General features: G+C 37.6%; 1 protein-coding gene across 2 annotated transcripts; it reads left to right on the forward strand.

Moving 5' to 3' along the window:
• Positions 1-31,084: 31,084 nt before the first annotated feature.
• On the forward strand, positions 31,085-110,003 carry GOLIM4 (golgi integral membrane protein 4). Of its 2 annotated transcripts, XM_025377689.1 has the most exons (16): positions 31,085-31,376; positions 77,053-77,127; positions 78,419-78,468; positions 80,275-80,328; positions 81,629-81,779; positions 83,653-83,735; positions 84,257-84,340; positions 88,150-88,308; positions 91,798-92,130; positions 94,601-94,884; positions 95,360-95,439; positions 96,842-96,951; positions 99,594-99,761; positions 100,095-100,163; positions 107,852-107,932; positions 108,261-110,003. In XM_025377689.1, exons 1-16 carry the CDS (start codon positions 31,190-31,192, stop codon positions 108,405-108,407), a joined length of 2,115 nt encoding a protein of 704 aa, XP_025233474.1. In that variant the 5' UTR covers positions 31,085-31,189; the 3' UTR covers positions 108,408-110,003. The 2 variants fall into 2 exon arrangements, with proteins under 2 accessions (XP_025233474.1, XP_025233475.1); XM_025377690.1 differs by lacking the exon at positions 84,257-84,340.
• Positions 110,004-144,179: the final 34,176 nt, after the last annotated feature.

Below are 144,179 nucleotides of genomic sequence, written 5' to 3' on the forward strand. Positions count from 1 at the left end.
ATGTGTTTATGCAGTAAGACAGTTTGAATTCTTAGTGAGGTTTCCAGGAAAATTATTATTTTCCTGAACGTTTAAAAAAAAAGAAAAGAAAAGAAATAGAGAGAGGGATAAAGAGAGAGAGAGAGAAAGAAAAGACTTTATCTTTTTTTCCTGCCTGGTACTGAGAAGTAGGGGCTGGCTGTGAAACAGCCATTCTACGACATTGAGGTGGAGCAACAAATAGAATGATCTGCATCCTTAATGACGATTCTTTTGAGCAGCTGTGCCTGGGTTCTGGACGTCCTCCTTGCAGATATCTTATTATTTAAGAAGAAGAACCCCATTTACGTTCAAGGAAGAGTGGTCAGAATTTGTGACATGTGACTGAAAGAAATACAAGTGATATATAGTTGACCCTTGAACAACACAAGTTTGAACGGCACAAGTTGAATTATATACAGATTTTCTTCTGCCTCTGCTACTCCTGAGACAGCAAGACCAACCCCTCCTTTTCATCCTCCTCCTCAGCCTACTCAACATGATGATGGTGAGGCCAAAGACCTTGATGATGATCCACTTCTTAATAAATAGTAAAAATATTTTTTCTTTATGACTTCCTTAACAACATTTTCTTTCTCTAGCTTACTTTATTGTAAGAATATGGTATATAATACATATAATATAAAAAACATGTTAATCAACTTTTATGTTATCAGTAAGGCTTCTGGTCAACAGTAGGCTCTGAGTAGTTAAGTTTCTTGGGAGTCAAAATTATATGCAAATTTTCAGTGCATGGAACGTCAGTGACCCTAACCCTCATGTTGTTCAACAGTCAACAGTAATACCTGCTCTATGTTTCCAGTGCATTTGTGTTGCACCAGCTCAGGGAAAATCATTTACTTGTGTCTGGTACAACCCTGTGGGCCTGTAGCTCCCACACACGACATGTGTCCTGGGGATTTAAAGATTAATGAAGTATGGATTCTCCCTCTCAGGAACTTGGAAGCGAATGAGACAAATTTGTAAATACTTACAACATAATGCTACCTGGGAAGTTAGGGTTTCATAAAGGGTGCTCCCTGGGATAGCACTTAAGTTAAATTTGCCTATGATCACACAAGTTTGGGAAATTTACTATATCTTAAAGGTTCTGATGTGTCCTGTAGGAAGAAGGCTTTTTAACTTTTTTTGACCTACTGTTTCTTCAAACTATATAATAATAAAATCATTTTCCCCCTAAGGCAGGGCCTCTTACTGTTCAAAGAAACATATTTGAGGAAATGTTTTATTTAGGGATTTAACACAGTTATAATTTCAGTGTTATGGCAAATGTTATAATTCAGTCATCTTTTAATTATTCACAAATTAGTCCCACTGCTGTGGGTTGAATTGTGTAACCCCAAAATACATGTTGAAGTTTTAACCCCCGATATCTTGAACGTAACCTTATTTGGAAATAGTGTCTTTACAGATGTAATTAAGACATAAACTAAGATGAGGTCATACTGGACTAGAGTGGGTTCTAAATTCAATCATGGGTGCTTTTATAAGAAAATCACTAGTGTCCTTAGAACAGAGGACACAGAGGCACACATAGCAAAATGCCCTGTGATGACAGAGGTGGAGATTGGAGCGATGTGGCTGCAAGCCAAAGAACACTAGGATTGCTGGCAACAACCAGAAACCAGGAGAGAGCCAGAGAACAGATTCTCTACCTGAGCCCCCTGAAAGCAACCAGCCTGGATGACATCTTGATTTGGACTTACAGTCTGTAAAGCTATGTGGGAATAAATTTCTGTTGTTTTAGGCCACTTAGTTTGTGGTACATTGTTATCTCAGCCCTAAGAAACTGACACAATATCCTACTTCCTATTTGGCTTCTCTCAATTCTATTTGTTCTTGAAACTTTTCGTGGTACTTTCTCTCCAAGTCTAGCAGCTGTAGGATGGGAAAGGAATGGCTTGAAGTTCAGAAGAATTTGAGCCCTGACTCAGCCTGTTTTTAACTCTTTGAATTCAGGCCAGTTACTCAGATGGTCTATTTTCTCAACTATAAAATAGAGATTAAAAACTTTCATTCATTCTTTAATTCATCCATTCATCTGACAAGTATTGATTGAGTAGTAACTGTGTATCAAGCACAGTGTGAGGCTTGGGGATTTTTTTTTTTGAGGATTAAATGAATGAATTAACTGAGCTGAATATGAATATACTTTATCATTTGTACCTCAAAATACAAACCAAGGTAGGATTAGATGTATTGATGAGAATCAATGTCCTTGTTCTCTCTGGTCAAACTGGTAAATATTTGGTTAAAAAAAAATGGTTGCTGGTATTTCAAAGGACTGGAAGGAGAAACCCTTGGATGATCATAAGAGGGGATAGGATATGAGAAATTCATGAATTTATTCAACAAAGCAGACCTGGTTATATTCCTCAGAGTTTAGCCAAAGCCCACCTATCATATATTGTAATTGAGATGGTTGATAATTGTGTTTATTTCCTCCAAAAAGAGACAATATGAACAGTCACGTTTACTCGTTAAGTAGTAGATATAAAAAATAATTGTGGTGAGAAAGGGTACCCCTGTCTTGTGCCATTGTTCGAAGGGAATGCTTCCAGTTTTTGCCCATTCAGTATGATATTGGCTGTGGGTTTGTCATAAATAGCCCAATCCTATTCAACATAGTGTTGGAAGTTCTCTCCAGGGCAATCAGGCAGGAGAAAGAAATAAAAATTATTCAATTAGGAAAAGAGGAAGTCAAATTGTTCCTGTTTGCAGATGACATGATTGTATATTTAGAAAACCCCAATATCTCAGCCCAAAATCTCCTTAAGCTGATAAGCAACTTCAGCAAAGTCTCAGGATACAAAAACAACATGCAAAAATCACAAGCATTCTTATACACCAATAACAAACAAACAGAGAGCCAAATCATGAGTGAACTCCCATTCACAATTGCTTCAAAGAGAATAAAATACCTAGGAATACAACTTACAAGGGATGTGAAGGACCTCTTCAAGGAGAACTACAAACCACTGCTCAACGAAATAAAAGAGGACACAAACAAATGGAAGAACTGTTGCGGGAAGTCAGGGACCCCGAACAGACGGACCAGCTGAAGCCATAGCAGAAGAACATAAATTGTGAAGATTCCATGGACATTTATTAGTTAGCAAAATTAATGCTTTTATAATTTCTTATGCCTGTCTTTACTGCAATCTCTGAACATAAACTGTGAAGATTTCATGAACATTTATCCCTTCCCAATCAATACTCTTGTGATTTCCTATGCCTGTCTTTACTTTAATCTCTTAATCCCATCATCTTCGTAAGCTGAGGATGAATGTCACCTCAAGACCCTGTGATGATTGCATTAACTGCACAGATTGTTTGTAGAGCATATGTATTTGAACAATATGAAATCTGGCACCTTAAGAACAGGATAACAGTGATTTTCAGGGAACAATGGAGATAACCTTAAAGCCTGGCTGTCTGTGGGCAGGCAGGACAGAGCCATATTTCTCTTATTACTGAGAACAGGTAAGATAAATATCACTGAACTATTTCCCCAGTAAGGAATTTTAATAATTAACAGACCTGGCAAAAGAATGCATTTCCATGGCAGGGCCTCTAAAATGGCCGCCCTAGGAGTGTCTGCCTTATGCAGATAAAGATAAGGATGCAACGCACCCTAGTCTCCTGCAGCACCCCCAGGCTTGCTAAGATTAGGAAATTCCAGCCTGGCAAATTCTAGTCAGACTGGTTCTCTGTTCTTGAACCTTGTTTATCAATGACAATGTGTGCACAGCTGGACATGGAAGTTCATTAGTGATTCTAGTTTTGCCCTGACCTTCTGATCTTGCCCTGACCTCCTGTCTTGTGATCTTTTGTCGCCCTTGAAGCATGTGATCTCTGTGACCCACACCCTATTTGTACACTCCGTCACTTTTGAAAATTGCAAATAAAAACTTGCTGGTTTTATGGCTCAGCGGGCATCATGGAACCTGCCGATGTGCGATGTCTCCCCTGGACACCCAGCTTTAAAATTTCTCTTTTGTACTCTTTCACTTTATTTCTCAGACCAGCCAACACTTAAGAAAATAGAAAAGAACCTACGTGAAATATTGGGGGCGAATTTCCCCTGGTAAAGAATATTCCATGCTCATGGAGAGGAAGAATCAATATCGTGAAAATGGCCATACTGCCCAAGGTAATTTATAGATTCAATGCCCTCCTCACCAAGCTACCAATGACTTTCTTCACAGAATTGGAAAAAACTACTTTAAAGTTCATATGGATCCAAAAAAGAGCCCGCATTGCCAAGACAATCCTAAGCCAAAAGAACAAAGCTGGAGACATCATGCTACCTGACTTCAAACTATACTACAAGGCTATAGTAACCAAAACAGCATGGTACTGGTACCAAAACAGACATATAGACCAATGGAACAGAACAGAGCCCTCAGAAGTACTACCACACATCTATAACCATCTGATCTTTGACAAACCTGACAAAAACAAGCAATGGGGAAAGGATTTTCTATTTAATAAATGGTGCTGGGAAAAGTGACTAGCCATACATAGAAAGCTGAAAGTGGATCCCTTCCTTACACCTTAAGCAAAAATTAATTCAAGACAGATTAAAGACTTAAATGCTAGACCTAAAAACCATAAAAACCCTGGAAGAAAACCTAGGCAATACCATTCAGGACATAGGCATGGGCAAGGACTTCATGTCTAAAACACCAAAAGCAATGACAACAAAAGCCAAAATTGACAAATGGGATCAAAGTAAACTAAAGAGCTTCTGCACAGCAAAAGAAACTACCATCAGAGTGAACAGACAACCTACAGAATGGGAGAAAATTTTTGCAATCTACCCATCTGACAAAGGGCTAATATCCACAATCTACAAAGAACTCAAAGAAATTTACAAGAAAAAAACAACCCCATCAAAAAGTGGGCAAAAGATATGAACAGACACTTCTCAAAAGAAGATATTTATGCAGCCAACAGACACTTGAAAAAATGCTCATCATCACTGGCCATCAGAGAAATGCAAATCAAAACCACAATGAGATACCATCTCACACCAGTTAGGATGGCAATCATTAAAAAGTCAGGAAAAAACAGGTGCTGGAGAGGATGTGGATCAATAGGAACACTTTTACACTGTTAGTGGGACTGTAAACTAGTTCAACCATTGTGGAAGACAGTTTGGCAATTCGTCAAGGATCTAGAACTAGAAATACCACTGGACCCAGCCATCCCATTACTGGATATATACCCAAAGGATTATAAATCATGCTGCTATAAAGACACATGCATGCGTATGTTTATTGAGGCATTATTCACAATAGCAACAGAGACTTGGAACCAACCCAAATGTCCATCAGTGACAGACTGGATTAAGAAAATGTGGCACATATACACCATGGAATACTATGCAGCCATAAAAAAGGATGAGTTCATGTCCTTTGTAGGGAAATGGATGAAGCTGGAAACCATCATTCTCAGCGAACTATTGCAAGGACAAAAAACCAAACACTGCATGTTCTCACTCATAGGTGGGAATTGAACAATGAGAACACCTGGACACAGGAAGGGGAACATGACACACCGGGGCCTGTTGTGGGATGGGGGGATGGGGGGATGGGGGAGATATAGCATTAGGAGATATACCTAATGTAAATGGTGAGTTAATGGGTGCAGCACACCAACATGGCACATGTATACATATGTAACAAACCTGCATGTTGTGCACATGTACCCCAGAACTTAAAGTTTAATAAAAAAATAATAATAATCTTGGAATATCAAGGAGAAGGTAAAGTAGCTGCTGGTGTTACATTGGCAAAACATGTAATAGAACAGAAGAGAAAAAGTTATATGAAATATCTTGTAAGTCATTCAGCTGAATATTTGAAAGTTCAAGTCACCAGTACCTGCGTGTGCACAAATAAAAGTGTAAAAAACCCTCCTTAGGAAATCTGTCAGGAGTTATCTTCTGATTTCTCTTGAGACCACCCGGCCATTTGAAAGACTACTCCCTCCGCAGTCAGAAGGCTTGACTTTCCAACTCTCATAAAGTGAGTAGCCAAGAATAAGTGCTGTCCCATTAAAACTTTATGAAGTGGCATACAGCCTGTTTTTTCAGAAATCAGCTATGCAGCTACTCAGTAGTAAACTTCCCAAACAAAGGTACATTACTACTGGTCTTCTAAAAAAGACTGTTCTATAGCATGGAAAGCGTCACAGAGGAAGAGCTCTGGACACACACCTTGAGCAGCTGGATCCACTGGCTTAACTCTTGGACTTCCAGCCTCATGAGTCAATAAATTCCCCTCTCACTTTTTCTCCCAAAGTTAAAAAAAAAAAAAAGACACAAGAATAAATACTAAAATCATGATAGTATGTGTTCGTGTAAATAATACACAGAGCTTTAAGGTTGCTTTTTAAATATTATTTATAATAAAAAGACATCCAGCTATTACAGAACTTAGTGCATTAAGATTTTAATATCACAACCTACATTTTTTCATGATATAAACTTTATTTTTTTAAAAAAAAATCAACTTGGCAATAATTTGTTCAAGATGCAAAGAAGAGTAATCATACCTCCAAACCTTGCCAGCAATAATTCAAAGTAAACTACCTAATCAGCAAGAGGAGATTTGTTTCATGGACTCTGAGAGAATTCTGGCAAACAAGGCTTATATGTTTAATCAGCATCAAAAAATTGTGAGGGAAATGTAGTGGCATGAATAATATTTAACTCTTATCTATTCTGAACCATCTCACAATTATATTCATAAATTGTCCTAAAACCATCCATAGCTGTTAAGCTTTTCTGCTATCATATCTTAAACACCAGACCCTTCTCTTTAACACCTCCATGATAGTTCTTATAGGGTTGACTGGTTGAGCTAAAACTAAAGTGGGTTAATATGGTTTGACCGTAGGAAAGATATTATAGAACCGAGCAGTAAGACACAATTTAAGGGCTAGTATGTTTTACTTAGAGATGACAAAGGTACATAAGGGAATATAATCAGTTAGAGAAAACCTGAGCCTCTGTGGCTCATAATCCCAGCACTTTGGAGGGCCGAGGTGAGTGAATCCCTTCAGCTCAGGAGTTTGATACCAGCATGGGCAACATGGTGAAACTTTATTCCTGCAAAAAAATATAAAAATTAGCCAAGTGTGGGGGTGCACACTTATAGTCCCAGCTACCTGGGGGCTAAGTCATGAGGATCTCTTGTACCCAAGAGGTGGAGGCTATAGTGAGCTGAGATCATGCCACTGCACTCCAGCCTGGGTGATAAAATGAGAACCTATCACAAAAACAAAAACAAACACATGAGGAATTCCTAGATCTGGAAGGAACAAGAAAATTTTGTATATTCACATGCACACATAGATATTCAGCTAAAAAGAGATACATAAAAAAGAATAAGATGGTGTCTTTTTTAGAAACATGGATGGAGCTGGAGGCTATTATCCTCAGCAAACTAATGCAGGAACAGAAAACCAAATGCCGCATGTTCTCACTTACAAGAGGGAGTTAAATGATAAGGACTTATCAACACAAAGAAGGAAATAACAGACACTGGGGTCTACTTAGTGGGGAGGGTGGGAAGAGGGAGAGGAGCAGAAAAGATAACTATTGAGTGCTGGGCTTAATACCAGAGTGATGAAATAACATGTACAACAAACCCCCATGAAACATGTTTACCTATGTAACAAACCTTCACAGGTACGCCCAAACCTAAAATAAAAGTTAAAAAATGGTTAAAAGAAAGTTACAGAAAGTTTAAAAAGTTAAAAAAATCTAAAACATAAACAAAAGATATAAATATCACAAACAAATTTTTCATTTCAAACCCCTAACTTCAATTATAAAATGTTAGTGTTGAAAAACACACAAGAGATGATCTAATTCATTTTTCTCATTTCACAGGTGAGTAAACAAGGACAGGAAAGGCGAGATTACTCATTCAAGGCCACCAAGTGTACAGAGTTGGTTGGAGTTAGGCAGGCCAGATCCTGATGAGTCCGTGAATAGGACGAGAGCCTTGACATGGGTAAGCTTACGTTTCTGGAGAAAGTCCTTCCCTATTTCCTGACTTCTTCCTGTGGGCTAGGTACTTGTCAGCTTGCATATCACCAGCCCTTAGGTTCTCTCCATATGCTCTTACTGACAGTCCAAAGGGTCCACATTTGTTTGACTTCTAGAAACCAGAAGGCCAACTAACAGGAAACCCTAGAAAACCTTTACTTATCTATGTGCATCCAACAATTGCAAAGATACGCTTCCTTTGTTTACAGTATTTGATTGCTTGATGAGAATCCAGAGGTTTTTAATTCCCTTTCGTTAGTATTTTCTTCTTGTCCAGTTAAAATTCTGCATTGTCCAAAAAGAAATGTACTTTAAAATGTATATGAAACAAACTGAGGTTTAATTTAATGAACTAGGTTCGTTTGATTTAACTGTCACCATTACGGTGGGTTTGTTTTCTAAGTGTTTATTTATTTATTTTTTTTCTATCTATTGCCCATAGCTATTTAAAAAAAAAAAAAAAAAAGTAAAGGATTTTTAAATTCAGCATCATCAATATGATAAAATAAGGGCACAGGCACAGGGCTGGTGTGTTTTGAGGACCCTGGCTTGATAGGTGTCTTGTTGTCTCACTTCTCCCGAGGCTTGGGCTTTGAAGAGAACAAAGTAGTTCTGGAGTTTCTCTCCCTTCCCCAGAGTCATTATTATGTGAAGAGCAAAGAAAATAAAGGAGAATGTTGCTTCACCGCAGCACTTCTCAATCTTTCGTGCTTGTTTCATCTTGTGGTAGTGGTGGCAATGTTCCAGGCTATGGGGAAAATAGGCTCTTACATGGTGTGCTTAAGCAAAGAGTAATTCATTAACACTAACACAGATGAGTACATAGGAACTAAAAGAAATAAACAAAAGGAAGAAGCCTTTTAGGCCTGCTAGCAACAATAAAGCTACTATTCCCTGAAGAACCACTCCTAAGAAACAGCATTCTCTCTCAGGTACCTTGTCCCTAAAATTTCACACCCTCTCTTGCTTTTTTCCCCAGCCTCAGTGTAATCGTAAGTGAACTAAAATCTTAAGTCACAACAGAAGATTAGAATAAGATGTATATAATATATGTTATTTACTGAACTCACATCAGATATAATTGCTTTATGGAGATTCTCAAATTTGAAACATGTTCAGCTTTTCAGGCTTGCATTACAAATTCAATATAAAAATTCCTATTTGGTGATTTTTATTCAGTCAGTCTTTAAGGAGAGAAGATTAGCAGCAGCTGTTTTTTTTTGTTTGTTTGTTTTGCTTTTTTTTTTTTTTCTTTCTCAGATACCTGACAGTTACCCTTTCCACACAAAACTTTTCTTTAATTTTAACATTCTTTAAGTGGAAGTCTTTCTAAAGTGCATATAATAAGTTTCCATGACTCTACCAGTAGGGAAAACAAAATGTAATTTAATTCTTCACTCTTCTCATGATTATTAAAGCAGGTCCTGGTTCTCTATATGAAGACATTTCTTTGTCACAGAGCAGCATGGCTGTTGATAAGTGAATTGGGGCCAGACAAGCAGCTGCTAGGTAGAAGAGATCTTTCTGAGTCTCTGAGTCACTGGTCATCAACTACTTGGCATCAGGATGGACAAGTGGAGCCCTGATATGGCTGTTCTCAGAAGTTTTGGGAAGGAGCCCTATTTAACTCCTCCAGAGCAAAGGCTTGGCATGTGACCACGGCTACACCCAGAATTACAGATGGGGCTGTCTCATGATTTTGTGGTAAGTTTGCTTCTTTACTTGGCTGCTGCTTCACAGTATGTCATTTACTAATCACAATGCAGTGAAAGAGGACTTCTCCTGGCTCCTTTCTAAGTGTGTGCATATAATGCAAAACCAAGTCTTCTGAGTGCCAAGTATGACTGGATAAAGGACAATGAAATAAGATAATCTATTTTCTAAAAATACCTGAATAATACAACCCAAAGAATGTGCTCTACCTTCAAGCCTATGGAAATTCCAAGTAAATGTAATAAACCCCACCCTTGAGTTAAATGGGTAAAGTTACAAACATATTTTAAAGTACTAAAAAATGATCCAAACTTAGTCATAGCACTGATTGCTTTATGGTTTGGGGCAAAGGATTAATCTTTGAAGAATACAGATACTATAAATAATTAAAATCTTTACAAGGCAGATACTAATTTAAATTTCTTCATATTTGTGGATATAATTCTCTAGAAATATATTTTGTTACAGATGTTGATACTGATATCAATATCAGTAAGAAAATATTTATAAGAAAACATAAACAAAGGAGATTTGTTCATAACATTTACAAATGTTACAATTCACACTATCAAATCTTCCTTTCCCAAGTTCTGGAATTACATACTAGTTTCAATTTTATTTTTTCAATATTATGTGCATTTTACAATATTTTTTACCATTTTCCTATCTTGGCTCCTTTTTCCCTAATGAATGAACCTCATATGCCTTATCTTAGTGTTGTTAACCTTATCCATTCTTTGGCCCTAACTTATGTTTCTAACTTAATTTCTAATCCTCACTTTACAAAACCAAAATTCCCATATTATTAGACCTTTCATCATTTGTTGAGAAAGCTTTGCACTGTCCTTGCACCATTTCTAACGTCACCTTCTATATGGAGCCTCCGTGACCCCTCCAGGCAAAAGGGATTAGTCCTTTAACCAAATTTCCGTAACCTTTTGTACTTCCCATGTGGCATCCATCATGTGTTGTGCTATGTTATTATTTGCACACATCCTATCGCATTAGATTGTAAGTAACTTGAGGGCAGAATATGGGCTATTTGCCCACATGGATGAGTATCATTCATGTTACCTAGCATAGTGCCTTCTACATACAAAATGCAAGATAATAGGATGATGCTATATATGTATGAGTCAGATCCCTTTTAGTTGCAAAATAACAGAAATGCAGTCCAAGCTGGCTTAGTCTCTAAACGAGGAATTTACTGGATCATATAAATGCATAGTTTAGGGATGCAGTTGATCTCAGGTATAAAAAGATTGAGGAGCTCGAAGAATGTCCTTACAGTTCCCTCTCTCTTCATCTCTCTACTCTTTCTATATCCATTTCACTTCATTTTTCAAGGAGATATTTTTCACATGGTGGTCAAGAAAGGCAAAAGCAGCCTCGTCTCTCATATTCCAAGAAAGACAATCATTGGCTCTGCTTGGATTTCATATAGTCATACCAGATAAAGAATGAGAGCCTAGTTTCCCATGAAATACAAATACAAATGATAATAGTTTATAGTTTTTGTAGTAAAAAACTAAAATTACACTATAAATTACAGATTAAATTAACTTTTTAAGGACCTTCACAGATTAACGTAAGAGTTACCTTTACAATTTTTTAAATCTCAGTGAAAATATCAAATCAACCAACATGTATTATATGGCTTTGTATTATGTTCAAGGGATACAACTGATAGAAAAGTCGATATTTCAACCACTGAGGACTCATGGTCTAGTTGGTGGTTGACAAAATGTAAGGCATAACGAATGAATGAATATAAGAAATGATATTGTCCAAGTGTTAAATATTTCAGCACAGATTATAACCTTAATAATAACTCAAGAAAGAAAGAATGATTGTGGAATAATAATCATTGAAGATTTTGTGGAGACAGTGAAAGCTGTTTTGATTAAAGAACGATGAATTGTTTTTGAATTGTTGGAAAATGTTGGGAAGAAAACATTGAAGGAAGGAAAGAGAATGAAGTCGTCTAGAGGTAAGCATTCTACCTGCAAAGACTTGATTGTAAGCTCACTTATAATGGATAATTTATGTTGAGAATAGGGTTAGATGGTTGCAGTAGGTAAGCTTAAAGAAGCCTTTGAATCCTGGGTTGATAAGTTTAAATTTGATATCATTATTACAACTTTATTATATGCAGGTTTAAAAAAAAAATGAAAATGGCAATTCAGCTGCACGTCATGATGTCAAAGGAGGACAGAAGCTATAATATTTCTGCTGTGAAATAGGGGACACTACTTACATTTCTACAGGTTGTGCAGTGCACAACCCTACTGGGCAGCAATCACATTGCAGTCTAATGGTTTCTCCTAATATTGTGCAGTGCCTGACTTTTTAAACAATATATGGCCCATCCATATGACTTTCAAGAAAAAAAGAACACACCAATTTGACCAATGTGGAAGATAGGTAGATGTTATGTAGAAGTTGGAGAGAAGGCTGAAGAGAAAAGTGAAGACTAGATTATAGAATACCTTGAATGTTAGGCTGAGAAATATGAACTTTATCTTCTGTTTAATGCAGGGCAGAGTTTGGGAAAGTCATTGGGAAATTGTAAATAGAATAGTGAAGTTACAATTAGTGTTTCAAGAAAATTAAATTTAGGCTACAGTATTCAGGATAGATTCTAGGGACAGAAATTGGCAAAGTAGAGAACTGTTAAAAGATTGTTAGAGTAGTGCAGAAAAAAGTGGGCCATAGGACAGAAAGCACAAGAGTGATTTGAAGGGTATTTTGAAGAAATAGAAGGAGAAAGAAAGGCAAAAAGAGTGAATGTCTTACAAAAGAAACACATAACCTGGGACCTATTATCACTATTTAGGTAGAGAGTAAAGGACAAAATTTCATATTTTTTCAAATCATTCTCAGTGACTATACTGCTGGAAGTTATATAACTCTTTACATTTTACAGCATTTTCAAATATATTATCCCATTTGGATATAGATAATTTTTGAAATCATGGAGAAAAGCAATTTCCTAAGCTTATATAAAAGGGTCACGTATCTAAAAAATAGAAATTGTTATCACCTACAATAGAATATTGTAATGACAAACTTACCTATGTTTATCTAGACAAAAAAAAAAAAAATGAATGGGTAGTGATCCCAGCATGTCTAAAACCCATCTTTTTATAAGCCCCGGATTTGATTCCTTATAACACTCCAGGGAGCTGTTCCTTGTCATTCCTCTTCCCATCACTGATCTTGCCCTCAGCACTTTCGAAAAGCTTTCTTTGACTCTATTTCCATCCTGTGTCATCTCTTTACTTCCCATCAATCTAAGCTGCTGACAGGGTAGTGTATGTTTCATGTCTCTATCTCCTCTGCACTAAGTCACTTCTCAGCCCTTTTTACCTCTGCAATTGCTCTCCCTGAATATAACATGAATCTTCTCTTTGCTATGTCTGTTGAACACTTTTGAGTATTTACCATGTATAACCTGTCTGCAGTGAATGATACAATTTTCCTTTGTCTCATTTTTGAAACTCCTACCTTGGCTTCCTGGTCTCATTCTGTCTTATTCGCCTCTGTGCCATTAACATTCTTTTCTTTTCATGTTAACAATTTTCCATAGCTCCATTATTCACCATCTATTCTTCTTATTGTGCATACTTTTTCTGATAAATTTTATCCACTCCCTCTAAAGCTTATATATTAAGAGCTCTCAATTCTGTATCTTTAATCCAGATCTAAAGCCATAGATGTATAATTGGATACCCTGTACAGGCTTCATAAAACATGCCTAGCACCTAACTTCTTAGATGTGCCTCAAATCTGTTCTTCCTTCCATATTCTTTTTAGAATGTATGGAGCCACCATTCATACAAGTATCTAAAGTAGAAAACAGAAAGCTGTCTTTGATGCTTTCTTTCATTTTTATCCTCCATGTGATGGTCAATTTTATGCGTCAATTTGACTGAGCCACAGGGTGTCCAGATATTTGATTAAACGTTTCTCTGGGTGTGTTTCTGCCTGACTCTCTTCAAACCAGAATATCAGTGTTCACATAAGACATCACTCTTCTGCCTTCAGACTTAGACTTAGACAGGAACTTGTACCATTAGCCCTCCTGATTCTGAAGCCTTTGAGCTCAGACTGGAACTATACCATCAGCTCTCTTGGGTATCCAACTTGCAGACTGCAGATCTTGGGCATTTCTGCCTCCACAGTCCCATGAGTCAATTCTTTCTAGTAAATGTATTTCTATAAGGAATAACGTATATCCTATTTCTTCTGTTTCTTCGGAAAACCCAGACTAACACAGATTTTGGTATCAAGAGTGATTGTAGAGGCACTGAATTTTAAGAATGAGTTTTCTGAATTGGCTCTGGGTTTTCTGGAGTTGGCTCTTGCTATGGCCTGAATGTATCACCCCAAATGTTGAAACTTAATCCTCAGTGTAATAGTATCAAGAGGTAGGGACTTGAAAAAAGTGATTAAGTCATGAGGGCTCCACCCCTATCAATAGGATTAGTGCCCTCATGATACGAACTGAAAGGCACATGTTTTCTCCTACGTTATGTGAAGATGCAGCAAGAAGATGCCATCTTTAAAGGAGAGAGAAAGCCCTCACAAGAAACTGAATCTGTTGGTGCTTTGGTTTAGAACTTCCCAGTCTACAGAACTGTGAGCAATAAATTTCTGTTGTTTATAAATTACTCAGTCTAAGGTATTTTGTTATAGCAGCCTGAATGAACTAAAACAACTCTCTAATATTATTAGATTTAAATATTTTAATGACCATGTCCAGTAGTAAAGTAATCGATGATAGTTCACATGATCTGGCAACAGATACATGCAACATACCTCCATTGGATACTCCTAGTCAACTACTCATAAGAAGCAAGGAGCTAGGTGACTGTGTCTATGATGCTTACAAACATTTTGGAAATCTAACAGATATAATAAGGCTAACTGATTTTTTCCTAATGCAGCTGGACAAAGTGGTGAAAGAAAATGATGAGCTCAGGGATTCCAATGCTCAGCTCAGGTGCATTTATATGATCTGAAAAGCTTCTATGTGTGCCCTAAGGAGACTCTTATCTCAGTTCCAGGGCTGAGATTGCTGAAAATCAAATGCAGAATTTCATGCTGTGATTGGCTAAATGACAACACAAGTTGAACTCCCAGTCTTGAAGGGTGTCAACTGTTAAAGTGAGGGCATTGATTAGGAAAAACAGGGGTTCTATCAGTTGGAATGTGCATATGTGGAAAGAAGATCCTAATGAAGCTGGGGACATTGAGTCCCTAAATTCTGATAAATCTTCTCTTCAGAAGACTGTGGAAACAGCTTCTCTAGTAGAAGCGGCTTCCCCACCCTCAGGGGGTAGTGACTCCCACCCCTCATGTTTTTGGTCTTTCCACCTGAATCTGAAGGGATCAATCCTGCATTGCCTGAAGAAACTGAAACTCCGCTGCAGCAGCTACCATGAAAGATAATACTGACTCTCCTCAGGACCCCATCAACACCTCACTTTGTTTCTAGACTAGATTCAAGTCCTAGTAAGTCCCTAATAGGAAAATACCAGTTGTATCTCATGAGGAAGTATGCTACACTCCAAAAGAACTATTTTATATTTACACAACAAAAATCTGGGGAACATGTGTAGGAATGAATATTGAGGAAGTGGGATAATGATAATAGAAACATAAAGTTGGATCAGTATGAACTTATTTTGGTCTCACTAAGCAGAGATTCTCCATTTAATATTGCAGCCCATGGAGTGAGGAAAGGCTCTACCACCAGTGTGGCCCATTGGTTGTTTAAAACATGGACCAAAATGGGGCCCATCATGAGTGAAATAGAAATGCCAGACCTGCCTTAGTTTAATGTATTAGAAGGAATTCAAATGCTTAGGGAGATTGAAACGGTAGAGTGAATTTGTCATTTAATACCTACTCTCCCCCCTGGAAGGGTCCAGAAGACAAACCTTTCACCACTACTCTGAGAAATGATTTCATAAAAGGAGCCCTGACATCCTGGAAGAGCTCTGTAATCATTCTTCTCTGTAGGCTGAACACTGTAGTGGGGACTGTGGTCACTAAATTGAAAAATCTAAATGCAACGGGAATAATTGAATCCCAGGGTGGCAGGAGCAAAGTGACAGCTCTCAACCACCAAAGGCAAAGTGGATATGGTTACTGTAATGAACAGCAGAGTCAAAGCAGCAATCAGAATACTCTGACTTGCACAGACTATGACATTGGATAGTTAATCATGACGTTCCTAAAAATAAAATAGGAAACATACTAAATTATTATTTGATCTGTATAAGCCAAAAAGTTTTAGGACAGGTGGACAAGAATCTAACCTAACTAATAAAAGGAAAACTGCCAAAAATTTATACTGTTAATCTTCTCCCAGCCTTCACCAAAGGGATCTATGTCTTTTATTAGAGTAACTATTCATTGAGGAGAAGGAAATAATCAGACCTTTGGGGACTACTGGACACTGGCTCTGAATTGACACTAATTCTAGAAGACTCAAACATCGCTGTGGTCCACTAGTCACATTACAGACCAATAGATGTCAGGTATTCAATAAACTTTTAGCTCAGGTTCATCTGAGTCTTCTCCTCTGTCAACTGATCATAGGGAACTCTCTAGGATGCCACAGATACAGAGTAGGAGAGAGCAGGTAATGTGTCAGTTTGATTACACCGGCCTGCTTTCATTATGGAATGGGCAGCATTTTGTTCTTAGTGGAACAAAAACTTATTCTGGGTACATGTTTTTTCTTGCTTGCATGCAATGCTTCTGCCAAAACAGCAATTCATTAACTTAAAGAATGCCTTATCCATCATAATGGTCTTCCACACAGCATTTCTTATAATCAAGAAACTCAGTTCACAGGAAATGAACTGTGGCAATGACCCATGTTCATGAAATTCACTGGTCTTATCATGTTTCCCACTATTCTGAAGCAGTTTGTTTGATAGAACAGTGGAATGGCCTTTTGAATAATTAGTAATAGTGCTAGTTAGGTGGCAATAACTTGCAGGGATGCAGCGAGATTTTCCAGAAAGTTGTATATGATCTGAATCAGCTTCTCCCATAGCCAGGATTCCAAAGTCCGGGAATCAAGTCATGGAAAGGAAGTGGCACCACTCACCATTATCACTATTGGACTATTGGCAAAATTTTTGCTTCCTGTTCCCACACTTATGCTCTGCTGGCCTACAGGTCTTGGTTCCAAAGGGAGAAAATTTTCCACCAGAACACAAAACAATGATTGCATTGAACTGGAAGTTAGGATTGCTATCCGGCCAGTTTAAACTCATGCATCTGAACCAACAGTATAAGAAGGGAGTTTTTAGGCTGGCTGGGGTGATTGATCTTGACTACCAAAGAGAATTAGACTACTTCACAATGGAATTAAAAGTAAGAGAATGTCTGGAATACTGGAGATCCCTTGGGGCGTCCCTTAGAATTACTATGACTTGTGATTAAGGTTGATGGAAAACTACAATAACCCAGTCCAGGAAAGACTTCTAATGAATCAGACGTTTCAGAAATGAAGGTTTGGACCACTCTACCAGGTAAAGGACCATGATCAGCCTTGATGTTTGCTGAAAGCAAATAAAAAATACAGAATGGATAATGGAAATAGTCATAAATATAAGCAATGACCACATGACCAGTTACAGAAATGAGGACTGAAATTGTCCTTATGAGTGTTTCTACTTCTTTTGTTATGAATATGTTTGTGTGCATGAATATGCATATATACATAAACATGACATATATACACACAAAAAAATATATACTAAACATTTTTATTTTCTTCTATCTCTTATTCTTTTATCATGTAACATAAGTTGAATTGACTTTATGTCATAGTATTTAAGTATTTTTAATTTTATATTAATGTATTTAAGTTATGCAATACCAGGAGAAAAATAAACATCACTCAAGGACTTTACCCCCTCTTCTGGGGAAGAGGTTAGTGCGCTTTTGGTTGTTTACATGATAGTTGTATCATGTAAATGGAATTATAACCTTGTTATTATCTATACTTGGAGACTATGTTTAAAGAGATCCCTATGGGTGCCACATTGACAAGGTGTGAACTTGTGATGATTTATTTTTTGTGTCAACTTGGCTAGGTCACAGGCTTCCCAGATATTTGGTTAAACATATTTCTGGGTGTGTCAGGGAAGGTGCTTCCAGATGAGATTAACATTAGAATTGGCAAATTGGCAAACATAGAATTGGCAAAAGCAGACTGCCCTCCCTAACGTTTGTGGGCCTCATCCAAGTTGTAGAAGAACTGAATAGAAATAAAGACCCAGGGAGAAAGAATTCTTTCTCACTGCCTGACCTCTTCAAACAGACATCAATCTTCAGATAGACATGGGTCTTCTCTAGAATTTGGACTTGGACTCAGACTGGATTTTACACCTTCATCTATCCTAGTTTTCAGTCCTGTAGGTTTGAACTGGAAGTAAAACCTATCATCTCTATTGTGTCTCCGAACTTCCAACTGCAGATCTTGGATTTCTCATCTTCCATAACTGCATGAGCCAATTCCTTAGATTTTTTTCTGTTTCTCTGGAAAACACAGACTAATACATTCCACATAATGAACCATCAATTCAATTCTACCTGGAGTTTTTCTGGAATCTATACACATGTTTCATCTCAATTCTCACTGCCACCATCCTTATTAGTCATTGACAGTATAAGTTTAATGACGTTCTAATACCCACCCCGCCCCCGGTTTTGCCACTCTCAGATCTGGTGTTCACACCACTCTCAAGGGAAAGATTCTAAATTAAAGACATTATGTCCCTCCCTGTTTAATATTTGTCAATAACTTCCCAATGCTTTAAAGAAAAAATATAAACTTTTTAGGATGACTTCCATAAACTATATGTTCTTTATTATCTGGTTTACTTTACTTGACATAATTGTTTTGAGATACATTCATGTTATTTTGTGTATGAATATGTTCATCCCTTTTTATTGCTAAGCAATATTCCATTGTGTAGCTATACCAAACTTTGTTTATTGATTCACCTGATGAAGGACTTTTGGGTTATTTTAAGTTTTTGGCTATTACAAATAAAGTTGCTATAAATATTTGCATACAGTCTTTTCACGGGCATAAATCTTTGCTTTTTGTGTAAATACCCAGAAGAGAAATGGCTACGGCACATGGTAGGTATACTTCTTAAGAAACTAGGCTGAGTGCAGTGGCTTATGCCTGTAATCCTAGCACTTTGGGAGGCCGAGGCGGGTGGATCATTTGAGGATGGGAGTTCAAGGCCAGCCTGGCCAACATGGCAAAACCCTGCCTCTACTAAAAATACAAAAATTAGTCAGGCATGGTGGCACACGCCTGTAATCCCAGCTACTTGGGAGGCTGAAGCAGGAGAATTGCTTGAGACTGAGAGACGGAAGTTGCAGTGAGCCAAGATTGTGTCACTGCACTCTAGCCTGGGCAACAGAGCGAGACTGTCTCAAATAAAGGAAAGAACAGAAACTGCTATTTTCCAAATTTGTTGCCATCATGTTACATACCCACCAAGAGTGTATGAGAATTCCAGTTGCTCCACATCTTCACTAGCACTTGGTATGGTTTGAATATATTGGGACTCATTTAATGGCCTATAATATGGTCCATCTTGGTAAAGGATCCATGTGCATTTTAAAAGAATGTGCATTCTGCTGTTGAGAAGAATGTTCTACAAATCTGAATTAGGTCATGTTAAGTGATAGTGTTGTCCAGTCTTTTATATCCTTACTGATTTTCTGGCTTATGTGTTTTACTACATAGAGAGAAAAATGTTATAAACTTCAACTGTAACTGTGGATTCAAGTATAAGCTTCAACTCTTAGTTCTATTGGTTTTTCCATCATTTATTCAGGAGTCCTGCTATTAGATTTATATACTTTTAGTATTATTATGTCCTTTTGATAAATAGATCCATTTATTGTTATGAAATGACCTTCTTTATTCCTGATAATATTATTTTCTCTACAATCTACCTTGATATTAATATAGCCACTCCATGTTTCTTTGAATTTGTGTTATCATGTGCCATTTTTTTCCTTTTCTTTGGGAAACTTTAAAAAACTTTAAAATTTTTAAAGTAATGTTAAACTTCCAGAAAAATTGCAGCAATAGTAGAGTTTCTGTATACCCTTCCTCCAGCTTCCCCTAATGCAAAATGCCTCCTTGTTCTCCCAGGTTATATCCTCTATTAGAGAGATTGCCATGCTCCACCTGGATTCCCCATCTAAATGCTGCATCCTCCTCTCCAGGAAGTAGGTAGAAAACAAACATAAGCTCTGCTGCTTTTGTTTCCTGTCTCTCTAGGATTACTTTTGCTTTTTGTCTAATGTTTGAAATCATTGTTTCATATGTTTGGTACAGTTTTTTAGTTGTTCCAAGCTGTAGTGTAAATCTGGTCCCCCTATATAGTATTTTGAACCTACTTTTTTTCTCAGCATTCAACATATTATTTAGTATTCATTGAAAGCATTGCTTTAGTGGATAATGTAAGCACTCCATACATATTCACTTGAACACCTTTACCATTTTCCTGCACACAGGTTTTCAGTGTGCTTTCACTCTCAACAGCCAGTAACAGGCTTTTTTGGAGGACTACCCTCAGTCTGTTTCCACATAAATGGCAGGGAAGTTTCTGGGAATTTACTCCGTTTGCCCTATCCCTTAATCAGTGACTTCAAGGAACAAGAACATAAATACTGAGCTTCCTTGCTCCTAATGGGACAAACTCTGAGGTATGATCTATACTTTCTCTATAGCTTTTCTGAGAGATTGAGCAAAAGTTACTTTCTAAGGGATTTTGTTTGTTTGCCATCCCTCCCACCACCTTATTGTTTTTTAAAATAGGAATTCCTCTTAATAATCCTCTTTCACATTAATCATTTCTTTTGTCCATTTCTGAGGATCCCACACTAGAATAACCAGTTGAAATTGCCAGTTTTCTACTCTTTATAACTTTTCTTCAACAGTTCAACCTTTAGGTTGTTTCTATTTATTTTTCCCACAATAACTAGATTTGTAATGATAATCTTTGCATGAAAAATGTTTCTCTGAGATCCAGATTACTTTCTATGTATAGATTCCTAGAAGGGAAATTACTAAATAAGAGACTGAATGAATATTTTATGGTTCTTGATCCTATTGCCAATTTGCTTTCCAGAAAATGTGTATCAATCTATAGTTCTCTTTTCTGCATATCTTTTAAAATTTTTTACCATATTGAGTTATTTTTAATATAAACTTTTTAAACATTTTGCTAATTTTATTAGTGATAAAAGATTATTAGTAGTGTTTCCATTTCTTTAATTGCTAATGAGACTGAAAACTTTCTTACATAGTTTTCAGTTGTTTCTACTTTATGAATTATCTGTTTATGAACTTTGTAATTCTTTAATTATCTTAGTGTTTTCAACAATGTACACAAATGTATTTAAAGTTGTAATTTATGCAATCTATTTAATGTGTATAAATATTTCCCTATGTGTTCGCTTTTAAATTTTTCAGTATTGTTTGAAATTCAACAGTTTAATTTTCAAGTAGTCTAATCTGTTTGTTTTCTGTTGCCATTTTTTCTAATGCTTCTCTACTTAGAAAGTTGCACTACATTTTAAATCAAATAAATGTTATCCTACATTTTCCTCTAGATCTTTTTTTCTTATCTCTCTTTCTAACGTTTATCTTATGAATTCCTCTGCTTTTTATTTTGACATATGGCAGGAGTGGAAAATAGATTCCATCTTGTGTGCCAAGTTGATTCACTTACTCAGTAAAAATTTATTCAGTGTTTACTATGTACCAGGCACAGTGCTAGACATGATTAGTAAAATAAATGTTGAGATGCCTATTTTTTAAAGTGTTTTAAAGAGATTTATTAGATGTTGTTTGTGAAGCTTTTTAAATTTCTCAAACAAAAATAAATACAAATACAGCACATCATGCTAGTCACATCTGAGATCAACTAGAAAGTGCACTTAATTGATTACTGAAGATGGAGGAGAAAGAGGATGGGAGAAATGTGTGCAATGGCAGTTCCAGAGCTGGGAATCTTGCCCTCCTTTGATATGGTGTGATATCAACTCACTCCTCTTAGAAAACAGAGCTTATGATCATAGATATGCTCAACAATGTTAAAGACTGCAAATAAGTAAAAAGCATCATTATCCTGAAGAGAATAAATTGATTATCATGGGTTATTAAAAATACCTTTTTTCCTCTCTTCATCTAATTACCTAAAAGTAGTAAGATATAATAAAAGCTTTTCTATAAATATTTTAACATTCTTGTAGTTATATTGTTTATACCACTTTACATTCTATATCCATTTAACACTATGAAATATTTGCATATGTCATAAACTACTTAGTAAGCATCATATCTAACAATTAGCATAAAAAGAATTTTAATGGACCAATTACTCTTTTCAAAGAAGAAATAGTTTCTCTTCTTAAATATTATGCATAGGTATTGTCTTGCAGATTCTTTATTGGGGATATTATCATAAACTCATGTCCATTTTTTGAATGTACCCCATTTTAATCAAAGTAAATTAATACAAGCACACAAGACCTTAGGCCCTCAAACAAATTTCTTGTTCACTTATCTAGGCAATCTGTTCAAATTCCTTCTTTTTAGTAACTCTTCAGATCATTTGTTTAATAATTTATTGAGCCTTTAATATGGAAAATGAATTACTGTATGATAGGATATTGCCATAAGAAATAATGGTCCATACATTCTAATGACTGAGGCAGACCCTTCTTTGCTCCTAGAATCTACCCTTAAATGTAGCACTTCACATCTTTAACCTATCCCTCTCCACCAGTTCCTTTCCAAACACTGCTAAGTATATGCTATCCAAACAAGCCAAAAACCAAAAATCAAATGAAGCCAAGACTCAAAACCAAAAAGCAAACTTTATTTTAACCTGGTTTCCTCTACTGAAGCTACACCCAATTTTATCTCCCTTCTCAGCCAAACATATTACCACCAAAGTTCACCCTTACCACACCTCTTTTCATATTTACTTTTACCCATTATCTGCCATACTCTTGCAATTTTCTACCTCATCCCTACTCTGTTATGGCCTATTTGGCTTTATTTTACTCACCTTCTCAGTAGTCCTATCAGTAACATTCTCCTCTCTTGAAGAAATCTCTTCTGGATTCCGTTGGTTTCCTGGTCACTTTTCTCACATAACTGTTCTTCACCAACAATTCCTCCTTTTACCTTTCTAGTCATTTGAATGTATAGTAGAAGCAATTAATGTTACTTATGCAACTCACTGGATTAGAGGAGGCTCTCCTCTTCTCTGTCAATCAGATCATCAGAAGCCTCCCTGTCCTTCCCCTCCAGATTTCAGGGCTGAAGGCTCCTGGCACGTAAGCTAATCTCGAATAGGTATGTACATGTCAATTGAGCTGTGTGCTTAGCAGAGCCAAGTGGTTTATTCTAAGACTGTTCATGCAATTGTTCTTGCTGTTTTAATTATGCAGTTTAATCAAATATTATGCAAACTAAGAAATGTCAGGCTAAAATATGAGTTATTTCCATGAAAATTAAGCTGAATGATTTGGAAAAGTTCCATGATGGCTAATAGCTTAAAGAAAAATTGCAGTCAAATTAGGTGAACACCAAGACCAAGAAAAAAACAATTCTTTACATTTCGATGTATTTTACATTGAGATTACCTTACCATCCACCACTCAATGAAGCCGAAGCTGGAAACTGTGAGTGGTGTTCTATGGCTACAAGACAAACCTAAGCTCTAACTAACAACAGGTCCACACATAAAGCGGAAGCTTTGGTCCCACATTAAAAAAGAATTCAGTGAAAGTACATTAATATGTTTCTTATTTTATTCTTTATTATTTTTATTCGGATTTATTTATTTTGAGACAGGGTCTCGCTCTGTCACCCAGGCTGAAGGGCAGTGGCACCATCATGGCTCACTGCAGCCTGGACCTCCCTGGTTCAAGTGATCCTCCTGTCTCATTGTTCTAAGTAGCTGGGATTACAGCCATGAACCACAATGCCTGGCTAAGTTTTGTAGTTTTTTGTAGATACAGGGTTTTGCAATGTTGCTCAGGCTGGTCTCCAACTCCTGAGCTCAAGCAATCTGCCCGCTTTGGCCTCACGAAGTGCTGGGATTATAGGCATGAGCCACTGCATATGGTCCATTTATATGTTTTAAGGTGTCTTCGCATCACTTTTATACTTTTTGACTTTAACTGACTTCACTGATTAACCAACCACTTGTCTTAATTGCCTCAAGAGGCCGTCTTCTCTAGGAATATCTTGACTGCATCCTTAGGCCTATTCTTTTCCTGTTCTGCTCTTTCCCTGAGCAATTAAATTTCCAACCAGAGCTTCAATATAGTCTTTAAACAAATAAATACAAAGTCTGCAAGCTCTTTGAAATGAGGATCCCTCATTTATTCATCACTACATCACCCATCTTGCACTCTGTCCTAGCACTGTGCCTTGCACACAGTAACTATTTTAAAATATGTTGAGATTTAAAGTGTATTTAAAAATTAGTTATCAATTATAACCCAAGAATTAGAAGCCAGTCTTGAATGAATGTGTCACAAGAAAATTTCTTATCCCTTCTCAGCAACTAAAGAAGCTCACTTGACAAGTATAATTGGAAAATTATCATTTTAAACTGGGTAGCTGAAGTTTAATTTTAAAAAGTAAATGGTAGTTTTTCTGAAAGGTTTGAAACTTTCTGAAGGTAAGCAAATGGTCCAATTCATTTTAGGTGGACAATGACAAACACCACTACGGCACTGAGTTTTACGTAAAGTGTGAAGTTTTGCTTCTCAAGTGTTGTGGGTTAATTTCTTAAGCAATTTTCTCTGAATTTTGCAGGAGAACTATGGTTATCCTTTCCATTTTACATATGCAAGAATTAATGGTCCTAACAGTTACTTACTCTTGACCTTCCAGATCGTTTGTAACTTCAGTGGGATTTGTGCCTTGACGTTACACATCTTGAGTCATCTAAATTCTTCTAAGGTTGGTTAGAATTGGGCAGGAGAATCAGGGACAAACTAGCAAAAAGTCAAGCCACAATTGTCACTCATCTGCTCTGGAGGCAGTCTAGAATTATGCCATTGGAGTTCAGTCTTTTCATTTAACAGTTTCTCTCAAAATTGTTGGGTAGAATACTAAGTTAGTAATTCAGTTTTAATATCTTCCTGTTAGTTAACATATCGGGTTTTCTTTCCTCTGATTAAGCAGCTAGTCAAAGGAAAGGAAGAGTCATTTTAGATTAGGCTACTTTGTCTTGAAGAAGGCAAGTCCAAGTGTGTGTATGTGAGTGGGTGAGGAACGGGAGGTTGGGAGAGAAGGGCATAGTCATAGTCTAAGATTCTGGAAAACCAAGGGGGATAACTAAAATATTGAATGCCGGGAGTTCAAGAGTTGAACTAGAGAGCAGAATGAAAAAGAGCAAGAGTGATCCAAGACTAATGTTTCTATTTCACAATTTTAATTTGGGCAGAATTCAATGCTGTGATAACTCAATTCTTCTTACATTTTGTTTGAAAATTTGTTCCACTTTATTTCTACCTAAAACTATTGGTAGTCATTTTGTTTTGACTCAAAATATTCCTGAAAAGTATAGTTTAAATAACGTTATGAAGTAGATTATTATTTCCCTTAGGAATAATTCTAAAATTAAATGCTGAATTTCTGACCCAGGACTTGGCATTGGATACTTTATAAATATGACCAGCCACCCTCATCGCAATTAAAAAATCACTATATGGTATATCATATTAAAATTGTAATGCCAATTTTATAAAATGGTCATGAGTAAACCAAGTATAGCTTTCATAAAAATAAATCCAATAAACTATAATATTTTGGGAGAGAGGACATTAAAAATGTCACATTTTCCTGGCCACTGATCTTTTCTGTGGTCTCTCTGCTTATCTAAAGTCTTTGACTATTAAAGGCAGTGAGTTGGTGAGAAGTTGGATGAGCCATTGGAAGATTTAGGAAGTTCACTTCTGAGGCTCATATATGCTCCTTTTCCATTCTTTCTAACATCCTGTGAAATTAAACTGAAAAAAACCAATGTGGTAGTTAGCTTATTATATGCTAGCTGTAACAAACATTAAGCAACACATTCATAATGATTTCGTGTACTGCCTTAGAATTTGGAAAAATTTAAGGTTGGCTAGATATCCTGCTTTAGAATGTTGTTAGAGGTTTGAAATGATAGTTCCTCTTCCTTTAGACTAGCTACACATCCTGTGGCAAATAGGGACTTCTAAATCACGTACATTATTAGTAGTCTGTGTTCAAAAGGTATTTATTTATTTTTATTTTATTTTATTTATTTATTTTTTTGAGACGGAGTCTCGCTCTGTGGTGAGGCTGGAGTGCAGAGGCACAATCTCGACTCACTGCAACCTCCGCCTCCCGGGTTCAAGCGATTCTCCTGCCTCAGCCTCCTGAGCAGCTTGGGACTACAGGCACACGCCACCACGCCCAGCTAATTTTTGTATTTTTAGTAGAGATGGGGTTTCACCATGTTGGCCAGGATGGTCTCAATCTCTTGACCTTGTGATCTGCCCACCTCAGCCTCCCAAAGTGCTGGGATTACAGGCGTGAGCCACCGCACCTGGCCTCCAAAGGTATTTCTTAGTGATATTGATGGTAAGGTTTCTTTCACTGAAAAGCATTTTTACAAATAAGAGCTAATCATCTACTTTCTCATAGTTTTCAACATAGTTGAAAATTACAAAGGTGGCAACTTAGTGACAGACGAAAGCGAGGCACGAAGATACATTGAGTGGGGTTCAGTTACTCAGTTATGCATTTAGCCACAGATCTACTTTTTTTTTTTTTTTTTGAGACAGAGTCTCGTTCTGTTGCCCAGGCTGGAGTGCAGTGGTGAGGTCTCAGCTCACTGCAAGCTCCACCTCCTGGGTTCACGCCATTCTCCTGCCTCAGCCTCCAGAGTAGCTGGGACTACGGGTGCCCGACACTGAGCCCGGCTAGTTTTTTGTATTTTTAGTAGAGAACGGGTTTCACCGTGTTAGCCAGGATGGTCTTGATCTCCTAACCTCGTGATCCGCCCACCTCTGCCTCCCAAAGTGCTGGGATTACAGGCGTGACCTACCACGCCTGGCCAGACCTATTTTTTAGTTTGTTAATCTTCTAACAATTACAACTAGGGCATTATCAAAATCCTATGAAAAAGGTGTCTCAAAACATCTCTCACAAAATGTTCAAAAAGACATAATACTTTGAATGTAACTTTCTTTACCTCTCAAAACAGCTCAGGTAAAGGTGGCAAGCAGCAAGGCAAGTGTATTCATTAGGGGACAGCAAACTGATGAACTGGTAAAAAGGTGAAGACATAATAGAGTGAAGATTGTTTTACAGGATAAATAACTTCTGCAATTGTCAGATGAAAAGGTTAAAATTAGTTTATTAATACTGAAAAGCTATTTTAAATTTTGTTTAATATTCATCACCTTTTCTTAGGTGGTGATTTCTCCTACAAATTACAAAATATTGAGTTCCATTTATAGTAAAGAAATTTAAATAAAAGATTTAGGCAATAGAAATTATTTACTCTAGGATCCTAAATCCTATTAATTTAAAATCTTACTTTTAGAAATTATACGTCAGCTGTCTCTCTCAACTTTATATTTTTTCCTTTCCTTATTTTGAAAATGAACAAATTTGATTAAAATGACAAATTCTCTTAAGTTAGAGAGAATTAATATTCTCAAATGTTATCTTTGCCCTTCTCAAATGTAAGACTTGGAGTATCTTTCAGTTAATTTCTTCCTGCCTTAGAAATAAAATACTAAATCAGCAAAATTCTTCAGGGTTTACAATTTAAAATTTAATATATTGTTAAATATATGGAATATAGAAATATAATTATATATATTATTTTTAAAATAACAAAGAAGCAAAAATAGAATAAACAACACACCTTCCAAGACCAGTATAAACAGCTCATATGTTACAATTGCTACCCAAAGGCAATGTTATGTAAATTCAATTTATAGGCCTTGGATAGCTTCCTCATGCTGGCTGTTCAAAAGTTCTATACTGATATTTTCAGGAAACTAGCAGTATACTTTACCTTGGAAATGTAATATTATAAAAATACCACCATTAGTGATTTTATGTACTTCTACATACCCTTCTCGAATTTGAAATAATCAATAAGTTCAGGTAATAATTTTTGCTCTTTCAAATTTTATGACTAAAGTATTGAGTAGTGTTTTATGGCCTGCATTTATTATGTTCTGTACAGTCAGCCAGCAGCTGACTCTACAGGCAAAGAATAGGCAAAGAATATCATTCGCAAAGAATATCGTTAGAGTCTGGAATCACATGCAAAGGAATCAGAAGTTTAAGATGAATCATACATTCAGGAAACATAAGAATTTTCCAAAGATTCTAAAATACATATTGTGTAATATATGAGCAATGATTTTCCAACAACTTCTTTTTCTTTTGTGGCTAGGATAATTTTCTTTTCAAATATGGGGCAAGATTGTTGTCATAAACTCTATTTATTTATATATTTATTTATTTTGAGACAGAGTCTCACCTCTGTCACCCCGGCTGGAGTGCAGTGATGTGATCTTGGCTCACTGCAACCTGTACCTCTCAGGCTCAAGGGATACTCCCAATTCAGTTTCTGGAGTAGCTGGGACTATAGGTGAACTTCACCATGCCCAGCTACATTTTTATGTATATATATATTTTTTGTAGAGGCGGGGTTTTGCTGTGTTGCTCCGGCTGGTCTCGAACTCTCAAACTTAAGCCATCTGTTCTCCTTAACCTCCCAAAAGTGCTGGAATTATGAGTGAGCCACCATGCCCGGTCTAAATTTGGATAGTGTTTTTGGAGGAAGAGTTTGTTTAACAAAGTACTCTGACAACAGTAAGGAATGTTTAGTTATGAGGAATTTTAAAGGGATTCCAGTAATTATCCAATCTTAATTTCTGAGAGTCAAACTAGAAAAGAGGAATTTAAAGTGGTAGATTTAATAATAAGCAAGATTATGTAGTATTTACACAACAAAACTCCCAAACTCCTTTAGATTGTTTTCTTTTACAATCAGATTCTCATGTTAATGGAGATACAGTTTCTTACTGTAACGTGTATACTAGAATGAGAACATTGTTTCTATTGAAGAAAAAGACAGAGAGCAGGATTTAGATCTAGATTCTAATCTTACTGAGTAACTAACTTTATGCAAGACCTAAAAGGTCCTAGAGCTATCATAGTCACTTTGATAAACTTTGGCTTCTTTACCAACATGAAAGTCTGACACCCTGGTGGTGATCAGTGAGTCAGTGTATCTGTACACGAAAGTATTTTGAATAATATAATGCAAGTTATTATTTATTAAGGAAAAGCACATGCAAGACACACTTTATTTTTACAGTGGTATAAATGCCACAGACTAGCATCGTTATAAATTCAGTTTATTTTATGGCTTTAGCAACCTATAATTTCAGAGTCCACCTAAAAAAACTTTTGCACCAGGAACTGTCTTTCTGTTGAATTTAGCTAAAGAGATTTACCCCCATTTTGAGCACTCACGCCCATTAGCAATGGTAACGACCAAAGTCCAGTTAGAATATAAAAATTATGCAGTGTATCATAAATTACACCACACTATTGAGACAGATAAAATTTACTTTTCTTAGAATTCAGATCAACAGCAGAAACAAACATTATCATTTCTGCATAACCTTAATTTTTCCCCTCAGGTACACAGAAAAAATAAATGCAGTATACATTTCTTCGAAGAGGTTTGTGGTTATTACCTTTCCTGTGCTGTACTAGTTTTTACATAGGGAACCTTTGTTGCCCTTTAAAATGTAATTTAGAAATGTAACTGATGTGTTTTGCCACCAATAAAACAAATATATATGACAAAATGAATGGATACTCATTTCAGTCTGTACGATTTGTTTTTAAATTATTCTATTTGCAGCTAGAGGAGAAATGTGAGATCATTTCTTTCCTTTCTGCCAATGGCAAGCTGATTTCCCCAGACCACGTGGACAACTGAACATTAAGTCTAGCGTGCTTCAAGTCTCCCGACTCCTGCCGGGCCATCTGTGGGCACACACACATCTAGGCTAATACACTGGATGGGGTAAGGCAGTCGACACAGCATCTCTGGTTTGACTACCGGGATTGTGCTATGTAGCTATCCCATGTGTCTGCCGCATCTGTTTATTGGACAGGGAAAGAAACTGTATTCAGCAGAGTGCACACAGTTACTGCCATCCATTCTTTCGTTCATACATACATTTTACTACGCTCTCCACGTGCGTTCCGAGAACTGGATCACAAACACACATACTCAAATATACACACACACACACACACACGTGTTCACCGAACCTCACCCAGACTCAGGCCCGGACAAGTCCCCCGCCCACCCAAAGCTCCCCGCCCTTCCGCCTGCGTCTTCCCACCCTCTCCGACTCCACGTGGGCGCACCCCGGCGCCAGGCGGCAGCGCTGCCCAAAGAGCCCCTCTCCTGCCCCGGCACTGGGAGGGAAGGCGCGGCCCTGGGGTCGGACGGACAAAGCGGGCGTCCAATCGAGCCCGGCACTGCCTTCCCGAAGGGAGGGAGCGGCAGCTCGGACGGGCCCAATGAGCAAGGAGCCCGAGTGGGACTTCCTCCCGGAATCCCGTTGGCCAGAATAGCGGGGCCGTGGGTGACACGTAAGTTGGGCGGGAGGTGGCGGCGCGGCAGAGGCTCCAGCCGACCCGTCAGTGACACCGCTCTGCCGTCCCCAAAACCAGCCGAGGCAGCTGGCCCCCACCCTTCCACCCATTGGGCAGGCCGCGCCGGGGCGCGGCCCGGAGTCATGGTCCCTTTGTTGGGCGCGCACCCCCTCCCTTAGGTGGCAACAAAGTCGTGCAGTGGAAGCCGCCGCGAGGGGGCGGGGAGCTGCCAGGGCGGGACTCCAAGAGCTGCCCGGGGGCAGCGGGGCCAAAAAGTGGGAAGGAGGAAAAACGGCAGGAGGCATCTGGGGACAGGCGCGAAGGCAGCCGGCTCTGAAGTATGCGGAGGGCCCCCTCCCGGCCCCGGGCATTCGCGGAGAACGAGCGTCGCAGAAGTTTGGCTGCAGCTGCCCGGGCGGCGTCGATGGCTGCGCGCCCCGCGACGCGCGGGGGCTGAGCGGGCGCCACTTCCCCTCCGGGCCGGCTTTTGTGTCTGGCATCTCCTCCTCATGCTGCGTCTGGCCACCTCCTGCGGCGGCCGCTGCTGAGACGCTCGCTCGGACCAAGGGGAGGAGACGGCGGGGGCGGCCGCGGCGTTGGGTCCAGGCGGGACTATGGGAAACGGGATGTGCTCCCGAAAGCAGAAGCGGATTTTCCAGACGCTGCTGCTGCTGACCGTGGTGTTCGGCTTTCTCTACGGCGCGATGCTGTACTACGAGCTGCAGACGCAGCTGCGGAAAGCCGAGGCGGTGGCGCTAAAGTACCAGCAGCACCAGGAGTCCCTCTCCGCCCAGTTACAAGGTACGGCTAACGGGACGCGCGCAGTCGGTGGCCAACTTTGCCCCGCGCCTCCACCCGGGCAGGAAAAGTGGCTTTGGGGAGCTCTTGGCACTGTGGTTGCCACCTCTGACCTTCACGGACGTCAGAGAAGAGCTTTTCAGGACTGCCGGCCCCAGAGTGTCAGGGGAGATGACATTCTCACCCTCCCGCTTCTTCCTCCCAGCGATTAGGTTTGAACTTGGTAGCACCAGCCCATCGTCCCGCTGGGCGTTTGGTGGGCGGGTGCAGAGAGTCCTTTACCCGAGGGCTTGTCAAAGGCCCAGCGAAACTAGGAGCCCTCTGCCGCTTCTGCCAGCCCTGCTCTAAGGAGCATTGTTCCGTCGATTCTAAGTATTTGCTTTCTTGTTGACTTTGTCAGTTGCTTAAAACATGGAGAGTTTGGCAGAGATTTCTCACACTGTTTTGTTTTTCAAGGGAAAATTAAGTCATAATCCAGCAGCTTAAAGTCATGGCCCAGTCGAATGGAACCTAGATCTGGACCTGCTAGTTTCTTATTTCTTATTCTTTTAATTTAATAGGATGTTTTCAGAGATGCTGGATGTGTGGGAAAAGTCCACACTATATACCATTCACCATCCTGCAGTAGTTTCTTTCAAAAAAGATTTGCTTGTCTTCCTCAGTAGCTTTTACTTTATCACAGAGCTGCATGTATGTATTTTACAGTTAGCTCGGGAAGTCAGAGGAGAAACACAGATTTTCACTTTACCATGCACAGCAAACCCAACTTGAGCAAGACCTGTAGAAGAACTTAAAGTTTGTGTCCTTCTATTTTAGAATCTGATTTAGTGTAATTTTCACAAACATAATTTACTTTTAATGTAAATTCAGAAACATTACCTCAAAGTCGGCACCATGTCGTCTTGTTAAGGATGTATCCTATACATATTTTTTTTTTGCAAGCTTTTACTTGTGGTTAGTTTTCAATACTTATGCAACTTTCTCCCCAACCAAAAAATAATGAATGGCTGTAAGCAGTGAAATGTTGGCAGCCTTTGCTGATGATGCAAATATAGCTTATTTGATATTGCTAGGTAGATAGATGCAAGCTAGAGGGATGTTTCTGTGTATGTGTGTGCAGATATAAAACAGATGCTTCTTCCTTGCTTCAGTTATTCTAAGTGTTTTCTAGTAAAAAATTTAAGATGAGAGAAAATGATACGCATCTGATTGCTTGAACTTACTTGCTCTTCCCAGCTTAGAAGAAAGAAAAGTATTTTTAGCTTACTGAGGCTGCATAGCCACAGGCAATGAAAATACATGACTGGTCTTGGTTCAAAAGTAAAACCCGTTTTGATACACTCTTAGGTTCAAAAAAATTTCTTTAAACTCATTGAAATTTACCCATGAGTTATTGTTGGTATGAGAATATGGATATTTGTTTACTTATTTATTTAGAAGATATCAGTAGCTTCCCTGTGAAGTTCCATGATGTTAGACCAAGGGAAAAATTTGCTGTCTAATAGTACAACAGTACTGGATTTTCGTAAACATGGCTGGAAGGGCCATGTACGGTGGATTATATGAGGTTGTGTGTGCCTTGGTCTCTTAGGAGTCCCAAGAGGGCAAAGGCTGTCATTTTCACCATTACCTCCCCAGCACCACACTGTGCCTGACACTCATTAGGGGAATCAATGCGTGTTTATTCAAACAACAAGCAAAAATTATTCGAAACTGTGGTGAGTAAGTTCATCCCAGGCACTTTTGTCTTTCTGAGACTTTGCTTCTGTGTCTTTGCTTTTTGAAAGCCAAATAAAACAACAAGAAAATATTTTGTTCAAGTAGCTCCTTTGCCTCAACGGCCTATGATGGACATTGTTGACTAAGGCCCTGATTTCTGAATAATGGCCTTTATTTGCAGTATTTCATTTTGAAATTTTAGAAATTTCTGTTCTAATTTGCCCTTTCTTTTTTTGGTGGTGGTGGTGGTAGTGGGGAAAAGAGGTGGTAAATGGTAATACAGGATCATTAAAATGTACAACTTTTGTTTTGCAGCAGATGGAAATGTTCTACCTAATTTGAATAAATGGCTTCAAAGTTCATTTCTTAATTTATTCTTTTGTCATTTCCTCTTTAATTATGGTGCTGCAAAACTTGCAGTATGATTATGCATTAAGAATTTTTTCGCAAGCAGGCTACAGTTTTTTTGTTTGTTTTTGTGTTTTGTGGATTCACTTTTGACTTCTGTAGCATTTATTTTGGATTTCGCATGTGTAGGCCATTCAATGAACATTTTCTGATGGTATGCAACAACTTTTGCTTCCCTTTTCCAAGACAAATGACATTTTACTCAACAGCACCATGTGCCACCTGCATAGATGGGCTTTTAGGACATCAGGCTCTCCAGTCTTAATACTTGTTTAGTTAGGTGGGATTGCATGACCTGCCTTGGATTCAGATCAGAATTAATTACTTTACAAAGAGTGATCTTTTTAGAAATGACTCAAAATTTCAGTAGTTTGGTCCTATAACCTGGTGATGTGCATTTGTTAAGTGAGCATATTTAGGTCACCTTCAATTTAAGAATACATTATACTTCATAGATTCCTTTGAAAGTGTGTTACTTGTAACCCCAAGTTACAAGTTTTATTATAGAAGAGCCCCATAAATAGAAGATGGCGGGGATGGCATGCAGAAAGTCAAAGACTAGGCAAACCCCTTCCACTTTAAAAATATCTATATCTGCCTGTTTATCTCTCCCTCTTAGCAATCAGTCATCTATTTATCTCCCATACGGGTACCTTAATTATACTGAGGAGTAGGGCAGAGGTCACATACTGGTGGCAAAGGTAATAACAATCTTTGGACAGCACAGTGTTTATATAACCTTTAATTTTTTTAAACTGCTTTCAAGTGAGCCATGCTCCATTGTCTGTATCTACAAGCAGTGTTTCTCAGTCTAGACTGCCCATTAGTATCAACCTGGTGGCTCCCAGACCAATTAAATAACAGTCTATGGGGGGTGGAACCCAGGCTTCAATAGTCTTTAAAGCTCCCCTGGTGATTCCTGTGTGCAGCCAAGGTTGAGAGCCACACCTCTATAATCTTAAAACTGAGCCACTCCGTGCATTTACTTTACTTGTTTGACCCCAGAGACACTTGAATTTTTTTATCTGAGCATGTGATTTAAAGCAGATTGGTTTCTAGACTGTAATTCAAATTCTACTTCTAAAACCTTTTGTGTGAACCTCCACGTTTTTCTTATTTATAAAATGGAGATTAGAATAACCTATTTTATAGAGGTATTGTGAGGATTAATGAAGGTGATAGACTGTAGAGCTCTTAGAACGTACTTGGCATATAGTAGGTACTGCTCATTAAAAGTTAACTGTTATCAGAATCCCTTTTGAGGTAAGCTGTTTTATCCCTTCTTCTCTTGCCAGGTTTGTCATGAGTAAAAATTTTGAAATTGGCCGAATTTGTTTATGTAGCTAACCACCTTCTTTTATTGTACCTTAAATGAACATCCAGGAATATGCAGACATCCAGTGTACCTTACTCAGAAGAAAGGACCTTCCTTGGCAATTTAAACTTGGACTAGGGTTACTGATTAACTGTGTTCTGGATCTTATCAGATTAGGAGAGGGTGTGACTGCTAAGGTAATAATTATGTGCTGTAAGATCTGGGAGAGAGATATAACTATTTAAATTTTTACAAAAGGCTTTTAGCATAGAGGCAAAGAGCCCGACATTCCTAAAACACAGTATTGCAATGCTTTTGGACTTACAGGGATAAGCCTCCCACCTTTTGTAGTCTCCAGTTCCACTCTCTATGTCCATGTATGCCCATTGTATAGCTCCTACTTGTAAATGAAAACATGCTGTCTTCGACTTTTCTTTTTCTGAGTTATTTCCCTTAGGATAATGGCCTCCAGGTTCATCCATGTTGCTACAAAAGATATGACTTATTCCTTGTTACGGCTGAGTAGTATTCCATGGTGTATTTATACCACATTTTCTTTACCAGTTCTCTGTTGATGGACGTTTAGGTTGATGCCATATCTTTGCTATTGTGAATAGTGCTGCAATAAACATACAAGTGCAGGTATCTTTTTTGTATAATTATTTATATCCCTTTGGGTATATACCTAGTATTGGGATTGCTGGACTGAATGGTGGCTCTATTTTTAGTTCTTTGAGAAATCCTGATACTGTTTTCCAGAAAGGTTGTACTAATTTACATTCCCACCAACAGTGTATAAGCATTCCCGTTTCTTTGCATCTTTGCCAACATTTGTTGTTTTTTGACTTTTTAATAAAAGCCATTCTGACTAGTGTAAGATGGTATCTCATTGTGATTTTAATTTGCGTTTCTCTCATACTTAGTGATGTTGAGCATTTTTTTCTGTTTGTTGTCTTTTTGTCTAGCTTCCTATTAAAAATGTCTTTTCATGTCCTCTGCCCGGTTTTTAATTTTATTTTTCTTGTCAAGCTGCTTGTGTTCCTTGTAGATTCTCGATATTAGCCCTTTGTCAGATGGATACTTTGCAGATATTTTTTCCTATTTTGTAGGCTGTCAGTTTACCCTGTCGTTTCTTTTGGTGTGCAAACATTTGTTATTTAAGTTAGTGTTTTTTTGCGTTGGGCTCCTCTAACACTTAGGATGGCCCACTGGCCTAAGCATGAATACATCTTGTCATTGGTTATTTCTTTGCTTTCAACCTTCCCTAAATCTACTTTTAAAAAAGAAATGTTGGCCAGGCACCCTGGCTCTTGCCTGTAATCCCAGCACTTTGGGAGGCTGAGGCGGGTGGATCACTTGAGGTCAGGAGTTTGAGACCAGCCTGGCCAACATGGCTAAACCTCATCTCTACTAAAAATACAAAAATTAGCCAGGTGTGGTGGCACATGCTTATAATCCCAGCTGCTCAGAAAGCTGAGGCATGAAAATTGCTTGAACCTGGGAGACAGAGGTTGCAGTGAGCCCAGTCACACCACTGCACTCCAGCCTGAGCAGCAGAGCAAGACTCTTTCAAAAAAAAAAAAAAAAGAGAGAGAGAGAGAGAGAGAGAAACATCTCCTTCAGTACAGAACCAAGCTTTTTTTTTTTTTTATTCCTTCATCTCCAGCATCTGGTGCCTGGCGTATAGTAGGTGCTCAATAAATAGTTTATACCTAGGTAGTACTTATTCTTGGCCTGTTAATGTGCATATATATGGTGATATTGTGGGCAGTGAGATGTAGTGGATACAGGCTGAGGCGTCAGAGCACTTGAATTTGATTTCCTGCTGTCTTATTTTACTAGTTGTGTGGTCATGGGCAAGTTATTTAACCTTTCGGTGACTCAGTCTCTTCATACGTAATAATCAGGATAATAGTACTTACAAAAGGTTATCATGAGGATCAATAGTGTTAGCTGATGTGCAATGCTTAGAAGGGTGTAGCTTGCATTTTGGATGATTGAGGAAACATATATACAACAGAGTGGTTCATAGACCTCAGCAATTTAGACCACAAGTGTGGGCAGTGTGTGGTAGGTGTACTAATTTTCAAGTGCAACATTAGAACTTATGAAGTAGACATTGTCTGTTAAATGGACATCTTCACTGAAGTGCAACTTAGAGTTAAATGAAGAGACTATCATTTTTGCTTGATTCTGTAGAATATGGAACAAAAATACTCTAAAGTTCAGTAGTTTTTATGTGTATGTAAATTCATTCCCTGAATAAAAAAGATGAAAGCTTCCAAATACCTTTTGAAACTTTGATTCAGTGAAGCATTCTTTTGAATATATATGATTTGCACAGAATCTATAATCGATTTCACACATTGTGCCCACCTTAGTCATCCCTGTAATATGTAACATGCCAACTCTAATGAGAGTACTGGTGTCCAGGTAAATAATTGGTTGCTGTGTAAGAGAATTGCTTGTTATCTCGGAGGCTTTAGTTTAAGTTCCAAGTAGATTGGAAGCCTTGCCTTGATTTATTTTTATTCTTTCTTATCTTAGGAAGGACAGTTTCCAGAAGGACTGGGGTACAAGACCACATTACGGTGGCTGAAAGAATAAGTGAATTGGAGTTGGGGAAATGAATACTGACTAAATATGGTGTGAATCAAAGAGCAAAGGATTGGAGAGAAACCAGAAGAGGGCAGGGAGAGAAAAGGGGACACATATCACCTGGTGACTTTTCAAAGTACTGAGGAAGAGTTTTGTTCACACCTTTATGCCCTAAAAGAAAAGCAGCAGGAAATCGTGATGGGAGAGCTGGTTGGGGCATTAGATGTGGTTTCAGTGCAAGTCAGGCGTTTACCAGCAGGGTGACCTTGAGCGGGCAAGTAACCTCTCTGAACTTCACCCTCTTCGTATTTGAATTTGGGATAACAATGTCTAACTTGCAAACTTGTATGGTTTAGAAATAGTGCGCCTAAAGTGACTAGTGTGAGTCCTAGACAATATTACTACTACCATTTATTAGGTGACCAGAACTACTGTTGCTGAATTAACATTGGGCTTTTTTTTTTTTTTTTTGCCCAGCCTTTACTACATCCAGTAGGTAAGAGTGTTATTAGTGCTGGCCTAAAAGTGGCTCCTTTCACTGTGTACCCTACTTGGCTGAAACTTTTTGATTTAAGATATTCTTAGTCTGTCTTTTGCACCCTTTTGAGCCGTTTTTGGGGCCAAAAAACCCTGAAAATGCTTTACATGATAGCAACTAAGAGTTGTTTTTCATTTTGACAGCCAGGGGTTCTTCTTTTATCATTAAGGACAAAGTGGTTTTGCTACTTTTGCCAGTAGATGGTTTATGGGTTTTATAGCTTTGTTTTGAAGTGAAAGTTATGTATCATATAGATTTATTATAAAAGAAAAATGATAAACTATATTTTCTTTTTAGCGACTGTCCTTTGGAGTGAATTTATTTTGGTAGAATTTTGAAAATTTACTTGAAGAAATTAAGTTATTTTTAATCCATAACATTTATTGAGTACCTAGGGTTCTCAGTATTCAATGCTAAGCTTATTACATGCATTATGTCATTTAACTGTGACACTAGCACTTTAATCTGAATGAGCAATCTGAGGCTTAGAGAGGCTAATTAACTTCCCAGTGTCAAGATCTAGCCTAATGAAACTAAGCTTAGAACTCTAATGTAACTTTTTCCATAGTGCATCATTGCCCTCAAAATTATTTTAGTGTCTCTCATGACAGTATTAATGGTTTTAAGAAAGTAGGTTAGGTGGGTCATATGGGGATTCCTGATAAAATTTAGAATAAAAAATAACAGGTGTACTATTTGATGCAGCATTTCCAGGGTACAAGAAATTTGCTGCTGGTATGAAAGATTATTTTTGTTGATACTGGAGTTGATTTTATGTGGCATGTAAATGTTACCTGAAATAACAGTGAATCACATAATGAAAAACTTATTTCCTTTCAATGCTTTCTTAACAAGTAATAGAGAAATTCTCAGTTTGATGCCAGAATCTCTCTCCAAGAGAGTTGCTTCTCTGTTTTTCCAAAGAGAATAGACGTTAGGCAGCCAAAGACTTAGCTAGAATTTAATAATTGTTTTGTTGTATTATTGTATTTAATTTTAAATTAAATCTATTACCAATCATTAATGCTATGTAAATCAGATTTTTCATTTATAAAGTAGTGGTGTAAAAGTTTCCTGTTTAAAGTTTATTTTAAGGAAAAATAAACTTATTTAAATGAATATTTGGTAAAATCAAAAAAACTGTACAGGTTTTGCATGAGTGTGGTAAGAACTTGCCTGCATGTCTGAAGTTTAGGAATGCATTGACTGATCAAATTGGATACAGACACTGAATTTTATAGTTAGTTAACTGAATTCTAAGGTGGATAAGTCACTTACCAGGTGGCTTAAGCTAAACTGAGAGCCCACATATTCTGACTCCCAGTACAAGATAATATCCCTTCACTACCCTGTGCTATCTCTGTAGACTAGGACCCTCTTCTCTGTGAGGAGAAATGGGCATTGCTATTTTGAAACAATGCTGTGTATTTCTGAATGGTATATTTGTGTTCTTTGTTTTTATTGGCCCGTGAGTGCATATGCAGAAGACATGTCAGTCATTGTCCTTCACCGATAAGCTTTACTATGTAGGCTCATAGCCTGGAGGGATATGGGCATGAAATAAATTGCTCTCTATAGCCATATGACATTTTAAAAAATACTGCTTTAACTATTTTTCATATATAAAATGTCACAATATGATAGTGAATAGAAAATTAAGATGTGCTGTCATTCTGAAGGATAGGCATTATAGAACATTGAAATGATATTTTTACTTTTCTTTGAGAGTGCATGAATTTAAAAAAATTATCATTTTAGGAGAGTCAAACATTTCATTTTCCAGTTCACATCTCATTTAAAATGGCTCCTTTAATTGGAATCTTTGTTATAAACAGAAAACAAAATCTGCAAATCAAGATATTTAGGACAGCTTTGACGTTGCTTATGTGTTCTCTTGATAATAGCTATGATGCTCTAAAATAAATATTATAAACATAGATTAAAATTTGGCAGTTGATAATTGATTAATTTGGTTTAGAGAAGTTTATCAAGTTTTATGTTAGTGAGATTTATTATTAATAAATAATATTAATATTATAAATCTATGATCCTTGCCCTTCTGCATCAATAGCTCAATCTTTTAACAGAAAATGTTTTAAAGTATTTTATATTTTATTTAGAGGTTTGGATGCTATAAAACAAGTTAAATTGTATTGATATCAAACATCACTTTTATTAAAATATGAAAAATAATTTTTTTTACTGTATAGACGGTCATCAGCTCAAAATCTAGATGCCATCCAAATTTGATCCAGGTGTGGGTGAGGCCCCTTAGGTATCCATACAATCTTTAACTATAATTCTTCACGTATGCTTCCTCTTTATCTGTAGATCTGTGAAACCAGAGTCAAATTACCTGCCCTCAACACAGCCAACATATAGTGGTAGGACAGGCATAAAATACCTAGATATTCCTGTTAAAAAAAGGCAGAAATGTGAGAAAAATAGGAGTCACCTGTCCATAGGAATTTTGAAATCTGTTGAGGCAACTGCTCCTGTAGTAGGTCTCAAAGCCTGGGAATAGTTCTCCATGGTTCTTGACTGTACCGTTTGGTTCTTGGTTCCACTCTGAGTCATCTTTCCTTTTTCGTGAAAGGTAGCATATGTTTGCAGCTGAGTGGTTTTTCCAGCCTGCTTCCTACCAGTAGAATTTTAAGGACCCGTGGCCTTTTTAAATTTAGTAGTGCTTCTAACCCTTTTGGCCCAAATAGGCAGTGATCCTGCTGATATAATCTTCTCAAAAAGTTTGTGGGTCTCCTGTGAAACTTCTTTGAATTTTCTCCATTAGACAAAAGCCACATTCATGTATCTCCTGGAGATAAGTCTTCTCTACTTTGGGCTTGTGTAAAGATCAGGGAGAGACAATGCATGCCCTTAAATTTCCCAAAGGCTCATTATGAGGATCTGAGGAACCCTTAGGAGGTCCTGTGATCTGATTAAATAGTACTCTGAGATACCACTTTTGATCTTTCCAAGATTTTAACAAACCGATTTTATAAGACATCCTCAGCTTTTGTCTTTAGACCATTGTTTTCTGGTTGTGTCTTGGAATTGATCTTTTCTTAAAAGCTGTTTCTTAATTTCAGCATTATTTGCTGTCTAGAGAAGCTAAGAATTTTTGTAACTAATCAAGTCCTGCCTCCTTTTTGTTTAGCGGTCCTTCCCTCAATGTATCTCTTTCTTGTCATAGTTTCCTATGAAGACAGTAAGAAGAAACCAGGTGACGTCTTCAGCACTTTGCTGGTAAATGGCCTTAACTGGATAACTCAGTTCATCTGGCACATTTTATTTTTTTAATTCCCATATAACTGTAAGTGACTGCTGGTCATGTAGCTACATCTAAGTGTGGGTATTGCTAAACCTTAGCCACTACGTAATTTTTAGTTTCCACAAACATTTTCTCACTTTCATTTAAGCCCTTCCATCAACGTTCTTGAATTCCAGAATTCTGTGTATGGTGTGTTCGAGGCACATTCTCACTAATACTTTTCTTAAGGTTCACTACACAGTTCCAAAGCCACTTGCGCCTTTAGATTTTTATGACAGAACCCCACTTCAAAATCTGTATTAGTTATCATGTTGCATAGCAAATTATCTCAAAACTTAACTGTCTTAGAACAATGAACATTATCTTACAACTTCTGTGGGAAAGGAATCGGCTCAACTGGGCGACTCTGCCATGGTCACTCACAAGGTTGCTGTCAAGCTGCTGATCAGTGTTTAGTCATTTTAAAACTTGATTGGGATTGAAGGATCTGCTTCAAAATTCACTCAGGTGGTTGTTGATAGGCCTTAGAAAATCCATTTCCAATCACACTCATCTGGGGCCTACCGCAGGAATATGTCACAATATCATAACTGGTTACCCCCAGGGCAAGTGTATTAGTGTGTTCTCACATTGCTAGAAAGAACTACCTGAGACTGGGTAGTTTATAAAGAAAAGAAGCTTAATTGGCTCACAATTCCACAGGCTGTATAGGAAGCATGGCTGGGAGGCTTCAGGAAACCTACAATAATGGCGGAGGGCAAAGGGGAAGCAAGCCCTTACTCTGTCTTACTCTGAGTAATGTCTTACTCTGATGGAGCAGGAGAGAGAGGGTGAAGGGGGAAGTGCCATACACCTTTAAACCATCAGTTCTTGTGAGAACTCACTCACTATCACGAGAACAGCAAGGGGGAAATCCACCCCGATGATCCAGTCACCTCCCACCAGGCCCCTCCCCCAACACTGGAAATTACAACTCAGAGCCAAACCATATCAGCAAGAAATCCAAGAGATTGAGAAACAGTGTAAGCGCTGAAGATAAAAGTGAAAGTATTTTAATAACCTAATCTTGGAAGTGGTATCCCATCACTTCTACCATATTATCTTCATTAGATTTGAATCTCTACATTCAGCACATGCCGAATTCAGCACAAGGGAAGGCCTTAGTGAGGTTGTGAATTACAGATAGTGGAGATCCTTGGGATGCCTTAGTAGCGGCCTACCATAAGGTAAGTATAGTTATCTGAATATTATTATTGTCATTGTTGGGAACATCATTATTCCCAAAGTTGTTATAAGCTAACATTCATTGAGCACTTGCTGGGTACCAACCACTGTTCTAAATCATTTTCTTGGATTATCTGACTCAATACTTTTGTAAAAGTGTTTTACTGCTTTCTAAAATGTGACTTACCATTAAATTGGAAATATATTAGCAAGAAGTGGCATTTAAAATTATAGCTTCACAGGGAAATTACCTGGTGTTTAAACCGTCTGACCTGGGAACATTAAAAATCCACGTGACTCTCTGAAGTATAAACCCAGTTGGTAGCTCATTAAGGAAAATACCCACGTGGGAGACATCATGTCTTTGGGGAGTTTCAAAACCCATTGATAATATGCAGACCGTGTCTTTGGCAAGTAGATAGGAATACACTGCAGCGTGTTCCTTTTGACTTTCTAGACTGCAGTCCTTGGTGAAGTTTTCTTTTATTTGACAGGAGATTTTTTTTTGATACTTTTACTGGTCTTAGCAAGATATTTTTGATTTAAAGAAAGCATTAATTGTAACTGGTAATTTCAGTTTGTTCATTCACTCCTACTTTGAAAGTCATTTAAAAAATTACAATATATGAGTATTCTTTTGTGCTATTAATAAAGTCAAAAGTAGAATATAAGAACATGTTGTGAAAGATCATTAAATGTGTTCTGAAGTTATAATTCCACGTTATAGTATGTCTTCATTCACCTAAACATAGTTTAGTTATTACGAATACATGAGAAAAATATTCTTTTTATTTGACTTCCATTGTACTTTCCAAAACATATTTCTATGAGAGATTGGATTGGGAAGTGGGTAGATTATATTTTGTCAAAATGTGTTTGAGGCTGTATTTCATTCAAGAATTAAAGATTGTTCTGCTCTTGTCAGTGAGAAGTTGTTGTTGAATTTCTGTAGAACCAGTGTTTCTCTTCCTACCCCATTGCTATGTGTATGGGTGCCAGGTTTCTGCCATGATATTCACTGGCATTCTAAGTTGCTGCGAACTCCTGCTCTTGGTGGTATTCATATTGACACCGTCACCCTCTCCCTAACATGTATTCTCTTCTCTATTCTCTTTGCCAAAACCAAAATGAGGAAAACTCCCTGTGTGTACTGTAATGTATTGATAATGTGCCATGTCGTTCTTAGAGAGACATATTGTTCTTTCTCTCATATCTTTTGCTCTGAGTTCGAGTAGGGTCCATGTGGACTGAGCCTAGAGTATACTCCCTTGTGTTGAAACTGTCCAGGGAAGCAGAAGCTACTAGTTACCTATAATGGTAGTATTTGAGAGTACATATGTGGCCCTTTGTAAAGACACTCTAAGACGTTTTCATCTGAGAGTCTCACAGTAACAATATTTTGAGTAGGGGCTGAACTTGAAAGAAAGTCAGCTTTGTCTTTACTGTTGGCTTCTAGTTCTTCTCAGAACTGCCTCCTATCCAGCACCAGCTCATTGCCTAAGACCGCACTGAATATTTTTCCTGTGATCCTGTCTTCCCTAAGGGTGGCATTTTCAATGTGGGATCCTTGGGGGGGGTGGTTCATGAACATCCTGAAACTATATGTCAATTTTGTATATGTGTCTTTTTCCAAGACAGAAGCCATAGTGTTAATCAGTTCCTCAAAGCGTCAGTGACCTGAAAAAGGTTAAGAACCACTGCTTTAGGGCAAATTCCTCCTGAGGTCTTTTCAAGTCCATCTTGGAATTTGACCTCCCTTAGTCCCACTCCATGAACCCCCTCTAGACGTGACTGTAAGTGGCAGAGTTTGTAATGGAGTAGTCAGTGTATTTGCTGCTGTTCCGCCTAAGCCCTGACCGTTAACCCCCTCACCCTCCCATCCCCAAATTAAAGAATAATTCTGATTGGAGACTTAAATGGCTTTTAATAAATTGCGTTCCTAGAATCCATTAGTAATTTCTTAGTAAATAATGAAAAGGTCTAGCAATTACATGAGAAATGTGTACTTTCTAATTGCCTTGTATTCATGATATTATTTGATCCTGAAAACAACCCTGTGTTACAGAGTAAAGCAATATACTATATTATTGCCATTTTAAATTTAAGGAAACAGAAGTCATACAGCAAGACAGTGACATATGTGGGATTAATGCTTAATTTACTTGGATCCTAATTCCGGGCTCTTACTCACACAATCCTCAGTTTCCAAGGCTTCCTCACCCTGGAGCTAAACATAGGTTTAACAGGAGTTACAAAACTGAGTTTCTGACTTTGCCACCTCTGAGGGCACTCTACCTTTTTTTAGATTCTACCAGATAGCTAAGAATATTCCAGTCCATCTGCTACCCGTTACACCCTTCCCAACCCTGCCTACTATGTCCATAGAAGATGCTGATGGCTGCTCAAGCTACTAATTTCTGCTTCACCTCTGCAGCTTTCCACTGTCAGTCTCACATGCCCTGGAGGATCCAGGCAGGCTCCATAAGGATTGGGTCCCAGGGTAACAAGGGTGATAGTCACTGGGGAGAGTTCAGCTTCACTACCCTTTCTTTCTGTTAATATCTCTGGCACATTGTCCTTGATCTAGAATTAGGGGATTGGACTGTCCCTTCCCTTAGTATGATTTCTTTTCAGTCTTCTGCATTCAGGAATGTAAATAGGACTTCATCTCATACTGGAATCCTGCTAACATTCACTACCAACTGCTACCTGGTAGCATCTTTAGCTTATCATGACTTCACAGTGGGGTGGTTTGATGCTCACCACTCAACCGAGTCTCCAGCTGTGTGTTTTAGATTCCAGGTGTCAAAGTCAAATCACTCCTATAAATAAATCAGAGATTGGTTAAAGCAGGAAAGAAAGTTCTTAGAGCCCAGGTTGCAAATACCAGCATATGGGTATGTTTTGGTTTGGCCCACACAGTGCTTTGAAAAATTTCACAGTAGTTTATATGGAAAAAGAAAAATATTTTATATAAACATCTAGATTTCCAACACTGTGGGAAAAGTCCTATTGCAGCACTGGAGCTGCATTTCTGTGTCAGGTGAATGACTTGCTAACTATTTGGAATGGGGCATGTGGGCTTCAGTTGGCCAAAATTCCCACTGCCATTGCTTTGGTCATTTATATTACTGCTCTGGCCTGTATAAGCACCTAAGTTTGAAATTCTTTATCTTGACTAACATTTTTAGTTTATCAGTGAAGAAAGTAAGCCTCAAAGAGGTGGAATGACTTGACAACTGTGCTATCTAATACGGTGGCCACTAGGGTCATGGGTAGAAATGTGACTCCTAGCGTGACTGAGGAGATGAATCTTAAATTTTAGTTAATTTTCATTAATTTAAATATCAATTTTAAAACTATGGAATATGAAATGTTTTTCTGTTAAACACAACTTTCATTTTAATTGTGTTGTGTCTTACAAGATATGACTGATATATTACAGAACACATTTACTTTCTACTTCTCAAAATGGGGCTACCGGGTATTTAAGAGTTACAGACATTTCAGAGTGTATTTCTGTTGGACAGCAGTGACCTGACAGAAAGTCCCCTAGCTTGTTAATGGCAGGTCTGGAATTTGTCAGCAGATCTCCACAGGTCTAATCATATTTTTTTCTCCATTATTAAAATGTTACCCAACTGTTCTAATTCTTGAAACTTTTTGTTATTATATGCTTCTATAGAAATTTGTTTTTCCTCATTTTTACATAGTACATGATAGAAAAGAGATTTTATGTAAAGGAAAATTTAGCATCATGTATTAGCAACAATGATACAAAGATAATTTTAGAGATTAATTTTAAATTTAATATTCATGACAAAGACTTTTTTTTACTTTAAGTGACTGACAATTTTCTCTGAACTACTTATTTAAGAAAACAATTTCAGCATGTTCAAAATGGCATTATGTTTGATTTTGGAACAGGTATATATTAAAATATAGTGTAAAATCAATGATACATTTTATTGTAGCTTTAAAATGAGACAGAAATTGCTGTTACATTTAATATATTGAGTTATTATATTTTATACCTAAGAAAGCTTTCCCTTTTTAAAATTTTATGTTTTTAATTATCTAAATAAGATAAAAAGATTAAAACCCTTAACAAAGTATTGGGCATGTGTATAGCCCAACCAAATATAACAATTTAGATAAAATTATTTTGACAATTTACTTATTCAACTTTGAATTGTAACTTATCTACATAAAAGTGCACATATTGTAAGCAAACAACTTGATGAGACTTCACAAACGCAACTGTATAACCAGCAATCAGATCAAAACACATGGCAAGACCAGCACTCCAGAAGCTCTCTTGCACTCATCTCATTCAAAAATTGTCTTCCAACCTCAAAGAATAAGCACCATGGATGAGTTTCACCTGTTTTTGTACTTCGTGTAAATAAAATCGAACAATATATACTCTTTTGTCTGGCTTCTTTTGCTTAACATTGTGAGATCCATCCAAACTGTTACGTGTAGTTGTAGGTTGCTCATTTCTATTATTATATTGTTACCATTGTGTAAGCCTATCAAAACTTACCCAATTTACTGCTGATGGACATTTGGGTATTGGTTGCTGCCACTATGAATGGTCTAGTTCTTTTAACTTTTTTTTTTTTTTTTAAGGTACTAGCAGCTTTTTGATATGCTTGATGACTATTTTAAGATAATGCAACATAACGACTATTTTGAGTGCATTTACAAAATTTAATATTGCTCCTTTCCTAGTGTTATTTAATATCCTCATACAACCCAACTATAAGTCCTGATCCGTTAGTGCAAATTTTTAAATATGACCGAAAGTAAAAACAACTAAAACTTAAATGTTCAAAACACAAGCATTTGTAACATTGTTAAGCCAGGGGATAAGCTGCCCAGAGGACTGCTTAGACATATAAGCTGGCTTGTCTGTTCTTTGTTAACCATTATTTACGCTTACTGGGCACGTGCTTTTTCTCTTTCTATATTCTAAAGGGGTCATTTTAAAAATGATTATTTATTTATAAAAATACAATAACAGCAGACCCACCAATTGCCTTTTGTTAGATCCGTTTCCTGAAACAAGTTCACAAAACCCTGGTTAGAAATACTACCTCTCACTGGAAAAATTCAGAATATAACTGAGCAATTGAGAGGAATATTATAGAGTTAACACAGATATCTAGTGAGTCGTTAGACTAGCTGTAAAAGTGCTTCTAAGTTAAAATTTTATGATTTTTAAATTCTGATATGCTAGCTGAAGTGAATAGTGATGAAATAAGAATTACTTGTAGTGACTCATATTCAGCAATTTATTACATACATTGTTTTCTCAGTAGTTTTGCTTTATTACATATAAATGGCAAAAAGGCAATGGTGATCTTTGATGTATAAAAATCTAATTTTACTTTTATTACTTGCGATAATTTAACTTGCATTAGGCTAAAGTTTGCTACCATACAAATTGATAGAAAAAACTAACAAAATATTTGTATAAACAAAAATATGTCCTATTTAATTTTTTATTAAAATAATAGTGTTCTAAATTACTTAATAATATAAAAAGGAAAAATCTATTCATTATATGCAAATAATTAACAGGGGATTCCTATCTAGTAATTGAGACAGCCCCTAAAAATATTGGTGTTCAAAAGTGATAAGTTATACCTTGTGACATTTTTAAAATTCAAGATTCATACTGGTTTCACCTCCCAATACTAGTTATACTTGCGAAGTTTGGAGGTAAACTGCTAATAAATAAATATATCTAGAGTATATCAAACATTTTAGGGAGGTGTGTTACTTTCAATTCATTTGAAAGACTGTACATTGTAGAAACATTTAAGGACACCAAGTTATAAGTTGGGTTTAAGTATAGCTTGTTCTGTATATTATAGTTTATTTTTGGAAATTAGGCCTTAGCAATAGAATGAATTTCTTTCTGTGACAACTTAAATCTTTATTTAAAAAATTCTCATTCTGTTTTCTGAAATACAGTATAACCAAAGAAAATTATTATTAGTTGAGGAGAGATAAATTTAAAAGGTTTAGTTTGATGCAACTCATGTTACATGAGTAGCCATATAAAGATACGGAGTCAATATATTCATTTTTGTTGTATGACAATTTCAGAATCTTAGTGGCCTGTAAAAAACTTGCAATAATGAGTATAATCATGTTCACAGGCCTACAGTTTGGCTGTGGTTTGGTGATGGTGGGCAGGGCTTGGCTGGGTCTGATTTGTCTGGGCCTGGATACCAGGTCTTTGGTCAGTTTCAGGTCAGCTCCACATGCTTCCATTTTACAACCTGGGCTGAAAGGATTGCATTACCTGAAGATGCTCTTCAGATGGCGGGTCATAGGAACACAAAAGGGCAACTATTAACACTTGGGAATAGGCACACCATTATTTCTGTCCACATTCCATTGGCCAAACATTAATGGGATGGTGAAGAATTCTATGCCCCTATAAGTGGTAAGCACTGCAGAATGCTTGGCAGAATGTGGATGTATCATTACAGTAGTGAGGGATGAAGAATTTGGCATCATCTACCACAGCCAACTTCAAGATAGGTACAGTGTGAAATAAAAGAAGAAAACTTCCTTATTTGAAGAATCATTTTATAAGGATTATAGACTTTTAAAATACTAATATCAACCTAATTTTAGTCACATTTGTGTACTTTTAGGCAGAGGCTATGAGTTAATGAATAAGCACTTAGCATAAATTCTAAACAAAAGGCAATAAGTAAATATGTCCTTTAATTCAGCAAACTTCCTGAAGCACCTAGTGTCCATAGCTTTCTGGGATAATATAAATTTGGTTATTCAAGTGCTGCCATCAAGTAATAGAATGTAAATAATCTGTTAAAAGCTTTCATACTGAATTTTTATGACTGTTCTTTTAGTGACATAGAATAAGTAGAACATTTTTACTTAAGTATTTTGACATTTAATGTGTTGATTTTTGCAGCAGATGATATGATTAACCATAGGATTTATTGATTGACTGATTAATTGAGATGGAGTCTCACTCTGTCACCCAGGCTGGAGTTCAGTGGCGCAATCTCAGCTCACTGCAACCTCTGCCTCCTGGGTTCAAGCGATTCTTCTGCCTCAGCCTCCTGAGTGGCTGGGACTACAGGTGTGCGCCACCACATCCGGCTAATTTTTGTATTTTTAGTAGAGACAGGGTTTCACCATGTTGGCCAGGATGGTCTCAATTTCTTGACCTCGTGATCCTCCCACCTCTGCCTCCCAAAGTGCTGGGATTACAGGCATGAGCCACCACACCCGGCCAGGATTTTTTAGATACTAATTTATGTGATTTAAAACAAAACATAAAAACTAGAACAAGTTAGAGCTTGACCCGACAGATAGGCTTGAGCATTTTAAATTTTATGTAAACTTCTGGTGAGCATATGTAATGCTTTGCTTTTAAAAAATTAGCATATTCACCTAGATTCTTTTATTTAAAAATTAAGTGAAAAATATGTCAGTAATATTTAAAGATTTAGCACCTATTATGGCAACTATAAATGTTCATACCCAAGGCTTTGGGAAAAGGTTGTGGAAAATTTATAAAGGCAGATGTCCTCTCTCTCTTTTTAAGAAGGTATCTGATTGTAAGCATTTCTTTCAAACACTCCTTTCAAGTTGCACATTCATTAATTTCTTCCATTTAATGTGAGGTGTGTGTGTGTATATATATGTATGTGTATATGATCATATATGTATGTTTGTGTATATGTGAGAGTAAGTGACTAGTCGCTTATTATATTGACCACCTTTAGAAGATCACTGAATAGCAATTTGTTTATATTTTATCTTTTAAAACTTGATTCTCCATGTCCCCTTAAGAATGTCAGAAACTGAAAACTGGTCTTTAGGTTCATAAACATAGACTTGATTTCTCAGTGGCTATTTACCGTGAGTCATCTTGACATGCTTTTTGTGCATATGATAGAAGAAGCAATCAGAAAAGCAGGTGTGTTTTGACATGATCTTTTTGTGAACAGTGCTTGCTCAGAAAATTTCCAGAGTAGGAACATGTAGATTCTTGTTAAGGCCTAATAAATGAAGCTCTAAAGGCTCTATAAAACTAGTGAATTGTCCACCAATTACCAGTGTATTTGTTTTCTAACTTAAAGAAATACTTCTTGTCATTAACTTTGTCCCTTTAGAAATATGTTTATGTGGAAAGAAAATTAGCTTTATTTTTGTTTTTTCTCATCTCTGTTTTATTACTTTTTTTAAAAAAAACTTCACTAGTTGATTGTTTAAGCACTTACTTTAACAGTCTGGTTGGCACCAATCAGAACAAAAGGAACATTTCTACTGACTACTTAATTCTTTCATAAAAGGAAAAGTCCTCCTTTCTAGGCTCCACAGCATTTTAATGACAAGAGGTTATAATTTTTAATTGTAACACTTACAAATTATTTATTGAATTTTGATTTATGTCTCGATAGATCACATCTAATTTCCCCTCTGTGTTGGACTATTCCAGTGGTAACTGGGTCACTAAAAACCAGAACCTATTGGCATGATGTGGGCCACATGGATAAGTTTTTTATATAATCGTGTTCACTCTTTTCCAAATACATATCTAGGATCATCTCAAGTTGTAATATTTCTAACATCTTTGTCTGCATTACTAGAGATGACAGCTGTCATCTCTTGGCTGGACTAATGTAGTAGGCTGTCCCTTGGTTTTCCTGCTTTCACCCCAGCCTTCCACATAGTAGCCCAGTAGGTTGCAAAGATGATTTTTTGTAACATATAAATTAAGTAATGTTACTTCCCATCTCTCTTTGAAGGAAATTTTAACTCTTCTCTTACTACTTTGTTATACTTCAGTAACAAGATTGTAGTGATGTGGGCTTTTTAGCTGTTCCCAAGCTCATGCCTTTCTCATGATCTTTATAACCGCCCTTCTTTTTGTCTGGAATGTTCTTCCCTGATGTCCGTTCATCACTGGTTCCTCTTTATTCAGGCCTCTGCTCAGATTTCAGCTATTTAGAAAGGCTCTTTCCTGAAAAGTTGACTAGTTATTTGTTGTATAACAAATAACTCCAAAAATCTAGCGCCTTTAATCAACAGACATAAACACTTCATATTCCATACAGTTTCCTGAGAGTCATGAATCCAGAAGCAGCTTATCTGGATGGTTCTAGTCCTGGGTTTTTCAGGAAGTTATAATCATGCTGCAGTCTCCAGGGAGGATCCACTTCCAAGCTCATTCACGTGGCTGTTCCTCACTATTGGCCAGATACCTGTTTCTTCCCTTGTGCGTCCCTCCTTGGGTTGCGTACATGTCCTCATAACATGGCAGCTGGTTTCCCACAGAATGAGGAATCCTGACAGGAGGAGCCCAACATGGAAGCCACAGACTTTTTTTTTAACCTCATCTTGGTAGTGATGTAACAGCACTTGGGACATATGCTGTTGGTCAACCAGCACCACTATGGTAGAGTGTAGGAGGGGAGTACACAGGGTGTGAGTACCGGGTGCTAGACGTCATTTGGTTGGGACAATCTGGAAGGTTAGCTTCTATGGCAGCCCTGCCATCCCTGGAGATCTCACAGCTGCTTTTAAGAAGCCTATGCCTTCTCTATTTTCACCTTTGAACAATCTATACAAGTTATACTTCTTCCTTTGTGTATAAGAAAATTATTAAGCATAAAAATGGTAATAGTCCATCGACCCAAGTACTGTCTATCCCATTATCCTACATCATTTTCTTATTTGCACTTATTAGCTGAAATCTCATTTTGTATTTCCTTGTTTATTATATATCTTATTTATCTTCCACCATGAGATTGTAAGGACCTTTAATACAAAAACCGGTACTTCATGTCCATGCCCACTATTCTAATCTTTGAACTGAAAACAATGCCTGAAATGCAGTAGGTAATCAATTATTTGATAAATGGATAAAATAATTGGCCTTTTCAAGCCCCAGAAGTTTTATTTTAGACATTTTATATGGATGTGTTTCCACATGCATTCCTATATTCTGAGTTTACTAAACATAAATGTTATTAGTTTAACTCGTATTTACTGGTTTACCTTATATAGAAGGCACTATGCTAGGTACTCTGAAGTTACAAACACAAAGAAGACATGGTCCCTACCCTCAAGAAGTCCTGTTGGTAAGGAATGGCAGACTATGATATGCATCATATGAGAACAAGTAAAATTGCAAGGCTGGGGAAGTGTGAAACTTTGTAACAGTCACCTCACTGAAATGACTAAAAATCCATGAAACTGTGTTTCATTATATGTGATCATATATAGAGCAGTTTGCTCATACACTAAGTAGCTCTAGATCAGTGTGTCTTTAGAATAAGTTCTCAGAGTAGTGATTGTTTTTTATAGTATTATTTGCTGTTGTTAGCTTCTATTGTATTAACTCTGCCTTCCTCTTCTTAAAGTTGCTTCATCTAATTTTTCTGTGAACTTGAAAGCCAAATAAGCAACCTATAAAATTATATATAATAAGAATATATAAGACACCCCCTCCAAAAAGTTTTCTTTTCAATTAAGGTTTAGGGAGGTTTTATTTCTAGTTTAGCTATTTATGGCCCATTTTTACATCTGTCTGATATTCCCCTATGCTTTTAACAACTTTTCTTAACAGAGTGTTATTTTACTTAAGTTTTCTATTGAACTTTTTGCCTCTGTTCAATATATTGTAGTTGGCTTTGGAGTCAGAATGCCTCATAGCTCTGCCAAGTTTTAATTTTATGTCCTCAAGCAAGTTGTTGAATCTTTCAGAAACTTTTTGTTTGTTTGTTTGTTTTTTGTTTTTTTTAATCACATCTTCCTTACAAAGTTGGTATACAAAGGCAATGAATATGTTAAAGGCTAGAATGTTACTTGGCAGTCTGTTTCTTTCCCCATTCTCCACCACGTTGAATTTGCTTCCCACCCCATCACTGAGTGACCAGTGACAAATGCCTTGGTGAGCAGCATCCGTAATGGATACCAGTTTCACAGAAATGTCAACGGTGTATCTCCTGCAATGTAGGGCTGGCCCAAGACCACTCCTGCAGGCACTTTTGTTTCCTAAGATCATCAGTGCAATTTGGGGCATGATCCAAGTTGAGTTTCACCACAGAGTGGTGCCAGAATTTGGCCGTATGGGAAATCCAGAGTCCAAGACTGGCCATAAAATTAAACGTTTTCTCTAGGTATCCTTCAGAGATTTGATGCCCAGAAGCAGGTTTAAGTGCTATGTTGTATTTCACTCCCTGCCTGGAGTTAATAACAGGAGAACTCCGTCACAGGCATTTCAGCCTTTGAAAAGAGTAAGGTGATGGGAATTTCATAGGGGGATGTATCAGTTACGGTAGACACTTAAAGTTAACAAAACATTCAGAGTAAGGAATTTTTTAATTAAAGTAAGTTCTACAGCATCCATTAATTACCTACATTTTTCCACTCCCTCACATATTTTCTCAAGTTACCCACCCTTGTGACTCATTCAGTAGCAAAATCAGTGAAGTCGGCATTCTCTTTTAGTCATCAAGCAAAAATGGGGTCATCTCCCTGGCCTACTATGATTGTCTGGTCTGTCCCAGACAATCTCTTTTCAGTTTGGCCCTCTTTCTGTTACCATGTTGCCTTGCTTTTCCTGGAGGTAGCGGGGTGCTGGCGAAAGTGGGGGACAGTTTCCACCTACCATCAAGAACTTGCCGTGACAGCCAGCTTCTTCACTCCAGGTGGCTCTCTTCTTAATGTTGTATTTATTGTATTCATTTATCATCCCTGCCTTGAGAGCAGTGCTAAGATTCTGCCCTTGTCTTCTTTTAAATTCAGCTGAAATTCGTTGAGTATCTATTATGTGCCATGCCCCGAATTAGGCCCTTATATTTAACATTATGGATTTAAAAAAATGAGGCTAAGAAAGATTATGTGTCCAAAATGACAAAGGTAGTAAAAGATAGAAGGAATTTGAATGCAAATCTGTTGGCTCAAAATTCAGTTTTCTCTCTGCTTTAGCATGACTCCCGTTTCCTCCACGCATGCCAAGAGGTTAAAAATCACTGATGATGGGATGTGAGCTGGAAGCCTTTATTAAGTCATGCTTGAGCCTGTGCCACTGATATCCTCCCTCCTAGGCTCAGGTGACTGCTGTAATCAGTGTGCCCCAGGTACTATTCTCTGGGTCCATTTTGACTCTGAATTTCCAGCCCCTGGCTTGTAGAATGGAAAAAAAAAAAGCTATCACCTTTGAATTAAAAAGGACTAGTCTTAGAATAGATTTAGCAATTTAGAATAGAAAACCCCCACTAACAAATAAGAGTGAACTTACTATTAAATGTATAGAAGTTGAGGAACTCACCTCTGATTTGTTTTTTAAGATATGGATTTGATTTTTAATCAGAAACGCATTACATTGAATAAATAGCCTTTCCCTGTCAGGCTAAAAAGCAACAACCATCTTCTAGGAAGTGCATGGAATTTAATATTTCTTACTTTTTAGTTTGAGTTTCTTTAATAACTTTAATGAAAATTAAGGCAGTTTGCATGGGTTGAAACCATTGGCAATTATTGATTAATTGTATTATTGGAAGAGAATAGTAAAAACAATTCATTTGGGTTTTATAATGTATAATTTTACTTTATCTTTGAGTCTCTGTTTCACCAGATAGAAGATTACTTTAGAGACTTTAAAGATGCCGCAATGTGAACACCCAGCTCAGGAAGCTGAAGAAGCTATGTATTTTCCCAATTTGGAATGGTGTAGACCTGAGTTCAGGTCTACAAAATTTTTTTTTTTTTTTCTTTTTCTTTTTTTTGAGATGGAGTCTCGCTACATTGCCCAGGCTGGAGTGCAGTGGTGCAACAATCTCGGCTCACTGCAAGCTCCACCTCCCGGGTTCAAGCGATTCTCCTGCCCCGGCCTGCTGAGTACCTGGGACTACAGGTGCATGCCACCATGCCAGTCTGATTGTTTGTATTTTTAGTAGAGACAGGGCACCATGTTAGCTAATGTGGTCTTGATCTCCTGACCTTGTGATCCACCCACCTAGGCCTCCCAAAGTGCTGGGATTACAGGCGGGAGCCACCGCGCCTGGCCTGGATTTTATGGTTAAATACCTGGATGACCTTTGGTAAGTTACTACCTAGCTACTTGGCCTTTGTCATTGCCTGGTAAAATAAGGATTATGTTTTCTGGAGTTATGTATGTAATGATATGTTACAACTTCTAAAGTATTTACCTTACTAATGATGAATTAGTAACACCATCTTTCTATACACAGACTTCATAGTTGAAAATTAACTATATTAATGATTTTTATGTAACATTAAGGAAATAAAAATAGAAGTGACATAAATCACTAATGATCCCCTTTTAAGATTTCCTTTAAGGAAAGTTTAGCATATTACAAGACATTTTTTAACAGGCACTTTTATTTCTCTTATGCAGTGTATTTTGAATGCTCTTTGAAAGGCTGCTGTTTCCATAGTTAATTCATTTTATTCAAAGACAACATCAAAGCAGCAAAACTCAATTAAGTGTGAATTTAGGTGGCAATGTTAAATAGAAAACATTACCTTCTCTACCCATATGGCTTCTGGTCTCTGTATTTAAATCATTCCACTGAATTTGAGTTTTTATTGAAAGCTCTGCTAATTTTTGTCCTAGAAAAATGAAGGAAAATCAATTAAAGAAAATTCTTGTTTCGAATTATGTTACTGAAAAGCATTTCAAACTATATCAATTGGTTGACATCATTAGTAAAAATGTTCATCATTGGAAACATCAATTCTCTTCCAGTACTGGTAATATAGATCAGATAGGAAGATTCAGCTAAATGTGTTGTCCCTTGGACCTAGCAATGTTCTATACATTTTTATCTTTCGCTTTCTTCCAAAAATTGAGTATGAAATAAAACTCCACTTATTTGAAATGAGCATCATTTAGTGAAAAGAGAATCAGCATATTAATTGATATGATATAAACTTAAACAAATGGTTTGTGTAGCAATTTTAAAAAGTGCAGGCCGCGCATCATGGCTCAGGCCTGTAATCCCAGCAGTTTGAGAGGCCGAGCTGGGTGGATCACCTGATATCAGGATTTCAAGACCAGCCTGGCCAACATGGTGAAACCCCATCTCTACTAATAATACAAAAGTTATTCGGACGTAGTGGCATTCTCGTGTAATCCCAGCTACTCAGGAGGCTGAGGCAGGAGAATCACTTGAACCTGGGAGGTGGAGGTTTTGGTGAGCCGAGATCGCGCCATTGAGCTTCAGCCTGGGCAACAAGAGTGAAACTCCGTCTCAAAAAAAAAAAAAAAAAAGTTTAAAATGCAGAAAATTTTTAGGAGGTAAAATAAGGCATTCATAATTTTGGTAAACAAAGAAATCTCTATAAAATTTTAGTGTTCTTTATTTATAGAATCAATGGCAAATGGATATGCAACTCTTTTTTAAAATCTAAGTTGTTTTGTTTTGCTTTTTATGTACTTATTTCCACTTTAAATTTTAGAGAAATAAGAAAAAAAAGATGAACAGATATGAAACTTCCCTTTTTAGTATTAAAAAAAAAACTATCCTTAAGTTAACATTGCGGTATCTTAGTGGATATGCAGAAAAAAAGAACAGGTTGTTTTTAAACATATTTTTATCCTGCATTAAGTTGACATATAAATAGTAAGTTGCATACCTGTTTTTTTAAATTCAGAAAAAAATTGCTTTAAAAAAAGTGACTATTCAGAAGCCACATTTTAAGAGATTTTTAAAAAATTTTATTTTCTTACACAAAGTGTTGAATGAGCAGTGTTAGTCACAATGATTTTTGTGTTGGTTTGCTTTCAGTTATTTTTATCACAGTAAGGAATGCAAGCCTAACAGAAAAATGCATCCATGAATTTTCAATATTTGTTTTATCTTACATAGATTACTTACTAATCTATGTTTTGTTTAAATATTGTGAAAGTTATTTTAATTCTGTAGTGCAGTAGTGTCACATATATATTTTTACCAAATATATAGTGATAGTGTATCCATTAATTTAAATTTAGAATGAGAAGTTAAGCTCCTAGCATTTTTTTAATTTTTCAGTTCTGAAGTTAAAAATGTGTAAAATTATTTTGTGTATTCCTAGTGAAACACCAGCCCGGAAAATATTAATATACTCTGGTTATATTTTGTTTCTGTTCAGATTCATTAAAAAAAAAAAAAAAACTGTGAAAGAAAAGATGATGGAAATACTTTCTGCTCCACACAATAAATATCTTGTATATTTTGCATATCAGTAATATAGGGTTGTTGTTCTTTCTGCCTTATGGGAATTTTTAATGAATCCTGGCCTTGTTTTTGTTTTTTAAATGGCTATGTTGTATTCTCTGATGCGTTTAATATGGGTATGATTTGCTGAGTTCTGTCAGAACTTTGGCAACTACATTCGTTCATTCATTCATTTGTATTCTCTATAATTACTTTTATTAACTCTAACATTTAGTATGTTTCAGTTTGGAGGAATGTTGATTTTTAAATAAACAATGAAAAACAAAATACATAGAATAAAATACTCCATTCTATCTCATGAAATTTTTTTTTTTAGAAAAATACAGTTTTTGTGTGTGTGTGTGTGTTTTTTTTAATTAAAGGCAACTACTTTTAGATCAGAAGAGATTTTGTTGTTTTTTGCTCTTTTTGTATTGTGGGGTGTGTGTGTGTGTGTTTGGTGGCCTTTGAGGAAAAGCTAATAACCTCTCTATTTTTTGTTTCCCTGCATATACTGCTAATTATGTATCCATTTAGATAACTGCTTAATGTGTATTCCTAAGTGTATTGCTTTGAGTCAAGGGCTAGAATTCTTCATTCATAAATTTGTGGTATTGAAGAGATGGACTAATTGTAAGTATGGTAGTTTTTATTCCATCATTGAATAATAAAGTAGTCACAAAATTATGCTCATTAAGAGTGGCATTTAATAGTGGGCACTTTAAATTTTTAAACAAAAATATTTATCCAGTATGTTTTCAAGATTCTAAAGCAGAAGTGAAAGAACTAAGCATGAATACTGACTAAAAATTGTCTTAATTATCTTAGTTACTTAGTTTATGCAGCTTTATGGACGTGGGATGTTATGTTGTATAAAGGATTTGAAAGTAAATTTCAAGATAATAGTGTGTTTCTCATAGTGTCTTAAGTGACACTCACAAAAACTACTATGTTAAGTGATTTATTTTTCTTATGAAGTGACTCTTCAGAAATTCAGAACATTGAAAGAAGACCATACTAAATCACCAAAAAAGTTTAATGTTTTGTAAGTTAATGCATTTTAAGCACTGTACATGTAAGGTAAACTACGACTACAAAAAGGTCACTAGATCTTCTAATGAATAGATACTAGTAATTTTTAATCAGCACCTCACTTGTTCACCCACAAAGTACATGTGAATTGGATGTATAAGTTATTTGTGTATAAACTGTAAAGGACTATAAAAGCATAGTTTGTTATGATTGATACTAAAGTAGGTATTAAAGAACACTTTTTTCCTGAATATATGAACATTCATCTACAGGTATATTTTACCTCATAGTGATAGGTTTTTCTGCAAGGTGACAAAAGATAGAACCAAGATCTTTAGTGGGATAACTATTCTCCCTGAGAAATTCTGATTTACGTTTTGTCAATGAAAAAATAACAGCAAATAAAGGTAAAATGTCTTCTATACTAATGGGTCTTACTTGAAAAGGATAGTTATAGTTTTATTCTCTATTGCTTGAAAATGAATACATAATATAATAATAAACAGCTACTCGTGTTCAAAGTACTATGAATACTGAAATATTGGTGGAATCTGGAAGTAGTGAGGTTATTCTGTGCCTGAACTTCCTGTTTTCACCTACTTCCCAATTACTTGCAGCTGTCAAAATAATTTAAATCATTTTCAGATACTTTGCAGGGAAAAAAAAAAAGATCTTAAGCCCTTCGGCCCTAATCAAGGGCCATAAGTCTTCAGCTAAAAAGATGTTACCCCTTCTCTTCTTGTCTTCTTTTGTATCCCTGCTGAGTCCTTCTGTCTAGTCAGGTCAGTGCTCTTTCTGAACATCACTATTATGTTCTAAGATCTTAAACATTTATTCAGGTCATTCACAATTCCGATTCTGTATCCTTGTCTTCTAAACCAGATCAGAGAATCAGAGGATGTTAGAGCAGAAAGAGGCTTTAGAAAGCAGTTGATAAGCTCTTTTATTTTACTAATGATGAAATATTAGGTATGAAATACTTTTCAGATTAAAAATTAAACCAAATCTCAGAATCTCTAGCCTCTGAGCGGTTTTTCTATGGCATGTTGTTTACAGAAACATGCAAGCAGACATGCAGAGCTCTGCTTAGTCCACGGAGGGACCTAAAGGTTGGATTCTCCCACCTCTGTGCCTAGGTTGTCCACCAAATATGCTTGTTTATTTCCCAGTATGTGGAAGAGTTACTATGGGAAAAATGAATATAAAGTCATATACAAGACAAGGAAAACCAAGCAAGCATCTCATTAGGCCCATTTGCAATTAGAGTGGCAGTTGTATGCATTTACTGTCTTATTATTTATTCAGTGTCAGAAAAGGATAATGTGTTCGCATTTTACACAGTCATACATACAGAAAAAGAGAGCCTCACTGTAGGACACCTTAAGCATGGGGCAGGGTCTTAGTTTATGTATAGTATTTTTCAAGTTGTTGAAAATCATAGGTGACAGATAAATAAAAAATAGTCTTCTTCTGCCAAAAGGCTTTTCCTGAAAAATCGGAGCCTTTCTTAGCATTGTGCTAAACTGAATCTTTCCTCTTTTACTTAAACTTAAGTCGCTGAGAGTATTCAAAACCAATTTAAAATGAATTATGTATAGCTGATGCCACTACTCTTCTCCTTTACTATAAACATGAATATTTAAAATCATAGAATTTTAACATCAGGAAGACATTGGTGACTTAACTCTACAACAGCTTCATTTTATTACTGAGGAAAAAGATGGTGAAGTTTCTTAGTTGTGAACACTGAATTGGTTAGTGTCAGGCAGCCGGGAGGTCAGGATTCTTGGGCCTGTGTTATTTTCCCCAAACTACTTGAAAATCCTCATTAAATTATCTCTTGGCACCATCTGTTTCTCTTTGTCTTTTTTTTCTCTCCTTTTTTTTTTTCCTTCTGGGCTAAACCATGTCAGTCCTATTTAAGTTGTATTCAATAGCTTTAATCTAAATTCTATGAAATGGGGTTGAAAAGAAAAATCTGGAAGTCTAATTAGAATACTTACATGTCTCATCAAAGATTTCTTTTTCTTTCTTCTCTTTAGCATCCAGTCATGCACCTTTCCACAGATCTGGACTGTTTATTGATTTTACTGTGCTTTAAAAATTTCCCATGAAGCCAGGCATGGCTTTTGCCTGTAGTCCCAGCGATTCAGGAGGGCGAGCTGGGACATCCAGGGACATCCACAGTGCCTGGGGAAGCCTCCCAGGACCGTGGTGAAGGCAGATGCCAATCTCACCTTTACCATCTAGGGTGATATTATTTACATGATGCAGGGCAGTATAATGGAAGTATCTCAAGGTCTGCTCGCCAGAATAAACTTTCACAAAATCCTCCAAATCCTCTTTATGTCACATCATCCTCAGAAGTCTCCTGCTCGCCCCCTAAAACCCACACTTCCATAAATACTGTGCCCCTTTTTTTTTCCTTCAACTTTTAGGTTCGGGGGTACATGTGCAGGATGTGTAGGTTTGTTACCTAGGTAAACGTGTGCCATGGTGGTTTGCTGTACAGATCAACTCATCACCTGGGTATTAAGTCCATCATCCATTAGCTGTGCTTCCTGATGCTCTCTTACCCCCTCCCCCACTCCCCTGCACTTTCTTAAAGGATAAAGAAAGGATAAGTCTTATATTTGACCTTTGAGGGTCTTACCCAGTGATCTCAGCCTTCTACTCTTGAAGGCTTTTACATGCTATGCAGTGATAGTGATTAAAATGTTCCCTCTTCTCCCAAATCAGGCAGTGCCCAATATCTTAGTGGGGAAGATACCCTATTCAGAGTCACATGTATTCTTCATAGCAAATCACCAGGAAAATATTCATTTTCTGTAGCCAGTATGAAGAAAGGAAGTATATGGGCAAATCTCTGTACCTTTCTTTCAATTTTACTGTAAACCTAAAAGTGCTATTAAAAAAAAAAAAAAATCTTAAAAAAGTATACTTTCACTTTCATCCCAAAGGAGAGCTTGAAGTATCTGAAAGTGAAAAGAAAATGTAGGCTATCACTAAGAATTCTAATCAAACTGGGGAAGCAGAGTTTAGATATCTAGTGTTGACCTTATCCCCAGTGTTGACTTTGTCTTCATGGTCTTTTAGGAGTAAATCTTTTTAAGTTTCCTCAGTGGCAAATGTAAGAAGTTAAGTAGGTTGGTGGTGGTGGGAAATAAAATTCTAGGAAGAGTTAGAGGTGGCAGTGGTAGGTGGGCAGGGGTTTATTTCGGAGGAGAACTTGTGTTAGGCCTTAGACATGCAGGTGGTGGTGAAAGCAGGCCTTCCAGCTGTGACGTGTAGGTACCAGCAACCTGTTTCTTAAGATTAAATGGTTCTGTTTCGATCTTGATAACTCTGTCAAACATTAGATATGTCTAAAATGGAAGGCACAGTGGATTCACTCCCTCCGCCTTGGATCTGGATCCACATTTCACACAGTAGCTAAGCCAGAAATATCGGCACCATCCTTAGAGCTACTTCCATAGTACACTTTGAATCAGTCACTCAGGCATTTTTATTCTGTTTCCTAAATATAGTTTGCTTCAGTGCATTTCTCACCCTCTGTCAATGATTACCACGTGTGCTTGAGTATGAGGTGAGGTCACCCTTTTCCTGCAAAATTACTCCTCAGAGAAGAGGGAGTCTTGAGGTGGAGTCAGTGCAAAGCCTCTGCTATTACTGAGTGCTTTCTGCAAGGCTTTATTTTAAATAGAGCATTTGTGAGGAGGACACGTTAGCCCCACATGACCCTGTTTAATGCGGTTAGGTATTATGGAGGACATCTGACAAAATCTTTTTTAAAAAGGGTATGGCAGCTTTGAAAATAGTGTGGGAATTTATTCTTAGGAATGTGTCCTCACAGTTGTAAATACAGAGTATCTTTATAAACAAACCTTTCCACTAAGAAAAAAAAAAAAAAGCCCCAATACATTCAAATTAGGGATATAGAAAACATGAACGTGTTCCTACATTACAAATGGAAATGGCAACCATCCTGATTTTTACCAAATCCTATCTCAGGCTTAGGACAAAATTTCCAGTGATGGCACCAGAGAGAGATTCCACTAATGCTTTACCTCTGGTGAAGATGGATATGCTTCAGAAAACTGTCAGAGGCTAAAAACCTAACTTGAGTTGACACAGACACAGATGTCAGCCATGCATGTGCAGAGTTTGGACCAAAGTGTTTTTGGGAGATGTGGATATAGAAAAAAGTGACATATCTAAATTTCTTGTATATTTCACTATTTATTTTATTTATATCACTAAAAATAACAAATGCATGACATGATATAAACAGGTGGCTCTTTCATACAGTCTGTAAGTTTTGGTAAATGTTATTGAATTATACATTCAAAGAAGTACACGAATCATAAGTAAACAGCTCAATGAATTTTCACAAAGCAAACAGTGTAGCGAGCTCTTAGACCAAGAATCAGAACACCACCAGCATGAGAATCAGAGCATCACTGACATTCAAAAATGCTCCCTCTTACTCTCTTCCAGTTATTGCCTGACCGCTGCCCCCACATGTACAGTGTAAATAGTATCTTGTCTTCTATCATCAGAGATTAGTTTCGCTTGTGCTTGTTTTTGAACTTTCTATAAATGTAATCATTCAGTAAGTACCACTTTGCTGTCTGGCTCCTTTCCTCAATATTATGCTTGTGAAATTCATCTATGAATTATTTAGTTTGTTCACATTGATGAATGATATTTTACATTTTGAACAACCACAACTTATCCATTCTACTATGATAAATATTTGTGGTGATTTCAGTTTGGGGCTGTTATGAGTAATGCTGCAATTAAAACTCTCCTGTATGACTTTTGGTGAATAAATGTCAAGTACTGGGTTGGGTACATACCTAGGAGTGGGATTTATAGGTCTTAAGATATGCCTTCGTCAGCTTTAGTTAACACTATCAAACACTTTTCTAAAATGGCTGTACCTTTTTCACATCCATTAGCAAAGTAGAAGAGTTCCTTCCTCCACATTCTTGCCAACTATTGGTATTTTGTGTCTTTTTCTCTATTAGCTGTTTTGATGGGAGAATAGTATATTGCACTATGATTATAATTTGCATTTCCCTGATAACTAATTTAGTTGAGCACTTTTTCATATATTTCATGGCCAGTAGGATATATATAAGTGGCTGTTCCTATTCTTTGCCCCCTTTTTTTGTTTGTTTGTTTTGCTTCTCTAAAATCTTGTATATTTGGCGAAAAAAAAAATCAACTCTTTAATATGCTTGCTTTATTGGCAAAACTGAAGATCATCTTATATTCAAACAATATGTAAGTTTAACCTCCATCATGCTGTTTTTTAGGTTGCTGTGATGACCTGCTAATGAGTCCATTAACCTCTACTCTCTCTGAGATGCTATCTTCTACACATACAAAGTTAATTTTACAATCATGCAGATGTGATTAAGTTCTTTTTAGCCCTGTCTCATTCATTCTTCCCTGCTGTGATTATCCACCTTTCCATCAATCCTATGCTAAACATAGTATTGACAAAACTCCCCTATAAAAGCCCATGGGGAGTGCGTGAGGCACTCTTACTAAACTTTCAGATTGCCAGTAAATTCGGATTCAGTAGATTTGAGTTGGGTCCTGGGAATCTGTGCTAGTAACAAGCACTCCACATTCTTATTTTAGGAAAGTTTGAAGAATACCATGGATTATTTTTGATTTTGTTTCAGTGTTCCTGCACATTCCCTCTCCACTGTCTGGATTTTTTTCTATCCTTCCTCCATTGTCATCTGTCAATAGCCATGCACATGTAACCTCTGGGAGTCTAACTTGACTCTTCCAGGCTGAGCACATCACACTATAATCAGATCTTACTTCTGATCTTCCTCACAAAACTATTATGTCATTGGCCTTCCCCATCGCAGCTGATAACATGCAGTAGTTTGATCTTCAGTATAAATGTGGAATCTGAATATTATATGACCTCCACAGCATGTACACTGGTCCTCTTCTTCCATTACCCTCATGCCTCAATTATTGCAGAACTAGTTTCCCTGCTTGCATCTTGTACCCATGCAGTCTGACTAGAGGGATCAATATTTCAAAACCTAAGTCAACATCATTTCTACTCAGATCTCTGCACTGGAGCTGGCATGGTGGTATGCACCTGTAGTCCCAGCTACTTGGGAGGCCGAGGCAGGAGGATTGCTGAAGCCTCAGAATTCAAGTCCAGCCTAGGCAACATAGTGAGACCCCATCTCTAAAAGAAAAAAAAAAAAAAAAAAAAAAAAACCTCTCTCATGGTTCCCAATTTCTCTGAGAGTAAAACCCCAAGTTCTCAGTGGGTCCTATGAGACCCACTGCACTCTGCCCCCTCCCCTTACCTTATGCTTTGACCTTCCAGGCTCACCCTACCTCAGTCACTCTAGCCTGCCTGCTTCTCTTAGGACATCCCAGTGTGCTTGCACTGTACAGCTTTCCTATGGGCTACTCCCTCTATCTTGGAGCAGTCTCCCCCTAGATATCTGTAGTACTGACTGACCCCTTCAGTCTTTCAAGTCTTGGCTCACATGTCCCCACTGAAATATCCTTCTCAGGGAGGCCTACCCTCATCACTCTATTTTAAAATGAAGCCTGGCCCGTTCTCCCCACACCTCCAGTCTCTTTCGATCTCTTTTACTCTACTTTTTTGTTTTGTGGCAATAATTAACTGCTAGTATATTATTTATTCTATTTATTATTTATCATCTTGATCTCTCTGTCAGAATAAAATCCTCCAAAGGCAAGTTATTTTTTTGCTGTTTTACTTACAGAATGTCCCCAAATATCTGAGCAGTGTTTGGCATATAGTAGGGGCCCAATTAATATTTGTTTGATTTGTTGAATGAAATATTTGGGATGCAGTAGTAACCTTAAATAAGACTAAGAGATATTAAATAGCATCTTTTTACAAGCCTTACTTTTATGAAATCTTTTCCAAGATATGTCACATATTTTAATTTTGAAGTAGAAATTGGAAATTTGAATGAAGGTGAATTAACTTGTGTATGCTGCTACATTGATTTGAAGGAGAGGCTCATTCCAACCTAGTTGAGGGTATTCTCTGCAATATGACGTAAAACGTTTAGGGGTTGATACTTGAGTACTGGATTTTAGGTTGTTTCCTTTTTGCTAGCATTACTTGCAGTGTCCATTAAGGCAAGTTCCTATTAAAAAATCAGACAACTTATGGAAATTAGATGTCTTTTAGGTTTGTTTCAAGCACATCGATTTTGAAAACTATTCATAGTTCCATTTTAAAAGCAGTGTGCTTTTGCATATTTTATCCATCTTAAGGGCATTCTTACACGTTTGCATCAAATTTGGGAGCAAGAAACAACCTCCTCTTCTCTCGCTTCCCCTCCATGTCTTTTTCTCTTATGCATAATTTTCTGAAATACTATGATGCTGTCCAGCTGCAATCTGACTGCTGGATAAGAGGAATAGTACTGTTCAGGTTCTATTTATAGACATCTAATTTTAAAATAACTTATTTCTATTACTGTGAGTCCTTACGTTTCCAGTATATATGTATATACACTTATACATGTCTCTGAGAGTATAATATTTGCTTTGTAGAGTGCAGTCTTTTTATGGAAGAGAAGGATATTATTCCTCTCAGCTTTCAAAGAGATTCTGTTTGAAAATCTGCTGGCTCAGCAGTTCATTATGTCATCCTAGCCTGACTAACCTTTGGTGATCTCTAATTGTCTTATGTTTTACCTGTCTTAGCCTCTTTTCACAACCTGTATTTTTTTTTTTTTTTTTTTAAAAGGAGTCTTCCGGCGTTTTACCCCTGGTTTTCTGGTGTTGGGGCGCGCTCTCTGCTCACTGAAAGCTCCGCCTCCCAGGTTCAGGCCATTCTCCTGCCTCAGCCTCCGAGTAGCTGGGACTACAGGTGCCCGCCACCACGCCCGGCTAGTTTTTTGTATTTTTAGTAGAGATGGGGTTTCACCATGTTAGCCAGGATGGTCTCGATCTCCTGACCTCGTGATCCGCCCGCCTCGGCCTCCCAAAGTGCTGGGATTACAGGCTTGAGCCACCGCGCCCGGCCTATCACAACCTGTATTTATTCATTATAAGCTTTTGTATAAGAGTAACTCCTATACTTTGGTGTTTCCCAAGGTGCCTAGACCACTGCTGGGTTATATAACATAATAGCTCAGCGCAGCTAAGAGAAGAATCCTTTCATGAGAAGTGAATAGACTTCATCTGATAATGAGAATGATTATTAGTAGCTTAGCACTTGAAAGAATGCCAAAAAGAACAGCATGAAGAAATGTATCTTAAGTCAGCTCATACAACACTTATTTGAAAAAGCCAAATCTCAATTTGGCATGAGGAAAAGCCTGGATATAGTTTTATCCACAAAAGAAAAGGCAGTTAAGCACCAATTCAAGTCATGGTTAAAATTTCCATATAAACTACTTTACTAACTGTATGCATTAGCAAACTCAAAAGTAGACACTTTTGTGAACTGTTACAGGAACTTTATTGTACAGTTAAAAAATACAGCAATAGCCAGGCAGTAGAAAAATCTGACTGTTCTTTTTTCTCTCAGCATTCTGAAAGTGTCTGTATTTCAGTACTATTATTTAACTAATGATAATAGTGTGAGCCTGCACATCAACAGATAAATTTAATCTCTATTCTGTTATCTGTCTGTTTTCTGGGACATGTGGTGCTAATGTTTAAAAAGTGCTAGGGCATAAAAGGTGGCAGGCAAAGGAGGAAAAGAATGAAATATCTTCCAAATGCATTCAATCATTGAACAAGTGCTGTCGAAAATCACTAGATATTAGGAACTGAGGAATTGAGACTGAAGTGGTAGTGAGGGGCTGGGATATAGATGAAAAGGAAAAAGGTGGCTAGTCCCAGTCTTCAAGGTACTTAGTTGTTCATCACTCACTCACTCACTCATTAATTTATTCATACAGTATCTATTGAATACCTTGATATGGTTTGGCTCTGTGTCCCCACCCAAATCTCATCTGGAATTGTAACCCCCATGTGTCGAGGGAGGGCCCTGGTGGGAGGTGATTGGATCATGGGGGTGGTTTCCCCGTGCTGTTCTCATAATAGTGAGGGAGTTCTTACAAGATCTGATGGTTTAAAAGTGGCACTTGCCCCTTGTAAGAGGTGCCTTGCTTCCTCTTCATGGAAGCACCATGATTGTAAATTTCCTGAGGCCTCCCTAGCCATGTGGAACTGTGAGTCAATTAAACCTCTTTTGTTCATAAGTTACCCAGTCTCAGGTAGAATCTGTATAGCAGTATGAGAATGGACTAATACATGCCTACAATTCAGTGTACCCGGGTGTATTATTTCATTTTCATGCTGCTGATAAAGACATACCCAAGACTGGGCAATTTACAAAAGAAAGAGGTTTATTGGACTTATAGTTCCTCATGGCTGGGGAGGCCTCACAATCATGGTAGAAGGTGAAAGGCACATCTCACATGGCAGCAGACAGAAGAACTTGTGCAGGGAAACTCCCCTTTTTAAAACCATCAGCTCTTATTAGACTTATTCACTGTCATGAGAACAGCACAGGAAAGACCTGCCACATGGTTCAGTTACCTCCCACTGGGTCCCTCCCACAACATACGGGAATTAAAGATGAGATTTGAGTGGGGGACACAACCAAACCATATCATTCCACCCCTGACCCCTTCTACATCTCATGCCCTCATTTCAAAACGTATTATGTCTTCCCAACAGTCCCCAAAGTCTTATCTCATTTCAGCATTGACTCAGAAGTCCACAGTCCAAAGTCTTATCTGAGACAAGGCAAGTCCTTTCTGTTTATGAAGTTGTAAAATCAAAAGCAAGTTAATTACTTCCTAGATACAATGAGAGTACAAGCATTGAGTAAATACAGTCATTCCAAATAGGAGAAATTGGCCAAAACAAAAGGGTTGTGGGTCCCACCCAAGTCCAAAATCCAACAGGACAGTCAAACCTTAAAGCTCCAAAACTATCTCCTTTGATTCCATGTCTCACATCTAGGTCATGCTGAGGCAAGAGGTGGGTTCACATGGTCTTGGGCAGCTCCGCCCCTTTGGCTTTGCAGGGTACAGCCTCCCTTCTGGCTGCTTTCATGGGCTCGTGTTAAGTGCCTGTGGCTTTTCCAGGTGCATGGTACAAGCTGTTGGTGGATCTACCGTTCTAGGGTCTGGAGGACAGTGGTCCTCTTCTCATAGCTCCACTAGGCAGTGCCCCAGTAGGGACTCTGTGTGGGAGCGCCAACTCCACATTTCCCTTCCGCACTGCCCTAGCAGAAGTTCTCCATGAGAACCCTGCCCCTGCAGCAAACTTCTGCCTGGGCATCCAGGCATTTCCATACATCTTCTGAAATCTAGGTGGAGGTTCTCAAACCTCAATTCTTGACTTCTGTGCACCCGCAGGCTCAGCACCCTGTGGAAGCTGCCAAGGCTTGGGAATTGCACTCTCTGAAGCCACAGCCCAAGCTCTGTGTTGGTGCCTTTCAGCCATGGCTGGAGCAGCTGGGACACCGGGCACCAAGTCCCTAGGATGCACACTGCACGGGGACCCTGGGCCTGGCCCATGAAACCACTTTTTCCTCCTAGGCCTCTGGGCCTGTGATAGGAGGGGCTGCTGTGAAGACCTCTGACATGCCCTGGAGATATTTTCCCAATTGTTTTGGGGACTAACATTCAGCTCCTAGTTATTTTTGCCAATTTCTGCAGCCAGCTTGGATTTCTCCTCAGAAAATGGAATTTTCTTTTCTGTCACATCGTCAGGCTGCAAATTTTGTGAACTTTTATGCTCTGCTTCCTTGTTAATACTGAATGCCTTTAACAGCAGCCAAGTCACCTCTTGAATGCTTTGCTACTTAGAAATTTCTTCCACCAGATACCCTAAATCATCTTTCTCACGTTCAAAGTTCCACAAACCTCTAGGTTAGAAGCAAAATGCTGTCAATCTCTTTTTTGCTAAAACATAACAAAAGCCACCTTTGCTCCAGTTCCCAACAAGTTTCTCATCTCCATTTGAGACCAGCTCAGACTGGATTTCACTGTCCATATCATTATGAGCATTTTGCTCAAAGCCATTAACAAGTCTCTAGGGAGTTCCAAACTGTCCCCCATCTTTCTGTCTTCTTCTGAACCTCCAAACTCTTCCAACCTCTGCTTGTTACCCAGTTCCAAAGTCATTTCTACATTTTTGGGTATCTTTTCAGCAGCACCCCACTCTACTGGTACCAGTTTACTGTGTTAGTTTGTTTTCACGCTGCTGAAAAAAACATACTCCAGACTGGGCAATTTACAAAAGAAAGCAGTTTATTGGACTTACAGTTTCACATGGCTGCTCGGGAGGCCTTACGATCATGGCAGAAGGTGAAAGGTACGTCTCACCTGGCAGCAGACAAAGGAAGAGCACTTGAGCAGGGAAACTCCCCTTTTTAAAACCATCAGATCCCTTGAAACTTATTCACTCTCACAAGAACAGTACAGGAAAGACCTGCCCCATGATTCAATTATCTCCCACCGGGTCCCTCCCACAACATGTGAGAAATCAAGATGAGATTTGGGTGGGGACACAGCCAAAGCATATCACAGCGATACAATAATGAAATAAAGTAATTCAGAAATTCTCACCCCCAATCGAGGTTCTGTTCTTTTGTGATAGACAGGGAATTAATAAGTAAAAATCAAGTAGTCCATGATGATCCGCACTAAAGAGAAGAATAACGTAGGAAAGGAGACTGGAACTATTGAGGGCAGGAAGCTAGTTGCAATTTTAGACAGGATGTTCTCGGCGTGAACACATCTTTCTAGTGAGGATCTGAAGGAAGTAAGGAAGCTAGTTCAGATACCTGGAGAAAGAGCAGTGAGGCTCAAGGAAAGGCAGTAGGAGGGGCTGAGGGGAAAATGTGCCTGACATGTTCAGGCCTAACAGGGAGGCTGCTGGGGATGGGCAGGTTGAACAATGGGGTAAGGCAGTGTAAGGGCCTTGTGGGGTTTCACTCCCAATGTGGTGAGAAGCCACTGGGAGGTTTTGCCCCCCAGGCCTGGATCTTAAATGTGTAGGAAAGGGTTAATTAAAAATTAAATTCAGCCATAAATGATGAAGCTGACTCAAAAGATTCAATTTTATTGAAGGAATGAAACTGGAATTGAGTGAGAAGTAAAATCTGGGCTTCATGGTTTGGGAGTCATCTGTGAGAAGTTGTAGTTAAATTTTGAAGATGGATGCAGAATTCTGAGGAGACGTTTTTGAAGGAAACGAGAGGAGGAACCAAAGTCTGTGCCCTAGCAATGCTCTTCCCTGCTCCTGGGCACTGGAGGGAGAGTCCTGTGTGAGCCTTAAAATGGTAATAGTGGTCCACTTCCTTTTTCTTTTTATTGTTTTCTTTTATGGGGTTGTTTTCTAGGAGATCTCCAGTATTCTTTCGTAGACTTCTTGTAAGGTAAAATTATGGAAGAAGGAAGGAAAAGTAACTGAAAGAATGTATGATGTTGACTTTGTGTTGACCCACCAACTCATTCTTTTATGGAGGAAAGGGGTGGGCAGGTGGCTGGCTTCTACCCCACCTCTATGATTTAGAATTACAAGCAAAAACTGTTATATAAAGACTCTAATTTCTATGACGTTAGCCCTAAAGAAACCCTCAAGAGTATTAAAGTCTGAGACCTATATTAATTTCAATTTATTCTCCTTTTCGTATCATCTTTCTTACTATTATGCTTAAACATTCTTCAGTCACAGTTATCAAAAGCATACTTTATTCATTTTAATTTTTGTTTTATGTATAAGAAGTAGAGGTACTTGCAAATCTAAATGTTTTCACAAGTTGAATTGTGTGACTTTCATACCAAGCCTCTGTTGTTTGTTGTTTGTTTTTCAAAAATAAAACATTATGTTATAGCCAGGACCAAAACCAAAATTTCACAGGCTATTTCTTCTGCCAAAGAAACATTGCCCTCTCTTAGTTTAAGATGTCAAAACACTTAGCAATGTTTTCTGCCTAATTTTGGAATGTTGCTTTCTGATTCTGAATTGGAACAGTTTGCCCTGAAATTGCATAGATATGCATTTTGCCCATAAGTGAATGTATACAGCTGATTTCTCGTGTGACTTTCAGATGGAAGTCAGAGTTAAAATGGAAAATTGCTGTAGGAAGCTGGCACGTTTTTAAATTCCTGAGTGGTTTTGGGGGGGAATAAAACCTCTTTCCATTCCGGGCTGCATGGAAAATATTAAACTCCTTTTAAGTAAGCGGGAGATGAGATGAGTATTATGGATTTTCATCTTTTTCTCCTGAGTTCTTGTGATTCAAATCCTATTCCTGTTGCAGTGTTATTCTGCATTAAAGATCTTGACTGCTGAGATTGAACCATTATTTTCTTACTTATTTTACCTTAAACTTGTTTGGTGCTATGAGAATATTCAATATATAGCTTTTTGTTGCAGAGATTTTAGCAGCATTAGTTCGTCTTGACTGATGCCCTTGACTTCAGAGTATAAATAGAAAAATAGAGATAGGTGACAAGGATTGATTAGCTATCCTCATTCTAAGTGAAACAGTAAACCTAGCTAGATAAATCACAGCTCAAAAGCCTGGAGAATGCATGGTAAAAGAAATAAAGGTAGTGCGTATATGTGTGTATGTGCTTAATAGTGAAGTTTTCTAAAAGAGGTACAAGCACAAAAATTCTGTCTGGTCTGTTCTACTGTCTTTCAGTTTTTATTTTTAAACACTTAAGGGTTTAAATAACCTATGCAATTATTATTTGCTTTTTCTTTTATTTAAAGAAATTTTTTTTTTTTTTTTGAGACGGAGTCTCGCTCTGTCGCCCAGGCTGGAGTGCAGTGGCCGGATCTCAGCTCACTGCAAGCTCCGCCTCCCGGGTTCACGCCATTCTCCTGCCTCAGCCTCCAGAGTAGCTGGGACTACAGGCGCCCGCCACCTCGCCCGGCTAGTTTTTTGTATTTTTTAGTAGAGACGGGGTTTCACCGTGTTAGCCAGGATGGTCTCGATCTCCTGACCTTGTGATCCGCCCGTCTCGGCCTCCCAAAGTGCTGGGATTACAGGCTTGAGCCACCGCGCCCGGCCTTAAAGAAATTTTTTAAGTAAAAGAAAACTGAGACCAATGTCATTGCCTTTTTAAGTCAGATATATGTGTGTGTATATACATCTGTGTGTGAGAGTGTGTGTGTGTATGTATGTATATATGCACGTATATGCATATACACACATATTACTTTATTAGACTTTAATTGTAGGATTGGAAGGGCTCAGGGGAGATCACCTGATTTTTTTTCTCTGGCACTTTTAAGCTATTTAAGCATTTTAATAGTGTTTACTCTGTGCCAGGCAGTGTTCTAAGCACTTGATATATATGAACTCATTTAACTCTGACATTCAGCCAAAGAGATACATCTATTATTATCCCCACACACCGTACAAGGAAATTGAAGTTCACAGAAGTTCAGCAGCTCACTCCATGAGAAATGAAGCTGGGATTTTAACCCAGGCATCAAGGCTGTGCCTTCAGCCCTTATATTAGCAACTGCCCCTCTCCCTCTCCTCCTCTTCTTTCTAGACTTTTCAGTTCAAAGGGTCAGTTTTCACTCTGACTTCCCTTTACCTGATGTGGTTTCTTCAGCCTATAGTTTAAGGCTTTTTCAGTTTGTTTTCCTTTATTCTTTTCTTGAACCTGGTGAAGAACAACCCTTCTCCACATCTCCATCCGTCACTGCTGCTCCATTCTTTCACCCTCCTCCTCCTTGGTTATATTCTCCAGCCTTCAAACCATTTCTGAATTCTTAAGTTATATTACATCAGGATTAGAAGCTGCTGTTATAATGATGGCTTGTCCAGTTCTGAGTAAGATAGTATTAATAGCACAATTAACCTCATAGTTTATATATATATATATGAACTTGATTCCTGTTTGCCACATCTTTTTTCTCCTGTATTTGCAAAGATACATTCTTCTTGCATTAAGAGTTGCTATTAGTGATGCCATGCTGTGCAGTCATGAATATTTCTCAGCTTTTCCAAGACTTTTGAATTTTAACAATAATTCATAAACACACTTGCCTTTCTGTGGACATTTTATAGGATTTATTGAGGTTATTTATGAAAGTTTATAACTGTGTCCTAGGATCTCCTGGCTCTTGAGACACACTGCTGTTAATATGTTGAATGTGTAAATTTCCATTTAGTGTGGAACTGTCAAAGACAGTTGTATGATTCAATTTGATAAATGGGTACTTTGGGCCAGCTGTCGGGGCATTATCTTTCCAACTGAATCCCAGGTAAGAGAATAAAGAATGGAATACCATCCTGCACCCAGCACTCTTCACCCATATCCCCCACACTCCCTCTCTACTTGGTTTCATCTAGCAGAGCCTCCATTCTCTTACTGAAGATGAAATCATGCTGATGAGTTCTATCCTTCCTAAGCCAAAGATAATTATTACCTGATTATCTGGTACCACACAATATTAAGTTTGTAAAAGTGAGTTTACCTTGATTGCTGCTGCATTTTATTGAGTAAACAACAATTCCACCAGATTGTAATTTGCAAATTCAGCTTTTTTCCCCTCTATCTTTAACCTTCTACAATAATGTTTAACATTTAGTCTGAGGTGACTGGGGTGGGTAATGAACAGTCTGCCTTGTCTGTTTTTCTTGACTGTGCTGCTGGGTTTTATTATTATTACAGGTGTTGCTAGGTTAGAATTATTTCCGCCTATACTGGGGACTTGCTGCTTTAGGATCTTGGATAGTTCACCTGTTCCTTTCTTTGAAAACTTTGCATGATTGCTGAAATTCAGTCTATAATATGTCCATTAGTGCAATATTTTAACTGGCATATTTATGCCTTTATAACTTTCTACCCAGACTGTGAGAACTTTGGCCAGTGGATTGGCGGTAAAGGGAGTGTTTTTCCTTCCAGCTGGGGAACTTACGTGTTCCTAAGCATCCTATTCTTTTTTTTTTTTTTTTTTTTTGAGACGGAGTCTCGCTCTGTCACCCAGGCTGGAGTGCAGTGGCCGGATCTCAGCTCACTGCAAGCTCCGCCTCCCGGGTTCACGCCATTCTCCGGCCTCAGCCTCCCGAGTAGCTGGGACTACAGGCGCCCGCCACCTCGCCCGGCTAGTTTTTTGTATTTCTTAATAGAGACGGGGTTTCACCGTGTTAGCCAGGATTCTTGCCTCTGTTTTATCATGATAGTATTGTAATTTAGCTCTTTCTCTATATGTCTCCCCCACCTCAAGGAAATTCTCAAAGACTGTGAGTGCGCAGTCCAGGGCTTGGCTTTGTGATGTTCTATAGGGCTAATCTTACGCTCTCCCTTTTTTATTCCAAACTTAATTTAAGATAGGGCTATTAGTTGTAATCCAAGGAACCTCTTAGTTTTGAAAGGATTTTAATGATTGTCCAAGGGGCTTATATTCCATACATGTATATGTTTGAAAAAATACTACTACTTAGCAGTGGACTCGCAACCAAACATTTTGGAACACAACTACTTTTAGCCCAGTTTTACACTTCTGTCCAGATACATAGTAGAGATGCCATAAATACAGAGTTATATTGAATTCCTTTATAATAATAATGCAGGGGAGAAGGATTATCTGGTAGAGGAAGGGGATGAGGCAAGGATTATTGCAATGACAGCCTATGGATGAGGGGAAAGTTGAGATTGAGGTAGGCATGTCATCAGAGGACCACACCATACCAATTTGAGTGGTCACAGGCATTCTAGGAGTTAGAGCCGGAGATGTTAGCAGAGGTGTGAATAGAGGTAGGGCCTATGATGATAATAGATGGAGTCCTGAGAATGGAAGTTTTATATGGGATGACAAGGAAAGACACAGTATGGGGAGAAGGTGTAGAACTCAGGAGATAATGGCCAGCCTGGAAGGAGAACAGTGGTAGTTGGTTGTTGGCCACCATAGCAATGGAGAAAGGGCAAGAAGAGAGGCAATCCCTTAAGCAGCAAGGGGTTGTTGCAGGGATGGCGAAAGGGAGTGTTCTGGGACCCTGATGACTTTGGCAGCAGCCGGTAGTGTTGGGGCTGTTCTGTGAATTGTTATATGGTCAACCAGTGATTGATGCTTAAATTGTATGTAGTCATGGGGAACTTGTAACTGGCCAAAGAATGGAGTAACACGTTTGGCTTAGCTTGCCAAGAATGAGATCATATTTGATCATAATGCTGAACAAACAGGATTCAAAGGGTAGATCAGAATTTTAATTTACTCCGTTCTCCTCTCCTTCAGTGCCTATTCAAACCATTCTGTGGAGCTGAGTTTTCTGTTCCTGGATGAAATCTTAGACAAACTTGTTTGCTTCACTAACTTCTCTCAGATTAAAAGCAAAAAATAGTTCGAAACTTGTATTCGTAAACACACAGTCTTGGTTCATTAATTGTTCTGCCTGGTCTAGTCCAGGACAGTTCATTCAAAGGTAAGGCTTCTCCCTCCCGTCCAGCTTGCTGTAGGTGTGGAGCCTGCAGTGGGAAGGAGAGTTGTGGTAGGCCTCTTCTCCCCAGTTCTCTCCTGAACACATCTACTCTTCATCCCTTCTCACCAGGCAACTCTGGATTCTTCAGAGTAGACTGGGTGGGGAGGAAGGATAAAGGGCAGAAAGGTCTTACAGAACTGAACGTCGGTTTGCGTGGGTTCTTCTGGCTGTGGCTGATGGTGAACCTGACTGGTTCTTTTGTGGACCCTTTTATAAATTCTTTGGAGGGTCCCTCCCTTCTCTGTTTCTGTGCTTCTCTAGTCTGTTTTCCTTGACGTGGGAGGAGGAAGAAGATACAGCTCCTGTTTCATCCCAGTGGTATGCTGCTGAGGTCTCCTTATGGATCCAGACAGCCTTAATTCAGATGCAGATCATGTTGACTTTGTAGTCCTTAGGGAATATTTAGGAGAAAATACGCTTCTAGGGTCTGAGAGAGAAGCCAGAGGTGGAAGTATAGATGGAGGGGTAACTGCTGTGCAGATGATGATTGAAAGTCATGAGATTGAACAGGGTTGCCCAGGAAGACAGGAAAAAAAAAATCTCAAACAGACACTTGCATTTAGGAGGCCTAGAAGGAAAGGGAGCAGGCAAAGAAGGAGGAAGCATCATTCAGAGTACTGGCTTTAGAAAAGGGCAGGCTGGATGGGAGTCAGCCCAGAATTATGCCTATTAGTATGTCTGTTCTTTACCTGGAAAGGGGAACTTAAAATACAGATGTTTTTATTTAAATTGTGTAAGGACTCTACACCATTTTCTTCCTGTTGTAGAAATTGATGTTAATTTTACTTTTAAATTTCTAATTCTTTGAAGACAAAAACTTTAACTCTTTTTTTTCCAGTTGTTTATGAACACAGATCAAGATTAGAGAAATCCTTGCAAAAGGAAAGACTTGAACATAAAAAAGCAAAAGAAGGTAAGTAAATAAATACTTCGTGCTCTGTTTTTCCAGTACTCTTCTTTGACGTATCATATACTTGGTTTACTATTTTTTTTTTTTTTTTGGCTAAGATATTTCTCAAATCAACCCAAAGTCAGATAGGTGGACAGAGAAAAACATGTCAAGTAATATGTTATGCATTGTGCAATAATCCTTATACAGGATTGGATTTAGAATATTCTATTCAGTTTATGCCACCATGTGATAGCTCATATATTGGTTATACTTATTATTTCAGGAATAACATAATTTTTCATCTGAGTATTAAACAGGTCTATTACTTACACCTGGAACTTCTGTCCACAGATATCCAGGGGGCGGGGGGCGGGGGAAATTAACAGCATGCATTGTCCAGAATATGACAAATTTTATACACACACGCATGTATGTATACCATAATGAATTGATGCCATTGTCCATTATATTTTAAGTTATGCACCTGTTTTTTACCTTGTGAAAGTTTTTATTGACACATCACTTGATTCAGTTTGAAAGTTAACATTTAGGTCAGCCACTAGGCAATGCTGTCAGTTTTTAATCAGAATTTTTCCATAAAACACAGGCCTTATACAGCTGATGATTTGAAGTTATCTGCATTCTGATATTTATTTATTCATGTTTTATGATACGTCTTGAAATTTAAGTGAAGTATTCTGTCTGCCTACCTTGGTGGGAAGGAAGAGGATAGCAGAGGAGGGGCAGTATTGGTTAGGACCTTTTACTTGGATTGAGCCTGTGTGAAGAATAGAAATTCAACATCATTAAAATGTTTTGATAAGGTTTGGATTCTCCTTGTCTTCAAATGCAGAGTGATTTTATAGAGCCATCTAGTGGATAATAAAGTTTTCAAAGCATTAAAGATGGCTTGGCTGGCTTGATGTCTGTTTTCAGGAACTGAATGATTTTAGTGTGCCATCTAGTGGATAGCGATAAATCACCTCTGTCTTCAGATGTGCTCCATTTTTTCCCTCCTAAATTTCAAGGAGAGTTATCACAGAGATATTTTAAAAGCACTTTTAATCTATTGGCTATAATTTGGATTTTGTGGATGCAAGATTTACAGCTGTAAGGTAAAGAGGAAGATGTATGTTTTTTGCAATTCTTTCTAAACCAGTGAGAGCCAAAATAAAGTATGTAAATCACCAAGTAGATTGTTTTAAACCTAAAACACTTTTGCAAGCCTGAGTAAAATTTGCCTTTATTTCTTTAGATGTTTAGAATCTGTATAGTGAATTATCACTGTTTTTTTCCATCTTGTATTTTCTAGATTTTCTTGTTTATAAGTTAGAAGCACAAGAAACGTTAAATAAAGGAAGGGTAAGTTTTGGGGGTTTTTTGTTGTTTTCCTTAATTTGTTTTCATAAAACTTGAAAGAGAGAGAAATATAGTTGCAAACTCTTTTACTTTGTTGATCCTTGGGGTTATCGGACTGACATACTTTTTATTTATTTGTATTTTTTGGCTGACTTTAAAAATTGTTTTAAAACTTACCTTTACTTATCACATTATTGATAATAGGGATAAACTGGGATTAACCTTAATGTTCAACTATAAAAAGAAGATTATTTCATTTATTTGCAGTCTCTCTTTTTTATAGAATATAAGATTTATTTCAGTTTGCCTTCACATGTGTAGCATCCAACACAGGACCTGGCCTAGAGTTTGCGTTTAAGAACGTTTGTGGAATGGGTGAAGGGATGAATGATATTGGCATTTAAAAATATTTTAAAGTCCAAATTAACTGGGTAAAAGATAGTCTTTTTCTTACTCTGAGAAAAGTATATAAGCATTAATTGAAAAACATTGATATTTTGGGGTATTAAAACTAAGAAGAAGCCAAGCGAGTTGGCTCACTTCTGTAATCCCGAAACTTTGGGAGGCTGAGGAAGGGGATTGCCTGAGATCAGGAGTTTGAGACCAGCCTGTGCAAAATAGCAAGACTTCAAAGTACAAAATATTAGTTGGACGTGATGGTACACATGCCTCTATTCCCAGCTACTTGAGAGCTGAGGCAGAAGATCACTTGAGCTTAGGAGTTTAAAACTTCAATGAGCTACGATCCCACCACTGTACTCCAGCCTGGGCAACAGGCCAGACCCTATCTCAAAATAAAAAAACTGAGAAGAGTCACTTCCTTTGGTAGCCCAGGAGGCCATCAGCTTTCAACTCTTACTTGCTTTTAAAAGCACTAACCAAAACTGTGTGCACTTGTAATTTCCTTACAAATTAAAGCAGTAAAGTGAGGTAGCAAAAATGCAGTTCATTTTAGAAGTTATAAAAATATGAAAAAATGGCATGAGTGTATACTTGTGCTGGCAGGGTAAAGTGAGGGATATGGTACCTAAACATAAACAACATAGCATAGGGAGGGAAAACAATCAGGTGTCTTTTGCATACTGACTGGTTATGGCTACCCAGGACTATCGGGTCCATATGTGAAGATGCCCTTCAGGAACACAAAGATATACTCCTAGAACCTGGAGCTCAGGACATGTAGTTAAGCCAGAGACTTAGGCTCAAGTTTCAATCCTAGGTCTGCTACTTGATGAAATGTTTGCTCTTGGCGGGTTCCTAATCTTTACTCAGTTTCTCACTCTGTAAAATAGAGCCTCACTGGGGTAAAATCATGTATGTAGAATTTCTTACCCGCTGAAGTTCAGGGTAAGACAGTGCCTTTTCTCTTCCCCCTTAAAGGCATGCTCAGCTTGTGAGGCCCACTCCTCATTGGTTTATTTCTTCTTCCCTCTTACCTCAAGCACCCAGCACATATAGTAGCCCTGCGCGGTGACTCGGTGACTCTGTGTCTCAGGACAAGTTTGTGTGTCTGGGCTCCAGTTCTTCTGAATATGAAAGTGGAAGGAAATCATCTCTAAGGGCTCTGTCAAGCTACCGTTTTATGATTTCATATCCTGCTTTTTTATTCTAAAATCTAGCAAACTAAGGGGAATGTTAAAACTTCATTTCTCTGTTAAATCGATGGCTCCAGCGACATCTTGGTTCAAGTGTAGAATTCATTTTACTGTAGGCAAGTGAAATAAATGAAGTTATATTTTAAAGTACTTTAAGCTGTGTTTAACAAGAGAGCCATATTTATCTTTGTGCTTTCTTTTTTTTTATTTACAGCAAGATTCCAATAGCAGGTACAGTGCACTGAATGTCCAACATCAGATGTTGAAAGTGAGTAATCTAAAGTTGTTATTTATGAATAAAAGAAAGGATTAACTAATACTTGAACTGACTATTGGCCTTTAAAGTGATTAAAGATAAAGTTTACAGAAGTTGATTTGTATTGTAATGTGGCATATTAAAATCATATTTGGCTAAAAATTGTATATAGTTGTAATGGCTCATCATATTTATCACTCGATTACGTAGAACATTTTAAAATTATTACATATTTTCTTATAAATCAGGCTCTCGGTTACCTCATTTTCAATTTTCTTCTTCTCTCTATCCATTAGGGTTTTATGTTCATTTACTTTCTCACAGTGGTTTTCCTTAGACATTTTCTTTTATCTTACACAGACTGGAGGCTGTAGAACTATTAAAATGCTTCCTTTTTGTTACTAATATTTAATAAATGTCCTTTTACTTACCACGGGAACATAATTTATTATTTAAAGATTCTCCTTCCTTGGTCCTTGAGTAAAACTCATTATTGTGTGTCAGGAAGAGAATCATTGTTTCTGTCAAGCTGGAAGAGACAGGCAGCGTGCAGTTATGCCCTTCGCAGCATGCAGATCATGCCAGCATCTCCACCCCACCATGCCTCCGCCTCGCTCTCTGTTTGCTCTTATCTTTCCCTCTAATATCGGTAGGGCATGCACTTTTTATTGAAACCGGAATCTTTTCTTATTATCAAGAGAGCAGTAAATGAATTAAAGCAAAGCATGCTTTCACATTAAGCACTTGGAGACTGTAGCGTTTATCTGGATCATGATTACATTGTAGGATTATAATCAGAAATAAGGTAAATAAAAGTCAATTCTCTAAACAGTTGATTACTATTTCCAAAGGGAAAAGTCTCATTTACTCTCTCTCTTTTAAACTGAGTTACCAGAAAGGCTGAAATACCAAAGAAGAAAAATTAAAGGCATTGCTGGGAAAACATCAGATCAAAAGAGGAAATCCATAATACCCAGGGAGGGATAATTTTGCCATTAGCCTTACCTTGTTTCCACAGTAATTTTTGTCCCTGGGAATTTTCCCACATTTTTCCCTTTTCCATCTCTCATGCTAACTTCTTAAAAATTAAGAGGAAAATTATCTTTGGCTGTGATCCCAACTGTTCATTTGAAATCCAGGGTAAATGGAGGGAAGCTGCACAAATTAAAGCAACTTGAGAAAAACGAAGCCTATTTCTTCATTTGTTCATGCTTTCTTGCTTTCATTTGTTTTTGTTTACTGTGCTGTCAAGAAATAAACTCTCATATACTTCAGAGAATGTATATTTCTACTCAAGTTTTCATCTTTGCAGAGCCAACACGAGGAGCTAAAGAAACAGCACAGTGACTTGGAAGAGGAACATCGCAAACAAGGGGAAGACTTCAGTAGAACATTTAATGACCATAAGCAAAAATACTTGCAGCTGCAGCAAGAAAAAGAACAAGAACTTTCTAAGCTAAAAGGTATTTGGAAATCTAATTAGCTAGTTTATCTCTACATAAGTACTGATATTAATGTTTCAGTGCAACTGTAGACTGTTGTTTTGAGTGGTGATTGATATACATTTATCATGTGGTCCTTTATCAGCCACTTTTTCTTTGTAACATTTCACATGTGTCTTCATCTATTTGGGTTTGTTTAGGGAAACAGAATAGACTATGTAGTGTATTCTGTTATATCGTAGATTATTCTGTTGTATCTCAGTGGGGCACGTGGCCCTGTTGAGTAAGACAATTTTTCTCTTAACTGAGTTGTGAGACATATAGCATCTCTGATCCTTACCCACTAAATGCTATAATGTTTCTCAGTTACTGCCACAATCAAAACTTGCTCCATATATTTCCAAAAATCTCCAAGGGAGCAGAGACTTACTGTTGATTGCCAATAGTAACTGAAAAAAGCTCAGGTTCTACAGTCAGACTGCACAGGTGAATCTTGGCTTCTTTACTAGCTGTGTGACCATGGGTTAGGTTGTGTGACAACTGTGGGCTTCATTGTCTTACCTGTAAAACTGGGATAATCATAAAAATATCAACCTTGTGGAACTGGTGTGAGAAATAATTTACATAAAGCATCTAGAATCGTTGCTCATAAATTTGCTACCCATCAACATCTGTGTCAGATATTTTCATAGTAATATGGAACAAAATATATCACTTTTCTGAGTGCATGTGAGTCCTGGAGAAAGAAACCAGTGCATTCTACAATGAAATATTTAGGTGAACTCCAGATTAATCACAAGACACACGTCGTCTTCCCCACTTTCTACTGGGCACGGTGGCTCACGCCCGTAATCCTAGCACTTAGGCGGGCAGATCACTTGAGGTCAGGAGTTAAAGACCAGCCTGGCCAACATGACAAAACTCCGTCTCTACTAAAAATACAAAAATTAGCCAGGCATGGTGGCGCATGCCTGTAATCTCAGCTATTTGGGAGGCCAAGGCAGGAGAATTCGTTTGAACCCAGGAGATGGAGGTTCTTTCAGTGAGCCAAGATTGCACTAAAATTAAATACATTGCTGGGGCATTGCACTGCACTCTGACCTGGGCGACAGAGAGAGACTGTCAAAAAAAAAAAAAAAAAAAAAAAAAAAGGGTGCTAAATGAGTTAAAAGTGAGATAATTGGTTTTCAGAGGCGTATGGTGCATGCAAAAACAGTGGTCACGTCCAAATAATGTTTGTAGTTTAGTTCATTGTAGTGACCCAGTTTCCTGGTTTTGGTAATGTACTATATTTATATAAGATGTCATCATGATGGGAAGCTGGGTGTTGAGTCCTTAGGACCACTCTATACGTTTTTTGCACGTTTCTCTATAAGCATTTCAAAAGAAGTAAGTTACAACAAAAAGACATGCAGGAGTTAGTCATGAGGCAGTACTACAAAGGGTTAAGGGTCTATGCTTTCTGATTATTTTTATGTATCTTTAAAATTTTAAATTACTTTAAAAAATTTGACTGAAATGCTGAAGGTTTGTTTTTAATTTGTGAAGAGATTCAAATCTGAATACACCCACCCATTACATTTTATTCCTAAGGGTTTGCTTATTAACTTAAACATCTCATATTTAATTCCTAGGTAACGAAAATTCCTTATCTTTTGTCTGTAATGCAGAAGTTACTTAAAAGCATTTAAAGTACTGAACCAGAATGGATTGAGATGTCCAGATAAAAACATGCTACATCCCAATACAATTTTTGTTGATTTTGAATATTATGTTGTCTGAGTTCAAAGTAAATTCTAAAATAAGTTATAGGTGGCTTTAGATATGAAAATAATAGAAACAGAATCCTGGAAGTTTCAAGACTTTATGTGTGATCCTTCTTTTTCTAAAATAGAAACTGTATACAATTTGAGAGAAGAGAATAGACAACTAAGGAAAGCACACCAAGACATACATGCACAGCTTCAAGATGTCAAGGTAAAAGCCAAACGTTTCAGTATTTAGTGTTTGTCTGCTGTACTTGGTAGAATGACTTTAAAAGTCATTCCCTAATTGGCCTGCTTTACAAATCCACGTTGTTGTTGTGGGCTTTGCATTAACTAGAGTGTACCTAATATTTTTACCACTTCAGCATTGTAAGCTAAAAGATGTTCTGAAAATCTAAATGTTCTCATTAATACTGAAATTATTATCATGCTAAATAGTTACATTTTAATAAGCTTTTTATTTATAAAAGTTTACTAATAATGAGAGGTTTGTTTCTTTGGTTTTGATTTAATTATAAATAAATAATTATGGTATTTGGGTAGCACATTTTAGATTTTGGAATACTACATAAAGTGTGGTGTTCTCTCTACAATGATTTTTAAACTTAACACATGCTACTACAACAACAAATAAATAAGCAAGTAACGTTTGGGTAGCCATATCACGATCAGCCAAAGAAGAATTTGTCATAGAATGTTAAAGCTCAACATGTAAAATTCTTTTTTGTGTAGCAACAACATAAGAATTTACTCTCGGAGCATGAACAACTTGTAGTGACTTTGGAAGACCACAAGAGTGCACTAGCTGCTGCACAGGTTAGAAGGGTAGCAGCCTCTGTGGGTTCTTTTTACAAGTCTGCTTAACATTTCTCAATTCCTTTATGCATGTAGTCTCTTACAAGCCAATCTTCAGTGAGTTCCTTAGGACAGAGCTATCCTAATCCTGAGAACCATGCATGCTTTCAAAGTTCAGTTAATAAAACATTAAATAAACTTTTGATTATTTTTTGCACTGGTTGTGCAGTACATTTATGATCATTTCTTTTCACTCCAGTCCCTACGTGCAGTCGTCTCATACTTGTTTAAATCACAGAAATGATCTCACATATATGGTCTTTTGCAACTATCTGATCTGTGTTGACTCTTGGTGTTGTATCTGTAGGATTTTATGCTGCTAGCTACCGAAATAAACTGTTGTCAGACTTTTTCTTCTGTGTCTGCCTTGCTCCCAGCATTCTAGCCTGCACACCCTCCTTTTGGAACGAGGCTTATGTGTTGTCGGTCAAATTACAGAAAAGAAGAAGAGTCAACAGAGAAGGAAAAACAAGAGTCATAAGCTCCATTTGTTCAAACCTAGAACAGCCCCCTGGCACAAGGCGGGCCCTCCATATATATTTACTGAATGAACAGGGGAACAAATACAAGTGTTGGAGAGCTTATTAAAGCCATTTCATGCTAAGTGTTATGCGGCTTTCTAGTAGAAGCAAGGAAACAGGAATGGCTAGTTTAGTTGCTGCTGTAAACTAGATCTTCACTTTTATTCCTACTGGAGGAATTATGATAAAAGAGCAAAGGTAAACTATCTGTGCTCATCAGGAAACCCATGTTGGTTTTCTTGTCTTTATAAAATTATTAAAAGGTACAATTTTCTGTCCCTGACCCATCTCAGAGGCTGTAGCATCTGTGTTTGTGAGATTCCTTTTCTAGACAGTCATTGATTAGGTATCTCCTCCTAACCTGTAGTTGTGTAGTGATTTTTTTACATGTGTATAAATGAAATTGACATCAGGGATCATTTCATTTCACATCTTTTTTATAAAAAATTTTGTCAAGTGTTATTTTATATAGGCTGTTCTTCTTACTATAAATGTGACAAACTGATTTGAGTGCTCTGTGTGCTGTAATGGCCATGAATGTTAGACTGAGCAACAATTTGAAAATCCATAAAAAGATAAGTAAAATCATTTATTTGATGACCAAAACCAAATTCTGGAGTAGCACCCTGACAATATTACTGACAGGGTTTTATAATAGAAAAAAAAAATTTGGCCGGGCACGGTGGCTCATGCGTGTAATCCCAGCACTTTGGGAGGCTGAGGCGGGCAGATCACCTGAGGTCAGGAGTTTGAGACCAGCCTGGCCAACATGGTGAAACCCCGTCTCTACTAAAAATACAAAAATTAGCCAGGCATGGTGGTGTGCGCCTGTAATCTCAGCTACCCAGGAGGCTGAGACAGAGTCACTGGAACCCAGCGGGGCAGAGGCTGCAGTGAGCCGAGATTGCGCCACTGTGCTCCAGCCTGGGTGACAGAGCAAGACTCCATCTCAAAAAAAAAAAAAAAAAATTCCTTTGTAACTTAACCTATGGTTATAATATTCTATTTATTGACATATCTGTTTTTGGGAGAATGCTGAAGGTTTGTCCTGCCTTAAAAAAAGGTGTCAGAACTAGGTGCAATCCTTAATTAGAGTCATATGTGTTAGTCACTTGGGACTGCTATAACAAAACACCCTAGACTGGTTGGCTTATAAACTGTGGAAATGTATTTCTCACAGTTCTGGAGGCTGGAAGTCCTAGATCAGGGTGCCAGCATGGTCAGACTCTGGTGAGGGCCCTCTTCTTCCAGGTTGCAGACTGTTGAATTCTCCTTGTACCTTCACATGGCAGAAAGTAGACCAAGAAAACTCTCCTGGATCCCTTTACAAGGGCTCTAATCCCATTCTGGAGGGCTTCACCCTTGTGACCTCATTACCTCCCAAAGGCCCTGCCTCCTGATCCATCACATTGGAGCTTTGGATTTTAACATATGAATTTTGAGAGGACACAAACATTCCGTCTGTAACACCGTATTAAGACTTACCCCAAATCTCCTTAAAAAAACAAATGCTGTTTCAGGCACCTGCATTTCTCATGTAAATCATCTTAGGAGATTCTGCCTTGACAACTTGATTTTTAAATGTAGTTGAGCATTTTATTTAATCCTCACAACCTTGTGAGTTATATAATATTGTACCCTTTTATAACTAAATAAACTGAGATGAAAAGGGAAGTAAAGTAGCGGCCCAAAATCAATGACCAGAACCGAGGCTGAAGTTCAGGTTATCCTGACTTTGAAATCACGCTCAACTCTTAAGTGGTATTTTTTGAGACTTCCTGCATCACAGGTACCTGGGCTTTGCCCTAGACCTGTTGAATTATAATTTCAAGAGTAGGGGACCAGGAGCCTACATTTTTAATATGGTCCCTAATTGTGCAACACACAATTACTGCCTTCAAAGATTATGTATCTAGGAGAAAGAAGGAGTAGAATTAAGTTTTGTGTATTGCTCCATATTTATCTTAAAATATTAAAAGCATTGCTATGTGGATGTCATTTATTTTTTACCACGAAAGTTGGTTTGCAAATATTTAGATTTCTCAGATAAAAGCCATTGCTAGTCATATGGTGCAGTTTTGTACAAAATTATTAAAAGGCAGTGCCCTGGGAATTATTTAGCAAGCAGACTTCATTACCCTAGTGTACATTAGAAAAAAGCAAAAAAGCACCTCTGTCAGGGTGGAAGAGCAGTGTGCCATGCTGCATAGCCATGGCAGCAGGAATGCTGGTGGGTTCTGGCCCCACTCACCTGCTGTGCCCCGCACACTGAGGAGGTGGCCCTGTCTGGGAAGCTTGTTGAGAAAAAGACTTCTGTGTTCTCTGCGTGTGTTTATATGCCTGTTTACACACATGATATTTGTTTTCAGGATAACAGTATTGGTGTATAAATGAGCAAAGTATACACAGTGTCTCTTGATTTTGTTAATTAATTTATTTTTTTCTAATTTTCTAGCTCCTTGTATTAAAAATATTACACAGATATCCACACATCCCACCCCATATACACACAGATGCAGCTGTATGAGCAGATTCTAGTCCTATACCTATGTTAGTACCTTTGTCACTTTAGAAGAAAAGATCATTCAGAATCGAGGATAAAAATCCAGTCTGTATCACAGCTGTGCCACTGTTTTCCAGAAACCACTGAGCACAGTGTAGGAAACATTCTGGCAAATAAGGGATTCTATCTGAGCACGAATTAACTGAGGGGGAAAATGGTGGCCTGAGTAATTTATACGTGTGTGTGTGTGTGTGTGTGTGTGTATGTGTGTGGTTGTATTTAAAATTTATTTTAAACCTATGACTCCTTTCTACTGAAAGATTTTACTCAGATCATATTGGTAAAAAGTATCTGCACTTGTATTTTTATTATTGTGTGAGTTTTTAATGGATTTTTTAATATGATAAAACATCACATGGCGGTCTTTTAATAGTGATATTTATATTAGTAAGTTATTTACAAAAGTTCTGACTTCAGTGTAGTATGGGAAACTAACATCTGTCTTAGACATTTTTTCTGTTTCCTTCAGCTCTATTTCTAATTTGCATGTGCTCAAAAATGATTAACATGCCCAAGTAAGAATAGTTAATGCATGGAAACAATCTGCCTGTTTTTCTAACTTGTATTTAGGTACAATATTTTTGTCTAGTTTTACAGTGTACCCAAATGCCCATCTATGAATGGGCATTCATAGAGTCCCTCCTCAAATTGTGCAATTTGTATCCAATTGTGCAATTTATATGCAGACTCAAGTTGCAGAATATAAACAACTGAAAGATACTCTGAATAGGATTCCAAGCCTTCGAAAACCTGATCCAGCAGAACAGCAAAATGTGACCCAGGTGGCACATTCTCCACAAGGTTACAACACAGCAAGGGAGAAGCCAACCCGAGAGGTACAGGAGGTAAGAGGCATGAACTGGTAATCTATGGTTAGGTCACTTTCTCTGTCAAGCTGCCAAGAGGGGACCTGCTCTTAATATTGCCAGCTTTTCTCAGAGAGCAGTAGTTCTCAAATTTTGGTGTATACCAGAATCGTCAGTAGGGCTTGATACAACACAGATTACTGGGCCCCAGGCCCAGAGTTTCTGATTTAGTTAATTTGGAGTGAGGCCTAAAGATTTGCATTTCTAACTGATTCAGCTGGTCTGAGTAGCACACTTTGAGAACTGCTGCTAGTGTTTTCTTTTTTTTTTTTTTTTTTTTTTTTACCCCTAGATGGAGTCTTGTTGCATCGCGTAGGCTGGAGTGCAGTGGTGCAATCTTGGCTCACTGCAACTTGTGCCTCCCAGGTTCAAGCAGTTCTCCCTGCCTCAGCCTCCTGAGTAGCTGGGATTACAGGCGCCCACCACCATACCTGGCTAATTTTTGTATTTTTAGTAGAGATGGGGTTTTGCCATGTTGGCCAGGCTGGTCTTGAACTCCTGACCTCAGGTGATCTGCCTGCCTCGGCCTCCCAAAGTGCTGGGATTACAGGTGTGAGCCACCGCGCCCGGCCACTGCTAGTATTTTCTGAGAAAGACTTTAATGTCTTTGTCTTTATTCATGTAGGTTTATTTGTCTTCAAGGAGCTGTAGTATCTGAGTTTTTCAAGGTTGGGGATTTTGAGGGGGTTAAGGTGAGAAGGTTAAATGATCATGAGGATTTTATGTGATAGTCAACCCGCTCAAATATTAAAGTTAGTAATATATTTGAACTTGGAGCAGTGCTAGGTCTACACAGAGCATGTCAAAATTTGAATTAAATGACCTGTTTGACACTCCTCCAGTATGAGTGCTAGTCAAGTATTACACTTTTTTATATTCTTGTTCTTTATAAAAATTAAGCCTTACTTAAGAATATCTCATAACTGAGACATCAGAAGTAGTTACCATTATCATTAATTTCTACAAATTTTTTTTTCAATCATCTATAATAAAAAAAAGGCAAATATGATTATCTTTCTGACAAAGTGGTTGTTTTTAAATTTTTTAAGTTCAGGGGTGCGTGAGCAGATTTGTTATGTAGGTAAACTGTCATGGGAGTTTGTTGTAAAGATTATTTTATCACCCAGCTATTTAGCCTAGTACCCATTAATTATATTCCTGTTCCTCTCCCTCCACCCTCTGATAGACCCTCCAACCTCTGATAGTATTCCATGGTGTATATGTATCACATTTTTCTTTATTGAAGTCTATAATTGGTGGGCATTTAGGTTGATTCCATGTCTTTACTGCTGTGAATAGTGTTGCAATGGACATACACATGCATGTGTCTTTATAGTAGAGTGATTTCTATTCCTCTGGGCATATACCCAGTAATGGGATTGCTGAGTCAAATGGTATTTATATCTTTAGGTCTTGGAGCAGTCTCCACACTGTCTTTCATGATGGTTGAACTAATTTACACTCCCACCAACAGTGTATTAGCACTCCTTTTTCTTCATAACCTTGCCAGAATCTGTTATTTTTGACTTTTTAATAATAGCTCTTCTGATTGGTGTGAGATAATATCTCATTGTGGTTTTGATTTGCATTTCTCTAATGATCAGTGATGTTGAACTTTTTTTTTTTCATATGATTATTGGCCACATATATGTTTGTGTTAGTCCGTTTTCATGCTGCTGATAAAGACATACCTGAGACTGGGTAATTTAAGAAAGAAAGAAGTTTAATTGGACTTACAGTTCCATGTGACTGGGGAAGCCTCACAATCATGGTGGAAAGCAAGGAGGAGCAAGTCCCATCTTACATGGATGGCAGCAGGCAGAGAGAGCGAGCTTGTGCAGGGTAACTCCTCTTTTTAAAATGGTCAGATCTCGTGAGACTTATTCACTATTGCGAGAGCAGCATGGGAAAGACGTGACCCTATTGACTGAGTTACCTCCAACCGGGTTCCTCCCACAACATGTGGGAATTCAAGATGAGATTTGGGTGGGGACACAGCCAAACCATATCAGTGTCTTCTTTTGAAAAGTGTCTGTTCATGTCCTTGGCTCACAAAGTGGTTTCTAACATTAAAGAGAAGACTGAGAAAACTTTCCACCAAGTTATGGTAATAATTAAATTGATGTTCAGGGTATTCCTTCAACAGACAGGTTCAATATCCTCATGGACTCTTGTTCTTTCTCAGGCTCTTATGTTAATGACTAAAGAAAGCGTGACCAGATCACTGGCCTGGTAGTTGGTTCTATTCTCTGCTCTTGTCAGACTACCAGTTTACTGGATTAATCTTCCAGTGACTCAGAGCTTCAGTTTTTCCAACTCTGAGATGGAGATAGAAGTTATCTGCAGTAACCTTCCTTGCTAGGATCTTGTGAAGATAAATGACAAGTGTTTGAAAGTACTTAGAGCTCTTTAGAGAAATATTTTTCTGTAAAGCTGGGACAGTATTAAGTCAAACTTGCCAGATATGTGAGGATGTCGCTAGAATGTGCAACTCCAGTTGTCCTCAAATGTCTGAGAAAGGACTTTTCTCCCCAGTTTATTAATACAGTCCAGTGTCTCACATTTGATAATTATATCTCTGCTAATTTAAGAATAGGGTTTCACCATTTGTTTCAATTTTGGGAGAGCAATCTGACCAAAGAAGGTTTTTTTTTTTTTTTTTTTTTTCCCCCCGATCCTGAAGGTTAAAGAGAAAAAAAAAAAGAGTGACATTTGTTTCTGTTGATACTTTATTCTCTTTCTTCCTCACTTTCTAGGTAGTGCAAATCATATAGAGATCGCTGAAACTTATAGGGAGAACTGATTTGAGTCAACTAGTTTTAGAGGAGGGATATTCTGAAAAGACATTTCTTTTTTTTTTTTTTCTCCTCAGGGTTTTCAATATTAGCAATACAAATATTTACAAAAGACTCCTGCTGGTTTGCAAAGAAGAATTACTACTTTAATACATTAAAAATATTTTACTGTGTCTTGTTTAACAGGCACTATGTTGAACTAACATGGATGTTCATTAGTAATGGCATTCTTTTTTAAATTAGTAAACCAAACTAATAAAAACTAAACCCAACTCCTCAATTTTATCTTACCCTTCTCTTTTCAAATAGTTATTGAAAACAAAATTTACATTGAAGAAAATTACGTAAACATTTCATCACTTGAAGCTTTTTATTCTAAGGGAAAATAGGAATTAGTTTACTTCTGAGATATTGGTTACATGGAGGTTTTATTTTCCAGGTTATTTACTGTATTCTTCACAGATGAAGCTTTGCTTATATTATCTATCTTATAAGTGAGATTACATAGTAAGAAAATTAAGTGACTCCATTGCAGCCATAAAGCCAGGACTGTATATATTTCTAGACACCTTCTTATGTTGTAGCCGCATGCCCCATAGACATGGAAATAAAGAAATTACATCATTACTTTTGAAATGGAAGAGTGTCATTCCCAGTGATGTGCTTGGCCTAGGTGTCTCGAAATAGTGATGTGTGGCAGAACCATGAAGCAATTCCTGGAAGAGCAGAAGACACAAAACTCTATGCTACCACCCATAAGGAGACAGAATTTCAGGCTCCCCCAGAACCAGTCCAACAAGAAGTGGAACGCAGAGAGCCTGAGGAGCATCAGGTAGAAGAGGAGCACAGAAAGGCCCTGGAGGAGGAAGAAATGGAGCAGGTCGGGCAGGCAGAACATCTTGAGGAGGAACACGATCCATCACCAGAGGAGCAGGATCGGGAGTGGAAAGAGCAGCATGAGCAGCGAGAAGCAGCCAACCTCCTGGAAGGCCACGCGCGTGCTGAGGTATGAGGTCACCCGCTTCTGGTGTGGTATACTGGGATGGAAAACCTGGTGTTATTTTTACATGTTAAGGTAATATATCACAATCTCTAAAATAAAAATGTGAGTGATTCTACTAAACATTGTGTGCTCATATTTAAATTTTCTCTTGTAATGTTAATAGCAGAGCTGTTTGCATACCTCGGAAAGGTGGTTGGTGATCAGAGAGCACAACTGTTGTACATGTGCATTCTTCTTTTTGTCAGTTGTATACAGTCAGAGATTCATTCTCACATCACCTTAATAGAGGAGAACAGGTGAGCACCCAATGGAGCACCTTCCCAGTTTGTACCCAAATTTTGCCTTGAGCATCTTGAGGCAGAGAAAAGTCTCATTTTCTATGATCAGGCGTCCTCCTCTCTCTGTTCATTTATTGTCAGTATGTTGCCTTTTGCATTCACCTTCAAGGTGGTTATTTAATTATCAAAAATCTGATTTTGTTACTTGGAGATATTCTACTGGGTAAGCATATCTAAACAGCCTCTGCTCAGGATCCCTTACTAGACACACCACTTACACGTAAGACTTTTCCCTTTCTTAAAAAAAAAAAAATGGCCAGGATTATTATAAATGATGCTTTAAAAGAAAACTCTACCCTTTCTTCTTTTAAACCAACACTTATTGCAGCTAGATGCCTTTCTTTTACTGTCTCTAAACTGAGTCTCAATAGTAAGTTACCTGGCCTTTACATGGATGCTGATCACCTTCTATTTATAACTCAAGTTTTATTTGGCCTCAGATTTTCTGAGACTTCAAGCTGCTTGAGGCTTTAGGCTAAGCAGGTGTGAAGACCTCTGTAGTTGCCCTCTTGGGTAGTTGCAAACTTAACCTCAGAAAGCTTCTTCCAGTCTTGTGTCCTTCCCCAATAGGGGAAGTAATTCCCCACCAGCTTTGCTTTCCAGCCCTCAACTTTCTTTGCTTTGGTGAGAATTGTGTGTGCTTTTGTTAGTTGGAGTATGGCAGTGAGGATGGGGAGTAGCTCAATGGAATACAGACATTTTTTATTGATGCATGACATGTGTATATATTTTCAGAGTATGTACAATATTTTGAAACATTCATATAATGTATAGTGATCAAATCTAGATAATTGGGATATCCACCACATCAAACATTTATCTCTTTTTTATTTTGGGAACATTCAAATTCTTCTCTTGTAGCTATTTTGAAATATAAGATAGATTATTGTTAACCGTAGTCACCCTACTGAACTACCAAACATTAGGTCTTATTCCTTCTCTCTAACTATGTTTGTACCATTCATCAGTCTCTCTTCATCCCCCTTCCCAACTCTGGTAACCATCAATCCACTCTCTGTCTTATCAAGATCCTTTCTTTAAGCTCCCACATGGATGAGAACATGCAATATGTGACTTTCTGTGCTTGGATTTTTTCATTTAACATAATGACCTCCAGTTCCATCCATGTCGCTGCATATGACAGGATTTCATTCTTTTTTATGACTGTGCATATGTACCACATTTTCTTTATCCATTCATCCGTTGATGTATGCTTAGGTTGATTTCATGTTTTAGCCATTGTGAGTAATGCTGCAATAAACCTGAGAGTGCAGGTATCTCAATATAGCAATTTCCTTTCTTTTGGATATGTGCCCAGTAATAGGATTGCTGGATCATATGGTGGTTCTATTTTTAGCTTTTTGAGGAACCTCCATACTGCTTTTCATATTGGCTATACTAATTTACATTCTCACCGACAGTGTATGAGGGTTCCCCTTTCTCCACATCCTCACTAGCATTCATTGTTGCCTTTTTGATAAAAGCCATTATAACTGGGGTGAGATAGTATCTCAGGGAAGCAGAGTTTTAAGAATTGCTCTATCAGATTTCCCTTTTATCAGAAGGCACCATCTTCTCAGCCATTCTTAGTTTCTTTGGAAAAAAAGTTGAATATCTGCTTTTCCACTATAATCTGGACTGTGGCTTTTTTTTTTTTTTTTGGCTATGCTTTGCCTGGGATTGGTATATACAGTACTAGAGTTAATTAGCATCCCTCAGTCTTAAACTGTTCATGGAAAAAGCCGTAGGCATAGCATCAGGTCACAGATTGCCCGGTTAACGTGAAGTTACCAAAGTTACCAACTACTTGTTTGTATCAGAGCCTTGTGAACATAAATTTTACAGTTTGAAACTGATATCTTCTGTTGTGCCTTCTGTTCCATTTGAGAAGGGAGCACATTGAAAATCTGCCTTAATACCAGCAGTTGGAAACATCTGCTGCTAAAGAAGCCAAGGGTGATTCAGAGAAAGTTGGGAAATAGGAGTTTTTGGACTTTATGTATAATCACAGTTCACCTGACAAATAGGCGTTAATAAGCCAGCCCTGCCTCCCGAGTTTGTCAGGAGAAACAAATGAAGAGAAAACCCAGAGGAAGTAACCCCTCTTGCTCTGCACCAATTCCTTTTCATCCCAGGTGTACCCTTCAGCCAAGCCAATGATCAAATTCCGATCACCCTATGAGGAGCAGTTGGAACAGCAGAGACTGGCAGTGCAGCAGGCGGAGGAGGCCCAGCGGCTGCGGGAACACCAGGAAGCTTTGCACCAGCAGAGGCTGCAGGGGCACTTATTACGGCAGCAGGAACAGCAGCAGCAGCAGCAACAGCAGCAGCAGCAGCAGCAGCAGCTGGCCAGAGAGATGGCCCTGCAGAGGCAGGCCAAGCTTGAGGAGGGCCGGCCGCAGCACCAAGAGCAGCTCCGGTAGCCTTCCCCTTCCTCAGTGAGCGAAGACAGCCCCTGCTCCAGTTTGCATACGCAGATTCAAAACAGTTTTGTGCATTTGTGATTCATGAAGTTAAGGGGCTCATATTACTCAAATAGCCAAGGCAGGACAGCTACTTGAAAATTAAATACCAAATATTTAATTTTAAAAATAATATTTTTTTCTGCTTAAAAGTGGTAGGTTAGGTCTCCAAATAGCCTTACAGGCTTTGTGCCAACTTTATTTTATTTTATCATTAAAAGATATTTTGTCTTTTTAAGATACCTTTTGAAAGTGTATCTGGAATTTTTATTCTACCTAATTGCATACATAAGAGGTGTTTGAAAAGTTTTTATGGCTTCTTAAAAATGTTGAGAAATTTTGCTTTTTACTGTCTTTAAAGATAAATGACCTATGTCAAATTATGCCTCTGAATTTGTCTCACTGGATTTATCATGTTTGTGTCTCTCGTAGGCAGCAAGCTCATTATGATGCTATGGATAATGATATCGTTCAGGGAGCAGAGGACCAGGGAATCCAAGAAGAGGAAGGAGGTGGTGAGACTTCTTAGATGATGAATATTTTAATAAATTACTTGATAACATTGTGTATTACCAATGAGCCAATATTATATAACATCAATGAGCTATATGCATACCTGAGTAAGTGCAAAGGAGATTTGTGAATCATGTGTCTTTTTCTTAATCCTCTTAAGCAGTGCACACTGGTAGTGAAAAATGCTCAAGATAATCTGTTTCCTCTCTGTCATTTTGCCTGTAGTTTAAGCTTTTTATATACTAAATATAATATTTCTGACAAATTATTATAGTATTATTATGCTTTGGGAAACATCTACATTTTCTCCTTACCTTGGAAGTCCTTACGTCATTGCCTTAAAATGTTTTAAAATTCAGTCAATAGTAGCTTTCATTTATGGTAAGCACTTAATATATAACTTATCAAATATTGCTTACTGTTATAGTAGAACCAGAATGTAACTAACTTTCTCTTTGGCGCCACTAACACTTAGATGTGTATCCTTTTCTAAAAAGTCAAAAAGAAAGTGATTACATACAACCTCCCTTAATAGCCTGTTGTGATATTTTACAGCCCTTACACAGTCAAGAAATTGTTTTCCTTGTGTCCCCTATGTGGCACTTTAAGCTTTTTTGTTCCAATATCAGTAAGACTAGAGAATGGTTTGTCCTCTTCTCTAAGTAGTAAACCCCTTTGTGCACTTGAAGCCTGATGGTAAGTTACCTTGTATCATTATTTTCTCTAGGCTTAGTACACTGCATATACTTAAACTTTCCTCTTCTATCTTAATTGTTTTAAGAAGTTTGCTTTTTTTTTCTTCTCTTTCTTTTGTTCTTCTCTTTTTGTGCTCATACAATTCTCTTTATCTAAATATTTTTTCAAAAAGCAGCAAGTAAATGTCTGAGTATGAATGTGTGCTGTTCTTTGCTGTGGCAGTCGTCGTCAGTACTGTATCAGAAAATATGTGATGGGCTATATTTGTTTCTGAGCTCCACAGATGGGGTTGTTCTTCCTTGCATTTCCTGAAACTATCAATTTCTTCTTTTGGAGCCCAGCTATTTCCTCGGATACTATCAAAATTAGTTGATTTCTTCAGCAGTGTCCAATCAACTGGGCTTTTTTTATTGAGAAAGTTTTGATTGTTGTTGTTTTCTTGCATATGGGGGAAAAATTACAGCCCCTGTGAAAAGTATTTATTTTAGAAGAAAAGTGTCTGACCCACATCATCTCTTTGGACGCACAGTCTGTGAAAAGAACATAACTTTATTTGGAAAAGCCAAGACATAGGCCTTATGTTGAGTTAACAGAGGTGGAGGTAATATGGTCTGTAGGAAAGTCCACTGGTGGCTTTTCTTTGAGTTGAAAGGGAAATCCTGTTTGATTCATTTGGGGCTGATTTTAGTTTCTTTGATTTGCTAGCCTATGAAAGAGACAACCAGCACCAAGATGAAGCAGAAGGAGACCCAGGTAATAGACATGAGCCTCGTGAACAAGGACCCCGAGAAGTCGACCCAGAATCTGAGGCAGATGTAAGTATCCTCTCTTCTGCCCCTGACACATGGAAACTCATAAGGTGGGAAACAGAGTTGAAAATTTGCCTGATGCCAGCCTTCAGCCCCAGATATTTCTGTTACATCCTCGGCACAGAAGAAAAGTGGCTTGCATAATTATGTATGGGCAGTGTTTTTAACTGTAAACCATGGTGGACGTGTATGTGATGAGCTGGTTTAAAGATTGCTCTAGGGGAAAAAAAACAGAATTTTTTTTTTCTGATGACTTTTAGATTAATTGAACTAAAACCTAGAAAAGCAAAATTGAGAGACATTGAAATACGTAGTAACTCTGAAAGATAGGGGGAGTAAAAGGCAAGTGTGGAAGTTGGAGATGGGACCAGAGAAAGGAAACTAACCCTTCCTGAGCGTGTCGAGCAGTCTGCTAGGGTGTTAGGTATGTTGTGTGGCTCTGTGTAACCTCTCAGCAGTCTAGTGACCGTTTTAATAAATATATGGATGAGGATGTGTGGTTTGAGACATGAAGAGTTGTTCAGGTACCACAATGGCACAGAAAATTTATAATATAAGTAGGTAGACATCTAATAACCAGCATTGTTATTTGTGTTTACCAAAAAAGACTGAGACCTCCAGTTCAGCCAGGTGGGCTAGATCCTTGGCCCTGCCTACAAGCGAAGCAAGCAAATGTTTAGTGAGCCTGTTCCTGTGTGTATGTGTAGATGACTTTTACAACTTATTTTAGCTGCCCGGTCATCTTTTGCTAATAGATATAAACTACCATGTTTATAGCAGTCAGTCTTTGCTATCACGTGGCCCTGTTTATATCGATCCAGTGGATTAAGAGGAGAACCCATGTCCTTGATAATCATCGAGAAAGTCTTCCTGCTAGCTCCTTGAAGGCCTCTTGATGGAAACAGCTTTTCCACTAACTTGCACCAAGATGTGGCAGAACACCTTTCCCTGGCATTCCTTGCATCAAGATTTCTGAAAATATGCTCAAGGGAACCTAGTCTTGAAATATTTTCAGGAAAGAGCAAATACTTGAGAGCAGAAACATATGAGAGAGCAAGAGACTATGAAAGAGGAAGAAAGCAAGTGTACAAAGGCCTGCAAATGTGCATGGGGTGGTAGGAAGGGTATTTCAGTCACTTGTTTGGGAACTGCTGTAGGCTTTGATTACTTGATTATATGATCCTTTACTTTCCTATCATCTGTTTATTTGTTCTGGGGAACATGCTGGGAAACACTGGCGTTTGTACCATTCTTACTTTTAATTAGAAATGGTTAATCCCACTTGTTCCTCTCTTTTTCTATTTTATTTGAATATAACAACTGTGCCTGCTAATTCATACCTGTTACTTGGTCAGAGTTGAGCTAGTCAATTTTACGAACTTTTGCAAAAGATATTTGGTACTTTCTTCTGAAATGAATGTTACATTTTTCCTGTATTTCCATACAACTTTTTGATAGTGCACTAAAGAAAATCCATATGACAAGAGATTGTGGAGTAATTAGAGTTTAGTGTGAAGGTGGCAATTTGTTAGTCTCTACATTCCCAAGAATAGTGTCATTTGCACTGGAATAGCATGGCCAGGGATGTGCAGATAATAGATCAACTGAGACTGCAATGAACTCTCAAACATGTTCAAGACTCTGAAGTGAATTGAAGTAGAATCTTGTCTGGAGAAGACTGATAGAGACCAAATCCTACTCTGTGGCTTTACTGTCTCTTAGAAGCATTTACAGCTTTAGTAAGTGTCCTGTTGATGACCTGGGAGTGTTTGGGGCACCTCATGACAAGCATCACCGTTCTTGCCCATCTCAGGCTCTAAAATCTAAATCTTTATGAGAATGTGTATTATTTGGAAGGTGCTTTGGGAGCTTAAGTGGAAAATTGAAATAATTCTAAAGTTGATAATATGAAGGGCCTTTGTTGAGCACAGTAACTTGCGAGATGAGTTAGGGAGGACATTTTTCATAATATATTGCCCTGTTGGGCAGTTGGGTAGCTCAGACCTCTTTAACTCCCATCTCTTGCCGGTTCGACAGCTCTCTATTTCATGGGAGTGATTGTTAATAAAGACATTGGATCCATACTAGAAAATGACCGTTTCCTTTTGAGTTAGCCTTTTTCTTGTCTTGTCTCCTTTTCACATCCTTTTTATAGATCCTTTCTGGTATGGGCCTTTTTTCCCATCAACCACTTTTCACCTCTGACATGTTAAACATTGCTTGCACAGGGAAGTTAGTATAAAAATCAACATAGCAGTGAAATGAGTTAATTGCCCATCTAAATCCCCCCACCTAAATTAGCATTTTTTTTCTCACATGGTCCTCTGACTTTTATTAATTATTTTCTTGTTTATTCAGTTCTGTTCACATTACTTGTGTCAGTAGAGTTTTGAGGACTATTTTGAAATCACTTGCAGGGAAGAAGTGCTATTTGTACCTCATTCTGATTCATCAAGCCTCTGACAAGTAAAGCAGGAGTTTTCTCTTTTGACAGTGCGATGCTTGATTCTTGTGAGTCTTGGCAAGGATAGATCTGAACAATTCAGGGAAGGACGATTTCATTTTCTGCCAGTGTGTAGCCTTTCAAATGAAATTAAACTTGATCCTCAGTTTTGAAGTGATAGTTGCTTTTTATTAAAATTTTACAGAGGGCAGCTGTAGAGGATATAAACCCAGCAGATGACCCTAATAATCAAGGTGAGGATGAATTTGAAGAAGCTGAACAAGTGAGAGAAGAAAATTTGCCAGATGAAAATGAAGAGCAAAAACAAAGTAATCAAAAGCAAGAGAATACAGAAGTGGAGGAACATTTGGTGGTAAGCAGATGCCACGAGGAAAGGCTGGATTTAACTGGGGTATTTTAACAAACATCTGGTTTATGTAAAAGGTTAGTCGTAATCTACAGTGACGGAAGGTTTGCCACTTTGGTGGTTTTTAGGCCACTTTATCACATGATATGCCTGTACTCTGAGAGAGAGGGTAACAGACATCCTGGGCTTTGTATTGGAAATGATTACTCATCATTTCCTGGCCCCAGATGCTTTGAAGGTGCCCTTTTCATGGCGGCATGCTTGTTCTTTGTCCCAGAGTACTGTGTAAAAGGCATCTCTGATGTACAGTAACATGAACCTCCCCTTTTGTTTCAACAGATGGCAGGAAATCCAGACCAGCAGGAGGATAATGTTGATGAACAGTACCAGGAAGAGGCAGAAGAGGAGGTAGTAAGAATTGAATCCCAGAGACTGATCAGATGGGTCTATCACATACACTAACTTTAAACAAACCTCAGCACTATTGACTTTGACATGCCTTCCGTAGAAATGTTCAGAAAGATTTAAGCAGGATAAGAAAGGGTTGTTTAAAGCAAAAATGGATCATGGCACTGGAGACGTTTGGTTAGAAGATAACAAATGCAGGGTAATAGAATCCATCTCTTTGGTTCTCACCTGAAATTTTGAATTAAGAAAGTATTTGACTTTTCAGGAATGGTGGACTTAGATTTGTGTGATCTTTTGTAAGAATATTTTCTCCTGTCTCCCTCTGCACATTCAGGGAATCCAAACTGGCCCCGGAACTTTCTCTTCAGGCATCTCCCTGGTGCCTGCCTCACAGGAATACCCCAGAGTGTCTATCGGAATCCACTTAACACCCTCCAAACATTTTTGTACATTTTACAGTCTCTCCTTCTGGCCTATTCCCTATAAGAATTCAGTATCTTAATTAAATTTAACAATAAAGAGGGAGGAAAAAGGTGTAAAGAGCTCAGTTGAATAAAATGCAAAGATAGAGTTTCTTAATATTTTATTTTAGTTTGCTTTTCATTGTAAACTTCGGGCATCTTGTTAATTAGATATAAGTAGCATTTATTGTGGTGCTACTTATGGTGTAATTGATTTATTATGGTGCTGCATGTGGTGTAATTGGTGAATGCTGTTTGTTGTAGCCATTTTATCACAGCATTCTGCTGTATAAACAACTGCAATATTTTAGAGTCTGATACAAATTAGGCCAAAACCCTGTATTTAGTCTCATTATGGACCAGTAAGTAGTTCCCAAATTAAAACCCTGGTTCAGAGCTGCTTCTCAGCCAGGTGTCTTGCAAATGTGTGGTTTTTATCCCTAAGGGGAACTCCATGGGAGGATGGACATATGGCAGGCTAAACAGACACACCCCACCACTGGAGATCCTGTGCAGACTTCATGAGCTGTGCTCTCACACACACAGTTCCTTCAAATAGGTCTGCTTTCTTATTCTTACTGATTTTCTAAGCTTTTCAGAGCTGATGAGAAAATTTGTGCTTATACCAGGAAAACAGAAAAGGATGTTGCTCTTTAGGGTCACTGGCAACATCTCTAACAACATGCACTTTTCTGGCTTGATCTTTTTGTTCTTTGGTTTATCATCCTAATCAAGACCCTTGGCTGTCTTGTCAGAAAGAGAGCAGCAGAGAAAATAGTGACCTTGAATATTAAGACATTAGGCAAGGAAAAGATACTCATCCAGGCTTCTCATATAACAGGATGTCTAGAGTAATACCACTTTGTTTTATTATGTCCAATACTAGGAATCTTTGAGGGATTAAAAGAGAAAAGGTTCACCTTGGCCTCTTTTTAAAAATTCAGAAGGTTAAACATAAAATTTTAATCAGTGTTTACTGATTCCTTTTCAATTTTATTTTATGATCAGTTAAGATAGAGGAGAGAAATCCTGAGATCCAAGAGGAATCAAGAGTAGAAAGAGAAGAAAGACAGAGGCAAGAGGGAAGGAGAATGGTGCTAAGACAGAGGAGGTTGCTCTGGCTGAGTGCTGCCTAACCTCAGCAACTGCTCCTCATCCTGCCAATCATCCCCTTCAGATCTACTGGACTGACAGGACTCTTTCTCTTGCACCTGGCCCCAGGTCCTAATTCTGTTTCCCTGGTTCCCTGCCAAAAATTCTTTAAGCAGTGTTCAGGCCTCCTCCGGCATGTGCTCCAGGTTGCCACCCTGTCACTGAGAACTGTTGCTCCATGTGCTCCTAGAGGAAGTCCCACATGCCTTTTATTCTTCCCAGTGTAACTTTCCTCTCTGCCCCTCGAGTGTCCCTTGTTCATGCTGTGATGTATTTTTGTGGTTATGAGATGATTAATGTTTGTATCTTCCCACCTCTGTCCATGGTTCCCAGGTCTTCCCTTGAGAGAGGAGAAGAGTGGTTCCCAAACACCATTTAGGCACTGGTGATAGAGACAAAGTTCTTGTCAGACTATGGCAAAATGAGAAAAATAAAGCGGAACATAGAATATGGAAACACATATTGCATTGTTTATAAGTGCCTATGTGTGTGAAACCTCATTGGTGGAAGCACTTTGAAAACCATGAAATGTTATGGAACTGTGCATTTTTTTTTTGTTTTTTTGTTTTTTTAAATCTCCATTAAACCTTAGAGTCTTGCAGCTGCCCCAGCTAACCACTAGAATGCAAGGCCTGTGGCTGCCATCGCTTCCCTTCCCCTCCAGCGTACAGACTTGTTTCTGTCAGCATTTCCTCCTGGGGAAGAATTGCATCTTGCCTGGGCTACACCTGTTCAGAGGTATAGCCCATCAAACTTATAGACTTGGCCTCTAAGAGTAGAGGACCCAAAAGAAGTATGATTTTAGGAAATTTATACTACTCTGCCTTCTTTTATCTTAGTGCAGTAGTATTATCTTTCCAAGACATAAAAATTATTATTACTTACAAACATTTCTTGTGTCTTGTTTGGGATTGTTTGAGTGGAAGGCATGATCCTTTCCTCACATTGCTTACATTCCAAATGTTTTATCACCTTGTAAGCAGACAAGACAATTTATGGCATTGTCAAAAAGTGCTATGTACGCTTTAAAATTATTTACATGTTCAAAAATATATAGATTAAATGACAAAAAATCAGAATACTTTAATTTCCCTCAATGTAACTGAAAACAGATTAATCTAAACATGCAGAAGAGAACAAGTACAAGGCATTTGTTCACCTTCACTGGCCGAATGAATATGTGCATACACCTACATGAGACTGCCAGCCTGTAAATCACCATGTCAAGAAGCTTTTCTTTTTTTGTTATTTTTTGTTTTTTGAGATAGAGTCTCACTGTCTCCCAGGCTAGAGTGCAATGACGTGATCTTGGCTCACTGCAACCTTTGCCTTCTGGGTTCAAGTAGTTCTCCTGCCTCAGCCTCCCGAGTAGCTGGGATTACAGACATCTGCCCCCACACCGGCTAATTTTTGTATTTTTAATAGAGATGGGATTTTGCCATGCTGGCCAGGCTGGTCTTGAACTCCTGACCTCAGGTGATCCTCCCACCTCTGCTTCCCAAAATGCTGGGATTACAGACGTGAGCCACCATGCCCGGCTAAGAAGCTCTTCAATTGGAAAAAACTCTCTTGTTAAAGCAGGGTGTTCATCACTATAGCTAATGTTGCTGAAGGCCTTTTGTTCATCACATTCTGTTTATTTCTTTGGATCCTACTGTTCTTACCTACTTGAGGCTCAGCTTTCTGCCCTTGCACACCCATAATATCTTCAATATGTGAAAGAAAGGTGTTAATAGACACCAGGAGAGAGTATCTAGCCAAAGCCCATTTCAGACACTTTTCAGTGGACCTGTTTTATTTTGGATTTGGCTGTTTGTTAAACTTTGTGTCATCAGATAAGGCTCATTTCTAAAATGCCTAAAACATAGTAGATAAAAATGAGTAACAAGAAGCATTGTTTGGGAAATATGACAAAGCATTTTGACAGCTTTAGCAGGATGCTAAGAGGGCCAGTTGTGGGAGACATAATCTGTATGTCTACACTATAAAAGAATAACATTTGGCTTCTGCTTATTATTCTAGGCATATTTTAAAGATCAGTTAGAACCTCCATATCATTTTGTTCCTTTTCATTACCGAGAAGCCTTAAAGGCATTACTGCATTACTGCTTTTAAGATGAGTTTACATTGCTTTTGCCCCAAATATCAGTAATATATTACTACAATAATAATGTGTGTCTAACTAAGAGTCTGTTCTCTATATGTCTAGAAGGTTACAGCATTTTCATTTGTGGGTTCCCTAAAGAGTGGTTGAAATCAGTGGTCTCTAAATAAGATTATATTGACAACTGGTAAACAAGCTAAATTTTCTATAGCCTATCTCCAGAGACTAATGAGATAACCTAGCATCCGTTGTTACTCAAGGAAATAGTTCTTTGTCTTTGCTGTGAATAAGGATCACCTTGAGTTTGTGGCATATACAGATTTTGGACCAGGCCCTTACCCTTGAGATTTTGATCTTATCTGTTATGGAACCTAGGAAGCAGAGTTCTTCATAAGTGCCCCTTCACCCACCCGCCACCAGCTGATTCGGATGGCTCAGGATCATACTGTTTGGAGAAATAGTCCTAGGGCAGACAGTTGTGGATGGCATTTGGGAAGTCTGAAACTCCTATCTGTGTATATATGCCCATTTGCTAAAGACTTTCTAACCAAAGTCTTAAAAGGGTGCATGATTCCCCAACCACACATACGTACAGGAAATTAAGGATCATTGAATTTTCACCCAATGCTTTCATTTTACATGTAAGAAACTTGGGCTTCAGAGGGGTTAGTTAAAAATTTGAAGGTTGCATAGCTTTTATTTATTGCTGGAAACATGATTAGAGTTCACCTAGGTCTGATTTTAAAGGCTAACATAATTAAGTGTACCATGCACAGTAACTATATAGTTGATATGGGGAAGTTCTTTATAGAAATAAGTGAATATAGACAGAATGATGGAAATAGAAAGTGACCATTTTTTTGTAACCCCTAATTGAAGCAAATGATCTAAGCAACAATCATCAGTGAATGATGTCACTAGATGAACAGAGGTCAGGGAACTTCACCATGAAGGGATCAGGCTGTTACCAACTGAGCTCACTGACCAACCTTAGCATTACTAAAAGTGGGACAAATAAATGTGTGTGTCTCCTGATGTGATTAAAAAAATAGGAAATGTACACCATCACCTCGGAAATACCCTTGTTTTTAAAATCGAACCTGAGTTCCTTCAAACTTTTATGCTAACATCCATTTATAGGAAATGTTGGGACTAGAGAAATGAGTTAAGTGATATAAAGAAGCAGATAAATTCAGAATGTGGGTCATTTTACAGGACTGCAAATCCATAGCAGTAGGGAAAAAAGAGGGGAGTGAATCCCGTGTTATTGTGCTGTTCCTTTAAATCATGATTAGAACAAACCAACTGTAAACAGACATTAAGACAATCATAAAAATGTAAGTGTGGATGAGACATCAGATGCTACTATGGAATTATTTTATCAGGTGTGATAATCACATTATGATTATGTAAGTTTATTGTTTTTAGATATATATATATATATGTACTGTGATATGTGAGGGTGAAATTACATGACATCTAGAATTTCTAAGAATAATTCACTGTAAAAAATAGAAAAGTGATAGATGATGCAGGTGTAGCAATATTGAGATAGCTTTTGAACATTGGTGGTGGCTGTAAGGGGTTTATTGAATAATTTTCTTTGTTTGCATGTGCCTGAAGATTTTCATAACCAAAACGATTGACCTTATGATTTATACAGTTAGAAATGCTGCAAAGCCAAGGCTTTAGTCAAGGTCTTTCTCACTCCATAGTATGTGTTAGGAGTTGGCAAACTACAGGCTGCAGCCTAGTTCGTAAGTGAAGTTTTATTGGAACACAAGAATGTCTGTTTACATATTGTCTATAGTTTTTTGTTTTCTTTTTTTGTGTGTGTATGTGCTAAATAGAGTGGTCAAGTTGTATTGTTGTGAGAGAGATCTTATGGCCCAGAAAGCCTAAATATTTACTATCTGGCCCTTCACACAAAAAGTTTGCTGATCCCTGATTTAGATATTCTTCCTACCATATGGCATAGACTCAAGGCTGTTTTTTCCCCCACTCTCAACTGCAACATTTTAATGTTTATAAATAATATATTTTCATTATTAAGGCTATAGAAGACATGTCTTTGTTAATCAAAATTAACAGGGACACTTCAGCAATTTAATGACGTTTCAATTAGACCTTAAGACAGCCTGAAGTAAGTGCTTCATTGTTTTCATCCCAATGTCTTGTGGAATGTTACTATGAGGTTCTATGACTATGGGCACAGGCGATGTTATGGACCACTGATAGAAACGTAGGGTGAGACAAGATAGGTGTCTTTAGCTCGTTCCACCAGGAAATATGAATACAATAGATACTCAGTGCCTTTGTCCTCAAAATGTATTTCTTTGGTACCAGGTTAGTTTAGGAGGTGTGAGTTAAACTAGCGCTGGACTGGTTAGAAGAGATTCACAAATGTTTGGCTCTGCCCAGGGTATCTTTAGAGAGTCACCTTTGTAGGCTCTCGACAGGCCAAGTTTTGTCCAAAGCTCTTCTGCTGCAATTCATTCTTGTCTCACCTGAGCTGCACACATTCAGGCAGCACATAATTTGTTTCTCTTGAATTATAGCATCTGTATACTTTTCTTCCTTTGTTCATTCCTTAGATTTTTCAACAGCCTCCTCCACTCCCCCCACCAAAATATGTGATTTTTGTGTTATTCAAGGATCTTATGCTCTGATCCTGGAAGAGATCGGACTTTCTTTGGTATTAGGAGACTGCATTATACTTAACCGATGTTCAGCAGTTTTTTTGAAATGTATTCAAGTGACTTAAACATTTTGGCATATGTATAGTTTTCAAAATAGTTAACAAGTTAGAAAATGCCCTACCCTGTTTTTCTGTGAGATACGATCATTAAATAGAGACTATTTAGCACAAATATTTGGATACTTGCTTTAGTTTATGTTTTGAGATAAATATTGGGATCATGTACACAGTGATAATAGTGCACATAAAGGAAAACTACTTAAAACAGAAAGGTTGTATTAGAACACTAAAGAGAGAGGAATTTTTGAGGCAGGTCAATAGATGATTTCATAAAGAAATTGAAATGATTGTATTTTATTTTCTAGATATTTTAGCCAGAGAAATATATTCTTAAGTATAGAATAGATACATAAAATTTCTGCTACATTGTATGTAGGCAGTGGTGTCTACTTTTTGTGCCTTTACAGAGGATTTACAGAGGCTGTGGGTTGGACAAGCTTGATCTAGATAGTGACTTGAATAAGACAGGCAGTTCCTGCCTCCATAGAACTTACATTGTGTCACAGCTCTCAGATTTCTACAGTTCTCCCATATGGAGAAATGGGAATTTTAATTTTATTATTTTATTTTTGAGAAGACAGGGTCTTACCCTGTCACCGAGGCTGTTGTGCAGTGGCACAAACATAGCTTACTGCAACTTTGACCTCCAGATCTCAAGTGATCCTCTGCCTCAGCCTCCTGCATAGCTGAGACTACAGGCGTGCACCACTATGCCCAGCTAATTTTATAAATTTTTTTTTTTTTTTTTTTTTGTAGAGACAGGGTCTCACTTTGTTTTCCAGGACTCAAATTCCTGGGCTCAAGTGATCTCTTGCCTCAGTCCCACAAAGTGCTGGGATTACAGGTGTGAGCCACCACGCCTGGCCAGAATTTTTTGTTTTAAAAGCTAAATTTCTTCGGGTGTTTTATATTTGGAATTTTAACCATTATTCAAATAAATCAAAAATTCAGACACAAAAGTCCTACATTCAGGATCAATCACATTGATTTTTGTAACAGGTGTATTATACATTTCTTCACACCTAGTAGATAAATCCTTGACGTATTTTTTCAGTTGTATATTGAGTTTAGTTTTGCTTCTGCTATTTTGAATGAACTTTTTGGAAATCAAAATATATTATTGCAAGTGTTTAAGTGATAACAGTGTCAAAATATATTATTGCAAGTGCCTAAAAGACTAAAGTGTTTAAATGATACCTGTGGTTTGTTTTAGGTTCAGGAAGATTTGACTGAAGAGAAAAAAAGGGAACTGGAGCATAATGCTGAAGAGACCTATGGTGAAAATGATGAAAATGTATGTCTCGGATACATATTTCTATTGAGCACTTGAGTGTTTGTGGGTGTGCATGTGTATAGGAGAGATACATGTATTTGGGATAGGTACCAGTGGGTAATGGTGTCTCTGAGTTACCACTGAATTTAACAGGCCCACCTGAAATTAGGAAAAGTTGTGACAACATGAAAAGTAGGAGAGACAGCAGCCCTGTTGCTTACGTACCATTTTTTCTTCCTTGTTTTTTTCCTCCAAAAATGAGTAACTTTTCATCCTGTTTTTAGAGAGAATTATTTATCACTAACTCTACACTATCTCTTAGTTTTTCTTTTTTCTTTTTAATTTTAAGGCTGATGATAAAAATGATGGAGAAGAGCAAGAAGTTCGAGATGACAGCCGCCCCAAGGGCCGAGAGGAACACTACGAGGAGGAAGAAGAGGAGGAAGAAGACGGGGCTGCAGTTGCTGAGAAATCGCATCGAAGAGCTGAAATGTAGCTGTGCCCAGTTTCTAGACAATGCTCAGCCAACGGATTCTTTTCAAGCTGCTCAAACATAAATCTGCCTACTGAACTCTAGGATATTTAATTACAAAAATCAAGAACTTAGACTTTTTTAAAACTTTTGTATTAGAAATATGCATACATTTATATGAATATATTTTGATAACATAGGTCTAGAGCTTCTTTTATATTCAAGCTAAACATGAAAAAGAAGAAAAACAATAAGGTAAACCTGAGCCCCCATGTCCCAATTTTTTTAATAGATTATGTGATGTTGGAAAGGTCATTGATTTTGTGTATGTTTCAGCGTGTTACCTTTCTGGCTTCCAGTTTCCAGGTGTTCTTTGCCTTTGATAAAATACAGGATTTAAGAACAGAGAGTACTGCAAAATGCCATGCAAACTTTAAAGAGAATGGCCCGTTTACTAATTGCTGCCCTTCTGATGTCTTTGTGTATAGTTCTGATAGAATTTTCACCAGTCTGTGTATCTCTGGAGTGAGATCTGTGTGCAAAGTGACATACAACTGGAAAGCCATTTTTGTTGTAAAGACATTGTTTTTCCGACTTTTCCGATCAGTTAGAAAAATGTTTGTCATTGCTTTAAAATCATAGCTGTTCTGCTTAAGAGGAATTGAATTTAAAAATGAGAGAGTATTAAAACTCACGTGGCAGTATCCTGGTCTTAATCAGATATTGCAGTGTTCAAACGAGGTATGGACACATCAACATATTCACCTTTTTGAAGGACTAGTGACTTGTTTAAAAACTAGTGAGTGTTTGTGTGTGGTGTTTTCTATGTGAGCACCCATTCTCAATTTTTTTTTTTTTCTGAAGCCTTTGATTGATATTCTTGTTTCAGTATCTGGTTCCCTACAAGTAAAATATATTTCCTCTTTAAGCTCTGTGCCTCAATATGCAATCACTATGATAATAAATATGAATATGAAGACGTACCAAACTGCAAATAGGATTATTTTTGAAAACTATATGGTGAAACATATGGTGATATGATAGACTCTTCTGATTTTTCTGTTTGCTGGGATTGGGTCTGCTTTTTGCCTATGTGTAAGGCATTTTAATGATTGTGAATATAATAGATTCCTTAAAATAAGAAAATTAAAAATCAGAAACTTCCCTTGGAGTAGAGACATTTCAGTTGCAAGTATAAAGATTTTTAAATATATAGCACTAAGTTATATAATTCATATGTGTGTGGTTTTGTATTAATACTCCAAATTAATAAAAACAAATTTCATTTTCTACCATTATTGTATGAATGTAATTTTATTTTTTAATAACCACACTCATAGATGGTTTTGATTGTTCCAGTTGAGTGATTGTGTATGTATGCATAGGAATGTTTTGTTCAGATGTACTTTGTATTTCCAATAATCAGAAATCTTACCTTTATGTATAAAAACCCATTATGTAATGTAAAATGTATAATATTGTACATAATATTCAGAATACAATTATTTTGGTAAATTAGGTTGTATTTTTAATGTCCCAGTTGCAGTATTTAATTATTTGAACCATACTGAACGTTGGTAATAGTCAATAAAGCTAAAAAAAGGTGGCAAATCTTTTAAACTATGTGGTTTCTTGCTAGTTTATGACCTTCTAGCATTCTTCAGTTCTTTTTCATAAAAATAAAAATTTTAAGAGATGCCAATATAAATTAATGAATTATAAAGTGCCTTTTCCCACCTGCTTCTGTTTTCTGTATCTTTCTCTACTTTGATTGGCATGTGATTTTTCCCCCTTTTTCTAAAGAAAGAGCTAAAGATGTTTATTTTATTTGAGCTGACTCTGAGGGAAGAAAAAAGGGGCAGAAAACATGAGAGTGTCATGTGCATGCACACACACAAAATAAACAAAAAACTGTTAAATCCCCCTAGGAAAGCAACAATCACAAACCCTTCTACTCTCTGTATGACACCAAGTTATAGGACCATTCTAACGAATGTCTAGAGGAGAACTAATCAGCCTGAGCTGATCTACATTAATGAAGTGACAAGAAATAAAACATCACCTGTATTTATCCTGCCATTTAGTCTGTGACTTTGGTACAACCAGTAAATCAAAGGATTTGGTACCAGGAATATAGTCGGGGTTGGGGGTGGGGGTTGTTGGGGGAAGGCACGTTTATTAGCAATGAGTATAACTGGGCACAACAAAACTAGTACACATGCAATGACTGGTTATTTGCAAGAGTGATTTGGAAGAGATCTAGGAGTAAGAGCATAATCTTAGCCACATGTGCCAGTGACTGACTTTTACAAAGGAAAACGATGTGTATTGAATACCTTCATAGTCTAAGAAGTATGTGAATAGGATCCACTTTAATCCCCACAGTATTCTGTAAGTTTAATGGAATCCCCTTCTCACAACTGAAGAACCTTGTCTTCCAAAGCACTTAACATTTAACTTCTTTTAATGCTTAGTTTTGTTTTTAGTTCTATTATGTTGTGGTACATCTATACTATGGCATCTTACACAGCCATTAAAAAGAGTGAGTTAATTCTATTTCTGAATCACCTTCTGTGGCTTCCGTTTTACTGTCTTTTCCTAGTTTTTTTCCTAGCATACTGACTACATTCTCCATCTTTTTTTATAGGTTCCTCTTCTTATGCCTGCTCTTTCAATATTAGTGCTCCTCAGGTTTTGTACTAGAGGTATTTTTTCTGTTTAATCCTCTTCCCACCCGTTGTTATACAAATGTCTTGAATCTATTTCCTTAGCCTAGCTTTCTGTGTCCCATCCTATGTAAAATTTGTAAGTTTCAAAACTGAATTTGCCTTGTTAAAACCTGCTTCTCTTTCTAGGCTTTCTGTCTCAACTCATGATGTTTCCCTAAACAAAAACATGAAGTTTGTCCTTGATTCTGTCTCCTCTCCTTTTGACCGCTATCAAAACCGCTATCCTCAGATTTGCCCACCTCCATACTCACTATTTTGGTTCAGACCCCTGTTATCTTTTACATGGACTGATATAACTGTTCCCTAACTCATTTCTTCATTTACTCTCTATTGCCAATCCCTAAAATCTGTACCAGCGTGATTTTTCTAAGGATATCACACCTACCCTGTTATAAAATTTAACAAATTGCTATTGCTCATAGGAAAAAATCCAAACTAATTAACATAACCTACATAATTCTTTATGATCTGGCCCCATCTTATCACTTCTAATACTGAATCATAATAAATGGGATTCATCTTTGTCAAGCACATTCCTCTCCTAATGTCTTGGTGTCTGACCTTAACCCATGTGTGGATGGAAACTTAACTTTTGCAGAGCTGGTAATACTATCCCGTCTCCTTGGACAAAGTGCTTGATAGAGGACAGGCACTTGACCTAAAATACATCAATTCAATTCCTTCCCTGGAATTTTTTGTTGGAAGGCCATCCCTCCATGGCGTTTCTATGCAGCTTGTGACGCTTTTATCCTAGACTGTGTTTTCAATGATACATGCATAGCAAAAAGCCTTGGAAGCTAGAAACAGTATCTCCTTCCAGGTCAGAGGGCAGATTTGTTTCTTGACTGGAGTAATAAACACGATGTCTTCCTTTAGGAAAAAGTTTAGACAGGTTTGACAACAGCTTCTTTGTAAAATGAGGGTTTTCTAAGATCAGGGATCCTCAGCTCTGACAGAAGCCCACCGTGTGTGCAACATCCACTTGGGCTGCTCCACATTGACCTCATGACACCTGGAGACTCAGGGGAACTGACGTGAACATGAAGCTCACGACTGCTGCTGGATCATGAGAAATGGAGTCCTTTATCTCTGACCCAGCAGTGGAGTTCCTTCTGCCAACATCCATGAAACTAGCAGGCAAACCTGTTAGTTGTAAGGTAGATGAAATCTCGTAGTAGTTTTACTACTGTGTAATGAATTCAGGGCTTCTCGTGTTCATTTACTTTGTTGTGTGGAAAAAATAGTTTATAAAAGTAGAGAACAAATTTAACCTATAAAGAGATGCAAAAGTCAGAGGCAGAGTTGAAGAGACGGTTGTGGCATTTTTTCCAGTCCCTATATCTTGCCATCCTTGATGCCAACCAAGTCTCTTTTCAGGTTAGTTAATGATCTAATAAAATCTACTTTTTCACTTGACCTAGTTGCATTTCTGTCACTTGCCACCTGAAGATTTTTGACTAATTACCTCAATTACATTGAATTCCTTTAAATCATCATGTTCTCTTATATCATGGTATATTTGCCACCTATCCTCCCCAGAAACACTGTTCAACCCTTATTGGCTCTTCTCTCCTTTGCCTGGCTGGTTGCTTTGGGTCTCATCTTAGACACCAATTCCTCTGGGAAGAGTCTACCTCCCACTCATCTGACTCCTAAGTCTGGGATGCATACCCTTCTGTTCTATAGCACCCATGTTATCCATATCATATCACATTGCATGGAAGTGGTCTATACATTTGTCTATACTCTCTTTGACATGTATGTTCTGAGAGTAGAGTCCATATTTCTCTTCTCATTGTTGCATCCCAAGCACTGGCATATAGTAAATTTTCAACGAATATTTTTTAAATTGATAGAGTCCTCATCTGTAAAAAGGAAATATTATTTCAAGACTATATGACACATATTAATAAATGGCAGAGCTAGGAATTCTTCCCAACTCAATCTGATTCCACTGTTAATTTCAAATATATCAAGGATTGTTTAGATCATTGTCCATTGTCACATTCTGAGTTTCGTATGTTAAATTCTGCAATAACAAGTACTAAGAGGGTCGAAAAATGAATGAAGTCTCAGCCACAGGCTCTGGAGGAAGAACCAAGAAACTGGAATTACTTGATCTAAGAAAGCGATAGAGGAAGAAATAACATTGTATGTCTGTCTTCATTGAAGCATCAACTGTAGCATAAAGAATTTCTTGAGAAAAAGGTGAATGAATCCGTGAAATCTAGAGAGGTTTTCAGATTAGAATATATTTAATAATTAATTATGATCGCTAAGAGGCCTGCCTAAGCTGAGGAATAGGTGCTATATTCTGTGACACATTCCGTGGGTCTCGTGACTGTGATGGGAGGGCCAGTTGTTATGGTGGAATAGGATATGTGCTCATCCACTGGTTGGCCTTTCGTCTCCACACTATCACTTCTGCCCCTCATTTGTAGCAGGTCCTGTAACCACAGGAGTGGGCCAAAACCTGAGCTGGATCAATCTTTGTACCCCATCTTCTAGGCCATAGTGATTGATGGAGGAAAGCAAGCATGTTCCAAAGTAGCCCTTCAATTTCTCAGTCTGAGATTTCTGTACTGAGGCTGAATAAGAGAAATGCTGTCTAGATGCTTTGGAGATGGAGTGAAACACATACACAAGGAGATTGCAGGAGTCATAGTCCTCGTCACGTGGAGAAAACCAAGTTTCAGTAAAAAAAAGAATGATGCCAATACATTAAAAAGGAGTAGCAGTGGAGGGGAGGAGGAGACGGGAGAGGGCAGGAAAAGGAGTCAGAGAAAGGTGCAAAGAAAGTAAAGGGTGTTCAAATTCCCATGTTCCACCTTCGTTTGATTTTATTTGCCAACAAATCTCCCTCCCCTTTATATCTTAACTAGAGGATCTTAAACTGGTCAAACTAAAGAAAACTGACTGACTTCAGCATTATATATTTTATGAAGCAGAACAATATTAGTGTGACAAAGGAAATATTTGATTAACGTCTAGTCCTTTGGCCCCCAGGGTAGTAAGTTTTAATAAATAATGACATGGTTTGTTTTTTTTAAAAACCAATCTTTTTTCTTCTTGGATCTGTCTTTGAGGCACAGAGGATCTGTGATAAAAGCTTAAGGATTATCGTAATGAAGTTATGAGTACTCTTGTATCCCCATTGTTTTCGTCTACATCAAAAAGTGGCAAACTTTTTCTGTAAAAGGCAAACAGTGAATATCTTAGTTTTTTTCAGGCCATAAAGCCTTTTTTGAAATTACTTGGTTCAGCCTTTGTACTGTGAAAGCAGTCAGAAACAATACATAAAGGAATGAGCATGGCTGTGTTCCAGTAAAACTTTATTTACATAAACAGAAAGCAGGTCAGATTTGGTCTTCAGGCTGTAAACACCTGGTCTACATGGTCCAAATATTTGTTGTAAAAACAATTATTTCTATAGATAATAGAAGATTTTGAGATCATCAGCTATTAAGGCTTTCTGGTTCTTTGTTATAATTCCTTCTATTTTAAATTGACAAGCATGCAACATCGTTTTTGTTGCTACATTTGTACACTATTTTAAGTAATTGGAAACGAAATCCTTTTGTCCTTTACCATCTTGGCTGACCTTGTTCACCCCATTCCCTGTATGTTACTAATGGAGCTTGAAATTAAGTGTCATTTCTGTTTATCTGTTATTAACACATACATAGCATGTCTCATAAAGTACGTATCTTTTAAAGAACTGGTTCATTGGAACATGGGCTTGTACCAGATGAGATGACATCTTTTGATCTGGTGTGTCCTTTCTTCTTTCACAGTTTAAAGTATGGATACAAATTATAATTAATACATTAAATTCAAATTTGTGTTCTTAGCTCTGAGTGTTTTGGGTTCTGTGGGTATCTAATTCCTGTTAAGTTTATATACCCTAGTAGAATTAGACTCTATTTCATAAAGGGAGTCAAAATACATTTTGTATTCCGTGAAACCTGGTCAATTATCTTCTGTAATGGTTTTAAAATTTGTTCACAAAATCTTTGATAGTCTTCCCTTCAAGACACAGAGCTTAGTTCCCTTTCCCTTGAGTGTAGGCTAGACTTAGTTTCTGGCTTCAAACAAATAAAATTGAAGGAAAGTGACCATGTATGACGCAGAGATTCAGTCATAAAAGCCAATTTAGTTTCCTCCACGTTATCTCTCTTGGATCACTGGCTCTGAAGGAAGCCAGCTACCATGTCATAAGGCTATTCAAACAGCCTTGTAATGTGACCTTCATTCATGTGGCAAGGAATTGAGGCCTTTGGCCAACAGCCTGTGAGGAGCTGAGGCTTCCTGCCAACAGCCATGAGTGAGCGTGGAGCAGATCCTCCAACCCCAGTCAAGCCTTCAGATGACTGCAACAGGACTGCAATCACTTTAGAAACCCTGGGCCAGAACCACCCAGATAAGTTATCCTAGACTTCTGGCTCACACAAACTATGTGAAAATGAATGTTTATTCTTTTAGGTTTGGGACTAATTGGTTACACAACAATAGATAACTAATACATCTTCTAGGCAGAGTTTATGACTCAAAAGGGAGAGGTTAGGGGTAAAGATGATCTGCAGCTGCATGGTGTTACTGGGCAGCTAGCCAGCTGCTCTGCTAGAAGACAGGTTTCGATGTGTTGGTGAGGGAAGATGGAATTCAGCTTAATGAGCTGAATAAATTTAAGCCAATTTATATGTTCAAAATTATTAGATAATATTTTGGCAGATATTAGTAACCTTTCAACCTTGGCTACAAACCTGGAGAGTTTTAAAATAATGATGCCTGGATCCCATTCCCAGAGACACCGAATTAATTGCTCTGTGTTGAAGTCTGAGCATCAGGATTTTTAAATTTCCCTAGCTGATTTTAATGCGCAGCCAAGATTGAGAACTACTGCTTTGTAAGTTAGGATTTGGAAAGAATAACCTTCCTGCCTCAACATTTCTCTACCAGATGGCAAATTACAATGAAAGCAAGTCTCAGACCAAATCTGCAAAGCAAATATTTACAGGCAAGTCAAAACAGACATCTAAACTTTTCTGAAGGCCCAATGAAATTATAGTTCCCAATCCTTTCAGGCATTCTAGACAGGCATCAGCCATGAAGGATTAGCTCAGGACAAATCCTATAATATTTCAGGAACAGAATTCTGTTAAACCTCTAGTTATATCCTGTGCCCAAGCCTTCCCTAAAGAGGCATATGTTCTTCTGCAATGGCTGTTGGAGTTATCACATCCTCATACCTCTTGGTCAGAGGGTAGAGGTGCCTGTACCATACTTCCTACAACTCATTCACATATTTTGAACACTATTTTCTCAGTGAAAAGAAGTCTTTAATATCCATAGTGTTGGCCAGCAAAAGACTTACTGCTGAATTGCGATAAAGATAGTGGAAGCATTTACGGTAGCAGCCTTCAGAATGTGGACTTCGATGACAGCACCAGTTTCCCAACCCTGGCTGTGTATTACATTTTTTAAAAAGACCTCCAGACCCCACCCCAGTCTAATTAAATCAGAAGCTCTGAGAGCAGAGCTTGACATTAATATTTTTTAAAAGCTTCTCAACAAATTATGATTGATAGGGATAATAGTCATGAGAAGATTGGGACTCTGAAGGGCTAGAACACACGGGAATTTTTTGAGGTAGTAAAACTGTGTTTGGGTTGTGGGGGTGGTTGTATGAATCTACACATGTATTAAAACTCATTGAACTGTACAACAAAAGAAATATACTGTACAACAAAATAAAATATTCAATTGTACAACAAATAAAATATTGATTTTATTGTATGATAATTTAAAAATGAAATAGTATAACTGCTAAAATATTTTTGAAAGCCCTCTGATGATCTTAATGTGGAGCCAGGATTGAGTCACTGTATTAGATTATTTTAAGAGCTGGTCAACCATTGCTGGGGTATGTATTCATAATTAGGCACCGCCAGTATTAACCTCCTAAGTTGACTATCCTCTAACCACTAACCACACACATGCTCATACCCTTGTTTGTAGGCACGCCACATTGTCTATGGTGAAGTAGTTTTTTAATAATTACAAATATTATATAAAAGTGAGATACAGCTGTCTTTCACAGATTCGCACTGAGGAATTTTAGAGTATGGCAAGGGAAATTGCATGAGTCAGTAGTTTTATTCATCTCTGCTCTTGGAGAAAAAACCACTAGTGTAGTTGCTCTCCCTCAAAACAATGTTTCTCAAACCTATTAACTCTGGCTCTTATAGAATAACCAAGAATCCCAATAGGAGAGCTGTTTGGCAGTTTAATTAGTTTCATTTCTAACTGAGACCACAGGAAGATATAAATGTATCATGAAACAATGTGTATGAATATATGTGTATATATTGTACAAATAAAATAAAAGTTCCAAGAAACATAGGCAGGCCTTTCCTATTTTATTATATTTCAATGGAGTGTTGATCATGATATCATGATGCCCTGATGGTGAGCCAATTACAGTTGACTGGACAGTAGAACCAGGTTCCACTATGGAACAATAGACCCAGGCATTTATGCTTCTCCCTGCTGTGACATAAGGAGACAGATAGGAATTTGACCCATGGCTATGCCATTCACTCACTTCCAGAAGTTAGACGAGCTTCTTGATCTTTCTGTGTCTCCACTTTCTCACTTGCAAATAAGAATAATTGCAGCAATGTTCAGGTTGTTGTTGGAATCACTGGATCATCTGACTCCATCAACTCTAAGTTCCTCTTCTTCTTTTCTTCCTTTACATTTAAGTTAAGACCCAATGAGAAAGCGAATGGAAATGGAAGCTCTGTACTATTTCTTACGTTGGAGGCTAGACACTAAATCGGGATTTATCATCTTTTCTTGTTTAATGATGTCATATGGTAGCTAGGACATATCAGAACTTTCAATATATGAAATATTTAGTGATCTCAGCCACAGTAAACATTCTTTAATCTTCAGTGATTTGGACACTCTGGCTGGAGACAGAATAATACATTAAGCATTTGCTCTGGCCAAAGAAGGTTGAGTAATAATCCAAACTGACCTGACCATCCACAGCCTTACTTTAAGCAGGAAAGTTTCACTTTTATGGATTTAATTAGCAAAAAATTAATAATACATTAGGAAAATAAGATGACTATGCTAGCTAAGAAAACAGTTATGCAGTCTCTACAGAGAGTTGGTTAGGCCATACCATAGCCAGGGTTGGAAGCATCTTTGTCTGGAAAGTCCTGGGAACCACCTCCTCATCCTCTCTAAGCCTTACCAGTGCAATATTTCACAGGCTTGTTATAAAAATCAATGAGCCATAGCAGGTGTTCCCCAGTTTTTCTCCCTCCCCACTTTTTATTTCCTGTTTAGTTTTTCTTGTTTTTATTTAAAAAAACGTTTGCTAACCGGCCTACCAATATTTGAAATTTTCTTAACTGAACACTAAGACTCGAAGACTTGAAGTCTTCAATCAGGGATGAACGTGTTGACATAGTGTGCTGTCTGGATGAGGCAGGTTATTCATCTCCACAGAAACTCAGGTAACTAAAATGCCTATCATTGAACCACTGTAACTTGGAGCTAGGGTGCCTCTGGGTACAGGGCCAGAGGATCCTGGCTGCCAATAAGTGGGAGAATGAAGACAGAGGACTGAAGACTCATGTGCCTAAAGCTGCTAACCCTGTTTGCCGTTACCTATGAGTAAAGTAATAAAAATATTTCACATTACAGTTTAAAGATTATGGTTCTTTGCAAACTCTCTTACTTTCATCCCAACAGATTGTTGACCCTGATTTTTCAAATGCTTTCGAAACTTTATTCTGCATCCCTACTTTGCAGTGGGTGTTAACAGCACCTGGGAGTTTCTGCTATCCTCCCTCTTCCTAGCATCTTGGCTTCCATTTCCTCAGAGCTGTTAGAAGGCACATGGGCACAGTAGAGGTTAATAGAATGGAGACTGTGATTCCCATCCTTCTCCTCCACTTTTTCCTCTTTTAGCCCCACACCTGAAAATATTCCTGGTTTTTGAGGACAGAACAGTTGAATTAATAAATACCTGTTTGTGTGCACATAGAACAGAGGAATATATGCACTTTAATCCTTTTGGTGTTTCCCTGTGGCTGTGCTCAGGTCTTGAATTGATGTGTGCTACCTATGGATAGATAAGCTTGGCTTTGCTCCCTTCCTCCTCACTCTACCATTCATTCTCCTTGCACTATCAGGCTGGTGACATCAAGATGCTGTGAGCCAACGTTCAGTGTGGAGGATCAACTAGCTATGATAGAATTTTCTCATTTAGCATAGAGTGTTCAATAGCCATTAAAGAATGTCATAGGCATTACTAATGGAAACTGAATGGTACAGTACAAATTTGATGTGTAGCTGAGACTCTGATATGAACGTATGGTCAGTTTTAATGAAGTAACTGAGCTGAGTAGCCTCATCCATATATGGAACTGATGAATTAAGAGGGACTACAACATTTACTTGTACATGTTTCCCAGCCCGACATTTGAAAAGGAATCATGAGATTTTACACTGCCTTTTTTATTTTATTTTATTTTTTTATTTTATTTATTATTTTTGAGATAGAGTCTCGCTCTGTCACCCAGGCTGGAGTACAGTGGCGCGATCTCCGCTCACTACAACCTCAGCCTGCCGGGTTCACGCCATTCTCCTGCCTCAGTCTCCTGAGTAGCTGGGACTATAGGCACCCACCACCAAGCCCGGCTAATTTTTTTTTTTTTTTTTTGTATTTGTAGTAGAGGCGGGTTTTCACCGTGTTGGCCAGGATGGTCTCCTGACCTCGTGATCCGCCCGCCTCGGCCTCCCAAAATTCTGGGATTATAGGCGTGAGCCACCACGCCCGGCTATACTGCCTCTTTAAGCACATTTTTTTTTCGGGTTAGAAACTATGATCGTATCTTTACCTTACATATGAAAAATTAATAAACTGTCATTTGTATTTTGATGACTAGAATAAAGAACTCGTCAGCACCTTCAACTCACATTCTCCTCTCATTTCTTTTTCTCTGTTATTTCACTAAGGATACAGTTCTGGTGTATCTTTAAATCTGTAAATGATACCAAAGAGCCAGAAGCTTTTCCAGTGATTCAAACACACTTAAGTCCCAAATGCAAACTTTGGAAAAAAATTCCAAAGATAAATATTACTTTTGTACCAACTGAAAATCCCATATTTCTTCCTGTCACTTGGAAATACACTTAGCCTCGTAAGTGGTATTTCTTAGAAAACCAAGAAATTGCTATAATTAAAACATTACTTATAGCTCTAGATTCCAATTAACATTGTCGTTATTTAAAGTTTCTTTGAGTTATATTTTCAGAATTTAATGCAGTTGACGAGTGGCATCAAAAGCAAAACCTAAGTATGAATAATATTTTTTGTCCTTGTTTCAAAGTAAACATTCTCAGGGTGACAAAAAAGGAAGGGTTGCTGTGAGCAAATAAAAGAAATTATTTGTTATACAAAACAAATTTTGTATAATTGCAAAAACGGCTTAATATGATTAGAATTGGCTTTAGTAATGTTTTGTCAACTTAAAAAATAGTTGACAAATTTATTATTCACAGTTAATTAATGACTATTTTAGACATAGTTTTTGAAATTATTTCCGAAGCTATGGTATTATCTTCATGAATAACCAAGAAGGCAAGGAAGGTTATATGTTTTGAAAAGACAATGGGAGTAGGTTTGAATTGCCCTTTACCAAGGTCTCCATGAAATTAACTGTACAATATGAGAATCTTAAAACATTACCTATGAGGTAGAAATAAAATAAACCATAATAGATGTTAATGGAGAAAATAAAACTCTAGTTTCATATCACTATATAGCAATAATCATTAACTGGTGGGGATTAAGCTTATTTAAAAGCTTAAGGAAGATATTTAAACACTGCTTTGAAAAGTGATTGTTTCAGACAAATTTAAAAATATATACTTAAAATAAAAACAAAGAATAATATTTATAGAATATGTTTTCTTGCTGATGTCTAGGCAATTGAAGTATCAGCAAATTTCTATCTAACAACGAACAAACATTAGAATTTTACATTAGTGGCTACATTAGTTTCCCAGGGCTGCCATAGCAACTTACCACAAACTTGGTAGCTTAAAACAATAAGAATTTATACTGTTACAGTTCTGGGGACTAGAAGGCTGAAAGCAATGTGTGAGCAAGATTGATTCCTTTTGGAGGACTGAACGGAGAATGTGTCCCATGCCTCTCCCCTGGCACTGGTAGTTGCTGACAACACTTAATGTTCCTTGACTTGCATCTGAGTCACTTCAATCTCTGTCTCTATTATCACGTGGTGTGGTGTTCTCTCTGTATGTCTCTGTGTCTCTGTGTTGGCACAGAGCCTCTTTTCTCTCGCTTAGTCACCCAGGCTGGAGTGCAGTGGTGTGATCTTGGCTCACTGCAACTTCTACCTCCTGGGTTCAAGCAATTCTCTACCTCAGCCTCCCGAGTAGCTGGGATTACAGGCATCTGCCACCACGCCTGACCAATTTTTGTATTTTTAGTGGGGACGGGGATTTCACCATGTTGCCAGGCTGGTCTTGAACTCCTGACCTTGTGATCCACCCGCCTCAGCCTCTCAAAGTGCTGGGATTACAGGCGTGAGCCACCGTGCCCAGCTGATCCTTCCAATTAGCACAGCAGTCATGGGGTTTAGGGTCCAATTGAATCCAGTATGATGTCATCTTAACTAATTACATCTGCAGATACCATATTTCCAAATAAGATTGTAGTTTGAGTGTCTGGGTGAACACAAATTTTGGGGGACACTATTCAACACAGCACAATGTTTTATTTTTTGCAAAGAAAAATTGACTGTTTAAAAAACTGCCCAAAATACATTTTTGGTGTTCATACTGTGAACTGGCAGTTAAGCAATTACATTTGGGAAGTATGTTGTTTAATTTTTGTTAAATTTTATCAAACTAAAGAAGTGGGGAATAATAATAATTGCTATTTTAGAAAATGTTTGCATAGTCTTCATATACCTGAGCAGAAAGAATCAACAAATATTTATTGAACATTTGCTATGCCCAAGGCACTTCATAGAATATTGGTCTTTTGTTTATCTAAAACAAGATTACTATTGATAGAAATATTTATCATATCCATTTTTGATTGCTTGCCATACCCAAAGAAGGGCATGAGATATTGAAAATAGAAACACAAACAAGAAATAGTACTTTTCCTCAAAAGCTTTAAAATAAAAATATACTATATTTTTGTAAAATATAAAGAGAAAGAGGCAGTTGGTGAGGAAAAGACAAACTGCTACTTATTAGCCAGATAACCATGGGCAGGTTAGTAAATTTCTCTGCATCTTGGTTTCCTCATCTGTAAGTGGAATCAGTAATATTTGTACTTATCGCAGAACATTGCTAGGAGGATTAAATGAGTATATGCATGATGTGTGTTTAGAATGGTACCTAGATGCATAAACCTTTGTGTGATAGCTGTTTCTACGAGGGAAATTAATGCATATAGATATTTAATAATGGTGTGGGACAATATTAAAAATCTTTTAAAATTTAAGTAATCTCCAGAAAATGGTTTCCAATAAACACTGGGTAACTTTATAACTGGGTAGTTAATTTGAGATAGCAATTGCTTTTTTTAATTGGCAGAAATCATTTGTCTATTTCAGTGTAACAATTGGTTTTTACTTGGAGAGTGTAATGATTTATTCTGGTGTTGAGTTTGCTGTTAAATGTAAATCAGGTGGAAAAACTTAAGATATTTGAAGAATATGAATGCTATTCGTGTGTTTTTGACCTATGTGGGTTTGAACGGTTCCCCTGTGAGGTCCTGTGACAATGGTTATGAAAATCTCTCTCTTGCATCCCGTAAGAAAAGATATATAGAAGAGATGGAATAATCACCTTGAACACACCTTGGTCTCACATTCATTCCTGTCTCCAAAGAGGAGTCCCCTGCCGCTGTTGACTTCTCAGTTCAACCACACTTCCTTCGATATCTACCGCCACAGGAAGCAGTTGAATTACTCTGATTCTGATGTTTTCTTTCCCCAAGCCAACCAAGGTTAGTGTGGCAATTGAATGGAGGCTGGATAATCACAAAGCTTCCGTGAGTACAACTTCACCACTGGCTACTGGGCGGTACTTTTTTTATTTTTCGGCACAGATGAATGATATTTTAAGGGGGCTAATAGGTTGTAGATAGTGGGAGGAAAAAATACATTTGGGTAATTAAGCTGGGGACCTGAAGAAACCTGTAGCTGTATTCTACCCAGTGTATTTGTTATGGTTCAGCTGAGTTGGGAAACCTGTAATATGCCTGGTTCCACCACTCACTGTTCCATAGCTACAATTTAACAATGTCCTCAACCTGAAAAAGTAGAGCGCACCCTGCATTCTTTTTCCCACATGCCTCAATGTGTCTTCATTTTCTTCTACCCCCATCTGCTTCCTGTAAGTTACTTTTACAGTTGCTACCCAAAAAGGGAGAAGAATAAATTTTTGTAAATTTAAATTAATGTCAGATATTAAGTATTAAGTAGGAAATCTGTAAAATAGTGTTTCCCTGGGAAGTTGATAAGTACTATGGGAGAAGCGGCTTCCACAGAAAAGTAAGGCTGGGAAATGTTAAGTTGTACTATGCTAAACTAAAATTGGTAGGGTAACCACATGATTTATTGCCCACACTAGAATAATTGAGAGAAAGAAAAAGGGAGCGCTATTGATATTATGCCAGGGGAAGCATTAATCAGATTGTCCCAGGCAACTATGGAAGTATGGTCACCCAATTCATTGTGTGTCATGTTAGAATCTTTAAAATGATAATAAACATTTGCTTGGGAAGGAAATAGTATATAGCATCTCCCCAAAATATATGTGAAATATGTCGAAGGTCTGTGTTTAAAAGTGTTTGTGAAATGTTGGTTTGGACTTAGAAATCATAGATTTCATACACTCTCCCTCATTTCAAATTTTAAAGGAAACCACATAAAAATCAAAAGAAGGCATTATCATTTCCATATAAATTCAAATGTCTATGGATGATGTTAAATTCTTTAATGAGGACCTTAATTGTGTAATATACATCCTTGGGATTAAAGGTTTTTAAGGATGGTTGATATCTCATTAACTTTTTAATAATGTTATAATACCCCAGGAGAAAATTAGGTCTGCCCCTAAATATCATTACAACAGTCTGCCTATTTTGCCTACATCTTCATCATGGGGACTTTTGATTTTAAGAGTCTTTAATGGTTGTTTCAGGAAAATGCTTTATTGTAAGTCTTATTCATTTATGGACATAAGATCATTTAAGTACAGATTCCCCTGTTGCTGGGGAATGTTTCCTACTTCGTAAAATGAAAATGAGAGTCTAATGGTTCACTTCACCCCCAAGGAAAAATGGTTTCCAGCACATTTGAGATATAGAGACTTCACTTTCTCTGGAAAGACAAAAACCAAAATTGACCCGTTTTCAAGCTTCAATCCTCCAATGGTTAATAGGATATTATTATTAGCATTCTTTAATCTGTTTTCAAGAGGCCCCAAACTCACTGATGAAAATCTAGCAAGGGAAAGAAAAGAGATGAGAATCGTGAAATAAAGTGTGAAGACGGCAGGACACCATAAGTTAACAGTCGTTAATAGACTTGTGTTATTTGCTGATCTAAAGCACTGGCGTAAATCAGGGTAGGTTAAAAAAGGTTGAGGTGGTGAGAGATAGGAGGATGAGAAAAGGTACAGGTTGCTCGGGCGGAGTAAATGTTAAAAGGAAAGCTCAATTTACCTTAGAATAACAGCTGGAACATTGTAGGAACTCAACAAACCAGTCACTATTCAATGAGTAGTTGTTAAATGAATCAATGGCTCACAGTAATCAGATCTGAAATGCTGTTTCAATATAGAGATAAAACGAGAATTTAGAACACTTTTTTTCTATTTTTTTTAAATCGTAAAACGAAAAGAGGAGAAAAGTGTAGATACTCTTCCTTTTCCCTTGAGCAAATCATTGAGATTCAGATTCTAATTTTAGTTTATAATATTTACTCTACCCTCCTCACTTGACTGTTTGAGGATACAGTTAATATGGATGTCTTATGCAATCATACTGGATTATTATCCTTTGAGGGAATATCAATAATTTCCTTTAGAAAGCTTTTCCTTACCGAACAAGTGAGCATGTATCTACATACGGAGGAGAAGATGTAATGTGGAGATACCTGGCTGCTGCATACGTATATACTACTAATGAAACAGCATGGATCAGTGATTCTGAATGTCTTAATGTGCTTTAGATTCACCTGGGCAGCTTTTACAGCACACCTGTGTCTGTGCCTTGCTCCAAGAAATTCTGATTTAATTAGTCTGGATGAGGCTCAGGAATTGGTATGTTTTTAAAGCTCCCCAGATGATTCTATATGTTGGTGGAATTGAGAACTACTATTATAGACCAAAGTTGGGGATGAGAAGAAAGGAAAGAGGAGAAAGGAAAGTGGGAGGGAGACAGAGCCTACAATTTTTCCTATATCTCTTTAGTAAATATTTCATGAATATTCTTTATGTGCCAGACACTGTGCTAGGCACCAGGCATATATTAATGATTAATGTCAATAAAATTCCTACTTTCCTTGACCTTACATTCTAGTTGAAAAAGGCAATAAACAAATATATATTTTATTGATTTTTTCCAGCTTTATTAAGATTTAATTGACAAATACACATTTTATATAAACAGTGTACAATGTGATGTTTTGATATGTGTATACATTGTACAATAATTGAATTAAGCTAATTAACAGATACTTCACCTCACATACTTATTATTTTTTGTGGTGAGAACATTTAAGGTCTACTGTCTTAGCAGTTTTCAAGTGTACATTATTATTAACGCTAGTCACCGTGCTATACAATAGATCTCCAGAACTAGTCACCGTGCTATACAATAGATCTCCAGAACTAGTCACTGTGCTATACAATAGATCTCCAGAACTTACTCCTCTTGTCTGACTGAAATTTTGTAACTTTGATCAACATAGCCACATCACCCCCTTTCTCCCAGCACAGCCCCTGGGCACTCGCCATTTCACTCTCTGCTAAAGTTCAACTTTTTTGATTCCATATATAAGTGAAATCATGCAGTGTTTCTCTTTCTGTGCCTGGCTTATTTCACTGAGCATAATGTCCTCCAAGTTCATTCATGTCGTTCAAATGGTAGCATTTCCTTATTGTTTAATAGCTGAGTAGTATTCCATTGTATATAGAGAGCACATTTTCTTTATCCATTCATACATTGATGGACATTTAGGTTGACTCCATATTTTGGCTATTGTAAATAATGCTGCAGTGAACATGGGAGTGTTCATATGTGCAGATATCTCTTTGACATGCTGACTTCACTTCCTTTGAATATATATCTAGAAGTAGAAATGCTAGATCATATGGTAGTTCTATTTTTAGTTTTATAGAAATCTCTATGCTGTTTTCTATATGGCTGTACTAATTTACATTTTCATTGACAATGTACAAGAGTTTCCTTATCTCTGCATCCTCAACAACAGTTACCTTTTATCTTTTTGACAACAACCATTCTAACAGATGTGAGGTGATATCTCATTGTGGTTTTAATTGGCATTTCCCTGATGTTTAGTGATGTTGAGTATTTTTTATATTCTCATTGGCCATATGAATGTCTTCTTTTATATTTAATTGATTTGAAGACATATATTTCATAATTTAATGTCTGCAAAGTATACATTTTACATTGAATGTGATAAAGTATTGCAACGTTTAGTTATTAGACAATTTTTTCTTAGTGGTAAATAGAATAACGGTACACATTATATCTATGAGATCTTAGATTCAATGAAATATAATTTCAGATAGAATCAAGGAAATTAACCTCTCCATAGTAAGTAAGGCTTCAAATCACATAATCCTTAAGTTACAAATCTCAATTAACAAAGCAATCGTTAACAAATTACTACCCTGAATAAACACTGTGTCCCTTCATCAGAGTTTTACTTCCCTGGACCAACACTGTAACTTTTCTACAGATCCTACATATTTAATTGAACAAATACCATGCATCTTTAAAGTGTATGTTACCAGTTTTTGGACACAATTCTCCATGAGTCTGCTTTACTTCTCCACATTTTGAGAACTGACTGCCCTTTGTATCAACTGTCTATTCAAGGATGTTTGTGTAACCAACAGTCTTGGAAGACTGAGATAGTATTCTCCCCCAGAGCAAAGGGCGGGCATGCTTATTGCCCATTGTAAAAGACTCAGGTCCATCAGGAAATATTCCCATGTAACAAATCTGCACATGTACCTTCTGTATCTAAAATAAAAGTTGAAATTTTAAAAAATACTCATGTTTGCTGAACTCTGCTGCATGTTCAGGTACTATCTAATGCTTTTCACATTGCCCTTTGGGAACTGGGGCTTTGGGAACTAGCTACAAAGTAGCAACATAATGCCTCTATTATAGTGGATATGGCTGAAGGGCCGGGTAATAAATAAACTCTTGGCCCAGGTCCTGCCTTGTAGTGATCCAGAGAACCACAAGTGGTCGTTTCCCATTCCTAAATGAATAATTATAATAGACATACAGAGTAGTTGGCAAATCCTCCACAGTGGTTCCTTGGTCTGTGGAATAAGAGTTAAAACTGCTCCCCTACCCATCCCAAAACAGTAAATTACTACAATTTTATGTCCCATCGGGACTAGCAGGTATTAGAGTTGCCCTTAAATAACTAAAGAATGCAGAATTGGTGATTCCCACCATATTCTCTTTCAACCAGACAAATCCCGAAGGATGAGCGTGGACTGTGCTAAAGTGTTATCTTTGCCAAAGCAGAATTACTGGTCTGAGGTGTGTAGTATGCTGCCAGTGACCTGGCGATACATTGTTTTCCAGCCCTATTTGGAAGACAATAAAAATTGTTTGCATTCACTTGGGATGGGGAAGAGCATATATTTTTTCATCTTACTCCAAAGCTATCTTACCTTTCCCTTCTGTCATAATATAGTTAAAGGAACCTGCGCTATTGAGATGAACAGCAGAACATTACATTGGTCCATTCAATCAATGATATTTCAATTGGACCAGCTGAGCAACAACTGACAAGAACATTAAAGGCTTTGTTAAGGTGCTGCATTCCAGAAAGGGAAGAAATAAACCCTATGATGATTCAGAGACTTGTCCTCATCAGTATAGGCTATAATACTCCAGTAGTCTGAAGCATGTTGGGCTATCCTCTCAGAAACAGAGAACAAGTTATGGCATGTTGTACCTCACACCATTAGAAGAAATTACAAGGACTGATAGGCTACTTCAGGTTATCAAAACAGTATATTCCCGGGCTGGAAAAATGATTCTAACTGATTTACCAGGTGATAAAAAAGGCTGCCAGCATTGATTGAGAAATGGCATAAGGAAGGTTTCTATAGCACCCATCTGTAGTACAAGGAACTTGGCTGCTTGAGCTACATCACCCAGAAGCCTCTTTAGTATTAGACGTATCATCTGTGGGCAAAGATGCATGAGTTTCTGGAAATCTTAGGAAAAATTTATCTTAAAAAAATGAGTACTAGGAGGAAGAGAGGTATGCAAACAAAAAAAGAAGAGGAAGAGTTTCTAATACTTAGATGTTTCTCACAGTATTATTTTTATTACAAAAAAAAGTTAAAACAGCTTAAATGCCAAGGAAAAGAATGATTAAGCAAATTACTTTATATTCAGACTCCGGAATACTATGTAGAAGGAACAATGATGTTCAGGAAAAAATGCTCAGGTGTGTGTGTGTAACACTCTATATATACAGTAGGAACATAAATCATTATCATCATATTCATGATAGCGGGAAATACATTAAACATTTATTAATTTGGTAAATAATGTATTGAGAACACAGTGTCTAGACACTGTCAATACAATGTTCATGAGAGCAGAGCTTTTTCATACTCTTTTCCGTATTCCCAAAACCTTAAATAGTGCCTGACATATTTTTAGGATCTCAATAAATATTTATTAAGTTATTTCATTGAGTCTTTATGACAGCATATGAGATAGTTTTTAAATGTCCCAAATTTTCTTTAAAATGCTTTATCATAGACAATGAGATATAAATGTGTGTATATTAGTTTTTATATATAACCCAAAGACATTTAGTCAACAATTCAAGTATTCTAATCAGAAATTCTCAGTCAGGGGTAATTAGTTCATATTGAAAGGCATTGATTAGGAATCTAGATTTCAGAGATGTCTATACCAGTGTTTCAGGTATCACTGTATGATTTCTCATTATTGAGTTCATTAATTATCACAGGGACATTTAGTGGAGATTTCTTACTGTTGAAATGAGTGATATCCTAAATATGTTGGCTAGGAATTATTTTATACATACCTACAAACTTGCTTGAATGGTATATTTGAACCTAGAAAGCCCAATAACCTAATGTCTTTGGATCAATACTTTAGATTTCATTATCTGTTCCAACTATGATAGCTGATCCTCACCTTGGAATATCATTAATGTCGTAGTCTCTAAGTAACACTTCCAAGAAAACTTCTGTGGGATTATGTAAAGATAAAGAACTGGCATCCCTGATTGCCACGGAATGCTTGTATGTTTGGCAGAAGTCAGTCTGAGCCTTGCTTTCATTGCTATGGGTCCCCTGACAGAGAAGTAGCAGCGGAGGAGTCCTAATTATTGCAGGTCACCACTATTCACCAAAAAAACCTGGTAATTGTGAAGACCAGTATTCGCTTAGGTCCAACAGGGATTGATAAATGCCATTGTTATCCCCATTTTATAGATGAGAAATCTAAGGCTTAGAGAAATAAATAATTTATCAATGTGATAAAGACAGAGACAGAACTGGAATGGAAATCTGAGTATTATTCTAATATCCGTTTCCATGCACTTAAAGCAGGTGAAAAAAAGAAGAAGATACCAAAATGTATTCTTTTAACCATGGGAGACAAAATAAACCGCCTAAGCAAACATTGTGCATTAAGAAAAACATAAAATAGAAATTACTTATCGTCTGTGGGATTATGAGCAACTGTTTTTCTCCCTACTTTTATGTATTATTCAAAAGTTCTCCATCTAGCATGTATACATTTATAAAGAAAAAAACTCCAAAATGTTATTTGATTTCTTTTTTAAACATTTCTGGCTGAAGCAAACTGTTCTCTGAATGTTCCTCAAAATAGGATATGTAGAGATAAATATACCTTCATAGGCCAAACAAAATTCATCATGTGTCATATCCCTCAAATACATTTATGCTGTTGATTCAGAAGTTTTGACATACAAAGAATCTCAGCCAATGCATTATTTTCCTATTATACATATTTTAAAATTTTCTATAATCTATTTTGTAACAACAGAATATTGGTTTTATTGACTGAAATAAAGTGTTACCATTATTTCAAAGTCACATCAGAAGAAATGTTGAAAAGGAATAGAAATATATCAAACTTTTATGTTCTACTTTAACTTGCCCTTTGCATAGTTTATGTGAATATAATAATAAAATGCATTGCAAGCCTTGCTAAGCATATACCGGATGAAAGAGGAGGTTATATTTATGTTTCCTTGTTAGTAATAGGAGAGCTCTAGTATGCTTTACTTGTATACTGTCTGAGTTTTTTAAGCTGATGAATTGGAATATGATAAATACCTACATGGCTGACACTATGGATGAACATTTTTAGTATAGTGATACTCTTTTCCCAAACTTGTTTTCATTAGAGCAATTGTTCATTGAGTTTTGTATTAAGTCACTTTTCAGTGTGTAAGATATTTTAGAATGTTGGTTTTTGGTGATGCTAAGAAAAAAGTAAGCCAATTTAATAGAAGGATTTTGTTTGTAAAGTAAGAGGTGGCAGGATCACAAACTCTTTGCCTCTCTGATTCTTCTATCTACACTTACATATGTGTATAATTTTTATGTTTAAGTAATATTTTTGATCATATTTATTTATTTCAATAAGTATAATGCCTAAACTTTGAGACATATTCTGATCTTGGTAACAAAAAACAAAACTAACAATGTTATCATGCCAATTGCTAGAATTGCATTGTACTATTCAGGCAGTGTCATCTGGATTATTTGTATTTCTTCAATACAAAAGTAAAACAATACATTGCTATGTTGTTGACCTAACATATTAACAAACGTATGAAGACTTGTGTGTGTGTGGTGGGGTGTAGGGGGCACTGGACCAGCTCATTTAAAGCTGACAGAGAAATGGATAAAATTTCTTTGAGCACTGTCAAGCAAAGAGACTATCCTCAGTGGCGTTCCTAGTGACTGATGAAGAGGGGAGGTCTGGCTAAGATGGAGCACTGATCTCCACCAGAGGTTAGATTCCAGAGATTTTTTTAAGCCACCTGTTCTAGAACATAGAGATACAAGACAGGGAAGAGGCAGTCTTTGGTCTAAGTGAAAAATGTGTCCTGGACTGCCTAGGATTCTAAACAGCTTTTCATCACTTAAATATAGCATCCTGTTTTGAAACTCTTAAATATAAAGCAAACATTATCTTATAAATATTGTCATAGAACACATAGAGTCCATTAAAAGGTTGCCTTAATACTTTTCCAAGGTAAAAACAAACAGAAAATTTTATTTTATGGTGTAAGTTTTTATATTATATTGAAATTTGGCCAATTTTTGCTTAAATAATTATAGAAAAAAGTCACTTAGGCTGGGCGCGGTGGCTCATGCCTGTAATCCCAGTGCTTTGGGAGGCTGAGGCAGGCAGATCACGAGGTCAGGAGATGGAGACCATCCTGGCTAACATGGTGAAACCCTGTCTCTACTAAAAATACAAAAATTAGCCGGGCATGGTGGCGGGAGCCTGTAGTCCCAGCTACTCCGGAGGCTGAGGAAGGAGAATGGCGTGAACCCAGGAGACAGAGCTTGCAGTGAGCCGAGATCACGCCACTGCACTCCAGCCTGGGCGACAGAGTGAGACCCGTGCCCCCGCCCCCCCCAAAAAAAAAGAAGAAAAAGAAAAAGAACGTCACGATCTTTTTTTAATTTTTAATTTTAATTTTTGTGGGTATGTAGTAAGTGTAACGATGAGGCACATGAGATATTTTGATACAGTCATGCAGTGCATAATGATCACGTCATGTAAAATGTGGGTATCCAACCCCTTAAGCATTTATCTTTTGTGCTGCAAACAATCCAGTTATACTCTTAGTGATTTCAAAATGTACAATTAAATTATTATTGGCTATAGTCACCCTGTCGTGCTATCAAACACTAGGTCTTATTCATTCTTTCAATTATATTTTGTACCCATTGACCATTCCCATCCCACCCCCAACCCCCGGCTACCCTTCCTAGCCTCTGGTAACCACCCTTTCACTATCTATCTTCAAGCGTTCAATTGTTTTGATTTTTAGAGACCACTAATAAGTGAAAACATGTGATATTTGTCTTTCTGTGCCCAGCTCTTTCACTTAGCATAAGGGCCTCCAGTTCCATCCAAGTTATTGCAAATGACTAGATCTCATGCTTTTTATGGCTGAATAGTACTCCATTGGGTATAAATACAATTTTTTTTTTTTTTTTTTTTTTATCCACTCGTGTTGATGAACACCTTAGGCTGTTTCCAAATCTTGACTATTGAGAATAGTGCTGCAACAAACGTGGGAGTGCAGATATCTCTTCAATATACTGATTTCCTTTCTTTTGGGAATATACCCAGCAGTGGGATTGCTGGATCATATGGTAGCTCTATTTTTAGGTTTTTGAGGAGGCTTCAAATGGTTCTCCATAGTGGTTGTACTAATTTACATTGCTACCAAGAGTGTACAAAGGTTCCCTTTTCTCCACATCCTCACCAGCATTATTGCCTGTCTTTTGGATAAAAGCCATTTTAACTGGGGTGAGATGATATCTCATTGTTGTTTTGATTTGCATTTATCTGACGATCAGTGATGTCGAGCACCTTTTCATTTGCTTATTTCCTATTTGTATGTCTTTTGAGAATGTTTGTTCAGACCTTTTGCCCATTTTAAAATCAGATCATTAGATTTTTTTCCTATACAGTTGTTTGAACTCCTTACATATTCTAGTTATTATTCCTCTGTCAGATGGTAGTTGACAAATATTTTTTTCCCATCTGTGGATTGTCTCTTCACTTTGTTGATTATTTCCTTTAATTAGAAGCTTTTTAACCTGATGTGATCCCATTTGTCCATTTTTGCTTGGGTTGCCTGGGCTTGTGGGGTATTACTCAATAAATTTTTTTCCCAGATCAATGTCCTGGAGAATTTCCCCAATGTTTTCTTGTAGTAGTTTCATAGCATAAGTCTTAGATTTCAGTCATTCATTTTAATATAACTTTTGTATATGGTGAGAGATAGAGGTCTAGTTTTATTGTTCTGTATATAAATATCCAATGTTCCCAGCACCATTTACTGAAGAGACTGTCTTTTCCCCAGTGTATATTCTTGGCACTTTTCTTGAAAATGAGTTCACTGTAATATGTAGATTTGCTTCTGGGTTATCTATTTTGTTGTACTGCTCTAAGTGTTTGTCTTTATACCAGGACCATGCTGTTTTGGTTACTATAGCTCTGTAGTACAATTTGAAGTCAGGTAATGTGAATTCTTCCGTTTTGTTCTTTTGACCTAAGATAGCTTTTAGGATTCTTTTTTTCTATTCCTGTGAAGAATGCCATTGGTATTTCGACAGAGATTGCATTGAGTCTGTAGTGTGCTTTGGGTAGTGTGGACATTTTAACAATATTGATTCTTTCAATCCTTGACTCTGAAATATCTTTCCATTTTCAGTGTCCTCCTCAATTCCTTTCATCAGTGTTTTACAGTTTTCATTACAGAGATCTTCCACTTCTTTGGTTAAGTTAATTCCTAGGTATTTAATTTTATGTGTGGCTATTGTAAATAGGATTTTTCTGATTTCATTTTCAGATTGTTCACTGTTGGCATATATAAATTCTATGGCTTTTTGTATGCTGATTTTGTATCCTGTAACTAATGAATTTAACAGTTCTAATAGGTTTTGTGGAGTCCTTAGGTTTTTCCAAATACAATATTATATCATCTGCAAACAAGGATAATTTGACTTCTTTCTTCTTAATTTGAATTCCCTTTATTTCTTTCTCTTGTCTGATTGCCCTAACTAGGACTTTCAGTACTATGTTGAATGACAGTAGTGAAAGTGGGCATCCTTGTCATGTTCCAGATATTAGAGGTAAGGCTTTCAGTTTTTCCCCATTTGGTATGATACTAGCTGTGGGTCTGTAGTATACGGCTTTTTAAATGTTGAGGTATGTTCCTTCAATACTCAATTTTTTGAGTTTTTTTTTTTTAATCATGAGGGGATGTTGAATTTTATCAAATGTTATTTCAGCATCAGTTAAAATGATTTTTGTTCTTCATTCTACTGATATATGTATTGCGTTGATTGATTTGCTTATGTTGAACCATCCTTGCATCCCAGGGATAAATCCCACTTGGCGAATGATCATTTTAATATGTTGTTGAATTTGATTTGCTATTTTTTTTGAGGATGTTTGTGTCAATATTCATTAGAGATATTGGCTTGTAGTTGTGTTTTTGTTTTGTTTTGTTTTGTGTTTTTATGTGTCTTTGTCTCATTTTTGTAGTAGGGAAATATTGGCTTCATAGAATGAGTTTGGAACTCTATTTTTTAAAATAGTTTAAGTGGGATTGGTATTGTTTCCACTTTAAATATTTGGTAGAATTCAGCAGTGAAGGCATTGGGTCCCAGGCTTTTATTTACTGGGAGACTTTATTAGGGCTTCTATCTCACTACTTGTTATTGGTCTGTTCAGGTTTTGAATTTAAACCTTGGTAGATTGTACATGTCTAGGAATTTGTCCATCCTATCTAGATTTTCCAATTTATTGTTATATAGTTGCTCATGGTGGCCAATAATGATCCTTTGAGTTTATGTGCTGTCAGTTATAATGTCCCTTTTCATCTATAAATTTATTTCTTTGGGCCTTCTCTCTTTTTTTCTTAGTCTGGCTAAAGGTTTGTCAATTTTGTTTAGTTTTTTAAAAAGCAAATTTTTATTTCATTGACTGTATTATCTTCTTCATTTCAATTTCATTGATTTCTGCTCTAATCTTTATTATTCATTTTCTTCTACTGATTTTGGATTTGGTTTGCTCTTGCTTTTCTAATTTTTTAAGAGGCATCATTAGGTTGTTTACTTAAAATCTTTCTTCTTTTTTGCTGTAGGCACTTATAGCTATAAACTCCCCTCTTAGTACTGCTTTTGCTGTATCCCATAAGTTTTGGTATGTTGTGTTTCTTCTATCATTTGATTTAAGAAATTTTTCAATCTCCTTCTCAATTTCTTCATTTACCCACTTGTCATTCAGGAGCATATTGTTTAATTTCCATGTATTTGTATAATTTCCGTAATTCCTCTTATTGATTTCTAGTTTTAGTCCATTGTGGTTAGAAAAGATGCTTGGTGTTATTTCATTTTTTTCAAATGTTTTAAGATTTGTTTTGTAACCTAACATATAATCTATCCTTGAGAATGATCCACATGCTGAGGAAAAGAATGCATATTCTGCAGCCATTGGATGAAATGTTCTGCTAATATCTATTAGGTTCATTTGGCCTATAGTGCAGATTAAGTCCAATGTTTCTTTGTTTTTTCTGTCTGAAAGATCTGTCCAATGCCGGAAGTAGGGTGTTGAAGTCTCCAGTTATTATTGTATCGAGGTTTATCTATCTCTTCAGCTCTAATAAATATTATTATATTTCTGGGTGCTCCAGTGTTGGGTGTGTATATATTTACAGTGGTCACATCCTCTTGCTGAATTGACACCATTATCATTATATAGTGAACCTTCTTTGTCTCTTCCTATTGTTTTTGTCTTGAAATCTATTTTGTCTGATGTAAGTATAGCTTCTCCTTCCCTTTTTTGGTTTTCTTTGGTGTGGAATATCTTTTTTCATTCCTTTATTTTCAGTCTATGTGTGTTTTTGTAGGTGAAGTGAATTTCTTCTAGGCAGCAGATCATTGAGTCTTTTTATTGTATACATTCTGCCACTCTACATCCTTTGGTTGGAGAGTTTAGTTCATTTACATTCAATATGATTGATAAATAGGGACTTATTCCGGCATTTTGTCATTTTGTTTTCTAGTTGTTTTGTGATCATCTCTTCCTTCTTCTTTCCTTCCTGTCTCCCTTCTAGTGAAGGTTATTTTCTCTGTTGATATGATTTTGTTTCCTGCTTTTTATTTTGTGTGGTGTGTATCTATTGTATATTTTTTGGCTTCAAGGTCTGCTAAAACCACTCCCTGGCTAGGACCTATGTTTACTCAAGGTCATGGGGCTCTACAATCAGCAGATGGCAAAGCCAGTCAGGCCCCTGTTTCCTTTTTTCCTGGGTGGGAAGTTCCTCGAGGTCCCAGGTGAGTCCAGAGAGTTCACCCAAGAGCCGCTGACTGGGGTCAAAATCCTTACGAGTCTGCCTGATATTCTATTGTACTGCAGCTGAGCTGGCACTCAAATTACAAGATGCTGTCCTTCCCACTCTTTCTTCTCCTTTCCAAAGGCAGAGGAGCCTCACCTCATGGCACCACCACTACAATACCATAGGGAGTACTGATGGCTACTGGTGATGTTCCCTTAAGGCTTAAGGGTTCTTCAGTAAGCTTGTGGTGAATTTTGCCTGGCCTAGCACTCACACTTCAGTACACTGGGCTCCTATCTGGCCCAGGGCAGGTCCAGAAAGCCTGTCTAAGAGCCAAATCATCTAATTTGGGACCCCAGGTGCCTGCTTGGTACTCTACTCCACTGTGGACCAGATGATACCCACAGTCAGCAAGTCTCAGAGGCTCACCCAAGGCCCTCAACATAATATCTGGTTATCGCTGCTGGCTATTCAGGACCCAAGGACTTTTCAGTTAGCAGGTGAATGCTGCCAGGACTGGGCTGTTTCCTTAAAGGAAGGAGGTTCCCTTCTGGCCCAGGGTGTGTCTAGAAATGTCATCTGGGAGCCAGGGCATGGAAAGGGAACCCCACAACTCTGACCAATGTCCTATCCTGCTGCAACTGAGCTGGTATCCAACATGCAAAACAAACTGTTCCCTGTTCTGCTGTCTCCTCTCCTCAAGTGGAGGGAAGTGGTCTCTTTTGGAGCCATGAGCAGTGTAGCCTGGGGTTGATGGAGGGGAGAGGCCAGCACTCCTTTAGTTGCCCTGGCTGGTGCCTCAGTAGGTCATGTGTTCCCTGCCCAGTGGCTATGGGCCACGTTCAGCACTAGGACTCACCTAGGAGTTGTAGTCCTTGTGGCATAGACTGCCTTTCAAGTTTATTTATGGTCCCAGTGTACTTCAGTCTGCAGTAATAAGGCTTGTGAGAGCTCAGGTTTGGACCACTAGGATCACTGATTTCCCTCTGGCTAGGGCTAGTTTAAATATTCCTTCCCTGGGCAGGCATCAGCTGAATTTGGTCCAATTTTGTTTTCTGCTATAACAAGGCAGCAGTGAGTTCAGTGTCTCACCATTGCTGTGCTCTCCCCCTCTCTAGCATACAGGAATGCTCTCCAGATACCACTGTTGCTGGGGGGTGTGGCAGCGATTGTGTTGGTGATCTGCAACTGTTTTCTTTAACTCTTCAGTGCCTCTTTCAGCAATATGAAGTCAAAACCAGGTACTGTGAGTGCTCACCTGCATTTTGGTTATTACAAAGGTGCTTTCTTCTGTATAGATAGCTGTTAAATTAGTGTTCTTGTTGGCAGGGGGTGGTCAGTGGAGCCATCTGTTTTGCCATCTTGCTCCTCCCCTCCTTGCTTTGATCTTTTAGATATAAATTTATCTCATTAGTTTTCACACCAATAATAACAATGTACTTTGTTTTCAGTTTTATTAAAGTTGGAAGAAATTTCAAATTACACATAATCTGCATCTTGAGCTTTCTTTTAGTAAAATTAATAACAACATTTAAAAAATGTTTATGTTTCTTTAGTTTGCTTTCAAATTAGTTTTACTTGTGTGTGTTGCATTATTTGTTTTAAACGAAGATAAATCTTCTGTTTCCCAAGCATTTCTTAAAGTGTATTGTGTCATAATTAGTAGTTGCATTTTTTTCTGAATATGTTTTAAATCTTTGAGGGGAGAAAGTATTTACAAATTTTCTAACCTTTATAATGCTAATGATAGAGTCTTGTACACAGCTGAACTTTAATCTTATTAAATTGAATTGAATTTACACATTTAAAAAGGAAGAAATGAGGAGTAAGAAGAAAGACAGAGAGAGAGGATGGAGAGAGACACAGAAAAGAAACTGAGGTATTTAGCAGGGAAGGAAATGCCCTTTTAGAAAAGATCAAAGGATCTGGATCATTTTGCTTATTCAATAAATTTCCATGTCAGAGGATTCACCTGTAAAAACAAGAAGAAGAAGAAGGAAAAGGAGAAGGAAGAAGGAAAAGGAGAAGAAAGAAGGAAAAGGAGAAGGAAGCAGGAAGAAGGGAGAAGGAAGAAGGAAGAAGAAGAAGAAAGAAGAAGAAGAAGAGGAAGAAGAAGAAGAAGAGGAAGAAGAAGAAGAGGAAGAAGAAGAAGAAGAAGAAGAAGAAGAAGAAGAAGAAGAAGAAGAAAAAGAAGAAGAAGAAGAAGGAGGAGGAGGAGGAAGAGGAGGAGGAGGAGGAGGAGAAGGAGGAGAAGGAGGAGGAGGAGGAAGAGGAGGAGAAGATGATAGGCTTCTAGTGTAGGCAAAATTAACTTGGGACAATAAAAAATTTCTTGACCAAAAAAATTGTTATATGAAAGCACAAAACAAGTAAAATTTCATTGTTCTCTGTCCTTTTGACATTCATTGTTCAAATGACTTAGCCAGATGCAAGTATTTAACCATACCTCAAATGTAGGGAGAAGAAAGAACAAAGGAGGATTTAGAGGAGAAGACAATTAAAATGGAGCTTGAAGAATATTTTGGATTTGGGCCCTCAAAGTAAAAAGGAAAGGAGAAGGGATAACAGAAACAAAGGGCACAGAACCCTAAGGGTTTAAATTGGGAGCAGCTCATACACAGGAGAGCCACAACTTAAAACCAGGCCTGGATTCAAACTTGAGTCTATCAGACCAATATGAATTCTTTTTGGAACTCCAAACTTGGTGCTTAAATGCTCAAAATTTAGCCATAAGACATTTGTTCCTGCATCCTGTAGAATCAGGACATGAAAGGTAAATAGGGATTTCTTTGTGTAGAATTTCTAGAGATAGAGTAGAAAAGTTGAGCAGAAGAGACTTCCATAGTTGTAATGACTTTAGTGACCATCTGGTTCTCCCCTCTCCCATTACAATGTGCCCATTAGAATCCTGAGAGCTTAGAAAACATGAACAAAACGAGCAGTTATTTAGTGCCAGAGCTGAACCCCTACCCTGGCTGCCTGCCATGTAGTCCAGGAATCTTTCTTTAGGGAGAGGCAGAGCCCAGACTGTGGAAGGCAGACAGGGCTAGATTTAAACCCTGTTTCCATCTCTCATTACTATGTGAACTAAGTTGTAGCCAGAGATAAATTTAATTGCCTCATGGGTTTGTTTGGATGACAAAATACTATAGTATAGTGGTTAAGAATATGATAAATGTCTTAAACATTCTGTCTTGATACCCTCATACCTAATTGGAAGATAATAAGTGCCTATTCACAGCCTTGTTGTAAGGATTAAATTGAATAAGCCCTTAAAAAACTGTTAATCCATGGAAGTGTTTAGGGCAGTGACTGACACACAATTACTGCTTCCTAGGCACTTGTTAGTAGAACCATCATTAAGAATGGAGCAGGATCTACGGGTTTGAATCCTCCTTCCATCACATCTTATCTATGTGTCCTTGGCAAACTTCTCTGTGCCTCAGTTTCTTCATCTGTAAAATGCAATTAAAAAATACCAGCTTAATAGGGTTATTGTGACAAAGAACGAATGAACCTAGGACATGTTTGATATATACTGTGCACTCTTTAACTCAGCTAGCTGTTTTTCATTATATGAGAATGACCAAAAGATTGGTTCATGGTTGGTTTATTTATTTATTTATTTATTTAGAGACATAGAGTCTCACTCTGTTGCCCAGGCTGGAGTGCAATGACATGGTCTCGGTTCACTGCAACCTCCGCCTCCCAAGTTTAAGTGATTCTCCTGCCTCAGCCTCCTGAGTAGCTGGGATTACAGGTGCCTGCCACCACGCCCTAATTTTTCCATTTACTTTAGTAGAGACAGGGTTTCACCATGTTGGCCAGGCTGATCTCGAACTCTTGACCTGATGATCCACCCGCCTTGGCCTCCCAAAGTGCTTGGATTACAGGCGTGAGCCACTGCACCTGGCCCGTGGTTGTTATTTTATATGCAAGTGATATAATTTTACAGAATCTACACAAAACTATAGAATGACATGTTTAGTATGTTTTAATGTAAACATTGAGATGAACAAAAGAAAAAAAGTCAACCCACAAAAATCTGAGTGAGGAATGATGAAAATTCCAACTATGACTATGTTTAGAGAGATGGCATTTTTTGAAAACATTACACAGATATATTTCAATTCTAGTCAACAGTTATTGCTTACTCTGGAGAACTAAGATTGCTTCTCTTTGACCTAAAGCCCTTCTCTCTTTAAAGCTGAAGCAATCTTAGCTTTAGGAAGAATATAGAAAATCCAAAGAATAAAAAAGCAATTGCTTTTTAGAGTATAAAGTAATTTTTGAATATAATTATATAATTTTTATATAAGATTTAAGGAAAAGGGTAGATTTTTAAAAATTAAATGTATTTTTTAAGATTAAAAATGCATGTATAAGTATTTATAGGTTTTACATTCACATGGTTCAAAATTCAAGATGTATAAAGGAATATCTGGTGAAAATTCTCCTTTCCTCTTCTGAACCTTATTCACCTACTTTTCTGCACAGACAACCAATGTTATTGGTTTTGGTTTAACGCTCCAGACATATCTCAGAAATTGTACAAATCAGTGCATAAAGAGCCACTTCACTGTTTTTTTATGCCTTCATAATATTCTGTTGTATGAATTCACTATAATTTTTATTTAATCTCATATTGATGGACATTTGGTTTATCCAGTCTTTCACTATTACAAACAGTCCCTCAATGAATAACCTCATAAAAAGGCCATTTTGTGAGAGTATGATTTTATTTGTAGTATAAATTCCTAAAGTTGGGCTTGTTGTTTAAGGCCATGTGTATTTAAAATTTGTTAAATATTGCCAAATTAAAATATTGCCAAATTACCCGCCATAGGGGTGGCAGTAATATACACTCCCAACTGGAAATATATCAGAATTCTTCAACCCAGAGTTTTTAGAGTCTGTTAAAATTCTGGAAAGGGGAGGGGTGAGAACAGTGGAATTATCACTATCACTCAGACAGAATATCAGGTCTGGTGCTCACTACTGGCCATTTTCTGCCAAGATGACAAGTCTCCAGAGAGTTCCCAATTTGACATGGCTGTCTGCATTCCACATGGCATGGGGGCAGGGGCAGTGAGAGGTTCCCGGGCTATGGGTTTCAGGGTGGCTTTGAAGGGTGGAAGAAGCACCTGAGAATTTCTGGGCCCACACAAGGCTTGGAAACGCTGAGAGGGGCAGTGGAAAAGAAGAAAACTAGGTTTAGGACCAGGAGGTCACAGAAGGCAGAGACCTTGTAATCAACAGGGGTAGCCAAATCAGATATTATCAGTAGTAAATTATACCCACAATACCAGATGTGACCTTACAGATAGTTGTGTAGAATGTCTTTTCCTGAGCCAAGCAAGGGAGAGAGAGAGAGGCTGTAGCAGGATGAGACACCCTGGCCAGAGACCAACTAGGACTGACATTCTTCTCCTCCCTAATGTCAGAAGAGTATATAAACTTGTATCACACCGAGGGGTAGAACAAGGACCCTGCACTCTCTTACTTCACCACCTCCACTTGGATAAGTTTTTTTCCCCAATTTGTCCAATGCCTTACCTTGGATCTCTTATTTTTCTGTTGCCTTAGGTAATTTACTCCTAGTTGCAAAGCACAACATCTTATGTAAACATAATGTAAACTAATGTAAACATAAAGAGACTCATAAAACATGGAGAAACTCAATTCCAGTTCCAGGGAACTGGTTCGGAATCAAAACGTCTTTTTAGTAAACTCTGAGAAATTATTTAAGGGTTTGGGGCATTAGGAATGGGGCATTATTTCATTTTCGTAAAACAAGTCTTTTAAAAGAAATCAAAAGAAAAAATCAAAAGAATAAATCAAAAGAAATAATAATAAAAAAAAAAACCACAATTTTTAAAAGACATTTTGATTCCCAGTCCTAGTTCCAGGGAACTAGGCCAGCAGAAAAGTCCAGTGGAAACCACAGTCACCATGGCTCATCAGTGGATTCCTGATGCTGGGCAAGGGAGGCTAGAAACTCTGCCACAGCTATTCCAGAAGAACCATACCTGCCCATCTGGAAATACTTGTCCTTGTGACTGCCAACTACCTTTGTTGCTCACTTTCACATTCAACTTGCACAAGACTTGATGGGACCAGGCCACATGTAGAGCTCACCTGGAAACGTGCCTGGAAAATGACTTTGTTAGGGTTTTCATCTACGGTACAAGAAGACTAACATAATATGTGTCAGAATGAATGTTGCATGAACCAAATGAGAGTATCTGCTTCACCCCATGTTTCAATCTGTGCCCTTTACATTGAAGAGTGCCACATGTATGTGTGCTGAGCCTCCGATCTGTATATTTTCAACTTCCTGCTAGACAGAGAAAATGACTTGCTCATAGTGTGGAAGCAACACTTCTTTTAAATTAACATAAATTTTTTTCTTTTTTTTTTAAAGGGATTATTTTTCCTAAACGAACCTTGTCCTCTATATTTAACATCCTTAACTGAGGTCCGTAGATACATGTTCTCGCCACCCTGTCTTCTGAGTTGTTATTTTGAACAGGTCTCCCAGTCTTTCTACTGAATACCAGTGACATGATTATTGTGCTTCAGCTGCAAATTAGTGAAAGAATAAACAATTTTTAAAAGACATTTTGATTCCAAACCACCGTGCTAAACACAAGATGATTGACCATGCAATGCTCTCCTTCCCACTAAACACAGATGTATTTCTTGTCATGTTTTTTCTGTCTAGGTAGATATACAACTTGGAAGTCTTTTGACAACACACACAGCAGCGACTATCACCTGATCAGATCACTTTTCTAGAATACCCTGTTCACAGTCCTGTTCTATAAGTCATTTCTTGGTTTGCCATGTAACTTTGCTTCTTCTTCCGTTTCCTCACTCTTTTCATTCGTAAGTGTACAAACTTTCCTTCTATCCATCGTTTACTGTTCTGCTGTCTTATCTGGTACAAACAAGATTATCTGCCTCACCCTACATTTTAACGGTGAACTTTAGACAGTAGAATTACTCATTTATATGTATCTGAGCCTCAGATCTGTGTTTTCAGCTTCCTGCTTCTGAACGTCATTCAGTGGTTCAGTTGCTCCAAATTAATTTTTACAAACAAATTTTTATGCACAAAAGGGAGGAAGTGAACACATGCTGCAGTAAAAGGAATCTTGTGTAATTGGTGAGTAAATGTGAGCTTTGCTCTTGTCCTGAGGGCTAGACTATAGATTTCCAGAGTCAGTGTGCCCAAAAACATGATTAAGAGAACCAACAGGCAGGGTTTTCATCTGAGCATATGTGGAAATGCTTTTAGATGCAAGAAACGCAACAGCTTGTGTTAGCGAATGCTATGAGTACAAGAAAAGAACAAACAACCCCATCAAAAAGTGGGCAAAGGATATGAACAGACAGTTCTCAAAAGAAGACATGCATACAGCCAACAGATACATGAAAAAATGCTCATCATCACTGGCCATCAGAGAAATGCAAATCAAAACCACAATGAGCTACCATCTCACACCAGTTAGAATGGCAATCATTAAAAAGTCAGGAAACAACAGGTGCTGGAGAGGATGTGGAGAAATAGGAACACTTTTACACTGTTGGTGGGATTGTAAACTAGT

The sequence above is a fragment of the Theropithecus gelada genome, chromosome 2 (genome assembly GCF_003255815.1).
Source record: "Theropithecus gelada isolate Dixy chromosome 2, Tgel_1.0, whole genome shotgun sequence".
Classification (NCBI taxonomy): Eukaryota; Metazoa; Chordata; class Mammalia; order Primates; family Cercopithecidae; genus Theropithecus; species Theropithecus gelada.

Excerpts from the sequence above, each read along its gene's own strand:
- GOLIM4 (XM_025377689.1), top strand. The coding sequence starts at position 31,190 with ATGGGAAACGGGATGTGCTCCCGAAAGCAGAAGCGGATTTTCCAGACG. Across the intron at positions 78,469-80,274 it reads AAACGTTAAATAAAGGAAGG|CAAGATTCCAATAGCAGGTA; the intron begins GTAAGTTTTGGG and ends TTTTATTTACAG. Across the intron at positions 83,736-84,256 it reads CACAGCTTCAAGATGTCAAG|CAACAACATAAGAATTTACT; the intron begins GTAAAAGCCAAA and ends TTTTTTGTGTAG.